Genomic DNA, 144,179 nt, shown 5'->3' with positions numbered 1-144,179 from the left:
TTTCAAAGATTAAAAATAATTAAAATATTGGTAAAAGAATATTAACATAATTTTATAAATCTATTCATTTTATTATAGTTAGTAATAATAACTTAATTTATTAAAATAAAAGAGGGATGGAAATTTATTCAATCTGAAAGAAATACACAAAAAAATAGAGAAAGGGTGTCAAACAACCCTACCAAGATCTACCAAATGATCTAATTGATGGGATAAGCCGATAGGAGTTGGGACTTATCAACAATGTTCCAATGATGCATATTTTCTGAAGCCAACTTCACTAGATAATGAAAAACACTATTCCATTCCCTAGGAATATGAGTGAAAGTAACAAACTCTAAAGAAGTACACAAATTATGAATCTGGTTGGCAATCAAAGCTAACTTCCAACTAACAACCTCAGAATGTTGCTTATTCAATAGTCGTATCATAACCTATGTTAATTATTAATAATTAGAAAAAATGTAATAAATATCACAATGGTTATTAGTAGAAATATCACAATGGTTATTAGTAATGTCAAATAATAAAATACTCTTTTAAAATATATAAAAAATATGTAAGAAAGGATAGATATTATAATTAGATAAGTCTGGTTACACAAATATGTTATAAATTAAGATATTTATCGTAATTGAATGTCATTTGTGAAATCATAAAATCTTGCTAGAGAAAAAAAAAAAAAAAAACATGGATGAGCCTCCGAAAAAAGGGATCCTATAAGAAAAAATAAATTCAACCAATCATATTTAACAAAAATATTTTTTTTTAATATGTAAAATTAATATTTTAATATCAAAACTTTAGAAATATTCCAATTCCTCAAAAATAATCTTTTATGATTTGATTGAGATCAATTTAGTAATTTTACTAATGGTAAATGCAATAGAACTAGCCTATGATAAGTACGATAAGAGTTCTATTTTGTTTACTAATGTAGGGTAAGGGATAAATCTGGTTTGATTTTATATTTTGGTTTTTATTTGGTTTAGTATTAGAATTGAGATTAATAAGGTTTATTGTTAGACTTTAGCTTTGATAAGTATTACGATCAAGATTGATTTATAGTTGGCTTACTATAATTTTAGAATTTGTATATAATATAGTTGAAGCTTAGGATTTAGTTTAGGATTGTGTCTAATTAGATTTAGGTCTACGATTTAATTTGAGCCACAATTTTGTTTTAAAATGGTAGAAGGTTAGGAATAAATTTTATGTAAAATTTTGTTTAGGTTTCTCTTAGGCTTAAATTTAGTTTAATTTTATGCATAGGGTATACCTTAGCTTATGGTTTTCATTTAATTTGTCATGAGATAAGGGTTGAAAGTTGGTCTTCCCTCACATGTTTTCTTCTTTTTTGATCTATCTAACTTGGAGGAAAATATATACATTAATCCTTAAAAAGCAATTTAAATATTTATTATGAACATAAGAATAAAAATTACGCTTAAACATAGGAATATGGTTAATGTTAGAGTTACATGTTATTTCTCATTTAAATAAAGGGTTAGAGTTATAAGTACAATGAGATATCACTATTTAAAATTATTATTATTTTTTTAAAGAGGGGTAAATGCTTTGACCCGGAGCTATGAACCAGTGAGGCCACAAACAGGGGACCTCATCCCCATGATATTTGAACCTTGATGGCAAGGATAACAACATAAAAACTTTACCATCACAACATGCCACTATTGGCATCACTATTTAAAATTATAGGTTAAATAAAGTGATTTTATTTTCCTAAATTATTAAAGATTAAACTACCCTTACTTTTATTTATAGTGTTCAAGTAACATTAGGGTTATAGTCTAGATTAGCACCCAAATTGATTTGAGAGTAATGTAAGAACTTCATACTTTTACATATGCAATATATATGTTGTTAAGGGTTGTAATTTTTTAAGGTACAATCAACAAACATTAGTTTAATTGGATCTCTAAAACATAAATACCATAACTAATATTGAACTTAGTAGTTTAAAAGTAATCAATCATGACTTAAACATTTTTCACAAAATAAATTGATTAAAATTTGAATTTAACAATAACACAGATTTATCATCAAAGAAGGTAGATACATTTGAAATTGATGATAAGAGTTTTCTGTTTGTGAAAATATAGTACACGAACCTATTTTAAAGATTTTAATTTATTTTCTTCATATTTTCACTTTGCAAGTTATTTTCCCTTCTTCATTTTTTCACATTGATCATATGTGAAGGGTGACATTATTCTTAGTCCTTCAAAATACTTTACACAGGTCATGGCAACAAATGCCATTCCTACTTTCTCAGTTGGTCCTATATCAATAGAGGATTTTTAAGTGTCAAACCTTGTAAAGCCTTGCCAAGGGATCCAAAATAATTAACCTAAAGTTTTACTAACTTTGCTAAACATTTTTTTTTAAAACAAGTAGAATAACATACAAATCAAACATAAAGTAGTAGAAGCAACAACACACAATCATCTATAAGCATACATAATAGGTTATATTTCTTAAAGATTCCAAGACGTTGAGTCACATTTATTTTTAATTAATATTAAGTCCAACAATTACCACATCCACATGAAAGAATAATTAAAAAGTCCAATGTCCATTTAAATAATATATATTTGTTCCAAATGCCTCTTGGCAATAAAATTTGGAATGCTCAATCATCCACTGTACATGTCACAGAGTATGAAAGGCTAAAAGAATATACATTCATAAAAATAGAATTACATCATCCTCAAATCCATGATACAAAGTACAATACAATAAATGAAACCATCCATCATAAAGATATATCCATTCATCATAAAAGATATAAACATAGAATGAAATGAAATGTAGACAAGGAAACCCTAGCCACAGTAGCAACAGACAAATCTCAATGGTAAGAGTAAAAAGCATTACCACTTGATCATGTGGAACCTAAATGGCCCACTCTCACTATGCTAAGGAGATAGTCTCAAGTCCCAAATAAGATATCAATCCAAATATCAAAAGTACACTCTAAGTCCAAGAAATCCTAAAAGTATTCTAACTCAAAGGTTCCAAGATAAATCGACATCTATACCCAGAGGCACACAAAACACATAGGAAACCTACTATGTAAGTGAGCAAGTGTAATCACATGAATCATGCTAGAGTTACCCTAGCAGTCTCTCAGGACCCCAACCCCCTAGTGATCCCTATGCGGCCACTAGTATTCTCTCGTACTGACAAGGCATACTACAGATGCAAGGTTGCAACCAAGTGTTCTCTCTACTCCATCCTAGTTTGTACTAGCACTCGAGGCATGGGCAAGAACATACAAAGACTCTTATTAGGTTTATTTTATTCCCTTTTAGTGTAGTGTTTTCACTTATTACACAACTTACAATGGGTTACCCTGGCAGCCACTTAGGGCCTTGACCTCCATTGCAAGCCACTTCCTGAAATTACATATAGATAACCTACCCTAGGCTCATAAAAGCACAAATCAAATAATCATATAAAATCACCTCAGTCCTATACAAGTGATTGAAAAACATCAAAAGATAAATCACAATAACACATCAATTCTCTATGAGCAAATGGAAAGCATCCCAAAATAATTGATTGAAGACTCAAAATGGTTAATTCAATATGTCATAACATGACATTACCAAGAACAAATCATACCAAACACCTCAACATTACACAAGAACATTGGAGAGCAATAATAATATGTAGATCAACACACATCATAGAGCATACCAGACACATTACCATGGTTGGGATTAAAAGATCAGAATCAAGCATCATCATGACATAAAAAAACATAGAACTCTCGAGCCTCTGGTAGCATCCTAAGACTGATCAAAGCTAGGTCAAATCCTGAAACCCAAAAGCATAAACATCACACAACAGACAAGGTGTAAGTTCATATTTTGGTTTGTTTTGAAATCACATGGTTGAGTTAAATATAAGGTTTTCATTTTTGTTTTCAGCATATGTTTCAAGTTGAAAAGATTCTTTGTTTACCCTATAGTTAACCCATGAATTTGTTAAAAACAAATAAAGATTTACCCCAATGATATTTTAAATCAATCTCCTAAAATATTCTAAGGGTAAGTTATGTATTGGTTTAAATTTACTAAAAATAATTTCTCATTAATTTCTGGTAAAATAATATGCAATTTTAGTAAAGTCAAAAATTAAATAAGTCCACTACCTCATCATCCAATTATTAACTAAATTAATTAAATCATATTTAATTAATTAAATGAAATTATACTAAATTAATTAATAACTAACATATATTTATAAAATAACTATATTCAATTAATTATTAAAAATTAATAAATAATTAATAAACTTTATTTAATAAAAAATATTAAAAAAAATATTAAATAATATATAAAGCATTTATACAAAATTAAATTTAAAAAACCCTACAAATTTAATTAAACGTAGATGCTATTATTAAAATAGCCGCTGACCCCTTTAAAAGGGGCAGCCGCCTGCAACTCGTCTTCCATGGTAGTGGCCTGCCGTGCTGCCATTAATGACCACTGACAGTCCACTATCATGGACAGTGGTTGTTGGGTGAGGGTGGGAAGTGACAACCCACCTCCCACATTTTTTAAAATAATTTTTTTAATATTTAATTTTTAAAAATATCCATTTCATATTAATAATAATTTTATTTAATTAAATTTTTTAATAAAAAATTAAAATAAAAAAACCCTTTTTTCCAATATATGAAAGTGTGTGTGTATGTATATATATAACCACAGCCCTGGTATTAGTTATGTTGGAGGAAATTTAGTGCACTCTTCAATTTTTTTTTTAAAGAAGATTTTCTATTTAAATTCAACCCTTTTCAAATTAATTTCCTTTCTTAAAATCTATTGAAAGAGGGTTATACTGATCATTTAATTTTCTCGTATACAGAGGATTACATACATATAAGAAATACATGCTACTAAAATATTTGTCACAAGAATTCTTCAGATATACATTCAACAGACACAATGAAGACAAGAAGGAAAGAGCGTAATAAATTTAGTGAGTAATCACAAGCTTCTATCTGGACATTAATGCTAATCGCTATGCCCAAGAAAATTGTAGAGAAATTCCTCCTCTCAGAACCTTCTCCTTTCCAAAAATTTCTTGTCTAAAATTCGCGGTCCCTCAAAAATGAACCCCCGAATTATGATATGGTCTTCTCTCCTAAAATCGGGGCGCTAATTGTGCGTTCACCCGAGAGAACTCCTTGCTCACCAGACTTCAACTCTAAATTAACTTTTCTTTTTCTTTTCTGTGCACATTTATTGAATTATTAAATAACTTTATTTAATTTTCACTTGACTTCTCTTTTAATTAATTTATTAAATTTAATCTCATGCACGCATCATGCAATCATGAAACTTTTAATAAATTAAATTCTTTTCGCACTACCTTAATTATTTTGAATGTTTAATTGATAAAATATTTATTAACTTAAACAATAATATTATTTAGCATTTATTTAAAAATGAACTCTAAAAACATATTATTATTAAATTAAATAAATATTATCATGTTCTAAATTTATTCTTATAACTTTTATCTTCAAATTTAATTATTTTTATTTAATTAATTTTCTAATTATTTAAATATAATTAAATATTAAAATATCATAATAATTTTCCATTAAATTAAATAATTAATTAAATCATTTAATTTGACTTAATTAATATGAAAACACTGAAAGACCTATGGGATTATATACAAAAACCCATCAAAGAAAAACACATACAAAATCAAACTAAAGGGTCATAATCACGAATTAACGTCATTCAAGGCATTCAGAAGTAAAAAGTTAGATACTTGTCCTATTTTTTAAGGAAAAATGGCTTAAAGGTTTAGGATTTGGGCTTAAGAATTTATCTCTCCTCTCTTACCATTGAGATAATGCAATAGGGTATGCTCATCCTGGCAATTCAGGGAAGTCGATATTGGGTACCTACAATCTGCATAAAATCCATGCATGTACAAACACAATATTCTAAGCTTAATAGAAAATGGTAGGAAGTGGTGCATTATGTAGATCCTAACTAGCAGGTGACTACAACTCCATTCTTTAACCACATTAGAAACACCATACGTAAAGAAAACATACACGCACACCATACACATATAGTATGGGGTAAGCATCCATAAGAAGACACATAATAATCCATCTAACTAATCACCATCAATTATTGAAATCACTAAATAATCATCATGCATACATGAAATATAGAGTACCAAGTAATCTCATCATATAATCAATTGAATGTGAGACAATATCCGATAATCTCAAAACAATACTACTAATAATCAAGCATAAAACTAGCCTAAAAGAGTTTGACAATGATAACAGAAATGTGAACTAGGGGTAGGTACTACATCCACCCCCCTAGACTTAGGCTTACTCCTCGAAGCCTACAAGAATGGTAGAACTAAAGAACTCACTGTGGGGGTCCCATTGAACCCTTCCCCCCCCATGGGAGGATATGACTCCACTTGAGAAATCTACAATAATAATATCCAAGATAGCAAGGTACTATGATAACCATATAACATACTACTTTCAGTCATTTAGAGTAATATGATTTTGGTTTAATAGTAAATCGAAAACCATATTGATCCAACATTCATTCTTTTAACAAATATTGAAATAGATCCCCTAAACACTCTAAACAAAGGATCAACATCCCTAGCCATTGGAAAAAATACAAGATGCTATAATAACCATAAACCATACTACTATAAGCATATATAAAAGACACATGTTTTGAAAATAGAATAAGTTCAACTTTTAGTTTTGCCTATTATCAAGTTTACATATAATTTCAGTTTTGAAGTTTAAGTAATCAAGTTTGAAAGTATACAACTAAAAGTTTAAGTTCTATTTCAGTTTAACTAGTTCAAGTTTCAATTTGAAATAGATATACATAACAATTTAAAGTTTCATTTTTTTTTCCAACTGGTTAACAACTAGTGGCATTCCAATATACCTAGAGCTCCCAATGTAAAAACTTGGGCTCTAATACCATATGTAACACCCCGCCAAGGGATCCAAAAGAATTAAGCTAAATTTTTACTAAGTTTTCTAAACATTTTTTTTAAAACAAAAAGAATAACATACACATCAAACATAAAGTAGCAGAAGCAACAACCCCCAATCATCTATAAGCATACATAACAAATTATATTTCTTAAGGATCCCAAGATGTTGAGTCACATTTATTTTTAATTAATACTAAGTCCAAAAATTACCACATCCATATGAAAGAATAATTAAAAAGTCTAATGTCTATTTAAATAATATACATTTGTTCTGAATGCCTCTTGGCAATAAAATTCAAAATGCTCAATCATCCATTGTACATGTCACAACGTATGAAAGGCTAAAAGAATATGCATTTATAAAAATAGAATTACATCATCCTCCTCAGATCCATGATACAAAGTACAATACAATAAATGAAACCATTCATCATAAAGATAGATCCATTCATCATAAAAGATATAAACATAGAATGAAATGAAATGCAGACAAGAAAACTCTAGCCATGGTAGCAATGGGCTAATCTCAATGGTAAGAGTAAAAAGCACTACCACTTGACTGCATGGAACCTAAATGGTCCACTCCCACCACATTGAGGAGATAGTCTCAAGTCCTAAACATAATATCAATCCAAATATCACAAGTACACTCTAAGTCTAGAGAATCCTAAAAGTATTCTAACTGAAAGGTTCCAAGATAAATCAACATTTATACCCAAAGGCACATAGAACACATAGGAAACCTACTATGTAAGTGGGCAAGTGTCATCACATGAATCATGCTAGAGTTACCTTGGTAGTCTCTTAGGACCCTGACCCCCTAGTGATCCCTATGTAGCCACTAGTATCCTCTCGTACCGACAAGGCATACTACGGATGCAAGGTCGTAACCAAGTGCTCTCTCTACTCCCATCATAGTTTGTACTAGCACTTGAGGCATGTGTGAGAATATAAAAAGACTCTTATTAGGTTCATTTTATTCCCATTTAGTGTAGTGTTTTTTCTTATTAAACAACTTACAATGGGTTACCCTGGCAACTACTTAGGGACCTGGCCCCCATTGCAAGCCACTTCCTGACATTACATATAGATAACCTACCATAGGCTCATAAAAGAAAAAGAAAAAATAATCATATAAAATCACCTCAGTCCTATAGAAGTATTTGGAAAGCATCAAAAGATAAATCACAATAACACATTAGTTCTCTACGAGCAATTGGAAAGCATCTCAAAATAACTGATCGAAGACTCAAAATGGTTAAGTCAATATGTCATAACATGACATCACCAAAAACAAATCATACCAAACACCTTAGTGTTACACATGAACACTGGAAAGCAATAACAATTGGTAGATCAACACATATCATAGAGCATACCAGACACATTACTATGGTTGGGTTTAAAATATTGAAATCAAACATCACCATGACATCACAAACATAGAACTCTCGAGTCTCTAGTAACATCCTAAAATTGGTCAAAGCTAGGTCAAACCCCGAAACCTAAAAGCATAAACATCACATAGAAGACAAGGTATACACTCATATTTTGGTTTATTTTGAAATCACATGGTTGAGTTAAATATACGGTTTTCTTTTTTGTTTTCAATGTATGTTTCAAGTTAAAAAGATTCCTTGTTTACCCTATAGTGAAACCATGAATTTTTTAAAAATGAATAAAGATTTACCCCAATGATATTTTAAATCAATCTCCTAAAATATTCTATGGGTAAGTTATGTATTGCTTTAAATTTACTAAAAATAACTTCTCATTATTTTTTGGTAAAATAATATGTGATTTTAATAAAGACAAAAATTAAATAAGTCCACTACCTCATCATCCAATTATTAACTAAATTAATTAAACTATAATTAATTAATTAAATTAAATTAATTAATAATTAACATATATTTATAAATTAACTATATTTAATTAATTATTAAAAATTAATAAATAATTAACAAACTTTATTTAATAAATAAAATTAAAAAATTGATATTAAATAATATATAAAACATTTATACAAAATTAAATTTTAAAAGAAAACCCTACAAATTTAATTAAACACAAGCGTTGTTATTAAAATAGCTACTGACCCCTTTAAAAGGGATGGTTGCCTGCGGCTCACCTGTAGGCTCCACTACCATGGCAGTGGCCTGTTGTGCTGCCATTAATGGCTGTTGGCAGTCCACTATCATGGACAATAGTTGCTGAGTGGGGGTGGGAAGTGACAGCCCACCTCCCACATTTTTTAAAATAAGTTTTAAAATAATTCTTTTAGTTTTTTTAAAAAAAAATGTTTCATAATAATAATAATTTAGTTTAATTAATTTTTTTTATAAAAAATAAAATAAACAAAATCCTTTTTTCCAATATATGAAAGTTATATATATATATATATATATATATCACAACCCTAGTATTAATTCTGTTGGAGAAAATTCAACAAACCCTTCAAAATTTTTTTTCAAAGAAGATTTTCTATTTAAATTCAGCCCTTTCCAGATTAATTTCCTTTCTTAAAATCTATTGAAAGAGGGTTATACTGATCTTTTAATTTTCCCGTATACAAAGGATTACATACATACAAGAAATACACACTACCAAAACATTTGTCACAAGAATTCTTCATATATACATTCAATAGACACGATGAAGATAGGAAGGAAAGAGCATATTAAATTTAGAGAATAATCTCAAGCGTCTACCTCGACATTGATGCTAATCGCTATGCCCAAGAAAATTGTAGAGAAATTCCTCCTCTCAGGGCCTTCTCCTTTCTAAAAATTCCCCCTTCTCCAAAATTTGTGCTCCCTCAAAAATGAACCCCCAAATTGTGATATGGAGTTCTCTCCTAAATCGGGGCACTAGTTGTGCATTCACCCGAGAGAACTCCTTGCTCACCAGACTGTGTTCACTCGAGAGAACTCCTTGCTCGCCAGACTTCAACTCTAAATTGTCTTTTCTTTTTCTTTTCCATGCAAGTTTATTGAATTATTAAATAACTTTATTTAATTTTTCACTTGACTTCTCTTTTAATTAATTTATTAAATTTAATCTCATGCACGCATCATGCAATCATGAGACTTTTAATAAATTAATTTCTTTTCCCACTACCTTAATTATTTTCAAATGTTTAATTGATAAAATATCTATTAACTTAAACAATAATATTATTTGGCATTTATTTAAAAATGAACTCTAAATATATTATTATTAAATTAAATAAATATTATCACTTCTACATTTATTCTTATAACTTTTATCTTCAAATTTAATTCTTTTTATTTAATTAACTTCCTAATTAATTAAATATAATTAAACATTAAAATATCATAATAATTTTCTATTAAATTAAATCATTAATTAAATCATTTAATTTGACTTAATTAATAGAAAAACACCTAAAGACCTATGGGACGAAATATGAAAACCCATCAAAGAAAAACACATACAAAATCAAACTAAAGGGTTATGATTATGAATTAACATCATCTGATGCATTTGAAAGGTAAACAACTCAAATACTTGTCCTAATTTTCTAGGACAAATGGCCTAAATGTTTAGGATTTGGACTTAAGGTAAATCCTGAGAATTTAGGGAAGTTAATACTTGATACCTACAATATGCATCAAATTTACGCATGCACAAACACAATATTCTAAGCTAAATAGGCAATGGGACAATTTAGGGAAGTTAATACTTGATACCTACAATATGCATCAAATCTACGCATGCACAAACACAATATTCTAAGCTAAATAGGCAATGGCAGGAAGTGGTGCATTGTTTAGATCCTGACTGGTAGGTGACTATGACTCCCTTCCTTAATCACATCAGAAACACCATACATAAAGAAAACATACATGCACACCATACACATGTAGTATGTGGCAAGTATCCATAAGAAGACACATAATAATCCATCTAACTAATCATCATCAATTACTAAAATCACTGAATAATCATCATGCATACATGAAATATAGATTACCAAGTAATCTCATCATATAATCAACTAAATGTAAAACAATATCTGATAATCTCAAAACAATACTACTAATAATCAAGCATAAAATTGGCCTAAAAGAGTTCAACAATGATAACACAAATGCAAACTAGGGGTAGGCACTACAAACCTTGTGATTTGTGTATTGTCAATGCCCAAGCCAAGCTTAATGGTATTGTACTATAGAACCCCTTTGTCTTGCACTAATAGAATCTATTTATGGATTTTGATCATCAAATGGTAATCCAGAATAACTATCAAACTTAACCATTAAATATGTTGCTACTTCTAGTGGTGTACTTCTAGGTTCATAGAAAATATTTTAAATATATCCTAAAGCACCATTTAAAAGACCTGCTTCTATCCATAGATTTGATGTTAACATCTTTTACTGATCAATAATTCTATGTCAAGCTCATTATGAGAACTTACTGCAAATAAATTGGTATTTCCAACTTTTGTGGCAATACTATGTGCAATGGGTTGTTAAAGAGTATCTATTATTTTGCCATTATGATTTTAAACATTATCATTTGTAGAGAACAAATTAATATTTTTGTCAAAATTGTCATTGATTTCTGTTGAAATATTTATTTTTGTTCTTGACATTAGCAATTTCTAATAATCAATTGTAGGCTCTACTTCTCTGAAGTTTGTCAATAGTTGACAAAATTATTTTTGCTTAATATCTTCTCCATCTTGTCTAAATACTTTATCTAAGGTTACCATAGTTTTGAATTTCTCCCACAATATCTTTTCTTAACTATTTCTTGCATATGTTGGCCTGTCTCTTGATGGAGACAACTGACCCAGGTCTCCAACTAAAATATAAGAAATTCTTACAATAACATAAACATTTTTTTAATATTATATACAATAATTATAAAGAAATGATTTCATTTAAATCTCATTTATTATAATATAAATTTTAAGAAAATTAATATGTAATTGTACATGTATATCCAAAGTTTATATCTTCATTTTGCAGAAAGGCTTGACAAAGTCGCTCTAGCAGTTTCTCTCCAATAAAACTCATTTCATCAATCAATATATATTAGATGTGAGTCATTTCTTCTTGAAAATTTGTGAGTGCTGTTAACTCAAGTTGATTAAAATATTTTATTGGAATTCTTAACTTAGAATAAATTGTAGAGGCCCCTATGTTGAATGTTGTAATTGTAGTTAGTGAAAGTAAAAAAAGGGGAGATTTATTAGGAATTGCATTTTTTTGAAGATATTCATTAATTTCACGAATGAGATATAAATTTTATATTCCCATTGTTCCTTGAATTATCATAAATAATGGAAGCCCATTTTGATTATTTTGATGATGTGACATGATTATATTCATTGCCTTTTCTTGTTTATCACTTAGACTTGCAAAGTTGATAACTTGTGCTCTATCATCCGTTTTAAGGAATTTGTTTTCTCACATCATATTTACAAAATTGATTTCTTTATATGTGTATTCATCACCTTTATATTCATTAGACTAGACATCTTCCCTATCAATATCCCTTCTTCCCAACACATCTATCTCTGAAACTTGCATTATCTCACCATGATGTAGTCTACATATGATTTCCCATTCATGATCTGTAGTATTTCCTTGTAATATTTTATCATTATCACTTTTTGAGTCAATAATATTTTCATTATTTTCTAAAGCTTTTGCTTGTTCAAAATGCCAAGGGTTATAATTTAATGACTCCCAATTTGATTTTATAGAATCATTGGTATCACTGACATTTCTCTATATGTTATAAAATGGCTTGTAAATAGAAAGTTGAGAGAAACATAAATCAACAATTTTTTTTGATTCACATGAAGGTGTAGATAAGAACCTTGGAAACACTCTAACAATGGTTGATTTTTCCCTCAGTTCCCATTAGTTATTTCTTCTTTGTCTAGGATTATATATCCATGATCTAGTTGCATCTATGAGTGTGATAGCTTCCATAGAGAATGACCTTGTTCTATATCCATTAATAATTGATTTTGTCTCTTTCTCATTGCACATATAATCACAAACAACTATACATTTTAAATTTCTCATGAAACATTAATATTAACAAAACTTCTACTACTATTAACGAATGGAAGCACTAAAAGCATGTGACAAGTTTCTTGAGCTGCAATATCTCTTTCTATAATAGTTTCAATCATAAACTTCCTATATGCCTTTGCAACTAGATCATTAGGATTCTCTATATTTATGAGTTGCATGAAAATTTCATGGTAGCTTTTTGATCTCTTCTCTTATTTCACAACATATTTATCAATATACTTTATCATTGCATATTTTGGCAAAACTAGTTGCTAGTCTATATTAGCTCTCCATAATTGAAGTATGTAGCCATTGTGAGAATTAATTCTATCATCATTTCTTTTTACCTCAATTTTTTTCTCACTATTTTCAACGTCTTTGTATAATTTTGATTGATTCAAATTCAAAGATCAAGGAGAACTATACATATGATTCAATATGAATAATTTCTTTATAATGTTATTCTAAAATAGTATTCAAATTATATATATTAAAATTTGCATTCATAAAGAAAATACATGCAAACCATTCTTCACTTTTTCTTCCTCAAGCATGCTCCTTCATTACACATTGTATGTCTTTGAATTGTGTTCAAAATTTTTTCGTAATCTTGATCAATATTCATTCCATTAAGTTGTCTTGTATTTTTAAGACATGGGTGTTGACCAAAAATATGAAAATTTTAAGATATAAAATATGAATGTATTGATTACTTTTGAGTAAGTATCTTAACTAACATATAAAAAATATCAAGTCCAATAGATAGAGAGCTTAAAAATGGGACCTCTCTCTCCACTGGACTTGATGTTTTTTTGTTTGTTTAAGGGTTTTGACCCTCATGCTCTTTATTTAATTAGAACCTTCATTAAGGAGAGTCAAACCCAATCAAAAGACCTTGCCATTATTTTGTTAACTTTCGACAAGCATATCATGTGGTTGAAAACTAACAAAATAAATATATATCTACTAGGAACATCAACGTCTTATTTATTTAGGAGAGCTAGATGAGAAATACAAATTATGCTTAGATAAAAATATACTAGCATTACAATCATGTCTACATCTTTTGGGAGGAGATGAGTAGATATGGGATGAATATAGTAGTATAGTGAAAATATAAAAGGAAGGTTAGCCAAGAATTAATACGAGGTTTCAAATAGAAAAGTTCTAATTTAATTGTATTCTCTTACACCTAAAGAGTCATACATTTCAAATTTAAGAAAAATGTTTTCTTTAAAATGGTAAATCAAATAGATCCAAATTCCTCTCATTATCCACTACTCATACCTTTATTTCAAGGTATCTATACATTGATTCCCTCTTTGAACATCTTTAGAGGGGGGATAAAATTGACATAATGAGAAAGATCTTAGCTTCCTTATCTAGATTTTTCTTTGGCAGGAGAAATCTTATATGACTAAATACTAAGGAATATATAACCATATATTCAAACATGGTCTACATTAAGAGGGTATAATCCCATTGAATATATTTGATAGGAGTCTTTAAAGAAGAAATGGCCAAATAATGAGAGATTTCAAATATTGATGTTTAAATGTAATGGGGACCCTGGAATGCCCAAAAACTAAACCAATTGTCGAAATAATTTTTTTATGCAAATTGAAGATGGAACCAATGCCGAAATTATATTAATTCCCAAAATGATGAAATCAAGTAGAAGCAATGTATTCCAAAGGCCAAACCCCAAGGGAATGATGTCTAGAATGTTACAAGAGCGGATGAACATCCCCTATTTCCAAGAAAGATATGTGATTCACACATCCAAGCTCTTATCAAATGTCATTCACAAAAATCCCATGCTCAACAATGAGACTCTCACCCCTATTTATCCTTTTCCTTCACCCTTTAGAAGGAGCTAAAACATTAATTAATTGCAAGTGCTAGAAGCTTCCCCCTTCCAATAATTAATGCACTCTCTAGAAATTCCTCCCTTGCAATACAATAATTAATTGTGCTTCTAGAAAATTAAATTACTAGAGGCTTCCACCTTTCCAATAATTAATACACACTCTAGAAGCTTCTCCCTTGTAATACAATAATTAATTAAATTAATTAAATGTAAAGTCACCTTTTAATTTTTAATTTATTTAATGACTTTATAAAAAAATAATTTAATTTCCTCTTATGCTCCACTTAGACTTTGGAGAACATGAAGGCTAAAAGATGGGGTCATTACATAGACTTTGGAGAACGTGAAGGCTAAAAGATGGGGTCATTACATTAAATCATTTTCTCACATCTATCTATAATATAATTTTTAGAATTCATATGAGAGGTTATACTAGATTCTATTACTAAAGAATAAGGAAAATTATAATGGAAAGAAGTCCCTAATTTAGTATTAACAAAAATATACTTCTTTTCTTCTATAACTAGTTTTTAAATTTTACTGTAAAAGTTGAGTTCCATTTAGCAAAGATGTCTAAATCGACAAGGAAAGAGACCATTAAAAAGAAAATATCATCTTTCAAAATGTCTTGATTCCATTTACCATGTATATAACTCAAATTAATAGATCTAGTAGCAATTGCTGCCTTCAATATTAAAATACAAATTTTAGGAATAGAAAATTATCAAAAAAAATACTATGATACAAAAAACCACTAAAAGAGTTTCCTATCAGCTTTAATATAACAAAGTGTATGAATTAAAGAAGGAGAATAGAGAATTTAACCTCATGTCTTCATGCTTAAGTACCATATCCAATAAATTTTAAGCAACATGAGTGTTCCCATACAATTAAAATGGGGTGCTCAAAATAAGCAGTGATTGAATATTCAATGTGGCTTCACAAATTTGTTTCCCTTATTTTTTATTGTCTTCTTTTTATTGTGAGTTTCTTGTCAAAAAAATAATATTTCTAAATATACTAAATATGCAATTAAGATAAAAATAAGAACCTAAATTTCCTAATCATGGGGCCACCAGCTCCACAAAATGCTTCTATAAAGAGTAGTGGCTGCTAGCCAAAATAAGCTTAGCAACCACATGGGGACCTACCATAAGACAAATTTTTTTTTTTTGATGGAGGGTTTAGACTTGCGAGGCAACCCAGCAAGGCACAAAGCTTGTGAGCTACCAACCAACGAATGTCACCACATAGATAATTTAGGAAACCAATACGGGCCCACTCATACCTGAAATCTCTTTGACTTACAACCAAAGACTGAGGAGCATCCACACTGTCAAAATCACTTAGGGCATAATCCCAAACTCATCCCTTATGATGTCAAAGCCTTGCACTTAGTGATACTTGATCCCTGATGGGCTCTTTGTGAGCCATTCAACTTCACCATAGACCAAGGTTCCATTAATAGACAACAAAGTTTGACCAATGAAACATCCTTAAAAAGCTCTAGTAAAGGTTTCCATGATTTTTCTTTAAAATAAAGAAGTTCAAAGATGATAAAATTATATTTAAAATGAGGATCTCGAGGTAAAATGCACCTAATCAAATGGAATGTATCCATTTTTATAGCTTGTACAAAGAGAGCTCATCACCCCAAGTTCTCACTAGAATAGTATGAGAGTGTAAATCCATAGCCTTGAAACTAACAAATCCCTTATCTATAGAAATTGAGGGGACAAGAACAAAATTATTTTTATCTCCCTTTTCTGAAGCCACATATTCCAAAAGTAGCAGGCCATTTTTCTTTTAGAAATTTATTTGGATACTTATTTTGTCCTCAATATTTTTTCAATACCAAAGACTTTTCAAAATCTTCAATATATTGCTTCAGAAGTGTTTTAGAAAAACACATTTCAAGTAAAGCGCTAGAATTTCTTCTTGAATACAAATAGAACTATTCTTTACATTTTAGCTCAGTTTTTATAACCGAAATAAAAGAATATTTTAGTAAAGTCTAAAGAAATAAATTTATTTTAGGTACTTAAAATTTATCAAGCAAAAAGAAAATATCAAACCAACAACCATCTAAAAAGGCCCACTAAGGAGTGTATATTTGAGGCATTGAGCCTACATTGTCACTAACATAAGCCTTGTTTGAGCTAGAATGGAAGCAATATTTTGACTCATTCAAATTGCCATAATCAAATTGTATAATGCTAGTCTCAAATTGTATGATGCTAAGCTTCAAAGAAAAAATAAATAATACAAAGTTTTAAAGATACAGATTCGGATACTCCCCTTAAAACCATTAATGTTTCACTCCACATTCCACATCATATACAAGTAATTACAAAAACATAATCAATCATAAAGAAACCTTAATTATAATATTTCACGATGCTTTCAAGCTAATTCACTATGCACAAATGCTCATTTAAGAATAAGCTAAAATGCACAAATTATAATAGTTATTTAGTTCAAAATACTTCAATTATTATATAGTACAAAATAATAGATTGCTGATAAGAAAATCAAACACTTTCAAATATTTCATCAATCATATTCAATAATTTAAGCCAGTGGAAAGTATCTCCCATGCATAAATTATTCACTTCAATACTTGCGTCCGATTTCAGGAAGCCACAATAGAATACTCCACTAAACATTAGGATATTATATACCACCTATTAGATAGAATTAAACATTTAAGGCCCGTTTGGCAACGGGAATACAAGTGACATTTGATATTTACTTATTGTAACATAAATCTAATATTGTGCAGCCAAGAGATTTGCAATGTGCATGATGTTTGATATTTACTTACACTAAAATAAATCTAATATAGACCAATGTGTGACAAGTAAGATAAAATTACTAAAATTAGTTTATACATTAATGTTGTAGCTTTTGGATTCAATTGCTGCTTGATTGATATTGTCATACAATTAAATTGAGAAGCTGCAATACTATTACAATAGGTCATAGATTTAGTGTACACATTTCTAATTCATTTAATATGAACAATTTATTTCAAACTGATAGTTGAAGTTTGATGGGGAATATAAAACCCATTGGCAAACAAAAGATAACAAACACCTCACACTTCACACCTCACACCATGAGCATATTATTGGATGGGCAACAGGAAAAATAACAAAAAAACATAGAATAACACAATGTGTTGCCACATAATAAAATATATTATATTTCATTCACCGTGATCTCAAATGAGTACATAGTGCCTTTTTATAGGAAAGCATACAATATTCTAGAGAAATCTAGCATTAGACGAGAAGACAAAATATCTACAAAAGTTTCTGAAAAATATTACAGCCGACTCAAACTTCTAGAAAATACTTTAACCAACACACCCTAAACCTAAAACTAATAATCTAGAAGCATGAAACAATTAGTAGAAATTAATATTTCTAACACTCCCCCCTAATTTATACTATCAAAATTTGTAGCATACAAATTTTGATGTGCCATGTAATCTTCATATCTATTACTGCATGAGTAGTGTCTCCCAAGTTGTCAACAATTGGCTGCTAATGATTTCCTCTTTTCATAGGATCTTCTGATATTTTTGCCTCATTTGTCACAAATACCAGTGACAGGATTCACTAAGAACCTTTTTCCTCTTTAATGCCTTGCTCTAATAAGTTTCCCAATGCTGCTACATTCCTTCTTATACTTGAACATTTGTACCTGAATAAACCTCTGATCATTCCTACAGTTTTCTACCAATTCAATCCATAGCTCCATCCACAATCCATTTTTATACAACTTGTCATAGAATCATTTTTGCAATCTCCGTTCCAACATGTCTTATCACAATGATTTTTCAAGCCACAAATATTACTCGGATTTAAATCCCAACATTTATCCTTTGTATGCCCTTTCCTATTATAGTGTGAAGATTGCACACTCTTTATGCCTTCAATTTATTCTCTTGAACCTTTATTCATCTTTCCACTACCTAAATCATATACAAAACCTGCATATTTTAGCTTGACTATAGTCTCAATCGGATTCCTTAATCCCTATTCATCTTTTCCTAAACCTTTACCTTTGAAACCCATTCTTTCCATAATCTTCAAGCCAATACTATTATTATCATAACAAACAAAATCTGCAAACTTCTTGTCATTTACTTTCTTACACTTTTCATCACAAACACTTTCAGCTTCAGCAAAATCACATTTCTCAATCCTATAATCACTTAAATCATTTGTGTCAAAAGATACATCACATACAAATGGTTTTACATTCAAACATTCTTTCTCTTGTTTCAAAGTAGACAAATCCTTCTTTAGCATACTATTTTCCTCTTCCAATTTCTTTACATTTTCTTCTAAAACTTTGTTTTTTTTCTAAGCATCATCAAATTTTTTAAACTTTTCTTCTAATTCTTTATTTTGCTCTCTAAGCTTGCATGTTTCCTTCACCTGCCAATTATGTACTTCTTCCACAAATTTTAGCCTATTTTCTAGCTCTTCAATTGCCTCTATATGGACACTAATTTCATTTAACAATTTAGAGTTTTCTTCTTCCATTTCATTTTTTACTTTTTCCAATTCTTTTTGCAAAATATCTTTTTTACACAATAATCTTGCATTTTCTGTCTTCACCATCACTAAATATTTTTCTAACTTATTTGTCTTCTCTTTTTAAACTCTACCAACTTTTTCCATTGAAATAAAAGAGATAAAACACACTTTATCCTTTTTCAACAACTCACTATTGTATCCTTTCAAGATTTCTATATGAACTTCTTAAAAACTTTGGTCACAGATAAATATTACCCCTTTCAGCAATTAATACATGAAACTTTATTCATTCATTTTCTGCAAACTAGTATAATAACACATCTGAAACAAATCAAGTCACACATTTTCCTCTTTATAGAATTATAACTTTAAACAACCATCTATTTTCAGCGTTATCTACATTTCCATTTGCTATATTAACTTCTCAATGCAAAATATTAACATAGCTTCACACAAGCTCAAATCTTACCAGCATTTTTCAGCCATTGACTTTGTAGTATTCAACTCTCTAGAATTTTGATCCTTGTGCTCTTAAATCTTTATCTTTCCATTATCTTTAACCTTGGGCTCTCATACCAATCTGTTGGATGGGCAGTAAGGAAAATAACAAAAAAACAAAGAACAACACAATGTGCTGCCACACAATAAAATATATTATATTTCATTCACCGTGATCTCATATGAGTACATAGTGCCTTTTTATAGGCAAGCATACAATATTGTAGAGAAATCTAGCATTACCTGAGAAGACAAAATATCTACAAACTTGTGGAAAATATTACAGTCTACTCAAACTTCTAAAAAATATTTTAACCGACACACACTAAACCTAAACATTGAATCTAGAAGCATTGAACAATTAGTAGAAATTAATATTTCTAACACATATATATTTAAAAAACGTTGGAAATCAATTGCCATTTAACCAGAAGCTGCACAATCCTTTGACTGAAATCCAATTCTCATCTTCTCCAAATCATAGAAAACTTGAAGATTTTGCTGCTGAAAGTTTCCAAAGATTGCAGCAGGCCCAATGCCAACATCGGCTACGCTCTTAAGTAGCAGGCAATGCACTTTCAATGTACTATCATTTGATGACCCTGAGGAAGGATAAAAGGAGTAGAAATGATTCTCAGAAGGCAAGACAACTGTGATATTGTTTTTGAAACAAAATGATACACTTGGGAAACTTTCCTGCTTTTGAGATGCAGTGGTCTGATAGCAGAGATCAAAAGCAGTGCGTTTCTCATACTCATGAGATCTGGAATAAGGAATTATTTCTTGTAAAGTGCTCAGAATTCTTCTATAAAATGATTCAGGGAGATGGGTGTAGGTGGTTCCAGAGTCAATAATCATACCACCGTTGCCTTCTGAATCAAATCCCTCCAAGCTCAATGGGACCTCTAAATAAGTGTTATTGATAATAATTCCTTCTAGACCAACGTAGTAATAGTTGGGATAAATGGGATTGTCTAGCATGGGGGTATATTGCATTGAACCACCATAATTGCTTTCAGATGCACCCATTATCAAAGGACTTGAAACATTGGAATTGTGCTCAAAACGGTAGCTTATTAGACAGTAAGAGAATCCCTTATGGCTCAAAAGTGAGCCCAATTGTGAAGGGAATGATAGGGCACCCTTTCCAAACCCTACAATTCCAACAGCCTCATTGAAGGTAGCACTTCCACACCCAAAAACGAAATTACAAGACACATTTGGGAATGCGAGGCTTTGAAGAATCAGGAGGTCCTTCATTAGGGTACCCGTTACTAAACCATCCCCATATTTGTATGAAAATGGTGGGCATGTTCTTAAGCAGGAGCCCTCCAGGAGGGCTCTTAGAGGACATCCAGCAGCTATACATGGCTCATACTCATTATCCGAAGTATGAATATCTAAACAGAGATGGCTATCACATGGCTCAGGACTACAAGATAGTGAATTCAAAGGGAAGAAAGTGGGAATGACTGAATTGTGTTCACATTCTATGCAATCAAATACATCCTTTTTGGAGGTCTTAATGGAACATGGCACCCACACAAGGTCGCTGCCAGTGTCCATGTATGCTTCAAATATCTGAGGACTAGGGGAGCCTATTCTAATGGGCATCACATAATCATCTTCATAAATTCGTAGAGGCTCCAACACATTAAGAAAACCATAATAATTGGATTTCCTAAGAGCATTGAACCTCATGGAGCTTCTATTACCTGCAACCCTAAGCAAATCTGCAGTATCAAACTTTAATGACACTGACTTCACTTTGTTTCTTGTAAGCCCTAGTCTCAACGTACCCTCATGAATTTCATTCTTTCCATGGGCAGAAATCCATGGAACCGAATAGTTTAGTATTGCTGAAACTATAATGGCAGAAAAACAACAGTTTTTCATCTTCAATATTTCTAAATACCTTACTAACACTTTTAGAGCCAGCAACTTACCACGCTAATGATCAAGCACCAGGCTTTTATAGGCAAGCTAACATGTATATATTAATCATTGACGGTGGTAAAACTTGTAAGAGAAAACTAATACAGCAAGACCACTTGCGAACTACTTTAACCATTATTATATAATTACATGCGTGCGTAATATACTAGTGGGATTTTTTTCCTGCATTATAATGATTAATCAGTTAGTTTTCACCATAAATTACATTTAAAATTCTTTCTTATATATTTTCTGCAAAGGGAGAATGGATTGAAGATGACCAAAATAGTTTTAAAATATCCAAGTACGTATTAAAAAGGTCACATCACAGCTCACGATCGGATTCGCAGTACAGAAATTGATTGAGTAGAGAGCCTTTTTGAGCAGTAGTCCAGAACTTTAAAAAATGATGCGACTCATTGAGTTTGCTATATAAATTTCATTCTAATAGGAAAATATATATAATGGTCAATTTGGGACATAGTCATTTTGATAGAATTTTGTTTTATAAAAAAAATTATTTGTATACATATTTATAAAAAAAATGAGTAGATAGTCTAAATATAGTTGAAGTTTGTATAAAATATAATAGTTATAACTGTTAAGCAGAAGTAACAAGTTTCATAGTCCAACTTATGTGGGAAATAGCATGTAGGAGAACCACACTCTATCATATTTGTAATAGTCATCATGGGCTAGACATGGTTCAATGTTATGCATATCTATCTTATTTGTATACATATTTATGAAAAAGATGAGTAGATATAAAATTAAATTCTATGTAGTCTAAATATAGTTGAAGTTTGTATAAAATATAATACTTACAGCTGAGCAGAAGCAACAAGTTTCAATAGTCCAACTTATCTAGGAAATAACATGTAGGAGAACCACACCCTATCATATTTGTAATGGTCATCATAGGCTAGATATCATTCAATGTTATGCATATCTATTTTATTCCATTCATTACCTATCTACTATTTCACACCTAATTGTACTTACTCTTGTATATTTGTTTCTTTTTATTCAATTTAAGATTTTATTTATATGATTCATTTAAATGTAGCATAACATTGGTTTTATTAAATCTTATTTATTTTTCATCTGTACTAGTTTACACTATGTCATTATGTCATTTTAATCATAGATGTTCATTGTTCTATTAATACAAATCTAAAATAATAGAGGAATGACATGTGAAGAGAAAATCATCTAAGCCCACATCAAATGAAACAAAAAAGAATAAAGTTAATTATATATTGAATAATAATTTGAACAAAGAAACTAATTTAAAAGTATAACCCATATTCATCTAGTAAATTGACAATTGTAAAATAATATAGTCATCACCTCAAAAAATTAGCTACTAATAAAACATAGGAAGTACACGTTTTTAAATCAATCTTATATAGGTAACTTCATTTTTACATCTTCCCTACATTAATATACAATAATCACAAGATGATCTATATTTTTCCTTTGTTTACAACCAAATCAATGATGCGCATATCTCCAATATTTCTTTTTATTATTGTACTTGCCATAGACTAGTACTATTACATTCCATATGCACTTTCTAATTTTTAACTAATTCTACTTTATCTCTTCTAAACAGTTGATTTCTATCTTACTTTATGCCTATATAAATAATTATAATGATTTAGCTAATTTTTATTTTTATTAATAGTTAATATTCATTCTATCATTGTAATGGCAAGTACATGTTAGCATGTGGCACTTGCTTATATTTTCTTATTATATGCTCATAGTCATCACCCACCTTTTTATGATATTAAAATATTTTTCTTGATTGCAATTAAACTTTCTCACATGTCTCATTTCATTTTTATTATAAACATTATTGAATAATATTTGTATACATTTTTTTATATGTGAGTAATAAATACAATAAATTATAGTTTTTAATATTTTTTTTGGTTTCTAGTTGAACCCTCATTATTAAGAAATTTTAGGAATGGTAAATTATATTTATATATATTTTTAGTATGGGTTTGGTACATTTGGGCGGGGATGAGTCATTCTGATGGATAAGTCCCCTATTGAGGTGGTGACTACTATTGTGATGCTGGAGGTGGTCATCTTTTTTTATTAAAGTGGAGATTTTTGGTGGGGGCTCTCTTGGGCTTTCAGAGAATGGTTCATGGTTCCATTATTGTGCAAGAGATTTTCTAGGTTCTTTACTATTAGAAGGTTGATGATTGGTGGTTTCATGGCTTCTTTGTGGTGTTGTTTTCTTGGCTTGATGTTCCTACTAAGGTGGACACCTTTTCTATTGAGGTGAAAAGGGAGATTGTAGTTGGCACTTGGAATCACAACTAGGTTATTGTTGTGTGCAAGAAGATCTTTGGTAGGTTTGCCCTCTCCAAAAGTATTTTTGAGCTTTCTTTTGTAGACAATTTTCTGTTAACTATAATGATAGTATCCTTCTCTTTTAGTTTCTTTCCTCATGATTAGGTGATTGGTTGACATTTGAAAGGGCTCACTATGGTCCCTCATTTTTTTTGGGGCATGTCCCAAGATGACCTTTGACAATGTTGACCTTGTTTGGTGGCTTAGTCACTACCAAACCTCTTTAGTTTTGGTAGATGTAGATCTGAGTATTGTTACATCAAGTCTTGTATCACTAGTTGTTAATGCTATGTTAATGTATTGTTTATGTACTATTAATGAGCTATTAATTCGTCATCTAGGGTAAACCCTTAATCAAAAATATTACTTATTGTGACATTGATATAAGAGGAAAAGAGATAAAAATTAAATAGCCAATTATAGTTGGCTCACTCTTGCAGGTATAGATATACATACAAAAATATATAATTAATATATAGATTCTAAGAGAATTAATTTATTAGACTATACATTTCCTAACATTTAAACAATTACTCTACATCATAAAATTCTAGCTAAATATTTTATTCTTTATTATTTTTTTATTCTATAATTAATTTCATTATAAAATTTACCACATATTTTTACATTAATTTATTATTATTACTAGTACTATTATTAGTTTATTTTATAAAGAAAAGATAAGACAAATGCTGAATATATTTGAGAATAGAAAAAAATACATGTAATAACAAGAGCTCTATAGAGCTAGAGTTTCACCTAATGTCAAAATAAGTAAAGATAATTTATTATGAAATAAATTTTTACTCATTACATTCCATAACTAAAATGACAAAGTGATACATTAAAAACTGTACCATGAAAAAAAGTTAAGTTCTATTGTTAAAATAATTTAAAAAATATATAATTATAAAAAAAATATAATTATAAAAATCTAAATATTCTTGATATTTCACATAACTATATGCATTTAGTTATAATTGCATAAATCTATAAAATATTTAAAAATGTATAAATATAAATAAAAAAAGTATAGATATAAATATGTATCAATATTTTTAAACTTTGAATATTAAGAAATAATTAATTTAAAAATAAAAATTTAAAGAAATATTTAAATTTTATTAAATTATTTCTTTTTGCATATTTCTTAAATTAATTTTTTAAAATCTAATTGTGCAACATTTATTATTAAAAAACATTAAAAATATAAATTTTTTTACTTTTACTTATTTCTTATTGGTGGTATAATACCTTTTTGAGTCTTTGAATTAGAAATTTAAAAACCATTGGAAAAAAATATGAATAGCCAATGACAAAATAAATAGAGTTTTTTTTTCTATTAGATATAAGAGTTTCAGAAAATGCAAAGCAACCAAAGTACCACCACAAAAATCAACAAGGAGGCCAAGCCTCACTAAGGAAGAATAGACTCAGCTGTACAATATAACAAAAAGAGGAGAATGACTAACTAACTAAGAACATCATAGTAATTGACCACCCAAGCAGTCCAACCTAAGGGACCCTCCATCCAAACGATGCTTTTATGTTCTTGAATCTGCATAAGCCTGAATAAATCTTCTTTTCTAGCATTCACTTTCTTACTGATTTCTCTATTCAGCCTAATGCAAGCTTGCTCGAAAACTTGCAGATCATCCAGGGTTCTATGCCATTGGTATCCATGCTTCAACTCATAGTAGAAAAAAGTAGCATGCCCATCATGAAGTAACCTTCTCATCTTGTCCCACTTGATTAGCATAGTAGCCTGCACCTACAAAGAAATTTTAAAATACGTGAGTTTTTGAAAAAAATTAGTAAGATCCCTTGGATTACCTTGGTACTTTTCCTCGTTCTTGCACTTCCAAATCTGCTAGAGAATGTTAAATGACAATATATTCCAAAATAAATTGGTATCTTTAGGAAGACCATTAATATGACCAGTGATAATATCAAGAATATTAACATCAATAGGATAAACAATGCCAAACATTCTCCATATTTCTTTAGCAAAAGTACAATCTAAAAGAATATGTCTACTAGTTTCAGGAACTCTGCATAAATTACAAAAATCAGAATTAGATAAATCTCTCTTAATAAGTAGCTTGTCCAACATGACTAACCATCTGAAGCATCTAATTTCAGGCTCAACATAATTCTTCCACAAGATATCAAAGTATTTTTTCCAAACATCAGCATCATAAGAAGAGTGCCAAATAACATTGACATGATCAATAATATCAGTATTACAATCAAGGATTCTATATATATTCTTGGCCTTAAGTAGATTTGTGACAACTCCACCAGGCCATTTACAATTAAGGTGCCTTTGAGAATCAACATGGCATATAGTGGGAAGACCATTAACAACTTGCACAATCATGTTATAAATTCTTTTATGGGAATCAGGGATATAATATTTATTTTTAAGCTCATCCCAAGGAGTGATTTGATTCTGCTCAAAGAGATCTATGAACTGTTTAATACCTCTCTTAGCCCACAATCTGGCAGAATACCCTTGGGTAAGGGCCAAAAGTTTACCATTTAGGTGAAGATTCCACCAAATGGATCTTTCACCATGGAGTTGATCATTACAATGAAAATCCTTGTTAGTGATGAATTTCCTAACATGGTCCCAGCCTTCCAAATAGATCTAAAAATTGCGGAACCTTGGACCATGATAGGAAAGTTACCAATAATGAGGTCGTAAAAGGCAAGATTAGTCCAAGATTTGGCTTTCTTAGGCACACCCCTCTCAATGTTATTTCTAACCAACACTTTCCAAGGACAGTCACCCTCCATGGATTGAAAAATCCATTTGGAAGATAGGGCAATACCTAGAATTCTTAAGTCCTTCAACCCAAGTCCCCCAAGGGCCTTGTCAGTGTGGCACCAAGCCCACTTAACATAATGAATTTTATTATTACCCTTGCCATCAGACCAAAGAAATTGTCTGATGGAATTTTGAATCTCAGCAATATGATAATTGTTAAAAAATTAGGCAAAGGAATAGTAAATGGTGTAGGAGGACAACATCTTTTGGAAAACTTGAATTTTGCCTGCCAGAGATAACGCCCTATTATGCCATTTTTTAAGCTTCTTATTAGTCTTCTCTTTAACCCATGACCACATGTCCTTGAGGGAAGGTTCCATTGAGAAAGGGATACCAAGATATCTAGTGATCTTATTGGGGCCTCCCAATAGAAAATTGTATTGAGAAAACCAATCCGGGGGCTGCATATCCCACCCCAAACAAACTGATTTGGCTTGAGATATTTTAGCCCTAGATATCGAACAAAAGAAACTGAGTTTATATTGCAAAGCCTTAAAATTACTTTCTGAAAGCTCAAAGAACAATGCGGTATCATCCGCAAATTGGCAATTGATGAGCTCTTCATCATTAGGCAAATAGCCTCTGACATCAAGAGATAAAGAATTATCTCTGAGAATATAGAAAAGAGCCTCCGAATCAATCACAAAAAGAGATGGTACTAGAGGGCACCCTTGTCTAATGGATCTCCCTAGAGAAAAAGGAGCAAAAAGAACACTGTTAACTTCAACTTGAGTAGAAGCATCACTAAGAAGCACCTGCACATTATTACAAAAGGAGGGAGGGAAATCAAAGGCCTCTAACATCATAAGAATAAACCTCCATTCAACCTTGTCATAAGCCTTTTCAAAATCCAAAAGAAGCATGGCTAAGTTTTGGTGTGAGCATTTTAGACCACTCCATGACTTCCCAACTAGTTATGAGATTCTCGAGAATATATCTACCCTTGATGAAACCAGTTTGGGTAGAGTTAACAAATTTAGGAAGAATATTGACTAACCTAAGAGCCATAATTTTAGCCAAAATCTTATATGACACATTAAGAAGGGTAATCGGCCTCCAATTCCTAATGAGGGTCTTATCTCCGTCCTTAGGGAGGAGCTTAATGATCCCTCTATTAACATCCTATCCCAAGGAGCCAATAGACAAAGCTTCAGAGTATAAGTCATGGAGATCCTTACATATCCAACTGATATTGGATTTATAGAACTCAACAGGAAAACCATCAGGGCCTGGGGCCTTATCATTATTGAGAGCCTTGATAGCTCCCTCAATCTCCTCAATAGAGATATCTTTAGCAAGCACAACAATATCCTCCGAGTCCAACTTTTTAGGAATAAGCATTTTGCATTTATTTCTTAAAGACTCAGCCTCAGAGGAGTCCCCTGAAGTAAAAAGAGTCTTGTAATAATCAGCAAAAGACTGAATAATAATCTTAGGGTCTGAAATGTCTTGATTATCAATTGAGAGTCTATCAATGGACTCTTTAATATGTTTATGTTTAAGAAGATTGAAGAAAAATTTAGAACCCCTATCCCCATGTTGGAGCCAGTGGGCTCTAGATCTGATCTTGGCTCCACGAATCCTAACTTGTTGATGCTTCCTAAGAGCATCTTTGGCAGCCATAACCCAGGAGAGAAGATCCATACTGAAGAAATCTCTTTGGATGTTGTTCTCCGCTATTTGTAATTCAGAAGATAATTGTTTTTCAACAAACCTGTAATCCTTAGCCTTTTTTTGACCAATGGTTTGAAGAAAAATCCTCCATGAAGAAAGGTTAGTTTTCCATCTATCAAGATGGGACAGGTGCTGAAGGTTAATTTTATTGATACCTCTAATAATCTGCACAGCAACAAGAACATCCTCATCCATGAGCAGACTGGTGTTTAAAATGAATTTACTACTTTTTGACTTGTGTTGAAAAAAAAAAAGATTTGAAAAAAAAAAAAACAAATATAAAAATAAAAATAGAAACCGAACATTACAATTGTGATTTAATATTGTGAAGTGAGAAAATAAATAGTAAGAATTAGAGGTAAAAACATAAGTCTCAGCCTAGACTAATAAAAAAAAAGTAACAATAGATTTTTTAACTACATAGATTTAATTGAAAGAAGCCAACCCAAAACAATTCGATGGCAGACCTAAATATAACGTTAGTAATGACTAACAACGTGTAAACACCAATGAAACTGTCGTCTGAACTTAAAATTGATGACGATTAGAAAATCCCAAAACTACCTATCAACTTTGATTATTCTACCATCAAATTCTTGGCGACACCTTCGTTATTTTCATGTGGCACATTCTCCTCCGGATCTTCTTACCAGTCATGTTATGGAACAATGGCAATACCTTGTTGAAATACACACCTGCGAATTATCATCATATCATCCACAATCTGACTGGGATACACGCCCTTCTGGTTGACCGGGATACGAGACCATTATTATTATTATTTAATTGTCCTAGATATATAAGATAGGTGAGATTTACTACGTTACAGCACAATAATAAGAATTTAGAAATTACCTTAATAAAAATCACTATATCAAATCTTGTATAAAAATTATCTGTGAATATATCTTAAATATAATCAAATTATAGAGAGGCCTATAGAAATAGGATCATAATCAAATTATAGAGAGGCTTATATAGATAGGATGAATTCAATAGACCCCACAATCCTTAAAGAAGGAGAAAATACAAAACCAGAATAAAAAATACACTCTCATTATAGGAGGAAAGCTTAATGAAAGAGCTACCAAATAACTAATAACTTAGTCTCTGGCCATAAGGGAGGAGAGGAGAACACACATCTACAAGGGGCTAAGCCCTTGATTTGAGCCATAGATCACAATATTGCCACTTTAAAAATAAAATTGGGGAAAATTACTATAAAAGAATGATCAAGAGTGAAGGTTTGGAAGCTTATGCCACCATAGTTGCAAGCATGTGAATGGCTAGGAAATAATCTAATGCCACCATCATTGGAGTGACAAAAATATGATCCAAGATCTACTCAAAGTCAAATTCTTTGTTAACTTCATAAAGTGATCACAAACAAGACCATCACACATAATAACTTAGCATAATTTATCCAATAGAAGTAATAATATAGGGACTTCCAATTTTTTTTTATCAAATTGGACATCAACCAACATCAAAGGTATATTCAAGTAAAGCATCATTTAGAATAGAGGGAGAAATGATCTATTTTAAATGTATGGCCTTGTTAGGACCTTGACCACCATATCAGTGTACATTGTGGAAAGAAAGATTCAACTTCTAAAAAGAATGATGGAAGGTTTAACTTGAGACAATGTTTAACCGATATTGTTATGATTTTGTTCTCTGTAAGAAGGTTGGACATTTGAAATACTATTTTCATTTTATTAGAGTTACACTTTAGAGTAAAATTTAGAAATATTGGGAATGGTATTTCAATTGTTGGGAAGGCAATCATACTAATAAATTAGATATTTAAATATCTGCTGAATTAAATCCTTTGACTTCAGTTTTGGTGGTTAGAACTTGATTTTTGATGATGTGCATGGATATGATGAAATACTTATTTAGGTGATAGTAATTATAAAAGCCCTATAATTGGATAGATAAATACATAAGAAGAGTAGTTAAATAAAACATCATCAAGAGTAGAGATTGAAGGAATGTGTTTTTGAATATAAGTTGTTGCCACAACTCTAACCATGGACTAGTCTTTTACCATATCCATACACAACTAGTAGTGAGATTCAACCTCTAAAAAGAAATCCAAAGAATTTGAATCAATGTAAGTTCAATATGATTACCTCCTCTATATCAAGATAGAACAATTGAAATCCATTTACAAAATTTTAAAAGTATACTATATAATTTTAATTCAATACAAGTTAATTTAAGAAAATTTTAACAACTTTTTAACCATCAAATACCCACCTCTTATAAAATAACAGTTTATTAGAATTTATATGAAAACTATTTATTAACTTTCATTGTAGATAATGAATACACTGTTTGTAATATCCTATTTTTAAGTTTTTCCCAACTTTAAATAAATTCTGTCTGATAAAAAATTAAACATTATTTACCACTCTTCTGATATCAATGAAATGTTGAATTATCATTGACTACTTGATTATGAATATTGAATAATGTTTAAATAGAAAATCTTCCACATACTTTAGATTAGATTGGTCTTGAAAAAATTTAAGGAAATAAATTGTTTTTGCGTGATCATATCTGACATAATGTTGTTTACATCATTGGATGTGGAGAGGGCATTGTTAGCTGCAGATTGAGGCTTCCATGTCTCCATGAAAGCATCACCCACGTATTCAATTCAGCAGCCTTCCTCTGAATCAGAGACTAATGTCAGTAGCTTATTTTAAGATTGTAAAGTTGTTTAGATGTTTGGCTGAAGACAAAAGATTGTTAGAATGTGGATACAGCTACGCTGCATTTTGATAACATGAGAATCAAAGATCAATTAAGAAATGAAATAAAATCCAGGCATGCAATATCCCAACTATTGCTCAATTTTTATAAGTAATCGCTTCCTTAAACACAAGGGGCCTACTCTTATTCTTAGCTTATCTGAAACAACATTCTAATGCAACATTGATCATAGACGTGCCTGAAACAGCCAATCCATTCCATCCACTCAAGGCATTAACACATTCTATAATTGCTAGAGATTTTCTTTGTTTTAAAAATACTTCTTCTCAGTGTAGAAGGGGACATCGGTAATGGTAAGAGATCTTCATATCAGATCGATTTTTTTAAATACTTCAATCTGTACCACGATGAAAATGTCCCCCACGCGGTACGATTTCCACTCAATTCGTGCAGTTTGAGCCGTCACTCTAGTTTTCTACCCTCGTTACTAAATGCTTTAAAAAAAATGTAATTATAATTGGTCATTGCTAGACTTTTATTTATCAAATATATATAACATTAATACAAATATTACTCAATAATATATATAATAAAAATGAAAAGGAGAAGGGTGAGCAAATTTAATTGCAGTCAATAAAAATATTTTAGTATGATAAAAAGGTGGCAATGACTATGACTATATAACAAGTGCCATGTACAAGATAATTCAATAATAAATAATAGATAATTAGAAAATTAAAAAATAATTCAATAAAGAATGTTTTATTCTTTAGAGAAAAATCTCATTTTATTATTATGACAAAAACATAATTGAACAAAGATTACCGATAAATGTCTACCAATAAATGTTTGAAGTTTCCTCATTTAAGATCTCTCAATTCTTCCCATATGAAAGGTAAAGGTGAAAAAAACTATAGACATTAAAAATAAATTTTAAACTTTTCTTACTTGGTTTAAAATCATAGTGTAGTCATATGAAATTAAGGTGAATGCGATTATTTTTTATATTTTTTTGAATGTAAGTAGGTTGGTTTAGATTTATATATTTTAATATTACATTTTTTTTATAATTTAATTTTTTTCATTCAATTAAAAATACTAAAATAATAATATTTCTTATATTATATAATCATTTAAGAAATATTATTATTATTTTCTAAAGATATTACAATTTATTTATAATATAATAGTATCACATGATATATGCAATATATATCAATATTTATATTAATACATAAAATTTAAATTTAAATTATAATTAATATTATTTAGAAAACTATAAATATATAATATTATTATTTATAAAAATATTATATTACTATAATAAATTTATTAAATTAAAACCATATTTATATAAAAATTAAAGACAAGTACTAAGTCACTATGTGGCACTTGTCTAGGAGGAGATACTCCTAGCAGTTATAGCTTCAGCTGAGTTGATGCTGGCAAACTGATACCCCATAGATAATAGGGCATGAGAGCATATCTAACATCATTGGGACTTCTCGTAGGCATTGTACTATTGCATTCAGTTCCCCTGAATTAATCAATAGTTATTCAAATTTTTTATATAATTGATTTAATTCACTTCTATTGGTTCAATCAATTTTCTCTTATAGGACCCCTTTTTTAGGACGAGTCCTCCATAATCATAATTTTCGGCAAGGTTTTAGGGTTTGCTAAGTTTTATTATTCATCTATTGATATTTTTAACAATTTAATAATGATATTATTATACTCATATATTTGTATATCTACTAGACATTTATATATTTGACAAATTTATTAAAATGTAGCAACTCTTCCTAATAATATATAAACTACTTCTTCCTATATGGTCTAACATTTCCTATATGCTAGAATAAGATTGACTTAAAACATTAAATAATCTTTACATTATCCTTAAATTTATTTTGAAGTAATAACTTCCAATTTGTTAAATCTTTTAATGAAGTTTAGACTAAACAAATTACAATCTTATTCAATTTGAGTTTTTGGTCCCTATAAAATCAAATATACATTACATTATTATTCACATTGGGTTTTTGGTCCAAACCAATTTCAGATTACACTCAAAACAATATAGTATCGTTTCCTCCACTTACTCTTATACGAAGACTTATTTTATTACACACTACTTTTTACTATGGATACATCTTATGCCACATTACTCATATTTTAATGCACACTACATTACTATTCATTATTAATATGCAAAGTTAATTAATGTCAACTATTTGGTTTTTTTTTACGATTTTTTCATATGCATACTTATTTCAATCTCTAACCTATAAAACATTACACAATTTAATTATATAATTACACATTATAACCACACTAATACACTGCAAATATTCATGCAATTCATTAAAACAACAAGAGTTCTTGTTTTACAATTGTCAACATACTAGATGAATACCACTTATCCTTTTTAAAATGAATTTCTTAGTTCAAATTATTATTATTGAATATATAATTCAACAATATGAAAGAAACTATATTGAAAGTTTATTCTTTTATTTATTTTTCATTTAAAGTAAGTTTGGATGATTTTTTCTTTATCTGACATTTCTCTATTCTTTTACATTTGTTAAAATGACATAATGACATATTGTAAACTAGAGAAACAAATAAGATTTAACTAAACCAATCTTATGCCACATTTAAATAACCATATAGATAAAGTGTTAATTTGAGTAAAGGAAACACATTTTACAGCAGTAAGTACAATAACAATAAAGTGTGAACTAATATATAGGCAATGAATGTATAAGAATCAATAAACTAGATATCAATAACATTGGCCTGCTTAGCAGCTGTTTATGTTATGTTTTATACAAATATTTAGACTAAGTAGTTTTGTATAATTTCACAACTTTTTAATAAATATAAATACAAATATTATATTATACATGATAATTCTGACATATAATCAAAATGACTATGTCCGAACTCGACCGTTATATATTTTCCTAGTAGAATGAAATTTATATAACAAACTCTATCCTTTGAATCATTTTTTAAAGTTCTAGCCTATTGCACGAATTGGAATCTCTATGCTCAATCACTTATTTTGAATAATCTGTACTTTGAATCCGATCGTGAGCTGTTGTGTCACCTTTTTAATAGATACTCTGGATATTTTAAAAGCATTTTGGTCATCTTCAATCCATTCTCCCGTCACAGAAAATATATAAGAAAGAATTTTAAATGTAATCTATGGTGAAAACAACACTGATTAATCATTATAATACATGAAAAAGATCCCACTAATGTTTTACGCACGCATGTAGTTATGTAATAATGGTGTAAGTAGTTCACAAGTGGTCTTGCTGCATTAGTTTTCTCTTACTAATTTTACCACCTTCAATGATTAATAAATACATGTTAGCTTGCCTATAAAAGCCAGGTGCTTGATCATTAGCGTGGTAAGTTATTGCCTTTTAGAAGTGTTAGTAAGGTATTTAGAAATATTGAAGATGAAAAACTGTTGTTTTTCGGCCATTATAGTTTCAGCAATACTAAGTTATTCTCTTCCATGGATAACTGCCCAAGGAAAGAATGAAATTGAGGGTACGGTGAGACTAGACCTTACAAGAAACAAAGTGAGGTCAGTGTCATTAGAGTTTGATACTGCAGATTTGCTTAGGGTTTCAGGTAATAGAAGCTCCATGAGGTTCCATGCTCTTAGGAAATCCAATTATTATGGTTTTCTTAATGTGTTGGAGCCTCTAGGAATTTATGAGGATGATTACGTGATGCCCATTAGAATAGGCTCCCCTAGTCCTCAGATATTTGAAGCATACATGGACACTGGCAGCGACCTTGTGTGGGTGCCATGTTCCATTAAGACCTCCAAAAAGGATTTATTTGATTGCATAGAATGTGAACACAATTCAGTCATTCCCACCTTCTACCCATTGAATTCACTTACTAGTAGTCCAGAGCCATGTGTTAGCCATCTCTGTTTAGATATACATACTTCGGATAATGAGTATGAGCCATGCATAGCTGCTGGGTGTCCTCTCAGAGCCCTCCTGGAGGGCTCCTGCTCACGCTCATGTCCACCATTTTCATACAAATATGGGGATGGTTTAGTAACGGGTACCCTAATGAAGGACCTCCTAATTCTTCAAAGCGCCCCATTGCCAATTCTGTCTTGTAATTTCGTTTTTGGGTGTGCAGGTGCTACCTTCAATGAGGCTGTTGGAATTGTAGGGTTTGGAAAGGGTGCCCTCTCATTCCCTTCACAATTGGGCTCACTTTTGAGCTATAAAGGATTTTCTTACTGTCTAATAAGCTATCGTTTTGAGCACAATTCCAATGTTTCAAGTCCTTTGATAATGGGTGAATCTGAAAGAAGTTATGGTGGGTTAATGCAATATACCCCCATGCTAGACAATCCCTTGTATCCCAACTATTACTACGTTGGTCTAGAAGGAATTATTATTAATAACACTTATTTAGAGGTCCCATTGAGCTTGAAGGGATTTGATTCATTGGGTAATGGAGGTATGATTATTGATTCTGGAACCACTTACACTCATCTCCCTGAAACATTTTATAGAAGAATTCTGAGCACTTTACAAGAAATAATTCCTTATTCCAGATCACATGAGTATGAGAAACGCACTGCTTTTGACCTCTGCTATCAGACCACCGCCTCTCAAAAGCAGGAAAGTTTCCCAAGTATATCATTTTGTTTCAAAAATAATATCACAGTTGTCTTGCCTTCTGAGAATCATTTCTACTCCTTTTATCCAGCTTCCTCGGTGTCATCGAATGCTAGTGCTTTGAAAGTGCATTGTCTGCTGCTTCAGAGTGTAGAGGATGTTGGCATTGGGCCTGCTGCAATCTTTGGCAACTTTCAGCAGCAAAATCTTCAAGTTTTCTATGATTTGGAGAAGATGAGAATTGGGTTTCAGCCAAAGGATTGTGCGGCTTCTCCTTAAATGGAATTGGTTGCCAACGTTTGTTTTTATGCTTACGGTAGGGAGATTACCTGTTCAGTGTGACGTGCTTTCTTCTTCTTTTCTCTTCTTAATCAGTGTGAAGTGTTTGTTATCTTCTGTATCTCAATGGATTCTATATCCTCCATCAAATTGCAACTATCAGTTTGAAATAAATTGTTGGTGTCAAATGACTTGAGAAATGTGTAGACTAAATCTACAAACTTTAGGAATAATATTGCTGCTTCTAAATTCGATTCAATAAGAATATCGATCCACAATTGAATCCAGAAGCTATAGCATTAATGTATATACTATTTTAGTAATTCTATCTCACTTTTCAACGCGCTACTTTATATCAGTTTTCATCCTTTTCAATTTTGTCCATGTTACAGTAAGTAAATATCAAACGTCATGTATATTACTCTATTTTCTTTTAAGCTACGTCTGAAATGCATCCCATGAAATTTCTTCTATTCCGCTGACATAGATGTTTTTTTATTTGTAAAAGTTGTATCTAAAAGGTGGCATATTTTTCTCTTTGCTTTATTATTATATCTTAATTTTCAGAGGAGTATTTTGTTGTGGTCAGGCTCAAGTATTGAAGTGAATAATTTATGCATTTAAGGTACTTCCAACTCTCTTATCTTATTAATAAGCTTTATGTTGATTTTGATTGATGAAATGTTATAAGTGTTTGATTTTTTATATTTTAATTTGCAGTCTGTTCTTGTTCTTTTTGGCATTATATGGTATTTTAAAATTTCATTTAGAATAATTACTATGATATTGTTTTTTTATTTAACTCTCTTAGCTTATTCCTGAATGAGTATTTGTACATTATAAATCAGTTTATAATCATGGTGAAACATAATCACACTAGGTATGATTATGGCTTCTTCATTTCTGAGTTATTATGATCATTTGCATATGGTATGGTGTTTGAAATCATAGTGAAACATAATCATATTGGATATGATTACGATTTCATTGTTTCTTGTTAGTTCAATGGTTTCTTCCCTACTCATGGGGAGAATCTGTGAATTTGTGTAGGGAAGAATCTATAAATGCGTGTCTTTAAAAGTTTGACTGATAATTTGGAAATTCTTGAAATATAAACCTATTAGTGGACTTTTTCCCTCTTTGTGTGATAAATACAAAGTACCTTGGAAATTTTTTTAAAAAAAGTTCTAGGAAAATATTCTTTAACATTTTAATTATAAAATGAAGGTTCTTCAAAATTCTTTTAATTGGTTTTAAAATCTTATTATTAGTTTTTTCATGGAAACCTTTAAGAAATCATTTTAAGGATGTTTCATGGCTCCACCATTTTTGGTTTAAATTTTCTATTCTTCCTTTTAAATTCATAGACCTTACAATATTAATGCTACTAGGGAGCTCTTTTGGTAGCTATCATAGTAATTTTTAAATTTAAATTTAAATTTATTTTTAATTTTTTTAATAGTTTTCTATCACTGAAATTTTTATTTTAATGGACAAGGGAGAGTTATGACTAAAAATATAGTATGAATTCAATTATGCGCAACAATAATTTAAGGTAAGAGATACAATATAAAGTTAATATTGTTTAAAAGAGTGAATGGTTATAATAGGGGGTTGGTTTTTTTTACAATATATGAAAAAAAAATAAAAAATAAAATTAAAAGGCCTCATAATATAAGCAGGCATCTAATCATAACACAATTAAATAATAGTTTCAGTCCCAAATGAACAATTTTGATGTTTGAAATTTAATTTGAACTAAACCAAATCCTAATCAATCTTCAAATATTACTACTTTGCCTTAACATTGGGAGTGTTATGAGCACAATTCATTTTTTTCTAATTGGGAGTGTTATGAGCACAATTCATTTTTTTCTAATTGGAATTAGTGTTAGGATAATAGAAAATCATTTGTTCAAGTTGGATTAATGGAAGGGTATGATTAAAATTCAATTTTTCCTATAGGTAGTATTATTGTTTCATTTGATTTAAGCTTTGTTTAGAGAATTTCATTTGGTTTTATTAATAATTAACATTAAAATACTATAATTTTAATCTAAGAATTTTTTTAAAATTATGATTAAATAGATTTTAATGTTGGAGCTTAACATAATTTTCCATTAGGGTTCATTTTATATATTTATTTACCTGATTTATGGATCGAGTTCAATTTGAACCAAAGATGGAGTTTTATATTCAAACTAGCTATATATATATATATATATATAAAGCCTAGAGATATCAAGGCTTTAATTTTTCAAGGTAATAATATTTTGCAAAGTAAATTAAAGCCTCAATATCCCTAGGATTTATATATAGATATATAGTAGCAATGAGTCTAAATATAGGGTTGGGGATGGGGTTGTTTTGTTCAATATTAAAAATGACCAATTTGAGTAGGATTGAGCTTCTATTTGGTTTAGAGACAAGGTTTACTTAATTTTTCTTTTTAGTTTGGTTTATATGGTTATGTTGAAATAAGATTTTTTCTTTAATATTAAGATTATATTTTAGTTAAATGTTGGGTTATGGCTCATTTTGATTTATTGTTAGGGTTAGGGTTATATGTAGAATTGAATTTTTATAGGATTATATATAGAATAAAAATTAGGTTTTAGATTAAAAATTTAACCTAATTGAAGGTATGGGTTAGCATTCGATATGTCTTTTTATTCAATTGGGGTTAGGGTTATCTTTCATTTTGGGGTTAGGGTTATCTTTCATTTTAGTTTTGTATTATCATTTAATTTGGTTTAGTAGAAAATGTATTGTTCAATTATGTTTAGTAATATGGTTTGAATTAATTTTAAGGTCACAATACATTTAGTTTATGATTATAATTTGATTTCATTTTGTGTATGTTTGAGTTTATTTAGCATTAGAGCTAGAGTCCAAATTAATCCAAATTAATTTAGTGTTAAGGCTAGGGTTCAATTTAATTTAGTCTTAGGTTAGGGCTCATTATTATTTAGTGATTTATTAAATTTAAAGTTATGATGAGTCAATTTGGGTGGGCATTTAGTAACTAATAGGTTCACTTCCCTAGGTTTTTTTAAATGCTATACTTTGAATGATGATTTTACTTTCTGTGAACATTATGTAATGTGTACATTTAATGTCTGATTTTACAAAGGTTTTTACTTCTTTTGTGTATAATAATACAATTCAATTAATATGGTACATTGTATTATATTTAATTTAGGCTTGCATTTATAATTTAGTTAGTTGTGGAGTTCAAATTATCTTCAAATAGAATTTAGGTTTTGATATCTCATTAAAAAATAGATTTTTAATTTAGTATTAGTGTATCATATGTAGAGTTGAGGGAAAAAATTATCATGATACAATTTTCTTAAAAGCAAGTCTTCAACTTAATGTACCATTTGATATTAGATTAATCATTTGGTGGACAATAATGTTTAATTTTATTTTATTGGTGTATCATATCTAGATTTATTTTTTTAACTTGGCTTAATATTATAGGTAGTTAAAAAATATCTCTCATCTTGCTCGTTTTTTTGTACTTCATCTTTTTCTCTCCCCTTATAACCACATCTTCCTCTTCATTAAGAAATATCTTCATTACGAAAGTTAATTCTAAAGATTATAGATATTTATTATCATTAATAATATGATTATTTTTGAGTTGTATAAAAAACTTATATATCTTCAGTACACTATTATCAACTATTAAAATTAGTACTTTGGGGTTAGCCCCCCATCTTGTTGGTTGCTATCAATTACTTCAAAAACTATTAAAATTAGTAATCATGAAATATAGAAAAACACATACATGTTTCAAATTCAAGCCATACGACAGTCTAAGAGAAAATAATAATAATAGAGATAAAACATAGATGCAATCATTAACAATAAATATGATGGGTGCATATAACTTTGACCCTCGAAACATAGTCACTAAAAAAATATTTATTGATCAAAATACTATAGTGCAGAATGAGAATAATAAAGATCAATAGGATTCAATTATTTATTTCTGAGAAAATTTTAGATCCAATGATATCATTTTAAACAAATATCATGTGTACATTTAACTTTTAGTCACTTAACATAATAATCTAAAGAAAACTTATGGAAAAATTTATACAATTTTAATTGAGAATGATGAACTTCCACAAAGTAAACTAAATATATTTATTTACAATCAGGTGCATTGAAAATATTGTTTTGTATGCATTTGATAAAATATTAACTACTGTAAATTGATTTCTAATAATTGAAGTCTTCTTTCTTCAGCTTTTTTTTTTCCCATTTGTTTCCCCTTTTTCATTTTCTCATAATGGTCATAAGAAAATGGTACCATTACCCTCAAACCTTGTAGTGACTTTATACAAGATATTGCGATAAATGTGAAATCTATTCTTTTAGTTGGTCCTATATCAATTGTTTCCTTTTCAAGTGTCAATCCTTGAGATTTGTGTATTGTTAATGCCCAAGCCAGCCTCAAAGGTATTTGAGTAGTAGAACCTCTTTGTATAGAGAAAATAGGTACTATTTTGGAATCTACATTATTGAATGGAAAACTAGAGTAGTTGTCAAATTTCACCATGATATATAATGGTAGTTTAGGTGGTGCTCGTCTTGGCCCATAGACAATTTCCTCAACATAACCCAAAGTGCCATTTATAAGACTTGCTTCAATCCATAAATTAGAAGTCAACATAACTCTTGCATGCTTTGAAATTAACAATTCCATATCAAGTTCATCACTTGAATTGCCATCAACAACACCAAAATCTGATAGTTTTTTAGCAATAACACATGCAATAGGTTCTTTAAGAGAATGTAATTTATATCGATTATGATTGTGAACATTCTCATTGGTGGAAAATAGGTGAACATTATTATCAAAATCTGCATTTATGCTTGGTAAAATGTTACTTTTTTCTCATGACATTAGTAATCTCCAATCATCAATTGTTGGTTTAGCATCTCTAAGATTTGTTAGCAATTGACGAAATTTTGTTTGTTCCAAATCCTCTCCATTTTGTCTATAAACTTTTTCCAATGTGAGTACAATTTTAAATTCTTCCCTTAAGATCTTTGCCCACCTCCTACTATGATATGCAACTTTGTCTCTCATTGGAGGGAGCTATCCAAGGTCACCAACTAAAATCACTAAAATTCCTAAAAATAAAAATAAAAATTGAAAATAACTCAGTGAAATAATAATTTATTTAAAATTAAATAAATATTAGAAAATAATTTTTATTAATTAATGAATCCTATTTGAGAATAAAATCTAATCTGCAAAGTTAACATCTGCATTTTGAGGAAATGGTTGACGAAGCTGGGTGTCAATATTTTCAAGCAACTTTTCTCCAATAAAGCTCATTTAATATATCAATATATATCTTACATGGCTCATTTCTTCTTGAAAACTTGTCAAACGTGTTGCTTCTAACTGAGAAAAATCATTTACAAGAATTTTAAACTTTGAATGTATTGTCGATCCACCTATGTTGTATGCGGCTACTCCTGTCGGTGCTAATAGTAGAAGTGGACAATGATGAGGTAGTGCTACTTGATTGAGATATTTATTGATGGCACCAATCAAATATGAATTTCCAGTCCCTAGTGTACCTTGAACTATCATATATAATGGTGTTACATTTTTACCCCCATTGTAGTGTGTCATAATAATGTCAAATGCCTTTTTTTGTTTTTCACCCAAATTGTCGCTATTAACTTGTTGTTAACATTGAGAATTTATAATGCATCCACTTTCTCTCATTCTACAAATAAAATTGATAGCCTTTTTAGTATATTGATTAGACTTGTAGTGATTCGACCAAATAAATTGCTTATCAATATCCCTTCTTTCGAGCATATTAATTTTTGAAATTTCCATTGTTTGACCATGATATAACTATGAAATGATTTCCCATTCATGCTTTGTAATGTTACTTGGACCAATTTCATTAGTTTCACTTTTTGATTCACTAATGCAATCATTATCTTCTACATCTGTTCTTCGTTCCACATGCCAAGGATCATAATTCAGTGACTCCCAATTTGAAATTATTGTATTACTATCTTCACCAATATCTATTGTAATTTCACAAAATTATTTATATAACAACAATTCTGAAAAGTAGAAATAAAAAAACTTATCTTACACATGTGGTGGAATTGAAACAAATCTTGGATACACCCTCACAATTGCAAACTTCTGTCTACACTACCATTTGTTATCTTTTTTCCTATTTTTATTACATACCCAAAATTTTGATGCATCAATCAAAGAGATGGTTTCCATAGATGAAGGCCTACTTCTATATGCATCTATAAATGATTTTGCCTTTCCTTTAGAGCCATCCTCATTATTTTTGTTAATAGGTTTGAATATTTTACATTAAACATTAAGGTTAACAAAACATCTGTACTGCATTCAACCAAAGGAAGTTCAAGGAGCATGTGACATGTTTCTTGAGCACCAACATCTCTTTCAATGATTTTTTTTGTTAAAATTTTCTTGTACAATTTGGAATCAAAATATTTAGGATTTTCAATATTTTCTAGACACATCAACATTTGATGGTATGTCTCTGAGCTTTTCTCTGCTTTGGATGCATATTTTGCAATGTATCTAATTATAGCATGTGCTGACAAAACCAGTTGCCAATCTATATTGGCTCTCCATAATTGTAGTATATAACGATTATGAGAGTTAACTCTTTCATCTTTCGCATAGGCACAATTTTTTTTCCTCTACTATCACCATCTTCATATAGTTTTGAACCATTTATATTTAGAGGCCAAGGAGCATTGTACCTAAAATTTAATTAGAAATAGCTATAGATCAATAATTTGACTTTAAATAAAAAATTTAATCTAAACTATATATATATATATATATATATTATTACTTACAAGTCATTTTTCCCTTTTTCCCCCTAAGACATGCACCTTCTCTAAAAATTGTATGCCTTTGAACAATATTTAAAATTTCATCATAATCTTGATCAACATTCATTTCTAAAAGTTGTCTTGTGTTTCTTGAACATGGATGTTGTGCAAAATTTTGAAATGCTTGAATACAAATAAATATTTTAACATATAGTTTAAAATATGAAAATTAGAATGAGAATTATTTTTTATACCAGTTTAAAATTACTTGCATATTGTGTGCACTAACACATGCCTATGGATTTCATGCATGAACAATACAATGAAAATAATTTTTAGCATGTTTGACTTGTTCTTCATTATGCCAATCTAATGTATCCATATTTGGAGCACCATAAAGACATAAAAACCCATGTACATGCGGAGAGCCCCTATGTTGCCATTCATATCTGGACCAAACGTCTTTCACATTCAATCCTTTCTCTAAAATCTCTTTTCGAAACATTGTGTGCCTAAGGTGCATGTAGTGAGCCAGAATATGAGGGTAGTCAATAACATTTTGTGTTCTCCATTTTTGAGCTTCTCTAGGGTTTTTAGGTGAAGTTCCAGGCATTAGTGCATGTAGATCTGGCCAATATAAATCAGCTACACTAAGTGTGAAGAAAATAGTTGGAGTTCCTAGTTGTTTAAGGAGATCATTCAATTCTCCTTGGCATTTTTTCCAATATGACTTGGTCCCTTGTAATGTTGTACCAAAACGCATTAAGTTGTCAACCAATTTCATGTTTGGTACATCTTCCATATGTTGACGTAACTCATCTATGGTTATTGGTAGATCCTGAATATTTCTTTTGGCAAAAACTATACTTGAATTTTGTGCTTGGTGCCTCTGTATCATGTTCATCATATAATGTCTAAACCTGGGGTGTTTTCCAAATTGATGATCCCTATATCAAAAAGGATGCTTCACATATTCATGGAAGTATATTCTTCATACATGGGGCTCCAACCAATCACACTATCCAGTGGGAAATAATGTAGGAAAGGCCATGTCCAACAAACCTAGCGTAACATATTCATTTACTAGAGATGCACCTATTGATGGCTAGTCAATTAACCTTAAAGGATCTATATTGGGGTTATTTATCCATACTTGTATGAATTCCATTTCCCTTTGCAAGTTTTCTGACCTTGTTTCCATTGAAGTTGAATGATTTAGGTTACTATTTTCTTCATCATCCACTTCAGATTGTACATAGATTAATTTATTTGACTCACTCTCAACTTGAATGTGAATAGTCTTAATTTTTTTAAATATATTAAAATCACAATTTCTTTCAATATCAGCTAATGCATGAGCATCCACTTGAACATCGGAATAAAATATATCATTTTCAATTTTATACTTTAGGGTACGATATACATGATCCCTGTTAACTGTAAAGTCATAATTTGTACCACGTTGATCTTTCTTTCAAACAATTATTATTGGTAACTCTTTTATTTGATGTGGAAGACTTTTATATATGTGCTCAATATTCTGAGGGAAGCTTATTGTGTGCCCCTTATATTTATATTGCCCACCTATTGCATGTGTTACCTGCAAAATGGGACTAACATGTGCAATCAACATTTCTTCCACTTGTGTTAAATTTGCAAGTTTAGATGGTTGTGATCCTGGATCCATATTGTTTTCTATAGAGAATTGATTGTTTTCTTTTTCTTGCTGACATCTAGAACATATTGGACCTTCTTTTTGTGTGATGAACTTTAGTGCCAAGATAACACTCCTGACACATATAGCATATTGATGGTTGAGCCAGACTATCCAAGTGATGTCAAAATAGTAATTGAAGATTTTGATAACTATTTACAAAATTTGTATTAACATTCTCTTGAGTTTCAACACCGCAGTAATTGGTGTCATTTTGTTGAGGAATGAGTGACTCAACACCACTTGATTCATTATGATCAAGTTCAACCCTTGATGTATTTGTTAGATTATTATTTTGGACTTTTAGTTCTTGTATCATTCTTTCAATTTTTCTTCTAACATTTCTTTGCCTATCTTTTTGGTTGCACTTGATACATTGACATTCATTTGGTTCCTTTGTCTTTTTCTATATTTTCTTTGATATTCTCTCATATATTTTCTTCTATCTTAGATAGATTGATGGAATTTTTTTTCCCCAATATTTTATTTAGTAATTGCTGTTACAATTTGTTTTTGTTCTGGATCTAGTTGAGATTCTGTTATGTCGACATTCACATCCATCATGTTTGTAGTATCTAATCCATTTGTATTTTTTCTTGTCTTTCTCTAGAATTATGCTCCTTTTCTTCTGAAATACACTTAATGTGTTTGTTTTCTCTTTTTCTTTCATCAATTTGTGGTTGTTGACTTGGCCTACATTCGATGTGACACTCAAACCTATTATCCATCTCATTCTCTAAAGAATGAAAATTCAAAGATCTATTTGAAAATTGAAGTTCATTTTCAAATTGAATTGGTGTATATTGATTAGAGCAAGCTAGAATATCTAATTTGTTTGTATTCCCTTGAACTATATTTTGATTTTTTATTTCACAATCCATCATTTCTATTCTCTTTCTAGCAAATATTGTTGTTTCATCTGCATTTGTTCTTTTCGCCTTTGCTTATATTCTCTTTGATAATCCCTTTTGTATTGCCTTCGCTCCTCCTCAGACTAAAGGTTTAAACGTCTTGGTGGCATAGCTACAACGTAAAATTAAACATATAATTTAAAATATGTTTTGTTTCTTTTATTGATTAAGTATGTCAATTTAAAAAACAGAATATTCCTACTTCCTATTTAACAATCCCTTCAAATTTATAAAAAAATGCGGAACAATAGATATTTTTATCTTTTTCATTGAAAATATCAAAAATACATTTTTCTAGTTGAACATTGAATATTGTTCAAATTGAGCCATTTCCATAAAAAAAATTCAATGAAATTCTACATTTTCATTCATAAACTAAACAAAATTTTGTAAATAAATGTTTGAAATACAAAAGCTTTTAAATATTCAATAAAATTGCTGGCTAATTGTAGTACAAATTAATCCTTCATTAATTACATTTCTCTAACGTAAAACACTATCTTCCTTTCAGTCCCAATAAATATAATTTTTGATACTATGAATTAATTTTGACTTTTCTAAATTTAAATACTCTAGTAAACAGATTTATAAATTTTTATTTGACACTATGAATTAATTTTGACTTTTCTAAATTTAAATACTCTAGTAAATAGATTTATAATTTTTTACTATCTTAAAAAATCATTAAACATAAAAATCTAATTTAAAAAAAAAAATATGAAATTGAATAGAAAACATAAAATCAAAAAATTAAACACTTATGTCTAAACCTCTCAAAAATAATTCCAAAACTATATTCATTTATTTGTATATTTGTGAAGGTGGCTCTAAGTTAAGAGTATATAAGTACCTATTTCATATATTTATAGTTTAAATATAAATTTAACTTAGAATAGGATAAATATATTATACCTAAATATTGTTTAGTTTAATGGTTTTAAAAATGAAATTGATTAAGTAGAAATGACACTTATTGATAGACGTGGTTAATTACATGTAATAATATCTCAAACTATTAGAGATTCATAAGGAACATTATCCCTAAGTCAACCATTGCTCTAACTAAGCTAGATATTAAAACATCATTTTTTATAGTAAGTTCTTATTTACAAATACTCAATTTTCACCTTTCAAAATTTAAATATTTTAATAAATATATTAATTAATTTTCACTATGTTAAAAAATAGTTAAATAAATTAATCTAATTGAAAAATAGTAAATATGAACTGTCATGATTATTATTATTTTTAAGCTGAAATAGTTAAGATTGGATTTTATGATTATAATTGTAGATAATTCAACTCTTTTTTCTCTTTTGAACAATGTCTATATTGCTTTAGTGTTTTAAGACTCTAAGTTACTCTAAAATGGTTATGAATTTTATGTTAGCTAACAATGTGAAGATAGTGAAAAAATTCATTAGTGTTAAAACCCTATTTTTCAAATAGGGTTAGTTTTTGATTTATTTTCCTAGTAATTCAATTTAAGATTAAATAAATTAGTAAAATATAAATGAAAAGTAATTATAATTTATATTTCAAATTTCAATCTAAAATAAAATAAAATAATAATGCTATCATTATTAATATCATTATTAATATTATGTTCAATACTTCTAAACCCCTCTTTATTATTTTTTCCATGTGTAAAAGCTACAAACTCAAGAGAATGGGAAGGTAAACTTTGGCTGGTCAAAATAAAATTTTTGGGCCTCCTTGTCTATCATCAAATGTTAACTTTTCACACGTCCTTAGCAAGTGATCATAGGCAATGGACTCTCAAATCAAATGATGTCAAAAGGCTGCAAGGTATTTCCTTGTGAAACTCTTCAATCCTTTCATTAACATTTTGGATCTCCTTTCCGCTACAATCATTATGCCTCATTTCTCCCTGAACTCCTTAAAGAATATCACAATCCCTTCTTATATTTGTTTGATTTCCATCTTCCTTGTACCTACTTCTTGTTCCTTGGTTGTAGTTATAACAAACATCTAATTTTTGAATTTGTATAGAGAAAATGAGCAAAACTTAGTTGGTGAAAAAGATCCTCAACCTCATTTTATGTGTCTTCCACAATCTTGATGGCAAGATCCTTCCCTTAACAATTGCAAGTAATCTGATTTCATGACTTACTATTGAATCAGATAACATTTTTAATCACAATGCATCGAATAGGAAAATGAGTGAGGGTGTTAATACATTTGGGTTATTGGATCGAATTTTTCAAAAAAGATGATAAACGGAAATAAGTCATTCATCACTGCTACAGAGATCTAAGAATTGATACCAAGTAGCTGCATATTATATTTTATATTAGGATAAAGAATTCTTGTATAATCTATAGTGTGATTATATATATACCAATTCATTTTGCATATGTATTAGCACTTGTTTCATATTTAGAAAATTGAATCATAATTCTAAACAAAACAAGAGTTTGAAATGGGGTAAACTATGTTAAAGAAGCAATCTTCTTCATCTCTATAAAAACATAGCCGCTAAGGTGGGAAATTGACAACATTACTTCCATAATGTATAATGTTACATCTTAGTGTTCTGTTTGAAGCATAAATTTGACATGTTTACAAGGAGTGATTCGATTTTGTTGCGGTTTAAAAAGTTAGGATGATAGGTCATATTGAATTTCACAAATTCTAATTTGAATAACGTAATTCTCAGTAATAAAAACACAAGTTGTGGCCTTTTATTAAATTTTATGCCTCCGGTAGGAACTAATTAGGACTTTAAAGGATAAGGAAGGTCCGAATTCTACCAAAGACATTAATTGAGCTCCACGTTGAGGTTGCACAAAATAGACTGCCGTTAATGCAACAGACAAAAAAATAAATTCGTTTCACATGCATCAAATATACAATTTTGAATTGTGTTTGGACTACCTGAAATCAATCGCCACAATTTTTTATTTTATAAAATGATTTCCTTTCTCCATACGTCACAGACTATTCCATTCTTAATAAACAGTATGAAACTATCTATATGCTTTAAATGTTGGATGTGGGGAAAATAAGTAGAGAGAATATTAATGTGAAAGAATACGTAATTTTCAGAATGGGAAGTTTCCTAAACTATCATTCCATCATTGATATGTTCATTTATTATTATTATTATTTATTGTTGATAAAATACTCTCAGTTTTGGTTTGAAGAACATACTTATATATAGATCTATTGATCGTATTAAATATTTAGAATATATTAATATTAGATCTATGATCATATTAAAATTATAATGAAAAATCTCAAACAAAATTTTGCATGTACAGAGTGAGATCATATTTGTGAGAAAGCAATCTAAACCAAAAAAGTGATCACATCACCCTTTCGACTTGGCAATAATATAAAGTAATATAAGTTGCCATTTATCGTCTGCACAAATATTTTATTATTACTAATATAAGTAAATATAAATAAAATCCTAAATTTCATATTTTATTTGCACGCCTGCATACTGATCGAATTTGACAAATAAACCAATCAATATACAACCGCCTAAACATATGATATAGTTGGGTAACAGTCATGTCAATTTATGACTGGTAAACCGATTGTCAATTTTAAGATCTATTTCTTTTGCCCTAGAATCAATCATTGGACAGAGATCCATCCTGTAAGAATAAGTCACAACCAAGTAATGGGTAACACAATGCAATCCCCAGCAAGAATGATGTTCGATGCACACCAAAAGACACGTAAATTCCCCAAATTCAGACTCAAGCACTATGACTTCATATCAAATTTTTAAGAACTAATTACAAGATTAGTTTTACCCTATACATGCAGTGGCATAATCAAGAATCACGCAGAAAGATTTTGGAAATTACATCTACAATTCACAACATTTAAAATCAGAATAACCACTCATTGGGTTTTTTTTGTAGAGCTGTAAAATGCAGAGAGATCCTGGAATGCCGATGACTCTTTTCCCAATTCAGCTTCCTCCGCTTCCTTCCAACTGCTACTGCCCTTGAATAACTGATTTCTTTTACTTTTATAACCTTTTCATCATGTAACCGACCCCATTTTCAAACAACAAACCCCTAATTTAATGAAATTCAATCCCAGGTCTGGTTGGAGAATATATGTCCCTGTCCAATGGTGTGCTCTACTGTTTTTCTCTTCTCTAGCTGTCACTGTTGCTACTCTCCTCTAGCCGTCATTGTTGCTACTCTCCACAACTTTGTCGTCTGCTATTCTCCCCAACTCTGTCATATGTTATCTTCGACATTTACCCAAAGAAAGCCCCTCCTGTTTCTTCTCCTTCCAGCCATTACTATAACCTCTTTCTTGTTTCCGTAACTGGCCCGTATTCGTTAAATTCATATAAAATATGCTGTTTACACGGGCCCAATTTGGGGTGTATTAGTTAAATTCATGTAATTCATACAAAATATGTTTACATGGTTTTGGGAGGTCTCTTATGAGACTGAAGAGCCTCTTGGCTAATAAAAGACAAGGTTCACATGGTACTTAACCTGATTTTTAGTTTAGTACTACAGTTACAATACAATTTATTTTTAACTTGGTTTACTGTATCACAATTAGCTAGTGTTAAAGATAAGAGTTCATTCATAATTATGGTATAATATTGAGCTATCATAATTTAATAGGTAAATTGTATACAATTTCAATTATTCTTAGGATTTATCTTGGCTAAGTTTCATAATATAATGTTTTCAATGTTTTAAAGGAGTGAATGGATATGATGGGTTGATCAATTAAATAAAAAAAATTGCCAATTGAAAAATATTTGGCTTTATTTTAATTTAGACATAATGAAAGTATAGGAATAAGTTCATCTTATGCAATTTTAAAATAGGTTAAAATAGAAATGGGATCTCTTGTATTAAATGTTGAATAATCCTTTTGATAAGTGAAAATTAGATGTATTCACATTTAAAAATATAAATATCCAAAAATATTTTAAAATAATTTATGCAATAATATTATTGTATTAAATAACTACTTCTATTTAATGATAATTTAGTTCAATGATTAAAATATTAAAATAAACTTTAATAATATAAATTTTTTTTTTTCATGTTATGTACTAATAATTTTTAAATATAATGAAATATAAAACATACCAGAATATGAAATAAAACTTAATTGTAGATATGATACAATGTATCTTATTTATTATTTTAATGTTGCAAAACAATCATTTTTAGTTAAGAATAATGAATTATAATCAATAAAATATACATACTAATATAAAATATTTCACTTTGCAATTAAAACAATAAGGGAAAATATATGCAATGAAGAAATATATTATGTCTTATAATATAAAAGACTATAAATAGTTTATATAATGAATTTAAAATATGTGTGCATGAATAACATCATAAACATCGAAAACATGTAACACTTCAAAAGCATTGTAACTTTACCAATAATAGCTAGTTTGGTTGATGGAAAGACCTTACAAAATAATTTTGCTGAGAATAGTATTGCGACCTTTACTTTCACAATGAACAGTTTTCAATTCTTCTAAACAATTAAAAAAAATAGCTATTCTATTAAATCCATCTCTTAATTTTTCTACAACATTTCTCATTCTCAAAAATTTATTATGCTCAATGAAATCAATTCCTCTTGCCGCATTATCAAAATGTAGAATAGATTTGTAACAACACTTCAATACATTTTTTTTTCTTATTTCTCAATAACTATTTGAGGGGACCCATCAGAGTTGATTGAGGCAACTAGACTTCGCACAATGATTTCAAACTCATTTTCAAAGTGATATATTATTTTAATACTATCTGCTAAAAAAAATAAAAAATATTGTAAAGTAAAAATTATTACTTGTAATTTATTATATGGTGTAGCCAAGAAAACTATAGAGCATGTAAATGGTGGAAAATATGATTTATAGTGAAGAAAAATGTCAAAATTGTATTGAGGAACACATTTACTTAATTTCTAAAAATCGTGTATAGAAAACGTTATACATATTTTTAATTTAAACAACAAGAAATACATTATACAATGGTAATATATCATAATGTAGAGTGTGTGTAATCTAAAAGTAAAAATATGTTTCATATGAAAAAATGAGAGACTTTATTTGAAATTCAAATTTGTGAAATTCATTAATTAAATATGTAATACATTAAATAATTAGAGTAAAAACACATTTAGTATATTCTAATATGAGTTACAAAAAAAAATGTAAATATGAATGACAAATTTATTTTTTCATTTGGAATAACTTGATTGAATATTGAAATTATTGTGGAATTCTTTTAAATGCTAAATTTAAATTAATTACAATATTATAAATAATCAATCACTTGAATATGAATCATTATCTTCATTGCACACACACACACACACACACACACTTTTGACAAAAGAGGGGTAAAAATTTATTCAATCAAACCCAAGTTATAGAGCAAAGGCCAAAGGCCCAAAACCACACTACATACTCCTATCCTCCAATAACTCTGTTCCATTTGTCAGGGATATGACAAAAGGAGATAGAATCCAAGGAGCTACAAAGGCTAAGAATTTGTCTAGCCAAAGAAGCAAGTTGCCAACTAACATCCTCCAACCTCTGGTTATTTAGAATATCAACAACAATCTGAGAGTCTGACTCATAGATGATCTTCCACCATCCTAAAGAAAAATTGTGCTTAATAGCAACCTTAATAGCTAGGGCCTCCATTAGATTATTAGAATGTTGATCCTTGTAAATAGAGAGGAGAAAAAATGCACCACCATCATAACCTCTACCAATAGCCCCAAAACCAGCATGACCAGGGTTCCTCTGAGAAGACCCACCCATATTGATCTTCAAGAACCCAGTCAGGGGAGGAGACCACCTCCCATCTTGACAAACCCGTCGCTTAACATGGCTAGGTCCTTTTCCAGGATGCATCCTCGACTGTTATCTCCCAAGTTTAGATTCCTCACCGTAGCTTGATCCCAAGGATCTGTAGTAATAGACATATCACACTTTGCATAAGTCGTCTCCTAGAGTGTATTGAGAATCTTCTTCCACAATTGGCAACTTCCTAATTTGGAATCACAAAAAAATTCTGCGACTCCTTTCCAACCAGAGGTTACAGAGAATGAAGATCGGTCCAACCATCCAAGCAACCTGTAAGAAAGGAGTCTTCACTAGAGGTCTACCCAAAATTTCCTAGAAATAAATAAGAAAAGAAGCATGAATACAACCATGACACCAAGCCTCCCACCATCTGTGCCATATCTATCTCGAAAAAGGGTAGAGAAAAAACAAGTGAGAAGCACACTCCTCATTGTGCAAACAAAGATAACAAATCGAAGGTCCCTGAAAACTTCATTTACGAAGATTCCCCCAAGTGAGACATTTCTTCTGAGCCAACAAAAATAAGAAAAAGTTACATTTGGGCCATGAAAATATGCTCCAAACCTTCTTCCACCAGTGCACTATAGTCAGCCCGTGTAAGTTCCTATCAAGAGTAGCATAGCCTTAAGCCACTGTATATTTACCTTTTGGACTAGGACTCCAAGCCAAGCTGTCCTTCCCCTTGAGAGAGCTGCAAAACATATTCTCCAAAACTCTAAAGAGAAGGGAACGATCCTCATTAGAGCCACCAATCAGCCACTCTTGAGAATCTTTATAGCAAGTCACCTCAACCTGACGCAGGCATTTAATGGTCTTAAAATGCTCAACATTAAGCCAAATTGCATTAGTAAAAGAATGGGAGAGGGGAAGAAGCTGGGAAAAAATAGAAAGAATGGGAGGATGGCCATCCCAAGAGTCTTACCAAAATAGAGTATCCGAGCCTCTGTTATAAATCTGGAAGAGACCCTCCTTAACTAGTTGGGCTCCCCTCTTAAGTATATCCCAAATATAAGAGCGTTTACCCACCAAAGGAAGTCATGGCACCTTAGAGAAATCCACACCAGGAAAGTACTTATAGGAAAGAATCTTGGCCCAATAATGACCTTGATTGTTACACCATCGCCAATACAACTTGGCAGCCAAGGCCATGGCAACAAGAGCCATCGGGCAAAGCCCAAGACCACCCACTTGTTTTGATCTACACATAGACTCCAACTTGACCAGGCTCCACTTCGAGGATAGAAGACTACTAGACCAAAGGAATTGCTGAGATAAAGCATCAAAGTCCCTCACAAAATTAGAGGGGGGAACCTGAACACAACACTTGTAAATGGGGAGAGACAACACCACAGTCTTTAACAAAACCACTCTCCTAGCAGAAGATAACCATCTATAAGTCTAGTGGCTAACCTTACTCCTGAACTTGTTGAAGATCTCTAGCCAATAGTCCCTCCACTGAACACCCAAGACCAAAGGGACCCTGATGTACATCAGAAAAAGGGAACTAATTCAGAATCTAAGAATTCTAGCAATGCTATTCTAAATAAGCTGAGGAGTGTTAAAGAAATAAATGGAAGACTTATCATAATTAATTCTTTGACTTGAGGCTTTCAAATAGGTATCTAGAGCTTTCCTAATATTAATTGCCTCACTGATTCTAGCCATTCCCATCAATATGGTATCGTCCACAAATTGAAGATGAGAATACAAAGAAAGGTCATTTTTCCAACTCTATCCTTGGATAAGACCTTGCCACACTTGAGCTTTTAGAAACCTGCTAAGACCATCTGCCATGATAATGAATAAGTAGGGAGATAGAAGGTCTCCTTGCCAAAGTTTTTGAAAGGTCCCAAACAAGTCTGAAGGTTCTCCATTAATAAGAACTGAGAAAGGGGCCAAGGTCACACAGCTAAGAACCCAATCGACTGACTCCTCAGCAAATGCAAAAGTCAAAAGAATTTTCTATAAGAACTGCCAACTCACCCAATCATAAACTTTGGCCATGTCCAGCTTAATGAACATAGCTTTCTCCATAGAAGTAGCTAGATAGAGTGGACTACCTCCATTGCTATCACAACCCCATCCAAAATTTGTCTTCCATCAACAAAGCCACCTTGTTCAATAGAGATCAAAGAACCAAGGATTGGCTTGAGCTTTTCAGTAATCAATTTGGTGATAATCTTGTAGACAACATTACATAATGCTGTAGGCCTAAATTAATCTAGCTGATTAGCCCCTTCATTCTTTGATATGAGAGCAGAGAAGGTGGAATTCAAAGAATTCAGCATTTTTTTATTCCTATATGATTCTTGGACCACATCTAGGAGATCATACTTAATTATCTCCCAAAATTCTTGGAAAAACTCAATAAAAAACCCATCTAGAACTAGGGCCTTACCTTTCTTCATATTAAACACAACTTTCTCCAATTCTGGAAGAAAGATAGGGCATAAGAGAGCACCATTCATCTAATCAAAAACTAGGTGAGGGATACAATCTAGGATGTCCCACTCCTCAGGCCCAGCAACGAGATCCTCCCCATAAAAGAGATCAAAGAAGTAATTGACTGCTTCCTTGGAAATATCATCACCATAAAAGATTTGGGTTCCATTAGTTAAGAAAAGAGAGGTTAGAGAGTTTCCATGCCTTCGTTCCTTAATAGAGTTGTGGAAAAAAGCAATGTTCCTATCCCCCTCCTAAAGCCAATCAATACAATATTTCTGCTTCTAGAAAATCTCCTCCTGAAGCTCCCTTTCTTCTAGATCCTAAGAGCTAAGGACTTAGTTTTACTTAGCTTAGAGCTCAACCCATTGTGACGAATATGGTAGGTGATATTATCTGGCTTGGTTTGAGTAGTAGTCTTTTGAACATGTAGTTACCCAAAACACTACTTATTCCATCTCTTAAGCTTGTACTTAACATGTTGAAGCCTCTTACTAAAAGTATACATAGCCGTACCATGATTAGACATCCCCTCATACCACCAATCCACCATAAGATTAGGTAAAGAGAAGTCTTTGAGCCACATCAACTAGAATTTGAAAGAGGGATTCTTGGTGACTCTGTTGGTTAGTAAAGAAAATTTTAGAGTCTACCAAGCTCTATTGGTCAACAACAAAAATTTTAGTCTACCGAGTGTTCCTAAAAGTTACTTTGTGGAAATAGTTTCTACCGAGCTCACTCGGGCATCGAAATATTTTGTGGCAGAAGTTAGTTTCTACCATGCTCACAAGGTTAGCGAAGGAAAGTCAGTGTTTATCAAGTTTACTTGGTCTCCAAATGATTTTGTAGAGTTTTCAGTGTTCACCGAGCTTCAGTTTGTTAACACTGGAAATCATTTCTGGAGCAATGTTTATCGAGCAGGGTCGGCCAATGAAGGATTTCATTATTTTGGGAACTAAAGTTTAATTGTTTCATGTAATGATTGTAGCCGAATGATGTAATGATTATTGGTAATTGTAACTTGTAAATGAGCTGACTTGAAAATTTGTAAGGTATAAATAAGAGGTCAAGTTGTGAATTCTAAATTATGGATGAGTGTAATGAGTGAGCATGCAAGTGTAAATTGATTGTGAAGAAGGTGTGAGAACATTTTGAAGAAGGATCAAATATCATTGAGGAGTAGCAAAGTTGTATTTGATCAAAGAGGATCTAGTGAAGCAAAATAGAGATCTATATCAACAATTTAGTTGCATCTCATTCAGGTCAACTCATTGTTACTTTCTCACAATTGTAGTAGTGATTTTTAAATCTCTTAATAGTGTTGGTTTTATAGCCATTTTGTAAATCCTCTAACAAGGTGAACAGTTCTATTAAATTATTCTAAAGTCATCTAGCAAGGCCACTCCTAGTAGGGTGATTAAATCCTTTAACAAGGTCACACCTCACAGTGTGTTTTGTAACGTTTAATAGGGTTGGATCTTAATAGGGCTCACTTTAAAAGAGTGAAAATTGGTAGCTAGTTACTTGGTGGTTTTTTCCATATTGGGTTTTCACATTAAATCTGGTGTCTCTTGTGTTCATTTTATTTGTTTATGCATGCATGTTAATCACTATGAATTCTTAAAGTTTAGTAATTAATTTATCTACCGAGTTACAACATTTTTTTGTGTGACTACTGAGTGATAGCAGTAACTAGTTTTATAAGACGTCTAAGGGATCTATGGATTTATTTTTGTGGTAACTAATTCACCCCCCCTCTTAGTTACTCCATCTCTATTTACAAAAATTGGTATCAGAGCATTTGGTGCTTGCAAGAAGGATTTCAAGGATCTAAGCTAAAGATCAAGATGTCTTACAAGAGGGAAATTCCAAGGCTTAATAGGGACAACTTTTCAGCATGGCAAGGTCTCATGAGACTCCATCTAGCTTCCATTGGAGATACAAGATTGAAATATCTTGATGAAGAATATGTAACTCCTTTTGGTACACTATCTGTCAATGACATTGCTCAAAAGAAGACTCATAACACCATGATGATAGACATTGCATCAGCCCTAAGCTATGATGAATTTGATGATATCAAGGACTGCAAAACTGCCTTTGAAATGTGGAACAAGTTGAAAGATATCTATAGAGGTGATCACAATGTGAGGATAGCCAAAGAAAAAAGTCTAAGAGGACAATTTGATCAAATGAGGATGAGAGAGGATGAGAAAATTGCCAAGTATGTTGAAAGAGTCAAAGCAAGCATCATTGAAATCAAAGCTTCTGGAGGAGATATCAAGGATGAAACAGTTGTAAGTAAAGTTCTTAGAACATTACTTCCCATTTATGCAATTGGAGTTTCTGCAATTCAAGAAAGAAGATGTGAAGCAAATCATAAGATAAATTTAGAGGCAATAGTAGAAAGATTTACTGCATTTGAGCTAGATAACTATGAAAACTATGTTCCAGCTTCGAAGAACATTGAATCAACATTTGAAGCCAAAATTTCACTAAAATAAAAGGGCAAGAAGATAAAGTGTTCTCAGTCAGAAAGTGAAGAAGGATAAAAAAAAAGTTCTAATAGTGCAATGGAAAGAAAGATTTCAAATCATTCAAGGACAAAGATAAGAAAACATGTTTCATGGCTAAAGATTCTGACAATAGTGAAGATGAAATTGTTTACATTGCTGTGAAAGATGAATTTGATAATGATGAGGAAGATAAAATGACACTTAACTCTCATGTAAGAAAAAATGATACATGGATCATAAACAGTGGTTGTTCTCATGATATGACTGGTGACAAAACAAAGTTTGGACATTTTGAAGACTATGATGGTGGTAGTGTGAGATTTGGTCATAATGAACCTTGTTGCATAAAAGGAAAAGGAAGAATCTCACTAACCAAAGAGCTTGTATGTGATAATGCCTACTGGTTTGAAGGACTAAAACACAATCTATTGAGTGTGGCACAACTAATCAATATTGTATGCAAAGTGGAATTCATGCATGGAAAAGAAAGACTGCTAGATGACAAAGGAAAGTTGATAGGATCAGGCATATAGACAAAAGGTAATTTGTTCTATCTTGAACTTAGTGAATGTTCATGTTTTATTGCTCAAGTTGAAGAAAGTTGGTTATGGAATAGAAGGTTATGTCATGTGAATTTTGATAACCTGGTGAAAATAAGAAAATTTAGGAAAGCAAGAGGCATTCCTAGTATAAAGAAACCTAATGTTGGTCTATGCAAGAACTTTCAAATTGGTAAGATGGGAAAGACTAGCTTTAAAAGTAAAAACTATCAATCTGAAGAAATTTTGAAAATTGTGCATACTGATTTGTGTGGACCTATTAGAATTGAGAGCTATACTAGAGAAAAGTTCTTCATTCTTTTTGTTGATGACTACTCTAGAATGATGATTGTCATGTATCTGAGAGAGAAATTAGAACCATTTGAGAAGTTCCAATTGTATTTGGCTAGAGTAGAGAAGGAATTAGGGAAAAGACTGAAATTCTTGAGGTCAGACAGAGTTGGTGAATTCATCTCCCTTTATTCAATAACTTTTGCATTGAAAGAGGAATAAAAAGATAAGTATCAACTCCTAGAACTCTCAAGCACAATGAAATAGCTGAAAGGAGGAATAGATCTATCATGGATTGTATGAGAATTCTAATGATTGAAAAGAATGTTGCTATCAAATACTGTAAGGAAGCTATCAACACTACAGTTCATACCTTAAATCAAGTACAGTTGAAGAAGGACTCATTCAAAACCCCCTACGAGTTATGGTATGGCTATAAACCCAATGTAAGTTACCTAAAAGTATTTGGAAGTACATGTTACATTTTGAAAGAATCTAGAAAAGGCAAATTTGATGCGAAGGGTGATGAAGGCATATTTTTGGGATATTCTTGCAAGAGTAAGGCATATAGATGTTTGAATTTATCTACTCGCAAAGTCATAGAAAGTGCACATGTGAAAGTTGATGAGTTTGTAGAAAGGATTGAAGAAGAGAGAAAAAAGGAACAAAAAGATTATAGGATATTTTTTTTCATTGAACTTGATAAAGTGCCAAATACATCTATCAATCAAGAAACTTCTACTCTCGAGTCTTCAATCACTAGTTGCAAGAAGTTCAAACCAATTTGCAGGAACCTGAGTCACATTCAGATGCTACTAAGCCAATGCCTACTAAATCTAAAGGACCTAAGTACTAGTTAGATAAACTAGGGCCAGAAATATAAACTCAAAATGAAGACAGTGGAACTCAGTCAAAAGACAAGGAACCTATATTAGCAAAATCTGTCAGGAGACATCATACACCAGATCAAATTATTGGAGACAAATCTAAAGGAATATGAAAAGAAGTAAGTTAAAAGGTAATTGTGTACTTGCTGATTTTGAACCTAGAAATGTCAAAGATGCATTAGAAAATGAAAGTTGGATTGAGGCTATGAATGAAGAGATAGAGAAAGTAGAAAAGAACAAAACATGGACTCTTGTACCTATTCCTAAAGATAAAAATGTGATTGGAACCAAGTGGGTATTCAGAAATAAGTTGAATGAGGATGGTAAGGTATTAATAAACAAAGCTAGACTTGTATGTAAAGGCTACTCTCAAGAAGAAGGAATAGACTATGGAGATTTTTTTGCTCCTATTGTAAGACTTGGAAGGTGTCATGACCTTACTTGCATAAGCTGCATACAAAAAATTTAAGGTATATTAGATGGATGTCAAATTTTCATTTCTTAATGGTATTCTTGATGAAGAAGCCTACATTGAGCAACTTGAAGGTTTTGTTGATCCAGACAAGAAGGACATGGTCTAAAAATTACACAAAGCATTATATGGTTTGAAACAAGCCCCTAAAACATGGTATGAAAGATTGCCTAACTATCTTATTCAAATTGGTTTTAAGAGAAATAATGATAACAATAACTTGTATATCAAGGAAGGACTAGATAACAAGATTGTTTTGGAAAAATAATTTGTGGATGATACTTTGTTTACAGGAAATGATGATCTATGCAAAGAGTTTTCAGAGAAAATGAACAAGGAGTTTGAGAAGTCAATTTTTGGAGAGATCAAATTCTTTGTTGGTATTCGAATACAATAGAGCGAATGGTATCTACATCACTTAGTCTAAATACATCAAGGAGATACTCAAAATTTTTAGTATGGAATATTGTAAACCAGTTGGGACTCCCATGTGTACTGGACAAAAGCTTACGAAGGATGATGAATCAAAAGAGGTAGATCAGACCTTATATAGATCAATGATTGGAAAGTTGCAGTATGTAGTTCATACAAGGCCTGATATTGCTCTTGTAGTTGGTATTGTAGAAATATTTTCAGCAAAACCAAGAGAAAATCACATGATGGCAATCAAGAGGATCTTGAGATACTTGAAAGGCACTAAAGATTATGGATTGTGATATAAATTTGGAGGTAATTTGGACTTGAAAGTGTTTAATAATGCTGATTAGGTAGGAAAGATTGATGACAAAAAGAGTACAAGTGGAGGAGAATTCTTTCTTGGAAAGAGGTTGGTTTCTTGGACAAGTAAAAAGCAAAATTGTACATCCCAATCTAAAACAAAAATAGAGTACATTACTGCAGAAGTAAATTGTTCTAATATTGTTTGGTTTAAATAATTGTTAGAAGGCATGAAGGTGAAATCAAAGAACTAGTTGTAATGTTTTGTGACAATACAAGTGCAATCAACATATTTAAGAATCTAGTGATGCATTCAAAAACCAAGCACATTACAATAAAGTATCACTTTGTCAAAGAATTAGTGCAGGATAAGGAGATTAGATTGGAATATGTCCATGCAAAGGAACAAATTGCTGACATATTCACCAAGCCATTAACTAAGGATGCATGCTTGTATCTAAGAGGTAAGTTAAGGGTCATTCCCCTATTTGAAGTTCACTAAAATGAAGTTTTAGTGATGCATCAACATGAACCAAGTTGGAGATCTATCAGTTGATGTAGCATAGTTATGGAGACATTGCATATGAATCAATAGTTAAGGTACATTGCCACTCATTTGGTTTGTGTTGTCTTTGGCATGTGTTATCAAAGAGTGAAAGTGTACTATCATATCTTTCTAAAATTTGAATTTGATTATGGAAAGTTTGTTATTTTAGAAGAAGCTATTTAATTCCTTCATAGAGGGAGATTACTATATGTTTGTGGCATATAATCTAAGATGAAGAATTGTTCTATCAAAAGAAGACTTGTTTTCAAATTTTATCTACTATGACATGTTGTGTTGCCATCAATGCCAAAGAGGGAGATTGTTGGATACAATTGTTTAATTGTGTGTTATCTTTGATGTTACACAAATATCATATCAGTCAGTAGATAGAGTCTACCAAGCTTGGTTGGTTAGTAAAACAAAATTTAGAGTCTACTGAGCATTCCTGAAAGTTACTCTATGGAAATAGTTTCTACTGAGCTCACTCAAGCATCGAAAGATTTTGTGGCAGAAGTCAGTTTCTACTGAGCTCACAAGGTCAGTGAAGGAAAGTTAGTATTTATCAAGTTCACTTAGTCTCCAAAGGATTTTGTAGAGTTTGTAGTGTTCACCGAGCTTCAATTGGTTAACACTAGAAATCATTTCTAGAGCAATGTTTACCGAGCAGGGTTGGCCAATGAAGGTTTTCATTGTTTTGGGAAATAAAGTTTAATTGTTTCATGTAATGATTGTAGCCGACTGATGTAATGATTTTTGGTAATTGTAACTTGTGAATGAGCTGAGTTGATAATTTGTAAGGTATAAATAAGAGGTCAAGTTGTGAATTCTAAAGTATGGATGAGTGTAATGAGTGAGCATGCAAGTGTATTGATTGTAAAGAAGGTGTGAGAAAATTTTGAAGAAGGATTAGATATCCTTGAGGAGCAGTAAAATTGTCATCGATCAGAGAGGATCTAGTGGAGCAGAATAGAGATTTGTATCAACAATTCAGTTGCATCTCAATATAGGTCAACTCATTGTTACTTTCTCACAATTGTAGCAGTGATTTCTAAATTTCTTAATAGAGTTGGTTTTACAACCATTTTTCAAATCCTCTAACAAGGTGGACAGTTCTATTGAATTGTTCTAAAGTCCTCTAGCAAGGCCAATCCTTGCAGGGTGATTAAATCCTTTAACAAAGTCACACCTCATAGTGTGTTTTGTAACCTTTAATAGAGTTGGCTCCTAACAGGGCTCACTTTAAAAGAGTGAAAATAAGTAGCTAGTTACTTGGTGGTTTTTTCCATATTGGGTTTCCATGTTAAATTTGGCGTCTCTTGTGTTCATGTTATTTGTTTATGCATGCATGCTAATCATTGTGAATGCTTAAAGATTAGTAATTAATTCATCTACCGAGTTACAACATTTTTCTGTATGACTACCGAGTGACAACAGTAACTAGTTTTATAAGACATCTAAGGGATCTGTGGATTTTTTTTGTGGTAACTAATTCACCCCCCCTCTCAGTTACTCCATCTATAGTTCCAACAATAGCCTCACAACCACATCTTTGATTATTCCATGTAAAGACACCATTGGTTGGCTTCACATTAATGAGAAACAATGCACCAATCATATCTCTAAGTAGATTTGAAGATGGGTCCAACCAAGCTAGACCACCTCTTTTTTCCTCTAGGCTAGTAACTACATTAAAATCTCTCACCATAATCCATGGTAGAAAAGGTTCCAGAGACTAGATGAATCTAATGTGAGCCCATAATTGGGATTTACCTACAAATTCCATACGAGCATAAATATTGGATAAAAGGCACCTTTCTCTATTCTCAAAGCTAGTGGCAATCAAAGACATGGAGGACGGACTAGAGATCCACCATACTAGGGAGACTTTCCTTGGGTCCTAGAAGCAATTCACCCCTCTTGAACAATTCAAGGGCCCCACCCTTTGCAAAGAGGCCCGATATATGCAACAAAATTAGCCAATCCATCCAATGAAAGTTTGGTTTCCTAAATAAAGACCATATCCAGAGACTGAGACTTAATTAATTGGCAAACAACTTTTTGTCTAGGGATGCTATTCAACCCCCGTACATTCCATGACAACACAATCATTTATAGGGGCGGGAGAAATGAAAATCAATTTGTTTCATAGACCTAGACTCAACCAAATTTTCACCCATTATCTTCACTTTCTCCTGATCAGTCTTCTTGCCACTTTTTGACAGTTTATCTAAAGGCCCCTTTTTGAAGGGTTTTTGTTGTATGTCTAAAACATGAGGAGCCTTGTTACTCTTTGCAGAATCAGAGGTGCCCTTATGCATAAGGGGGTCTGAAGCCACCAAAACTGGGACCTTCGAACCCTGTGATCCATGAAGATCCCTGATATCCTTAACAAGAGGGAGAAAATCAATATCCAACTGCCTGGCCTAAAAGTACCCTATAGATAGAATCTAATTCTCTCTTTTCATATCCCCTACTTGAATCTCCTACAGACTTTTGGCCTTAGAAGAGAACTCAATTGGGATACCTTCCTCTTGGACCATGTCTCCAAGAGCATCAAACCTATTAAAGGTGTTGTCAGTCCACCTATCCATCCAAGTTCTCTTCTTACCTTTGCCCTTATTACGAGATTTAACTTGTGTAAATCCCTCACTATCAATAGGTCCATTAGATATCGTAGCCTTTCCCATTTCCTTCCAAGGGGGTCCTCTAGCAACCAAGGGGGTGTTCTTATATCTAGGACATCTATGAAGTAGATGCCCATATTCATGGAAGATTCTACATCTAAATGGTAAGGTCTCATAATCCAACTCCTGAATCTAGGAAATTGAGCCCATACAAATTTCCAGAATTTGGCAATATATTATTTAAATCAACTTCTACACAAATACGAGCAAAAGAGATTACCTTACGATATTGAGTCTGTGAAGTTGATCCCACAGGTTTTCCTTGAAGCATTGAGATTGAGTGGAGAATATCTTCCCTCCAGAATTCTAAATGACGTCTTGACAAGCGAACCCACACCAGAACTCGAGAGGGGATTTCCTCTATAGAGTTAAAGCTCATGTGCTAAGGTTTGACGAAGAGCCCCACTTGATTAAAGAAATAAGGGCCACCTTCAAAAGCCTTATTTTGATCTAACATGCTTGAGAAGATAACCATAAAATAATTATTAGCGGCTAAAAAAAGCTCCATATCTCCTTTTGGGTTCCACACTCGACGGGCCCAAGAATCCAACACAGGCAGAGGCCATGAAGTTTGCAAATCAGAGCATGATTCCTCCAGTACTCGACATCCTCTAAAACTTATTCAAGTTGAATAACCAAGACTGGATGGACCTTAGCTTTTTGCAAACATCCATTTATTTTTTGTAATCAAAACTTCTCGTTTGAGGAGGATTCTCCTTTCCCCGATTAGGGTTTACCATTAAGAACCTTACTATTGGCATGCACCACCGAAGCCAACTCACCCATCTCCAAATCTCCACCAAAACGTAGGGGGGGAGGTGACACCAAGATCTCCCATTCACCCCAAACCCCAATTTAACAAGAAGAAGAGGGAAAGATGGGGCAAAAGCCCCTCAATGACACAACACCACCGACCCCCACCAAAAATGCAGCTATGGCCAATAAAAAATTGCAGGCGTTCACTTAGGGCCAGAAGAAGAACGAACGCTCGAAATAGAAGCCTGCACCCAAGTAGCGGCCCTCAAAAAAATAGACAAAGCCACCGCAAGGACCAAGAGTGGATGTGGGCTAGGGCATGTAGGCCCTAGCAAATCAGAAAAAACTCGCCATCCTCCTTCAATTGTAGTTGCAACCCTCCTATCTTCATTATATTGAATCTTATTTTGTGGAAGCAATCTATCGGCATTAGGATCTAACATGTCAAACCAACATAATTTCTCAAAGATTCGTCATCTCACATACCAAGTACCACTATCTAAATGCCTCAATATAGAAATTTGCAAATTGGTTGGGTCCATGTAGGTATATGTTCTGTTATAATTTTCCTTATTTCTTATTTGAAATGAAATATCTAAGAAAACCCTTGAGGCCCCTATCTTTCAACCACATGTAAATTCCATGGTGTAGCCATTAATCTAGTAAATTGTATGTGAAAAATTTGACAATGATAGTGGAAATTTTCTAGAATTTGCGTACTAACCTACGAAGCTCAAAGCATTTCTTTTAACTAGTGAGAGCCATTTTCATCTGATTATGTGGGGTGAGGAACTCATTCTAAATAGGCCTTGATGGGTAAAATGAATAATTAGTAGGATCAAACTCCTTACAACAAACCAATTTGTTAAAACTAGGATCTTTATAGAAATGGTTGGAATTTTGAAGAGTTGGAGGATGAAACTTAAGTTGTCCTATTTCCAAAATATTTATTTTTAAAGATAAATAGTTTTTTCTTTCTTCGCTGTGAATTCTTGTAAGATCAATATGCTCATACAAGTCATTAGTTCTAATTATCCTTTTCCTTATCATGATTTTAAAAAAAAAATCTTAAATAAAAAAAGAAAATATGAACATATAAAAGAGAATAAAATTTAAATCAAATCTTTGTAAACAAACTAAAAGAGTACACATGAAGTAGAATAATATAAGAGACAAAATAATATGTTATTTTGAAAAAAAATTATTATTTGGATTTTAATTAGCATCAATATCAAAGAATGATAAATTAATACTTTTCCAATTTTGCCTTAAAAACATGTAAACCCTTCTAGTAAATGTTCCATATTATCTTTTCATAAAATATCTATTTATAAATGATCTTACAATTTTATTACAAAAATAAACAAGTCTTTGTTGTTGTTAAAATTACTATAATATAAATTTACTGGGAAATGTTATATGACATATTTTCTATTTCTCTAAGTCTTATTTCTTTTGCTTTTCATTTTCTATTTCTTATTTTCAAGTTGTTTCCCCCTTTTTTTCATTGAGATCATAGGAAAATGGTGGAATTATTATCAATCACTGTAATAACTTTACACAAGATATTTCAAAAAATGTCATTCATGTTCTTTCATTGGACATATATCAATTGATGTTGTTTTAAGTGTTAAAACTTGAGATTTGTGTATTATCAATTCCTAATCTAGTCATAATGTTATTTGAATTGTACGACCTCATTGTGCATGACAGATTAGAACAATTCTTGGATTTTCTATACTGAATGGGAATCTAGAATAGGTGTCAAATTTCATCATGACTTACAAGGGTAGTTCTAGTGGCACGATTCTTGATTTGTACACAATTTCTTGAACACAACCTATTGCATCATTTACAAGTCTAACTTGTATCCATAAATTGGGATTCAACATAATTCCTGCATGCTTTGAGATAAAAAATTCCATATCTAGTTTATTAGTAAAATTGTCATCTACTCTACTAAGATATGAAACTTTAGATGCAATAATATGCACAATAGGTTGTCTAAGAGAATGTAACATACTTCTATTATAACCCCAAACATTTTCACTTGTCAAAAATAAATGAATATTTTATCAAAAATTTCATTTATCTCTAGAAGAATGTTACTCCTTGCTCTTGATATTAACAAATTCAATCGGATTTACATCTCTAATATTACTGAGTAATTGGAAAAAAAATGTTGTTCCAAGTCTTCTCCATCTTGCCTAAAAATATTTTCTAATGTGACCACCTTTTTGAATTGTTCCCAAAGTAGCTTTTCTCATCTACACCTCACATATGGTAATTTGTCTTTTATTGGAGGTAGCTATACGAGGTCACCAACTAAAATCATTAAAATACCAAGAAAATGTAACAAACATTTATCAATACATTATATCTTCAATCTATTATTTTTAATATATCATGAATAATATTAATAAAACTTTGACAAGTTCGAATGTCAATTTTGGGATAAATGAACACTTCCAAAGTCTAGATTAGATGTATGAGGAAATGTTTGACAAAGCCTAGAGGCTATATTCTCAAGAAATTTCTCTCTAATAAATCGATTTTCATCTATTAATATGTATTTGATATGACTCATTTCCTCCTAAAAACTTGTTAAATGTTTTCCTTCCATTTGCATGAAATTCTTAACTAGAATTTTCAACTTTGAATGAACTGTTGATCCACCAATGTCAAATGTTTATATTTTGGTTCGTGCAAGGAGTGATAGAAGGGAGTGAATTGGATTTGTAACTTGTTTTAGATATTTATTGATTCCACCAAACAAATATGACTTTCTTGTGTCTTATATTCCTTGAAAAATCAATTACAATGGCTCCATTACCTAACCCCCATGATAGTGCATCATAATGATGTCAAATGAATTTTTCTTTCTCTCACTAAAATTTCTACTATTGATATGGTGTTGTGCAAGATAATCCATAACCAATCCATTTTCTCTCATTCTACTAATGAAATTGATTGCAATATTACTTTCTTCATTTGTCCTATATGTATTTGATCAATTATCTATCTATATCCCTTTGACCCAACATATCAATATTTGAAACCTGCATTGCTTGTCCATGATGCAATCATGAAATTATTTCCCATTCATGTTTTGTAATATTAACCTAACCTGTAACATTGTCTTCACTTTCTAAATAACCAAATTTCTCACTATCTTGTACATCCACACTTTGTTTTACATGCCATGGAACATAGTTAAATGAATTTGAATTTGAAATTATGGTGTTACTATCTTCACCTACTTATCAATTGCAATTTCTCTAATGCTTTGTACGAAAGCAACTCTAAGAAACAAAATTAAACAAAATTTTTAGACTCACATGTAGGAATAGTTATAAGTCTTGGATATAGTCTAACAATTTCATTCTTTCATCTTATTTTCCATTTATTTTCATCTTTCTATTCTTTTTATATATCCATGATATAAAGGAATCAATAAATGACATGGTTTCCATATAAATGGATCTCCTTCTATATGCTTCAATAAAAGATTTTATTCGCTCCACAATTTCACCTTCATTCTTTGTTGTTACTAGTTTGAAAATTTTGCAAGAAATATTTACATTTTTTTTTGCTACAATCAATGCAATACGCCCTCTAATAATTTTTTTTTATAATAGAAATTCATTGATAAAAGAGTATAAAATAGAGTAGCTAATTATTATCCAATAGTAAATAAATAGTTAACTAAACAATATCGAACAATTATATTTGGTAGTATTAAAATTGAACATATGTGTGTATGTATGTATGTATGTATACACACACACAGACATATATATACATATTTATACACATACAAACATACATATACAAAGATCACAAGGGCACAACAACATTATGCAAAGATCACAAGGGCATGTCAACAAAATGCAATGATCACAAGGGCATGGCAACAAAATCCTAGATCTCCACTGATCTCCACAATCCACAAGATCTATTTGTATATATAATACATAAATACATAGACACACACATATGTGTGTATGTATGTATATATACACATATATACATATACATACATGTATATATATGTATATACATACATACATACATACACACATACATCTGCATATTTAATTTTATCACCTTGTAAAATTGTATTTGATCTTCCTAGCTAGGAACAACTGATTGTTCATTTTATCGTACCGAATCTTATGACAGTTCTACAGGAATTTATAATCAACCCAACTAATTAGAAACTAGACCCATTTAGTAGCGTTATGGCTTATTTGTTTCTAAAAATATGTGCTATGATATGTTTCTGTAAAATTCCTTGTGAACTCTCCCCATTTTTCCTACTTTTCATTATTTGTGTGTAGAAATTTGAGGAAAGTCACTTAGCATGGGTTTAGTGAGTTTTATTGTTTTATTATTTCGTTGATTCAGTTTTATTATTTTATATATGTGTGTATGTGTGTATATATACACATAAATATACATAAAGAGAAGATTCTCTATTCACCTGTTGAGGGAAATATAAAGAGATGTTGAAGGTAATTAGATTTCTTATAGATTTGACTATGAATGTCTTTTCTATTTTCAATTTTTTTTTTATTAGTAACCTCTGAGCTTTATATGTTAAGTTACTGAACACCAAAGGGCAAGGCATTTATTGATTTCAATACCTCTCTTGGTTGTTTAGTTGGTTATAAGTATTGTTTCAAAAGACACAAATCCAAAAAGAATGTCAGAAGAGGACATGTCTCATGTCCACTTGATGTAGAGTGGACAACTAGAAAGGTGTAAATGGGTTTTCCCACACTAACACCAAATCAACAAGTTACCAAATCCCCAACCTTTTCACAAGGTCATAACTAGTTCAAATCCTCCAAATTTTTAAGAAAAAAAGACTACCAACTTCTTCAAGCACCCATGGTCTAAGGATAAAATTCATCCAAATTATGGCTTTAGGGACTAATCCCCACAACTAGGCCAAGATGGGGAAAACACAAAAAATATTTGCTCCAATAGTTCCAAGGCATGAAATGGACTTAGGGCATCCACATAACACAAAATACATCATTGATTTGATCCCCACACTTCCACAATGTATCAAACACAAATTTACGTAGTAGCCTTATTAGGCCTCCTTAAGAGGTTTTTGATGTCTAGCTTCCAAAAGTTCCAAAAAAAACTTAAAAAGAATCAGGGTTCTAGATACCCTTTTTAGAGTTATATTTGATCCCAAAGCATCAAGACTCAATTCCACTCTAGCACTTCCTTTCCTTCGCTAAGCAACATAGTCCTAATTGGCCTATTGAGGATTGGTTTACAAAGCAATAGTGGAAAAGTGGGGTCATGGAAACAAACCCAATATTCATGAATCTCTATTCACATTCCTCCAACTTCTTTCCAAATGCTCAGCCCTCCAAAAGGTCTCCTTCTCGTGTTATAATCCAAACAACACACTCATAAGGTCAAATCCTTATAGGCACTTGACCTAGGACTGGTTAGGAAAAATAGAAAAACACATTGCCCAATCTTGAAACCATGGAATAATTGAGAGGACCCATATAAATGTCATTCCCCAAGAGGCCATTAAAAACCAACCATGGGAGTCACAACTATGGGCCCATCTTTGAAGCTTGCACAAAATTGTTGTCCTACAAACCCTCCTGTACAAACAAAAGGAATAACTTGAACAAAACCCCACACTAAATGATGAAACCAAAAGAAATGGAAAGGTAAGATAAAATCTTCTTCAAACAATCATATGATCATATTTTCCAATTTGTACAACATGGATAAAGTACAAGAAACTAGTAAAATTGCTTCAAAATTGAAAAAATCTCTTGTTGCAACTTCTCCCAATCCATACAATCTACCCTTTGTGACCTCACAATGAGGTATATATCCTTCCTACATCCATCCAAACCAAAAGACACTATTTTTTGAATAGTTACAACTCCTTTTCAACCAAGTTTTATTTTTGAGAAGTGTTTACAATTTTGCACAAAAAGTGTAACTTTTGCAATTTTCACAAATTTTCAATTCTAAGACTTGGAAAAGGTTCCAAATTATTGAAAAAAAAAACTAAAAACACCTAATCCTTGGCTATCTTAACCAAAAACTCAAAAAGACCCAATTTTGCCCAACTAGAAACTTTGGCTTATAACTTGCCCGAAGTGACTTAGGCGTACATCAAGGTGTCTTTTCATTACAATCATATATTTTTCATCCAAGACTTATTTATCCTATGCTAATTAAGTGAGAAACCAAAACATTAAACCAAAATACAAAGTAGTGCCTTGGTGCTCTGCACCACCACTCATGACATGACTGTTGATATAAACAATTATTAACCTTATACTAATTATTTATAAGAGTGTTTCAAGGTTGGGAAACACTTCAACATCCTTTTCATAGTCTAGAGGTAATGTCATTGTGGCAGAGGCTTTTACAACGGAATGAGTCTCGTGGTTATGGCATTTACACAGAAGTAGAACTTGCTTCTTCAATTGCTTACACTCAACTCTTCATTGAAGTTACTCTTCCAATAGTGAGAATAGTTGCTGCAAATTCCTTGGAGCCGAGGGACCCTAAACTTATGCTACATTTTCTAGAGACATGGGATAAGTTACTACCGGCTTCAGTACTTCATAACATTATGGATCATATAATGATGCCAAAATTAATAGGGGTAGTAGATACTTGGGACCTCGTAGAGGGGTAAGTGCAAGAAGTTGGGTTTCACTTTTGGGCAAAAAGTGAAATTTTTTTCCTATTTTTAAAATTTCTTGTCAATTGATGTCAAAATTTGAGGCATTTAGATATTGAATATAGAAAAACTTTAGAAATAAAAATTTTAGTGTTTGAAATCTACTTTTTGAATATGTAATTTATTTCTCTACCCATATGATACATTATTTTTTTAGTATGGATCTTTAAAAACCACCTTTTCAAAATTTTTGCTTCAGGACCAGACCGCACTCATGTACGAACACCATAATTTGAGAGAGGAGACATTCGATTTTGATGCGGTTTAAAAAGTTAAGATGATAGGTCATATTGAATTTCACAAATTCTAATTTGAATAACGTAATTCTCAGTAATAAAAAGACAAGTTGTGGCCTTTTAAATTTTATGCCTCCGGTAGGAACTAATTAGGACTTTAAAGGATAAGGAAGGTCCGAATTCTACCAAAGACATTAATTGAGCTCCACGTTTGAGGTTGCACCAAATAGACTGCCGTTAATGCAACAGACAAAAAGACAAATTCGTTTCACATGCATCAAATATACAATTTTAAATTGTGTTTGGACTACCTGAAATCAATCGCCACAATTTTTTATTTTATAAAATGATTTCCTTTCTCCATACGTCACTAACTATTCCATTCTTAATAAACAGTATGAAACTATCTATATGCTTTAAATGTTGGATGTGGGGAAAATAAGTAGAGAGAATATTAATGTGAAAGAATACGTAATTTTCAGAATGGGAAGTTTCCTAAACTATCATTACATCATTGATATGTTCATTTATTATTATTATTATTATTTATTGTTGATAAAATACTCAGAGTTTTGGTTTGAAGAACATACTTATATATAGATCTATTGATCGTATTAAATATTTAGAATATATTAATATTAGATCTATGATCATATTAAAATTATAATGAAAAATCTCAAACAAAATTTTGCATGTACAGAGTGAGATCTCACTTGTGGGAAAGCAATCTAAACCAAAAAAGTGATCACATCACCCTTTCGACTTGGCAATAATATAAAGTAATGTAAGTTGCCATTTATCGTCTGCACAAATATTTTATTATTACTAATATAAGTAAATATAAATAAAATCCCAAATTTCATATTGTATTTGCACGCCTGAACATTGATCGAATTTGACAAATAAACCAATCAATATAAAACCACTTAAACATATCATATAGTTGGGTAACAGTCATGTCAATTTATGACTAGTAAACCGATTGTCAATTTTAAGATCTATTTCTTTTGCCCTAGAATCAATCATTGGACAGAGATCCATCCTATAAGAATAAGTCACAACCAAGTAATGGGTAACACAATGCAATCCCCAGCAAGAATGATGTTCTATGCACACCAAAAGACACGTAAATTCCCCAAATTCAGACTCAAGCACTATGACTTCATGTCAAATTTTTAAGAACTAATTATAAGATTAGTTTTACCCTATACATGCAGTGGCATAATCAAGAATCACGCAGAAAGATTTTGGAAATTACATCTACAATTCACAACATTTAAAATCAGAATAACCACTCATTGGGTTTTTTTTGTAGAGCTGTAAAATGCAGAGAGAACCTGGAATGCCGACGACTCTTTTCCCAATTCAGCTTCCTCCGCTTCCTTCCAACTGCTACTGCCCTTGAATAACTGATTTCTTTTACTTTTATAACCTTTTCATCATGTAACCGACCCCATTTTCAAACAACAAACCCCTAATTTAATGAAATTCAATCCCAGGTCTGGTTGGAGAATATATGTCCCTGTCCAATGGTGTGCTCTACTGTTTTTCTCTTCTCTAGCTGTCACTGTTGCTACTCTCCTCTAGCCGTCATTGTTGCTACTCTCCACAACTTTGTCGTCTGCTATTCTCCCCAACTCTGTCATATGTTATCTTCGACATTTACCCAAAGAAAGCCCCTCCTGTTTCTTCTCCTTCCAGCCATTACTATAACCTCTTTCTTGTTTCCGTAACTGGCCCATGTCCATTAAATTCATACAAAATATACTGTTTACACGGGCCCAATTTGGGGTGTATTAGTTAAATTCATGTAATTCATACAAAACATGTTTACATGGTTTTGGGGGGTCTCTTACGAGACTGAAGAGCCTCTTGGCTAATAATAAAAGACAAGGTCCACATAGTTTATGATTTAACTTAACCTGATTTTTAGTTTATTACTACAGTTACAATACAATTTATTTTTATCTCGATTTACTGTATCACAATTAGCTAGTGTTAAAGATAAGAGTTCATTCATAATTATGGTATAATATTGAGCTATCATAATTTAATAAGTAAATTGTATACAATTTCAATTATTCTTAGGATTTATTTTGGGTAAGTTTCATAATATAATGTTTTCAATGTTTTAAAAGAGTGAATGGATATGATGGGTTGATCAATTAAATAAAAAAATTACCAATTGAAAAATATTTGGCTTTATTTTAATTTAGACATAAAGAAGGTATAGGAATAAACATCTTATGCAAGTTTAAAATAGATTAAAATAGAAATGGGATCTCTTGTATTAAAATGTTGAATAATCCTTTTGATAAGTGAAAATTAGATGTATTCACATTTAAAAATATAAATATTCAAAAATATTTTAAAATAAATTATGCAATAATATTATTGTATTAAATAACTACTATTTAACGATAATTTAGTTCAATGATTAAAAATTTAAAATAAACTTTAATAATATATATATATTTTTCATGTTATGTACTAATAGTTTTTAGTTAAATATAATGAAATAAAAAACATACCAGAATATAAAATAAAACTTAATTGTAGATATGATAGGACGTATCTTATTTATTATTTTAATGTTGCAAAACAATCATTTTTAGTTAAGAATAATGAATTATAATCAATAAAATATACATACTAATATAAAATATTTCACTTTGCAATTAAAATAGTAAGAGAAAATATATGTAATGAAGAAATATATTATGTCTTATGATATAAAAGACTATAAATAGTTTATATAATGAATTTAAAATATGTGTGCATGAATAACATCATAAACATCAAAAACATCTAATACTTCAAAAGCATTGAACTCTACCAATAATAGCTAGTTTGGTTGACCTTACAAAATAATTACTGATGAGAATAGTATTGCGACCTTTACTTTCACAATGAACAATTTTCAACTCTTCTAAACAATTAAAAAAAATAGCTATTCTATTAAATCCATCTCTTAAATTTTCTACAACATTTCTCATTCTCAAAAATTTATTATTCTCAATGAAATCAATTCCTCTTGCCGCATTATCAAAATATAGAGTAAATTTATAACAACACTTCAATAAATTTTTTATTATTATTTATCAATAACTATTTGAGGGGACCCATCAGAGTTGACTGAGGCAACTAGACTTGGCACAATGATTTCAAACTCATTTTCAAAGTGATATATTATTTTAATACTATCTGCTAAAAAAAATAAAAAAACATTGTAAAGTAAAAATCATTACTTGTAATTTATTATATGGTGTAGCCAAGAAAACTATAGAGCATGTAAATGGTGGAAAATATGATTTATAGTGAAGAAAAATGTCAAAATTGTATTGAAGAACACATTTACTTAATTTCTAAAAATTGTGTATAGAAAACGTTATACATATTTTTAATTTAAACAACAAGAAATAAATTATACAATGGTAATATATCATAATGTAGAGTATGTGTAATCTAAAAGTATAAATATGTTTCATATGAAAAAATGAGAGACTTTATTTGAAATTCAAATTTGTGAAATTCATTAATTAAATATGTAATACATTAAATAATTAGAGTAAAAACACATTTAGTATATTCTAATATGAGTTACAAAAAATAATGTAAATATGAATGCCAAATTCATTTTTTCATTTGGAATAACTTGATTGAATATTGAAATTATTGTGGAATTCTTTTAAATGCTAAATTTAAATTAATTGCAATATTATAAATAATCAATCACTTGAATATGAATCATTATCTTCATTATATATATATATATATATACACACACACACACACTTGAAAAAAGAGGGGTAAAAATTTATTCAATCAAATCCAAGTTACAGAGCAAAGGCTAAAGGCCCAAAACCACACTACATACTCCTATCCTCCAATAACAACTGATCTATGATCTCACAATACTCAGAAGGTAACTCATCCCTGCCGTTAATATCCCATCTATCCACCTTCTCTGAAGCCCACTTTGCCAAACAGTCCACCACTTTGTTCCATTTGCTAGGGATATGATGAAAGGAGATAGAATCCAAGGAGCTACAAAGGCTAAGAATTTGTCTGGCCAAAGAGGCAAGTTTCCAACTAACATCCTCCAACCTCTGGTCATTCAGAATATCAACAACAATTTGAGAGTTCGACTCACAGATGATCTTCTGCCACCCTAAAGAAAAACTGTGCTCAATAGCAACCTTAATAGCTAGGGCTTCCATCAGATTATTAGAATGTTGATCCTTGTAAATAGAGAGGAGAAAAACTGCACCACCATCATTACCTCTACCAATAGCCCCAAAACTAGCATGACTAGGGTTCCGTCGAGAAGACCCATCTGCATTGATCTTCAAGAACCCAGTCAGGGGAGGAGACCACCTCCCATCTTGACAAACTCGTTGCTTAACATGGCTAGGTCCTTTTTCGAGAATGCATCCTTGAATGTTATCTCCCAGGTTCAGATTCCTCACAATAGCTTGATCCCAAGGATCTATAGTAATAGACATATCACACTTTGCATAAATCATCTCCTAGAGCCTATTGAGAATCTTCTTCCACAATTGGTAGCTTCCTAATTTGGAATCAAAATTTTTTTTGTGATTCCTTTCCAACCAGAGGTTCCAGAGAATGAAGATCGGTCCAACCATCCAAGCAACCTGTACGAAAGGAGTCTTCACTAGAGGTCTACCCAAAATTTCCCATAAATCAATTAAAGAAGAAGCATGAATACAACCATGAAACCAAGCCTCCCACCATCTGTGCCATATCTATCTTGAAAAAGGGTAGAGAAAAAACAAGTGAGAAGCACACTCTTCATTGTGCAAACAAAGACAACAAATCGAAGGTCCCTGAAAACCTCGTTTGTGAAGATTCTCCCAAGTGAGACATTTCTTTTGACCCAACAACCATAAGAAAAAGTTACATTTGGGCCACGAAAAGTTTCTCCAAACCTTCTTCCACCAGTGCACTATAGTCAGCTCGTGTAAGTTCCTGTCAAGAGTAGCATAGCCTTGATCCACTATATATTTGCCTTTTGGACTAGGACTCCAAGCCAAGCTATCCCTCCCCTTGAGAGAGCTACAAAACATATTCTCCAAAACTCTAGAGAGAAGGGCATGATCCTCATTAGAGCCACCAATCAGCCACTCCTGAGAATCCTTCTAGTAAGTCACCTCAACCTGACCCAAGCATTTGACGGTCTTAAAGTGCTCCACTTTAAGCCAAACTGCATTACTAAAAGAATGGGAGAGGGGAAGAAGCTGGGAAAAATTAGAAAGAATGGGAGGATGTCCATCCCAAGAGTCCTACCAAAATAGAGTATTCAAGCCTCTATTATAAATCCAGAAGAGACCCTCCTTAACTAGTTGGGCTCCCCTCTTAAGTGTATCCCAAATACTGTAGGGCCCATTTGCCGTTGCACCAAAAGTCATGAATGTTAGTGAACATGGAACACCACATAATTAACCACCTGTGGGCAGGGGAGCACGTCACATCACCCAACAATCTCCCCCTCGACGCGCATACCAGGTGCTTACGCAGGTCGGGAAGGCACCGGGGAGATTTGAACCCATGACCAAGCCAAAACCAGGCTCTGATACCAATTGTAGGGCCCATTTGCCATTGCACCAAAAGCCATGACTATTAGTGAACATGGAACACCACATAATTAACCACCTGTGGGCAGGGGAGCGCGTCGCATCACCCAACAAATACAAGAGCCTTTACCCACCAAACGAAGTCATGGCACCTTAGAGAAATCCACACCAGGAAAGTACATATAGGAAATAATCTTGGCCCAATAATGACCTTGATTGTTACACCATCGCCAAGACAACTTGGCAGCCAAGGCCATGACAACAAGAGCCATCGGGCAAAGCCCAAGACCACCCGCTTGTTTCAGTCTACACATAGACTCCAACTTGACCAGGCTCCACTTCAAGGATAGAAGACTACCAGACCAAAGGAATTTATGAGATAAAGCATCAAAGTCCCTCACAAAATTAGAGGGGGGACTTGAACACAACACTTGTAAATGGGGAGAGACTACACCATAGTCTTTAGCAGAACCACTCTCCTAGTAGAAGATAACCATCTGTAAGTCTAGTGGCTAACCTTACTCTTGAATTTGTCCAAGATCCCTGCCAATAGTCCCTCTGCTGAACACCCAAGACCAAAGGGAACTAATTCAGAATCTAAGAATTCTAGCAATCTTGTTCTGAATAAGCTGAGGAGTGTTAAAGAAATAAATAGAAGACTTATCATCATTAATTCTCTGACCTGAGGCTTTCACATAGGTATCTAGAGATTTCCTAATATTCACTACCTCACTGATTGTAGCCATTCCCATCAATACAGTATCATCCACAAACTGAAGATGAGAATACTAAGAAAGGTCATTTTTCCAGCTCCATCCTTGGATAAAACCTTGCCACACTTGAGCTTTTAGAAACCTGCCAAGACTATTTGCTATGATAATGAATAAGTAGGGAGATAGAAGGTCTCCCTACCAAAGTTTTTGAGAGGCCCCAAACAAGTCTGATGGTTCTCCATTAATAAGAACTAAGAAAGGGGTCAAGGTCACATAGCTAAGAACCCAATTGACCCACTCCTCAGCAAATGCAAAAGTCAAAAGAATTTTTTGTAAGAACTGCCAACTCACCCGATCATAAACTTTGGCCATGTCCAGCTTAATGAACATAGCTTTCTCCTTAGAAGTAGCAATAGAGTGGACTACCTCCATTGCTATCACAACCCCATCCAAAATTTGTCTTCCATCAACAAAGCCACCCTGTTCAACAAAGATCAAAGAACCAAGGATTGGGTTGAGCTTCTTAGCAATCAATTTGGTGATAATCTTGTAGATAACATTACATAATGTTGTAGGCCTAAATTGATCTAGCTGATTAGCCCCTTCCTTCTTTGATATGAGAGCCAAGAAGGTGGAATTCAAAGATTTCAGCATTTGTTTATTCCTATATGATTCTTGGACCACATCTAGGAGATCATACTTATTTATCTCCCAAAATTCTTGGAAAAACTCAATCAAAAAATCATCTAGAACTGGGGCCTTACCTTTCTTCATATTAAACACAACTTTCTCTAATTCTGGAAACACAATAGGGCATAAGAGAGCACCATTCATCTCAGCAGAAACTAGGTGAGGGATATAATCTAGGATGTCCCACTCCTCAGGCCTAGCAACAAGATCCTCCCTTGAAAAAAGATCAAAGAAGTAATTGACTACTTCCTTAGAAATATCATCACCAGAAAAGATCTAGGTTCCATCAGTTAAGACAAGAGAGGTTAGAGAGTTTCCATGCCTTTGTGCCTTAATAGAGTTGTGGAAAAAAGTAGTGTTCCTATCCCCCTCCTGAAGCCAATCAATACGAGATTTTTGCTTCTAGAAAATCTCCTCCTAAAGCTCCCATTCTTTTAGATCCTTAAGAGCTAAGGACTCAATTCTACTTAGCTCAGACCTCAACCCATGGTCACGAATCTGGTAGGCGATCTTATCTAGCTTGGTTTGAGCAATAGTCTTTTGAACATGTAGATACCCAAAACACTACTTATTCCATCTCCTAAGCCTGTAATTCACATGTTGAAGCCTCTTACTAAAAGTATACATAGCCGTACCATGATTAGGCATCCCCTCATACCACCAATCCACCATAAGATTAGGTAAAGACAAGTCTTTGAGCCACATCAACTAGAATTTGAAAGAGGGATTCTTGGTGACTCTGTTGGTTAGTAAAGAAAATTTTAGAGTCTACCAAGCTCAGTTGGTCAGCAAAGAAAATTTTAGAGTCTACTGAGTGTTCCTAAAAGTTACTCTGTAGAAATAGTTTCTACCGAGCTCACTCAAGCATCGAAAGATTTTGTGGCAAAAGTCAGTTTCTACCAAGCTCACAAGGTCAGTGAAGGAAAGTCAGTGTTTATTGAGTTCACTTGGTCTCCAAAGTATTTTTTAGAGTTTGCAGTGTTCACTGAGCTTCAATTGGTTAACATTGGAAATCATTTCTGGAGCAATGTTTACCGAGCAGGATCGACCAATGAAGGATTTCATTATTTTGGGAAATAAAGTTTAATTGTTTCATGTAATGATTGTAGCCGACTAATGTAATGATTATTGGTAATTGTAACTTGTAAATGAGCTGACTTGACAATTTGTAAGGTATAAATAAGAGGTCAAGTTGTGAACTCTAAAGTATGGATGAGTGTAATCAGTGAGCATGCAAGTGTATTGATTGTGAAGAAGGTGTGAGCAAATTTTGAAGAAGGATCAGATATTGTTGAGGAGTAGCAAAGTTGTATTTGATCAGAGAGGATCTAGTGAAGCAAAATAGAGTTCTATATCAACTATTCAGTTGCATCTCATTCAAGTCAACTCATTGTTACTTTCTCACAATTGTAACATGATTTCTAAATCTCTTAATAGAGTTGGTTTTATAGCCATTTTGTAAATCCTCTAACAAGGTGAACAGTTCTATTGAATTAATCTAAAGTCCCCTAGCAAGGCCACTCCTAGTAGGGTGATTAAATCCTTTAACAAGGTCACACCTCACAGTGTGTTTTGTAACCTTTAACGGGGTTGGCTCCTAATAGGGCTCACTTTAGAAGAGTGAAAATTAGTAGCTAGTTACTTGGTGGTTTTTTCCATATTGAGTTTCCACGTTAAATCTGGTGTCTCTTGTGTTCATTTTATTTGTTTATGTATGCATGTTAATCACTGCAAATTCTAAAAGACCAGTAATTAATTCATCTACCAAGTTACAACATTTTTTTGTGTAACTACCGAGTGAGAACAATAACTAGTTTTATAAGACATCTAAGGGATCTATGGATTTATTTTTGTGGTAACTAATTCACCCCCCCCTCTTAGTTACTCCATCTCTATTTACAACAATTGGTATTAGAGAATTTGGTGCTTGCAAGAAGGATTTTTAGGATCTAAGCTAAAGATCAGGATGTCTTACAAGAGGGAAATTCCAAGGCTTAATAGGGATAACTTTTCAGCAGGGCAAGGTCTCATGAGACTCCATCTAGCTTCCATTGGAGATACAAGATTGAAATATCTTGATGAAGAATATTTAACTCTTTTTGGTACACTATCTGTCAATGAAATTGCTGAGAAAAGACTCATAACACCATGATGATAGACAGTGCATCAGCTCTAAGCTATGAATAATTTGATGATATCAAGGACTGCAAAACTGCCTTTGAAATGTGGAACAAGTTGAAAGATATCTATAGAGGTGATGAAAATGTGAGGAGAGCCAAAGAAAAAATTCTAAGAGGACAATTTGATCAAATAAGGATGAGAGAGGATGAGAACATTGCCAAGAATGTTGAAAAAGTCAAAGCAAGCATCATTGCAATCAAAGCTTATGGAGGAGATATCAAGGATGAAACAGTTGTAAGTAAAGTTCTTAGAACATTACTTTCCATTTATGCAATTGGAGTTTTTGCAAATCAAGAAAGAAGATTTGAAGCAAATCATGAGATAAATTTAGAGGCAATAGTAGGAAGATTGACTACATTTGAGCTATATAACTATGAAAACTATGTTCTAGCTTCCAAGAACATTGAATCAACATTTGAAGCCAAACTTTCACTCAAAGAAAAGGGCAAGAAGATAAAGAGTTTTCAGTCAGAAAGTGAAGAAGAATTAGACCAAAGTTCTAATAGTGATCTTGAGGTGGTTGAAGCAAGGAAATATTCTAGAGGCAAAGGAAAATACAAAGGTAAGGTTCCTTTGATCTATTTTTCATGTGAGGAAGTTGGTCATATTAATGCTAGGTACACAAACAAGCAAAACAAGGATGAGAAGAAAGGTCACAAGTGCAATGGCAAGAAAGACTTCAAATCATTCAAGGACAAAGATAAGAAAACATGTTTCATGGCTAAGGATTCTGACAATAGTGAAGATGAAATTATTTACATTGTTGTGAAAGATGGATTTGATAATGATGAGGAAGATGAAATGACACTTAATTCTCATGTAAGAAAAAATGATACATGGATCATAAATAGTGGTTGTTCTCATCATATGACTGGTGAAAAAATAAAGTTTGAACATTTTGAAGACTATGATGGTGGAAGTGTGAGATTTGGTAATAATGAACCTTGTTGCATAAAAGGAAAAGGAAGAATCTCACTAACCAAAGAGCTTGTATGTGATAATGCCTACTGGTTTGAAGGACTAAAACATAATCTGTTTAGTGTGGCACAAATAATCAATATTGGATTCAAAGTGGAATTCATGCATGGAAAATAAGGACTACTAGATGACAAAGGAAAGTTGATTGGATTAGGCATACAAACAAAAGGTAATTTGTTCTATCTTGAACTTAGTGAATGTTCATGTTTTATTGCTCAAGTTGAAGAAAGTTGGTTATGGCATAGAAGGTTATGTCATGTGAATTTTGATAACCTGGTGAAACTAAGCAAATTTAGGAAAGCAAGAGGCATTCCTAGTATAAAGAAACCTAATGTTGGTCTATGCAAGAATAGATTGGTAAGATGAGAAAGACTAGCTTTAAAAGTAAAAATGATCAATTTGAAGAAATTTTGAAAATTGTGCATACTGATTTGTGTGGACCTATTAGAATTGAGAGCTATACTAGAGAAAAGTTCTTCATTATTTTTGTTGATGACTACTCTGGAATGATGATTGTCATGTATCTGAGAGAGAAATTAGAAGCATTTGAGAAGTTCAAATGATATTTGGCCAGAGTGGAGAAGGAAATAGGGAAAAAATTGAAATACTTGAGGTCAAATAGAGGTGGTGAATTCATCTCCCCTAAATTCAATAACTTTTGCATTGAAAGAGGAATCAAAAGATAGGTATCAACTCCTAGAACTCCCAAGCAGAATGAAATAGCTGAAAGGAGGAATAGATCTATCATGGACTATGCAAGAATTCTAATGATTGAAAAGAACATTGCTATCAAATATTGGAAGGAAGCTATTGACACTACAATTCATACCTTGAATCGAGTACAATTGAAGAAAGACTCATTCAAAACCCCATATGAGTTATGGTATGGCTATAAAGCCAATGTAAGTTACCTAAAAGTATTTGGAAGTAAATGTTACATTTTGAAAGAATCTAGAAAAAGAAAATTTGATGTGAAGGGTGGTGAAGGCATATTTTTGGGATATTCTTGCAATAGTAAAGCATATAGATGTTTGAATTTATCTACTCACAAAGTCATAGAAAGTGCACATGTGAAAGTTGATGAGTTTGTAGAAAGGACTGAAGAAGAAAGCAAAAAGAAACCAAAAGATTATAGGATATTTGTTTTCATTGAACCCGATAAAGTGCCAAATACATCTTTCAATCAAGAAACTTCTACTCCCGAGTCTTCAGTCACCAATTGCAAGAAGTTCAAATCGAGTTGCAGGAACTCGAGTCACATTCAAATGCTACTAAGCCAATGCCTATTGAGTCTAAAGAACCTGAGTAGTAGTTAGATCAGCTAGAGCCAGAAATTGAAACTCAAAATGAAGACAGTGGAACTCAGTCAAAAGGCAAGGAACCTATATTAGCAAAATATGACAGGAGACATCATACACCAGATTAGATTATTGGAGACAAATCTGAAGGACTATAACAAGAAGTAAGTTAAAAGGTACTTGTTTACTTGCTGATTTTGAACCTAGAAATGTAAAAGATGCATTAGAAAATGAAAGTTGGATTGAGGCTATGAATTTAGAGATAGAGAAAATAGAAAAGAACAAAACATGGACTCTTGTACCTAGACCTAAAGATAAAAATGTGATTGGAACTAAATGGGTATTTAGAAATAAGTTTAATGAGGATGGTAAGGTATCAAGAAACAAAGCTAGATTGGTATGTAAAGGCTACTCTCAAGAAGAAGGAATAGACTATGGAGAGAATTTTTCTCCTATTGCAAGACTAGGAAGGTGTTAGGACCTTACTTGCATATGCTACATACAAAGGATTTAAGGTATATCAGATGGATGTCAAATTTGCATTTCTCAATGGTATTCTTGATGAAGAAGTCTACATTGATCAACTTGAAGGTTTTGTTGATCCAGACAAGAAGGACATGGTCTAAAAATTACACAAAGCATTATATGGTTTGAAACAAGCCCCTAAAGCATGGTATGAAAGATTTCCTAACTATCTTATTCAAATTGGTTTTCAGAGAACTAATGATAATAATAGCTTGTATATCAAGGAAGGACTGGATAAAAAGATTGTTTTGGAAAAAATATTTGTGGATGATACTTTTTTTATAGGAAATGATGATCTATGCAAAGAGTTTTTAGAGCAAATGAACAAGGAGTTTGAGATGTCAATGTTTGGAGAGATCAAATTCTTTGTTGGTCTTCGAATACAACAGAGCAAGAATGGTATCTACATCACTCAGTCTAAATACATCAAGGAGATACTAAAAATTTTTGGTATGGAATATTGTAAACTAGTTGGGACTCCCATGTGTATTAGACTAAAGCTTATCAAGGATGATGAATCAAAAGAGGTAGATCAGACCTTATATAGATCAATGATTGGAAAGTTGCAGTATGTAGTTCATACAAGGCTTGATATTGCTCTTGTAGTTGGTATTGTAGAAAGATTTTCAATAAAACCAAGAGAAAATCACATGATGGCAATCAAGAGGATCTTGAGATACTTGAAAGGCACTAAAGATTATGGATTGTGGTATAAATTTGGAGGTAATTTGGACTTGAAAGTGTTTACTAATGCTGATTGGGCAAGAAACATTGATGACAAAAAGAGTACAAGTGGAGGAGAATTCTTTCTTGGAAAGAGGTTGGTTTCTTGGATAGGTAAAAAGAAAAATTATACATCCCAATCTACAGCAGAAGTAGAGTACGTTGCTATAGCAGTAAACTATTCTAATATTATTTGGTTTAAATAGTTGTTAGAAGGCATGAAGGTGGAAATCAAAGAACTAGTTGTTATGTTTTGTGACAATACAAGTGCAATCAACATATCTAAGAATCTAGTGATGCATTCAAAAACCAAGCACATTACAATAAAGTATCACTTTGTCAAAGAATTAGTGCAGGATAAGGAGATTAGATTAGAAGATGTCCTTACAAAGGAACAAATTACTGACATATTCACCAAGCCATTACCTAAGGATGCATTCTTGTATCTAAGAGGTAAGTTAGGGGTCATTCCCCTATTTGAAGTTCACTAAAATAAAGTTTTTGTGATGCATCAACAGGAACCAAGTTGGAGATCTATCAGTTGATGTAGCATAGTTATGGAGACATTGCATATGAATTAGTAGTTAAGGTACATTGCTACTCATTTGGTTTGTGTTGTCGTGAGCATGTGTTATCAAAGAGGGAGAGTGTACTATCATATCTTTCTAAAATTTGAATTTGATTATGGAAAGTTTGTTGTTTGAAAAGAAGCTATTTAATTCCTTCATAGAGGGATATTACTGTATGTTTGTGGCATATAATTTAAGACGGAGAAATGTTCTATCAAAAAAAGACTTATTTTCAAATTTTATCTGCTATGACATGTTGTGTTTCCATCAATACCAAAGAGGGAGATTGTTGGATACAATTGTTCAATTGTGTGTTGTCTTTGATGTTACACAAATCTCATATCAGTCAGTAGATAGAGTCTACCAAGCTTAGTTGGTCATAAAAGAAAATTTTAGAGTCTACTGAGCATTCTTGAAAGTTACTCTATGGAAACAGTTTCTACCGAGCTCACTCAAGCATTGAAAGATTTTGTGGCAGAAGTCAGTTTCTACTGAGTTCACAAGGTCAACAAAGGAAAGTTAGTGTTTATCGAGTTTAATTAGTCTCCAAAGCATTTTGTAGAGTTTGTAGTGTTCACCAAGCTTCAATTGGTTAACCAAGCAGGGTCGGCCAATGAAGGATTTCATTGTTTTGGGAAATAAAGTTTAATTGTTCCATGTAATGATTGTAGTCAACTGATGTAATGATTATTGGTAATTGTAACTTGTAAATGAGTTGAGTTGATAATTTGTAAGGTATAAATATGAGTTCAAGTTGTGAATTCTAAAGTATGGATGAGTGTAATGAGTGAGCATGCAAGTGTATTGATTGTGAAGAAGGTGTGAGAAAATTTTGAAGAAGGATTAGATATCCTTGAGGAGCAGTAAAGTTGTATTCAATCAGAGAGAATCTAGTAAAGTAGAATAGAGATCTGTACCAACAATTCAGTTGCATCTCATTCAGGTCAACTCATTGTTACTTTCTCACAATTGTAGCAGTGATTTCTAAATCTCTTAATAGAGTTGGTTTTACAACCATTTTGTAAATCCTCTAACAAGGTGGATAGTTCTATTGAATTGTTCTAAAGTCCTCTAGCAAGGCCAATCCTAGCAGGGTGATTAAATCCTTTAATAAGGTCACACCTCATAGTGTGTTTTGTAACCTTTAATAGGGTTGGCTCTTAGCAGGGCTCACTTCAGAAGAGTGAAAATTAGTAGCTAGTTACTTGGTGGTTTTTCTCATATTGAGTTTCCACGTTAAATTTGGTGTCTCTTGTGTTCATGTTATTTGTTTATGCATGCATGTTAATCACTGTGAATGCTTAAATATTAGTAATTAATTCATCTACCGAGTTACAACATTTTTCTGTATGACTATCGAGTGACAATAGTAACTAGTTTTATAAGACATCTAAGGGATCTATGGATTTGTTTTTGTGGTAATTGATTCACCCCCCCTTTCAGTTACTCCATCTATATTTCCAACAATAGCCTCACCACCACATCTTTGATTATTCTACGTAAAGACACCATTGGCTGGCTTCACATTAATGAGAAACAATGCACCAATCGTATCTCTAAGTAGATTTGAAGATGGGTCCTACCTAGCTAGCCCACCTCGTTTTTCCTCTAGGCTAGTAACTGCATTAAAATCTCTCACCATAATCCATGGTAAAAAAGGTTCCAGAGACCAGATGAATCTAATGTGAGCCCATAATTGGGATTTACCTACAAAGTTCATAGGAGCATAAATATTGGATAAAAGGCACCTTTCTCCATTCTCAAAGCTAGTGGCAATCAAAGACATGGAGGACTGACTGGAGATCCACCATACTAGGGAGACTTTCCTTGGGTCCCAGAAGAAATCCACCCTCTTGAACTATTCAAGGCCCCCACCCTTTGCCAAGAGGCAAGGGGCCAGATATATGCAACACAATTAGCCAATCCATCCAATGAAAGTTTGGTTTCCTAAATAAACACCATATCAGGAGACTGAGACTTAACTAATTTGCAAAAAACCTTTTTTTTGGGGATGCTGTTCAACCCCCTTAAATTCCATGACAAAAAAATCATTTATAGGGGTGGGAGAAATGAGAATCAATGAGTTTCATAGACCTAGACTCAACCAAATTTTCACCCATTATCTTCACTTTCTCCTGATCAGTCTTCCTGCCACTTTTTGATGGTTTATCTAAAGGTCCCTTTTTGAAAGGTTTTTGCTGTATGTCTAAAACAAGAGGAGCCTTGTTAATCTTTGCAAAATTAGAGGTCTCCTTAGGCATAAGGGGATCTGAAGCCACCAAAACTAGGACCTTTGAACCTTGTGATCCACGAAGATCCCTGATATCCTGAACAAGAGGGAGAAAATCAATATCCAACTGCCTGGCCTAAAGGTCCCCTATAGATAGAATCTAATCCTCTCTTTGCATATCCCCTACTTGAATCTCCTACTGACTTTTGGCCTCAGAAGAGAACTCAATTGGGATACCTTCCTCTTGGACCATGTCTCCAAGAGCATCAAACCTATTAAAGGTGTCATTAGTCCACCTATCCATCCAGATTCTCTTCTTACCTTTGCCCTTATTACAAGATTTAACTTGTGTAAATCCCTTGCTGTCAACAGTTCCATTAGATATTGTAGCCTTTCCCTTTTCCTTCCAAGGGGGTCCTCTAGTAGCCAAGGGGGGGTTCTTATAACTGGGAAATCTATGAAGTAGATGCCCATATTCATGGCAGATTCTACATCTAAATGGTAAGGTCTCATAATCCAACTACTGAATCTAGGAAATTGAGCCCATACAAATCTCCATAGAATCTGGCAATAGATTATTTAAATCAACTTCTGCACAAATACAAGAAAAAGAGATTACCTTACGATCTTGAGTCTGTGAAGTTGATCCCATAGGTTTTCCTAGAAGCATTGAGATTGAGTGGAGAATATCTTCCCTCCATAATTCTAAATGAAGTCTCAACAAGAAAACCCACACCAGAACTCGAGAGGGGATTTCCTATGTAGAGTTAAAGCTTGTGTGTCGAGGTTTGATGAAGAGCCCCACCTGATTAAACAAATAAGGGCCACCTTCAAAAGCCTTATTCTGATCTGACATGCTTGAGAAGATAACCATAAAATAATTATTAGCGACTAACAAAATCTCCATATCCCCTTTTGGGTTCCACACCTGACAAGCCCAAGAATCCAACACAGGCAATGAAAGACGAAGGCCTAGAAATTTGCAAATAAGAGCATGATTGCTCCAGTACTCGACATCCTTTGAAACTTTTTCAAGTTGAATAACCAAGATTGGATGGACCTTAGCTTTTTGCAAACATCCATTGATTTTTTGTAATCAGAACTTTTTGTTTGAGGAGGATTCTCCTTCCCCTGATTGGGGTTTACCATTTAGAGCCTTACTATTGGCATGCACCAACTAAAGCCAGCTCACCCATCTCCAAATCTCCACCAAAAGGTAGGGGGGAGGTGACACCAAGATCTTCCATTCACCCCAAAGCCCAATTTAACAAGAAGAAGAGGGAAAGATGGGGCAAAAGCCCCTCAACCCCACAAAACCACCGACCCCCACCAAAAATGTAGCTATGGCCAATAAAATATTGTAGGTGTTTACCCAAGGCTAGAAGAAGAATGAACACTCAAAATAGAAGCCTGCACCCAAGCTACATCAAGTAGCGGCCCCTGAAACAAGAGACAAAGTCACCACAAGGACCAAGAATGGATATGGGCTAGGGCACACAGGCCCTAGAAAATAAAAAAAAACTAGCCATCCTCCTTCAATTGCAGTCACAACCCTCCTATCTTCATTATATTGAATCTTATTTTGTGGAAGCAATTTATCAGCATTAGGATCTAACATGTCAAACCAACATAATTTCTCAAAGATTCTTCATCTCATATACCAAGTACCACTATCTAAATGCCTCAATATAGAAACTTCCAGATTGGTTGGGTCCACGTAGGTATATGTTTTGTTATAATTTTCCTTATTTCTTATTTGAAATGAAATATCTAAGAAAATCCTTGAGGCCCCCATTTTTCAAGCACATGTAAATTCCATGGTGTATCCATTAATCTAGTAAATTTTATGTGAAAAATTTGACAATGATAGTGGAAATTTTCTAGACTCTGCGTACTAACTTATGAAGCTTGAAGCATTGTTTTTAACTAGTGAGAGCCATTTTCATCTAATTATGTGGGGTGAGGAACTCATTCTAAATAGGCCTCTATGGGTAAAATGAATAATTAGTAGGATCACACTCCTTACAACAAACCAATTCGTTAAAACTAGGATCTTTATAGAAATGGTTGGAATTTTGAAGAGTTAGAGGATGAAACTTAAGTTATCCTATTTTCAAAATATTTATTTTTAAAGATAAATAGTTTTCACTTTCTTCGCTATGAATTCTTGTAAGATCAATATGCTCATACAAGTCATTAGTTCTAATTATCCTTTTCCTTATCATGATTTTAAAAAAAAAAATCTTAAATAAAAAAAGAAAATATGAACATATAAAAGAGAATAAAATTTAAATCAAATCTTTGTAAACAAACTAAAAGAGTACACATGAAGTAGAATAATATAAGAGACAAAAGAATATGTTATTTTGAAAAATAATTATTATTTGGGTTTTAATTAGCATCAATATCAAAGAATGATAAATTAATACTTTTCCAATTTTACCTTAAAAACATGTAAACCCTTCTAGTAAATGTTCCATATTATCTTTTCATAAAATATGTATTTATAAATGATCTTGCAATTTTATTACAAAAATAAACAAGTCTTTGTTGTTGTTAAAGTTACTGTAATATAAATTTACTAGGAAATGTTATATGACATATTTTCTATTTCTCTAAGTCTTATTTCTTCTGCTTTTCATTTTTCAAGCTGTTTCCCCTTTTTTTTTCATTGAGATCATAGGAAAATGGTGGAATTATTATCAATCACTGTAATAACTTTACACAAGATATTTCAAAAAATGTCATTCATGTTCTTTTCATTGGACATATATCAATTGATGTTGTTTTAAGTGTTAAAAATTGAGATTTGTGTATTATCAATTCCTAATCTAGTCGTAATGTTATTTGAATTGTACAACCTCTTTGTGCATGACAGATTAGAACAATTCTTGGATTTTCTATATTGAATGGGAATCTAGAATAGGTGTCAAATTTCATCACGACTTACAAGGGTAGTTCTAGTGGCACGATTCTTGATTTGTACACAATTTCTTGAACACAACCTACTGTACCATTTACAAGTCCAACTTGTATCCATAAATTGGGATTCAACATAATTCTTGCATGCTTTGAGATCACAAATTCCATATCTAGTTTATTAGTAAAATTGTCATCTACTCTACTAAGATATGAAACTTTAGATGCAATAATATGCACAATAGGTTGTCTAAGAGAATGTAACATACTTCTATTATAAACCCAAACATTTTTACTTGTCAAAAATAAATGAATATTTTATCAAAAAATTCATTTATCTCTAGAAGAATGTTACTCCTTGTTCTTGATATTAACAAATTCGATTGGATTTACATCTCTAGTATTACTGAGTAATTGGAAAATTTTTCTTGTTCCAAGTCTTCTCCATCTTGCCTAAAAATATTTTCTAACGTGACCACCTTTTTGAATTCTTCCCAAAGTAGCTTTTCTCATCTACACCGCACATATGGTAATTTGTCTTTTATTGGAGGTAGCTATATGAGGTCACCAATTCAAATCATGAAAATACCAAGAAAATGTAACAAACATTTATCAATACATTATATCTTCAATCTATTATTTTTAATATATCATGAATAATATCAATAAAAATTTGACAACTTCGAATGTAAATTTTGAGATAAATGAACACTTCTAAAGTCTACATTAGATGTATGAGGAAATGTCTAACAAAGCCTAGAGGCTATATTCTCAAGTAATTTCTCTCTAATAAATTGATTTTCATCTATTAATATGTATTTGATATGACCCATTTCCTCTTGAAAACTTGTTAAATGTTTTCCTTCCAATTGCATGAAATTCTTAACTAGAATTTTCAACTTTGAATGAACTGTTGATCCACCAATGTCAAATGTTTCTATTTTGGTTGGTGGAAGGAGTGATAGAAGGGAGTGAATTGGATTTGCAACTTGCTTTAGATATTTATTGATTCCACCAAACAAATATGACTTTCTTGTGTCTTATATTCCTTGAACAATCAATTACAATGGCTCCATTACCTAACCCCCATGATAGTGCATCATAATGATGTCAAATGAATTTTTCTTTCTCTCACTAAAATTTCTACTATTGATATGGTGTTGTGCAAGATAATCCATAACCAATCCATTTTCTCTCATTTTACTAATGAAATTGATTGCAATATTACTTTCTTCATTTGACCTATATGTATTTGACCAATTATACTATCTATCTATATCCCTTTGACCCAACATATTAATATTTGAAACCTACATTGCTTGTCCATGATGCAATCATGAAATTATTTCCCATTCATGTTTTGTGATATTAACCTAACCTGTAACATTGTCTTCACTTTCTGAATAACCAACATTCTCACTATCTTCTACATCCACACTTCATTTCACATGCCATGGAACATAGTTAAATGAATTTGAATTTGAAATTATGGTGTTACTATCTTCACCTACTTATCAATTGCAATTTCTCTAATGGTTTGTACAAAAGCAACTCTAAGAAACAAAATTAAACAAAATTTTTAGACTCACATGTAGGAATAGTTATAAGTCTTGGATATAGTCTAACAATTTCATTCTTTCATCTTATTTTCCATTTATTTTCATCTTTCTATTCTTTTTATATATCCATGATATAAAGGCATCAATAAATGACATGGTTTCCATATAAATGGGTCTCCTTCTAGATGCTTCAATAAAAGATTTTATTTGCGCCACAATTTCACCTTCATTCTTTGTTGTTACTAGTTTGAAAATTTTGCAAGAAATATTTACATTAATTTTTTTTTTGCTACAATCAATGCAATACCCCCTCTAATAATAAATTTTGATAATAGAAATTAATTGATAAAGGAGTATAAAATAGAGTAGCTAATTATTATCCAATAGTAAATAAATAGTTAACTAAACAATATTGAACAATTATATTTGGTAGTATTAATATTGAACATATGTGTGTATATATATATGTATGTATACACACACACACACAAGACATATATATAAATATGTATACACATACATACATACATATGCAAAGATCACAAGGGCACAACAACATTATGCAGAGATCACAAGGGCATGGCAACAAAATGCAATGATCACAAGGGCATGGCAACAAAATCCTAGATCTCCACTGATCTCCACAATCCATAAGATCTATTTGTATATATACATACATAAATACATAGACACACAAATATGTGTGTATGCATGTCTATATACACATATATACATATACATACATGTATATATATGTATATACATACATGTATATAGATGTATATACATACATGTATATACATACATACATCTGCATATGCAATTTTATCACCTTGCAAAACTGTATTTGATCTTGCTAGCTAGGAACATTTCATTGTTCATTTTATTGTACCTAATATTATGATAGTTCTACAGGAATTTATAATCAACCCAACTAATTAGCAACTAGACCCATTTAGTTGGGTTATGGCTTATTTCTTTCTAAAAATATGTGCTATGATATGTTTCTGTAAAATTCCTTGTGAACTCTGCCCATTTTTCCTAGTTTGCATTATTTGTGTGTAGGAATTTGAGGAAAGTCACTTATCATGGGTTTAGTGAGTTTTATTGTTTTATTATTTCACTGAGTGAGTTTTATTATTATATATATGCGTGTATGTGTGTATATATACACATACACATACATAAAGAGAAGCTTCTCTATTCAGCTTTTGAGGGAAATATAAAGAGATGTTGAAGTTAATTAGATTTCTTATAGATTTGACTATGAATGTCTTTTCTATTTTTAAAATTTTTTTTATTAGTAATCTCTGAGCTTTATATTTTAAGTTACTGAACACCAAAGGGCAAGGCATTTATTGATTTCAATACCTCTCTTGGTTGTTCAGTTGGTTATAAGTATTGTTTCAAAAGATACAAATCCAAAAAGCATGTCACTTGAGGACATGTCTCATGTCCACTTGATGTAGAGTGGACAACTAGAAAGGTGTAAATGGGCTTTCCCACAATAACACCAAATCAACAAGTTTCCAAATCCCCAACCTTTTCACAAGCTCATAACTAGTTGAAATCCTCCAATTTTTTAAGAAAACAAGACTACCAACTTCTTCAAGCACCCATGGTATAAGGATCAAATTCATCCAAATTATGGCTTTAGGACCTAATCCCCACAACTAGGCCAAGATGAGGAAAATACAAAAAAATTTGCTCCAATAGTTCCAAGGCATGAAATGGACTTAGGGCATCCACATAACACAAAATACATCATTGGTTTGATCCCCACACTTCCACAATGTATCAAACCCAAATTTACGTAGTAGCCTTATTAGGCCTCCTTAAGAGGTTTTTGGTGTCTAGCTTCCAAAAGTTCCAAACAAAACTTAAAAAGAATCAGGGTTCTAGATACCCTTTTCAGAGTTATATCTGATCCCAAAGCATCAAGACTCAATTCCACTCTAGCACTTCCTTTCCTTCACTAAGCAATACAATCCTAATTGGCCTATTGAGGATTGGTTTACACAGAAATAGTGGAAAAGTGGGGTCATGGAAACAAACTCAATAGTCCTGAATCTCTATTCACATTCCTCCAACTTCTTTCCAAATACTCAACCCTCCAAAAGGTCTCCTTCTTGTGTTATACTCCAAATGACACACTCACAAGGTCAAATCCTCATAGGCACTTGACCTAGGACTAGTTAGGAAAAATAGAAAAACACATTGCCCAATCTTGAAACCATGGAATAATTGAGAGGACCCATATAATTGTCATTCCCCAAGAGGCCATTAAAAACCAACCATGGAAGTCACAACTATGGGCCCATCTTTGAAGCTTGCACAAAATTGTTGTCCTACAAACCCTCCTATACAAAAAAAAGGAATAACTTGAACAAAACCCCACACTAAATGATGAAACAAAAAGAAATGGAAAGGTAAGATAAAATCTTCTTCAAACAATCATATGATCATGTCTGCCAATTTGTACAACATGGATAAAGTACAAGAAACTAGTAAAAATGCTTCAAAATTGAAAAAATCTCTTATTGCAACTTCTCCCAATCCATACAATCTACCCTTTGTGACCTCACAATGAGGTATATATCCTTCCTACATCCATCCAAACCAAAAGCCACTATTGTTTGAATAGTTACAACTCCTTTTCAACCAAGTTTTATTTTTGAGAAGCGTTTACAATTTTGCACAAAAAGTGTAACTTTTGCAATTTTCACAAATTTTCAATTCTAAGACTTGGAAAAGGTTCCAAATTATTGAAAAAAAAACTAAAAACACATAATCCTTGGCTATCTTAACCAAAAACTCAAAAAGACCCAATTTTTCCCAACTAGAAACTTTGGCTTATAACTTGCCCAAAGTGACCTAGGCATACATGGACTAGGTGTCTTTTCATTACAATCATAGATTTTTCATCCAAGACTTATTTATCCTATCCTAATTAGGTGAGAAACCAAAACATTAAACCAAAATCCACAGTAGTGCCTTGGTGCTCTGCACCACCACTCATGACATGACTATTGATATAAACAATTATTAACCTTATATTAATTATTTTAGTTAATGCTTAACCAAACATGATTTATATTAAGTTGTTGATTTGTATAAACATAAATGGATCATCTATTAGATCCTATTATGAGTTAATGTCAATGCATCAGATCATTACCCAAATGATATTATGCATGAGATCTTTACTCAATCACCAAGAGAAAATATAATTTGTAAGTACAAATTTCTGTATACTTAGTTTGGTATGAATAGTTTCAATTGAATGCAAGGATAATTGCTTGTGTGAATTCAAGACATGACTGATTAATTTAATTTAGCACAAGTACTATGCAAATGTGTATGTATGCATACAATCATCATAATTAGTTATCCTTGAATTTGACCAAAGCTATTATATCTCAACAAGAGATACATGTTTAGAAGGAAAAAAAAGAACATTTACATAGGTACCTCTTCTCCCCTTGAAGAAAGTCACATAAAAAGGACACAAAGATCACAAGGGCATGACACGACAAAAAAATGAAACAATCACAAGGGAACGGCAATAAAATCCTAGATCTCCAATGATCTCAACCAATGTACAGAGCTCTCCACCCTCATTCAGAGCTCTCCACCCTCTTTCACATGCAACTCTCCACAATCAATCAAAACAAATGGAGAATGATTAATGTCATGTTTTTTTGTTTTTTTTTGTTATAATTCATAATCTACAAGATCTCTCTATATATATACATACACACAAATGTAGACACATAGATATGTGTGTATATTAACGTATATACACATATACATATGTATATATGTATATACATACATATACATATGTATATACATACATACATATACATACATACATACATACATACATACATAATATATACACACACACATACGTCTATACATACATACATGAAAACAAGAATGCACTTTATAAGAGTTTACAATTGTTCAACAAAATTAATGTTTTACAAGAAAATGCACCTGAATAACTGTTAGCTTAGAAGTAATAACATGGTGTTGAAATAGTATAGAAAGTGCTTGACACGAGAGGTCTACAAGTGAGGGTGTTGAATAATCTTGAAGACTTGAATGCTAAAATGAAAGCTATCGATGATCAAACACCTATGTTAGAGTTACAACACAATGTGAAGTTAATTTCTGAAGTGGCTTTAGAAAGAGACTGCATGACACAAACAATAGCTAGACAACATAGAGGATATTATGGGAGCTATTGGATAGAATCTAGGAGAGTGTTGTAGTAGGTACTATGGCATTGGAATCACTTGCAAGTGGCTTTGAGAATTTGCAGTCCAAATATTGGGAGGATTGAAAGTTGTGCAATTTGTCATGTATTGCATTTACATTTTCTTATAAGAGTGTTTCAAGTATTGGAATAGTCTCCTTGTGATGATTCCAAGTATCAATTTATTATAAGAGTGTTTCAAGGTTGGGAACCACTTCAACATCATTTGCATGGTCTAGAGGTAATGTCATTGTGGTAGAGGCTTTTACAAAAAAATGAGTCTCGTGGTTATGGCATTTACATAGAAGTAGAACTTGCTTCTTCAACTCCTTACACTCAACTCTTCATTGAAGTTATTCTTCCAATAGTGAGAATAGTTGCTACAAATTCCTTGGAGCCAAGGGACCCTGAACCTATGCTACATTTTCTAGAGACATGGGATAAGTTACTATTGGCTTCAATACTTCATAACATTATGGATCATATAATGATACCAAAATTAATAGGGGTAGTAGATACTTGGGGACCTCGTAGAGGGGTAAATGCAAGAAGTTGGGTTTCACTTTTGGGCAAAAAGTAGAATTTTTTTCCTATTTTTAAATTTTCTTGTTAATTGATGTCAAAATTTGAGGCATTTAGATATTGAATATATAAAAACTTTAGAAATAAAAATTTTAGTGTTTGAAATCTACTTTTTGAATATGTAATTTATTTCTGTACCGATATGATACATTTTTTTTGTAGTATGGATCTTTAAAAACCACTTTTTCAAAATGTTTGCTTTAGGACCAGACCACACTCATGTATGGACACCATAATTTGAAACAAATAAATAATTTTTCATAAATCCTTTTAAAGGGAGTTACCTAATACACCTAAGATTGATAATTTTTCTTTAATTTTTTATTAAATAATTTTATTGTTATTAATTATTAATTGGCTATAAAGGTGAATTTTTAAACCTCTTGTGTATGGACACCATAATTTGATCAAAATTTCACTTTTTTCAAAAATTCTTTTTTTTTAACCTCAAAAGAATTGTATATAGATTGATGGCATATAAATTAATTTAAGAAAAAATATAAAATTATAAAGTTATTCAAGTTATAGCGAACTTCACTATTTTACATTTAGGTACCATCTTTTATTAAAAAATAATGTAAAAATAGTAAATAAAATCATAGCACTATAAAATCTATATTTTTGAAATCAGGACAATGAGAGCTCTAATGGGTTTTTGTTTCATAAAAAATTAATCAGGAAGACCCTTTAAAAATTATGGCAAGGTGTTAATTTATCAGTTTAATGCCTTAGCCAAATCTTGAGAGGTCAAAGCATAGGCTTGGTCTCACCAAGCCTATCCCAAACCAAAATCTGAGGTAGGTAAAAAAAATCCCACCCACATGTTGTAAGAAATGGGCACTTGTTATTTGAAATTCAAAAAATGGGTACACATTTTAAAAAATTCAAATCAATATATAAAATTCCCCTCTCCTCACCATTCGAAAAAAATTGATTTTTTAGAAACGGGTACCCGTTTTTGAAAAGTAAAAACTCGGTACCCATTTTTCACTTTTCAAAAATGGGTACCCGTTTCTAAAAAATATAATTTTTTTATGTTTTAAAAAATGGGTACCCATTTTTTAAAACTTAAAAATGGGTACCCGATTTTTTAAAGAATGGGTTCTCATTTTTTAAATTTTTGATAAGGTACTTGAGCCTAAAGTGGGTAACAATTTTTTAAAAATGGGTACCCATTTCTAAAGAGCATGATCTTAATCCATGGACTTTCATGGAATTGAAACCCAACTTTTTGCTTTTACCCACGGAGAGTGTGTCAATACATGCATGATTACATCCTTGGCTTCCATTTTTGGGCCAGTGTATGGAGCCTATATATCCAACCATTCATTATAAATTGGGGAATGTGGTTCATGCCTGACATACAAGTGATGCATTTGCATATGCAATTTTATCACCTTTGAATATTGTATTTGATCCTGCTAGCTAGGAATAGTTGATTGTTCATATTATTATACCTAATCTAATGACAGTTCTATAGGAATTTGTAATCAACCTAGCTAATCAGTAACTAGACCCATTTAATTGGGTTATGGCTGGTTTCTTTCTAAAAATATCTTCTATGATATGTTTTTGTAAAATTTATTGTGAACTCTACCCATTTTTTCTAGTTTGCATTATTTTTGTGTAGGATCTTGAGGTAAGTCACTTAGCATGGGTTGAGTGAGTTTTATTGCTTTATTATTTGGATTCTAGAATATGTATGTAGTTGGATGAATTTTTCTATTCTGCTAAGGTGTAATAAGCATTTTAAAAAGGATCTCTACGATATATGAGAAGGAAATATAAAGAGACACCTATTTAGAAGGAAAAGAAAAGAACATTTACATAGCCCTTGAAGAAAATCATAGAGAAAGGACATGACACAGAAAAAAAATCACACGACAACATAATCATTGAGAAAGGGCATAAAGATCACAAGGTCATGGCATAGCAACAAAATCACAGAGAAAGAGCACAAAGATCACAAGGGCATGGCATGAAAATGAAATTGCAAAGAAAGGGAACAACAAAAAAATCACAAAGAAAGGGCATGGAAAAGAAATACAAAGATCACAGGGGCATGACAAAAAAATCACCGAGCAAGGGAATGACAAAAAAATGTAGAGATCACAAGGGCATGACAGCATTTAGAGCTCTCCACCCTAATTCAGAGCTCTCCACCCTCTTTCGCGTGTAGATCTTCATAATCAAAACAAATAGGTAATGATTTATGTCATGTTTTCTTTTTCTTTTTATACTAACACCGACATAGCAATTACACTACCAATGTTAGTATAGCAATGGTGTTGGGGATAATTGCAAAAGAAAATATGAAAATCACCACAAAGTACACCGTCATCGCAAATTGTCATCGCAATTTGACCCCAAATGTTGTAATGAATAACTACATGCTCTAACAAAGTTAACTATTAATCTATATTGACTCTTATGAATTGGAGTATGTAATGGTTGTGTGAGTTAACTCTGTCATCATTTCTAGTAGGTTCAATTTTTTTTCACTAGTTTCAATGTCTTCATATAACTTTGAACCATTTAAATTTAGAGGCCAAGGGGTGTTATAGTTACACTTTAAAAAAAAAGTATATTACACTAACTAATTAACTAATTTATTTTCATAAAAAATATATCATTGAAATATTTTTATTTGCAAGCGATTTTTGCCCCTTTTTCCCAAGGCATGCAACCTTCTTACAAATTGTATGCTTTGCAACAGTGTTTAAAATTTCTTCATAATCTTAGTCGGTACCCATATCCACAATTTGCCTCTTGTCTCTTAAGCATGGATGCAGTGAGTTTTTTTGAAATTCTTGAATTAAAATACAAATTTTAAAATTGTTCAACATAAAAATGAAAACCTTTATATTAAGTGAAAGAAATGTTGTACACCTATTGTAGATATACCTGCATGTTGTGTTGGTAAACATTTTCTTTTAGATTCTATTGATAAACAATCTTGTGAAAATAATTTCTATCTTCAATTATCTTCTCTTCAGTATTCTAATATATTGAATCCGTATTTGGAGTGCCACAAAGCCATAAAAACCATCTACATGTGGAGAACCCCTATGTTGCCATTGAAATGTAGGCAAAAGTCCTTAAAATTCAATCTTGTTGATGCGTGTTTTATGAACCACAAAATAGTAGAAAAAATATTGATATATCTTATCCTCTCTTGAATAAATCTCATGTATGTTAAGATTACAAAAAGATCATACGATGACTCCAAGGATCCTTCAATGTTATGTCTTGACTATGGATAAGCTAAATGGTTGATGTGATCTTCTGATGATCACAAGGGGCCTTACATGTGCTTACTTAGAATCATTTCAAGCCATACTAGGTGTTGGAGATATCTAAAGGTTCTATAATCACTAGTACATTTAAGGTCAATTTTTGACCTTGAATTTTGACCTAATGCCTTTTTGGCTTGTTTAATTCAAAAAAAATTATGAGCTTGATAAGTTTGAAATTTTGACATCACTTTAGTTTGGTGTCAAAATTTTGACCTTATCAGGATCATAAAAAATAAAAATATAGAAGACCTTATTAGGCTCATTGACTATTTTAGATTGTGGGTGGGAGGTTTGGGGGTATTTCTTTGCTCTTGCAGGAGATGAGCCAAAATCTAGAGACTTGAATGCCAAATTTGTGACACATTTGCCTTGATATATTTTCCTTCACACATTTTCTAGGTTCCATTGAAAATTTTACTCATGTTCTTCCATTGCATTTTTCATGTGAAAATAGGAATGCACTTCATAGACCTCTGATTTTAAGTTTTTGATAGTTCATTTTGGTATTTAATAGCTCATTTTTATTTGTTCTTCATTATTCTTGTTCATATGCTTCTGTGGCTAGGGTTTGATTTTTTTCTTTGAGCTAACAAATGGTAATGGAGATGAAATGTTTCTAAAATGTTCCATGGATAGATTGAATAGATAAACCCTTTGACCCATGAGTTTTGGCATTCATAAACCCTTTGACCCATGGATTTTGGCCTTGATAAACCCTCTGATCCATGATTTTCTATTGAAGAAACCATTAAAATAGTATTTTCAAAGGGCATATTAGTATTTTTGAATTATTCTTAATGCAATGAAAAACGCACATGAAAAAGCTGTAAATTTGAGAATAGTTATACACTATCTAAGCTTTGGGGATTCAAAGAACCCATTTTAGTTGTTAATGAAACTACTACATTTCTTGTCAAACTCAATATATTCTAGGACACTTGTTACAATATCATCACCTTGATCATATTATAATAGTTGCAATAAAAACCCAAGATAATGAATTTGAAAACAAATTTATGGTATCTAAGTCATATGCATTCAAAGAAGCCAGTCTAGCTATCGAAGCATAGTAGAATGTTACAATAAAACTAGTGCATTTTTTATCGCATACAATGTATTCCAAGATAATGATGCATGTAGTACATTCCCTTTTGAGACAAATTTCTATGTTGAAGGCATTATGCCTCATTGGCCTTGTAGTGGTTGGGTGAGAGAGACATCTTTCAAGAAGTATCCATAGCCCATGAGATAATGTGAACTTGATATAGTTTCTTGTTATCCTTGATGTATACTTATATTTATTTATTTATTTTATGTTGGTTAAAAAGAGATATGAATATTTTGATGGAACTAAATCATTAAGAGATGTTTTCTCTTTGAAGATTTATGATATCTTATGAAAATACGTGACATTCTAGATACTAAGAGATATATTCTATGTTATTTCATATTCTATACATATAATCATTAACACAATAATTTCATTCACACAATAACACATAACCACTCATACAATAATATATTCTATACATATAATCATTAATTTAAAATGATTATAGAAGGAATCTTTCACAGTCTAAAAAAATAGAAAATTGCATATAAATAGAAAAATGCACATAATCAACCCCAAACAATATCTCTTATAATAAAAAATTGTAAGAAAACCAAATACAAAAATAAAATGACATGATTCATTTCCTTTTTTCCTCACTTGAGGTGACCAAGAAATATATGTGCACTAAGTTCCATAAAGACTGAAAATCCATACATTATAAAGTAACTATTCAAATTATGTCATCTCAGCATAGATAAAGACTTGCTTTACAAGATAAGCTAGTTACCTCATGAATGTGGTAATATATTATTTTTTCATTATTGAAGCTAATGGAGGAGCCTCTATTGTAGGTTTGACTTCTTTCTCATCTAGTGATGACATTTCTTGAATGGGGCAAAAGTTGTTACATTAGATGATCCATCAATTGTGACCTACTAAGAGGTGTGAGAGAATTACCTCAATATGTAATCATCAAATGATAACAACACAAGCTCAGAGAAAATTCAATACCTTACCTTATTGATAGGTCACTTACACAAAGTTTGCAATGATTCCTACCAAGAGAAAATGAGTAAATTATCAATCATTGAAATAAAAAAATATTTCTAAAAGAAGATGAGAACAAAAAAGTCTTAGCTACAACACCTAGGACCGCAAATTTAACCAACCATTTTCTATCAAATTTGTTAAGTATTACTCAAGGATCAGGCATTTTAGAACTGACATTAAAAAAAAAACATTTTAAAAATTATTTTCATATTAGAAATTATAGGCATTTTCTAGAAAATATGTTATCTTACAATTAGATAAACTAGTGTAACCATTCAAATATCCATCTAGAAACATTAATTTTTTTTGAAAAGATGTTATAAAAATGGACTAAAGGAATTTTAAAGGAATGTAGTTAGGTACATATTCCATGTATATTATTGTCAAGGCTCCATCAGAACAAGAGGAGGATATGGCATCTCAAATAGTAAAATTTATATAGTTTAGGGAAGAAAAATATGATAAATCATTTCTTTCTCCTCGTAAATGAAAAGGTTTTCTTAGAGAAGGTGGGGGACTTTTATTTTGGTCTTAGAAGTCTCTGTGGAGTTGGAAGTCAATATTAGGAAGAAATAAGTTTTCTTTTATGTCTCTATAAATACATTTGTATATTTAAAAGATGGAATTTCATCACTTCAAGGCACTTCTTGAAACAAAAAGATCGCACTTGGAAGCTTAAAAAACTAGCCTAAAAAATAGTGAGAGAATGAGACTTACAAGCAAAAGGTACTCCTATGGAATTTCTAGAAAATAGTAATACTTCTTTTTTAACTAGAGAATTTCTTTCTAAATCAAGAAATGTTTGTAAAGGTTTTGAACATGGATAATAGGAGACAACATAATGAGCTAGAAAATACTATCTATGAGTCTCAGGTTGACATATTATGTAAGGTTTAAAAAGGCATATAATTGGTTATCAAAGGGAGGCTCTCAATACTTTAGAGGTGTCTAATCAAATTGGAACTTTAAATAGAGTTGAGCTTGGACATGAAGAACTTAGTGAAAGCTCAATTTATAGGTTACCTTCAAGAAAGGAAGGGAAAATGATAAGATCATGTACAATTTTCTAGACCTCAAATATTTCTCAAAATGTAAATCTTTGGCTTGTTTCAAAGGGTCAACAACTTAATCTATTTCTTCCTCTTGGAGATCAGCCAAGGTGGGAGTTCTCTTTCCTATAGGGGTGGGTGGTGATTCATAAAAAAACTAGTTTATATCCACTTATACCTACAACTGGCCCTAAACACATCTAAGATATTCCATATGATGTTTGTGTCACTATTGTAGATCAATTACAATAAAATGCTATAGTTTCATTGGAATCAACTACTCTAGCTTTTTATATGCCCATAGAAAGAATGCATGGAAGATCTATTAGAACATTGATCATTTTCCTAATCAAATTCTTAGGAAAGAGCTAGATAGGGTTTACATATTGGAATTCGAGGTACACAACCAATTTTGAGTACTGTTGAAGCTACAATTGCACATGAAACCTTTGTTGCTAAATTTGCAATAGATCAACTACAATGCAGTGTTAAGTTAAGAATATGGCCATGTGACATAAAGAACCCCTATGCATTTCTTGGCCCAAAAACATGCTTCTTGACCATACCACATTCCATTTTATGCAGTGAAATGGGGCACATTTTTCACCTTGTGCGCATTTCCTAGTTGCTTGTGTAGCATGTATGCTTTTGTAGTGTTTCCTAGTTTGATATTCAAGAAGCAACATATGCCAAAGAAAAGATACATAGTTTGATATGTAAGAAGTGATATATAGTTTGATATCAAGCCCTACATGTTGTAACATTTATCCTATCACCTTTTATATATTTCTATCATCTATATAGAAAATAATTGCTGCTAGTATATTTCTAGCTATGGCTAATCTAGAAGCTGCAATTGTATCACATAAAATAGTCCATTCCTCTATTTGTAAATATTACATAACATGTTCTATTCTAATAAGCCCAAAAAAAAGATATCTAGTAAGAAAATATATGTTTTGGGTAACTTATAAGTTTGTATATGTGCATGTGTGTATTTGTTCATGTTTGTATATGCGCATGTGTATATGTATATTAGTTCATTATATGAACTGATATACATGCACACATAACACACCTACAATTCCTCTACACAAACATATATATTATGTCTTTCACCTTGGAATCAAAGCAACCATTCTTGCATCAAATTGAATCCATGTACATAATTGTAAGTATACCAAAATCTGATTTTTAGATTACTCTTTTCTTGGAACAAATCAAGGAATGATCTGATATAGAACTGGTCTAGTTATAATTGAACATGACTTGAACATATTTGATCCTATTTAAGGTCAAACAAATGATCTATAAATTATATGCAAATCAGAGACTTAGTATGTGAAATTATTAACTAAGTCTTAACCATTTGTTAGGATAATAATTAGTATTTTTTTTTAAAAATTCATGTCATTAGCAGACATGATCTATATTTCCTTTGACTACAAGTCTATTGGAAATAATATTAATGCCTAGCTGATTAGACTAAGAGGGATATAGAAATCAAGTAATGTCCTATCCAGAGCAGATAAGGTATTGCCAAAAATAAATTTAGACTTGGGAATATTTAGAATTTGTTAAAATAGAAAATTGTATCACATTCATAGTTTAAAATGAGATTGTGGTTGCTATAATAACTAGGTTTATTAAGATCAAAGGGGGGTACTAAGCATCAATTTTGGGTACTTTTGAACCAAATGTTTCTAGCATGATTTTCTTGTTGTGATATACTAAGCAACAATAATCACTTAGCTAAATCAATTTAACCATAATTAAATAATGGACAAGAGTAACATCAATACACAAAGTTTTTTTTCATATTCAATCCAAATATTCACAATCCATAATAAGATAACATATGAATACATTATGATCATTTAAATCAACATCAATCTATATATCTCTAACATTAAATCTCAAAAAAATCATCAGTGCATGCAGTATTAATTTAAATTATTCTCTTCAAGGAGTATACATACAACATCAATGCATATTTCCAATAGTACACAACATGATTCAAATTTACAATAAGAATAATTAGGTTGCATTGAAGATGCAAAATCCATCCAATATGTTCATGAACAACTTTTTGAACTTAAATGGAGAATTAAAAAACACTACCACCTAATTTTTTTTGGAAAAGTTGCAACAACACATGAATGGAAAAAAATTAGCTATAGACAAGACCTTTCATAAGTATAACTAACCAACTCAATTATCAAGAAAGGTATAACTAACCAACTCAATTATCAAGAAACAAGAAAAACCTTAAATGAGAATGTTTGTTATGGATAATCAACCTATGAAAAAGACCTTCCATAAGTATAACCATCAAATCCTAAATTGATATCAATATGATTTTCTTCATCAAATCATATGTTGGATGTCAAATAGGTTAAATATTTCTTAGCTTACATTTGTTTCATGAGCTTCATATTCAAATATATATAAAATATTGATTCTATGATTGCATATATTTATCAAAAAATAATTTAGATCCCACCCTTATTGATTATATGGTAATATTTTATTATTTTATTATTTTTTATTATATATACAATATACTACTAATTCTTGTATGTTTATATTTGATATAATTTTATAGCCTGATTACTTTTTAGTGAAGAAAATCTATGCCTAACAATATGAACCTAGAAAAAAATAAGGATCTTCATTCATTGGTGAATGCAGATTTCAATTGGGGGAACATGGAGGTGTGAATATCAAAGTAGAAGGTAATGTTTCCATGGAAGAAGATGATCCTAAGGAACATAACACAATTGAAGATGTTGGTATAGACACAACTAATCATGAGCCAGAGAACGCAATTAAAGATGTCATTAGCACAATTGATGAAAGTGATAATACTACAACATTTGATGATGATGATGAAGGTAACTTGATATACCTATAATTGAAATGGCATACAATCCCCTGTACCAAGGCTCCCAAATAACTGTTCTCTCAGCTATATTGTTGTTGGTGAATTTCAAGGTTATGTATGGTATATCCAATGTTGCAATCTCACGTATGCTAAGGTATGATGTCATTTTTATCAGCTTCTATGTTAGCACACCATTAATGTTATTTATATTTTTAAAAAAATTCTATAGGTTGATAGGTGAGTGTTTGTTACCACCATCAAACATTCTTCCTCATTCTTTTTGAGAGTTATTGACCATTATGAAAGATATTGGAATGGAGTATCATACAATGCATGCATGTCCCAATGATCATATTAAATATCATAAACAACATAAATTTGAATTTTCAATAGAATGCCCTTATTATCACATTAGTAGATATTGATTAGATCAAACAACAAAAAAAATGTGTCTCGCAAGCTTTTTCAGTACATTCCCATTATTCCACATCTACAATGATTATTCAGGTACACTAGCTTGGCACAATTTATGGATTATCATACATGCAATAGAAATCAAGATGACATTATATGAATGCTTGTGGATGGTTCTACATTTAAGGACATATATGATAGGTGGCCACTCTTTAAAGAAGACCCTTGTAATCTGAAGATTTCATTGGTGGTAGATAGTGTTAATCCATTTGGAGAGATGAGATCTATTTACTTGGTATGGCTTATTTTTTTTATTAACAATAACATGCCTCCTTGGATGTCCATAAAGAGGGAGCATATAATGTTGGAAATGATTGTACCAAATATTTTTCATTTAATAGTCTTTTAAAATAATATATAAACACCACATCAAAATGATCATAATAATTATGTTTTGTTTATGTCCATTCAACTAGATAAGTAGCAAGTGAAAGATATGAATGTATATATTGAGCCCCTTATCGATGAGTTGTTGGAGTTATGAAATGAGTCACTATGTATGATATATCTAGACCAATAGGTTCCAATTTCGTGAAATTCTTGTATGGACAATACATGATGCCCTTGGGCTAACAAATTTTTGTGGGATGTAAAACTGTTAACACATATTTTTGGTATATAATAGTGTTAATGCATTTTTATTGTATGTTTAAGTTGCAAACGATAAATGTAAATATCAAAATTAACACTTTTCATCCAATTATACATGGTCTTGTAGGTCTTCAGACAAAAGGAAAATTTACATGTCTAGTTTCTAGTCTAAAGATGAAATCTCATTATTTAAAAAGTTTAGCAAAGAAGGTGTTTGATAAGCATAGTCACTTTCTCCACAACAATCATAAGTATCCACTTTCTCCACAACAATCATAAGTATCAAATTATCAAAAAAAATCTTTTCAATGGGAAAGAAGAGACAACATCAAAGCCATGAAGAATGACACCTTATAGATGGAATTTGGAATAAAATAGAACAAATTGTTGAGGTAATGTCATTCCTTTTCATGCAGGTTTTTGTATAAAATTCATATTTCGATACTATCTTTTGTTTAGTAATGATGTAATTGATGTTTCTGAAGGTCATCAAGGCATTGATGAGCAACTTCCAAAAGGACTAAAAAGCCATCCTAGACAATTTAGTAGGTTGTCTTACTATGAGCACCTCCAAATCATGCATCTATTTGATGTTATGCATATTGGAAAGAATGTAATATAGACACTATAAAAAATTATTAGATAGAAGGCATCAAAAAGAAAAAATGGTCAAAATTTATAATGACATTCATGAATTCATTCATGCATTGAAGTTTTTCATTGAATCAAATAGCAATGAATTAATATTAGAGCCCTTCCTTGGTTATTAACACAACAAAAAATTAATGTCATATTTGAAGCCATACAAAATACTAAATTTCCCACAGGATTTTCTACAAACACAAGCAATCTCATATCAAATAAAGGTGATTTTGGGTTAGGGTTGAAAATGCATGATTGTCATACCTTCATCAAGGTAAGTCATGTTCTTCTCTACTTACAATTTATTTGTAAAGATTCTTGTACTTTTCATTGTATTATAAATTATAATATATTAGAAGGATCATTTTATATTATTGTAGTATGTTCTACCTCTATCTCTCCCACACAACTTTGACAAAATGAGTATAAAAAAAGTTATATATGATCTTTGGATATACATGAGGTTAGAAGTGTTATTTCTTAGATTTGTTGTATAGATATTATTTTTACATATTCTTTTTATTTTTTTGTAATTTTTTATATTTTTTTTGTATAATCTCATTAATTTTTTTTTGCGTGATGAATATCTTCTAGGTGGTTTTCATCTAAAGAGATTGATAAAAAAGACATAAAATATTGGAAGAGAAAAAATCCTCATCTTTTGTGTGAAATACAAAAGTGTCTACCTTCAACCTTTTTTTAATGCATAAGAACACTATCTCATACATCTAGTTGAGGAGATTTAATTGTGTGGACCTATACCAACTAAGTCAATGTGGATGGCTAAGAGACTCTTGAAATTTTTGAAGGGCTTGGTTTGATAAAGAGCACATCTTGAGGGTTCCTTGGTGGAGGGATATATGGTATACCAGACCATGGTGTACATTAATAAATATCCTCCCAAGTTTGTAGCAAATATACATGTAGATCACATTTGGGACCCAAACTCCATTGATAGGTTTGAAGGGTAGTACTTGATGGGGAAAGATAGATTGAGGAAAGTAAGAGGTGACTATAATATTTTATTGTACTTAATTAATTCTTATTCATTATCAATATAAGTTGTGTCTAATTGGTCTATTTATTTTATACAGCTGCTTGTGAGTGGGATGCACTTCATTTGTATATTAAAACAATCTTGATTGGATGGCGGTGTGGATTGAACAATCTCAAAAAAATAGTGGCTCATAAACATGGGAAGGTGTTTCTTCATTGGTTATAAAAACTCATCATAATGGAGATTACAATGTTATGCCAATGATAATTGATATAGAAAATGGTTTAAGAGGTAGAAAGATACATATAAGTTAATTTATCATGACCCATATGTTTAATATCAACTCATAGATGGATGGATAATTTTGACATGTTTTAAAAATAATAGGTCAAGCATCACAAAGCTATGTACTACAATGGCTATAAATTTTGCATAAAAAGTTGACAACATGAAGAGAACTTGTGATTTTGGCATAACTGCAGTCTTTGAGGTCATTAATATTTTCTTTATAAATGACTTTCATCCTCAACAATCTGAAAATAAATACTATGACATTTTCAATGATATAATTGAGTGTGACTTTAATTCCTTCAAACTGCTTTTTTTCGTTGTCAAATGGCACATGCTATGACTAAATCAAAATGATCCTAATAGAACTATTATTGATCATGATAATGAATCTTTACAATGATTAATACAAGGTTATTTGAGCCAATTGGAAATGATCCATATGTTCTTCCAAGCTAATGTGAGAAAGTGTTTTACTTTGGAATTTTGCATAAACTGGGTTGGTCATTTGTTGTTAGACACGATCCAAGAGGGAGACCAATAAAGTATATTGTGATTGAAGAAAAAGATACCAAAGAAGTGGAAGACAAAGTAGAAGATTATCACGAATGACAATTAGTGGATGAAGAAGAAGAAGATGAAGATAATAATGATGATGATGATGATAATGTCAATGATGTTCATGATGATGGTGATGACATTGATGATGATGATGGTACTAATGATGACAATGATAATGATGATTCTAATGATGATGGCAATGATGATGGTGGTGGTGGTGATAATGATGATGATGGCGATGATGATGACGATGACGATGACGATGATGACGACGATGATGATGATGATGACAATGACGATGGCGATGATGATGTTCATGATGATAAGATGGAAGAAGAAGATGAACAATAAAATGATTAATGGAAATGCATGAGGTGTGATAAATAAAATGTAAGAGATTTTGATATATTCATTGAAAATTTATCTAAGTTGTTATATGTTTTCATGATTGATATATTTTATGTTCAAGTCTAATGTGATTGTATAATTATTTCATTGCGTTCAATTCTAATGATAACAACATTGGTGATTTATGATACACATGTTCCAAATATATGTTAAAATTCTCAATTCTTGGTGTTGATTTAAGTAATAATATATTTTTTGTGCATGACTATCACCCTTTGTGGAAACAAGCTAAAGACTATAGACATCATCATCCCTTTTGTTGAGGATCTTGCATAGCTAGCACACATAAAGTAGAGTAAAAAAAATAAAAAAATAAAAAGATTATGATGTATGCATATTGTTGATGTTATGTTCTATGTAATGTGTAGCATAAGTATCATGTAATTTGTAACTAATTTAAGATAAATGATTTACATATGCGGGAAACAATAACCCTTTGACAATGATTCTACATAGTGAAATGGATCAAGAGGTATAAGTTTATTACATGCTTTCTTTATCTTTACCTTCAACATCGAGTTTAGGCCAACATCATCAATATTAGCCTCATTTTATAGAAAAATATTTCACTCCTTCAATAGTATCTCTCATTTGATGGGCTACAAGTATGAAAAAATAAGTATCTATCATATTTATCTTCCTCAAGTGAGGGAAGTGTGGGAATATAAGAGGATAGTGAGACATGTAGTAGGTCTACACAATAGAGACAAACTAGAGGTCAAAAGATTATAAGAAATTCAATAAATGCATGCAATTTTACCTTTCTCAAGGGGGTCTGTATTCTTATGATGATGGGACAAAAGGTGACATCAAGATTTCCTTGAGGTACACACATCTTAAAAAAGAATGGGTACATGCTGCAAGGAATTACCTCCAATTAGCACTAATTTTTGTGTTAAAAAGAGGATATATCACATAGCTCCATCATCATTACATGGTTTGGCATATTTTCCATGGATGGCATAAAGGTTAGTTATAATTTTTTTTTTTGAATTGATGGAGTTTCTAGGACCTTGTTACAATTACAAAAATTGGATAGATAGTTCAATAAAAATAAATATTTATAGGTATGCACAGTTAGAAAATTATCTACAATGGAGAGAAAGTGATCAAAGTAAAAGACTTGTTCTATACATTTATGGAAGGCAAAAATCAATAGGGACCATTGCACATTTTATAAATAGTATGCATCATGGGTCAGATAATAAGTGACCCAATTGCATTTTTAAGGTTCATGAGGGAAATCATGTTTTTGTATGTGCAATAAAATCAATAAGTGTAGGGGAAGAGTTGCTAATAGATTATAATTTGAATCATATAGATACAAAGAAAGTTACTATCATGGGGCTTGTAAGTACCATTTATGTAATATTTAAACTAATTACCTCTAATTAATAACTCCAATATATAATATACCATTTTATTAATAAGTTTTTTTTTTCTAAGTCAACTATTTCTTTCATTATGCTGATGTTTTTACATTTTTCATTGTTACAGGGCAACATGGTTCCATCAGATGAAGAGGCAAGGATGTTCCTCCCACCCCTTCTTCAGTGAAGTTAAACCTTTTGTATAAAAATTGGTGCAATTGTAATTTTCATGTGTAATTCTAGGTATCATCCCCAAACAAAAAAGTATCATCAACAAAGACATTCTAGGTGTGTGATTCATCTAATTTTCCAACATAAATTCCTTTCCAATTGCCAACCAAATTAACTCTCTTAATGGTCCTACTCAATCCATCTTCTATGATAATAAATAGAAAAGGAGATAGAATATTCCCATTTTAAATTCCCCTAGATGATCTAAAGTATCCATGGAGCGAACCATTAACCAAAACTGAGACCATTGTAGAGGTAAAAAAAAGAGAAAAAATCCATTTAATTCAACTAGCAACAAACCCAAAACTAGCCAAAAGTGGCCAAAGAAAATCCCAGTTCATCATGTCAAGCTTTAAAACCATGTATGATTTATTTTCTACTTCTAATGAGTTTAATATTTCATATGCTAAAATAGCACCCTCTAGTGTCTCATTACTAAGAATAAAACCTCCTTGATCTTCGGATATAATACAAGGTATGATTTTAGCCAGTTGAAGAGAAATAGCCTTATTAAAAATCTTATAGAGAACATTACATAAGGATATTAAACTAAAATCTCTAAAGGTTTTTGGGTGATCTACCTTAGGTATAATAGAAATGAGGGTACCATTTAGATCTCTAAGAATAGTTTGATTCATCATAGATTCTTTAAGAGCTAATAAAATATCATTTCCAATAAATTTTTTGTAGGATCCTCCTTGGGCTATTGGTAATATCACATCCCCAAGAAATATATTTTCTTTGTTTTCTATTTTCCAAATATTTGTCTGATGGTTTGGTTTGGCAATCACTTGATTTCCTTTTCTAGATTCTATGGGCTTGGCTTCTTACTATGGAACTATCTTGGATCACTATCCTATGTTCATAGAATTTAATGTTATAGTTGGTCGGAGTTATGTTTCATCTTCTTAGGTGTTGATTTCCTATGTGGTTCTTCATACAATGCACGACATTTATTTCAGTTAGGTTCTATATTTAGGAGTTATCTTATGTGTTCTTGGATCTAGATAGCTAGATTGTGTGTTGACCTTTATCTAAGGTTGTTGAATTCCTTATAATGTATTATTTATTTGGTCATTAATTCATTGAGGTTCATTCCTATATTGGATAAAATATTTCTTATCATTGGAGAATGTGAACTCAAAGCTGACTTGTGTGTCTAGATGGCTATATATGTAATGTAACTAGGTATTGTAAGAGAGCATGAATGATAAGGAGAAGGAAGTAGGAGATGAGGCTCAAAGTATTGGAGTTGATCTGCATCTTGAAAGATTTGGTCATAACAAGGAAGGCCTTATAACTCAACTTGAAGCTTGTTTAATTGATGTGATTCAAGATCTATTATTTATAAAAGAGTTTTTTTTTTCAATTGTATCTTTTTATTCTTCTTGTGTTTTTATTTATTGGGGGTTTAGTCATCTCCTTTAGGGATGCACTAGACTTATAATGCATCATATGGTATCAAACTAAAGGTTGATTTTATTGACAACTTATCTGAGCTTGGTTTATCTTAATGGACTTCTCAAGACCTAGACTTCTTGGTTGTGAGGTGGCAGATTGTGGTTTTGGCTCAGAATTGTATAGGACTTACATAAGTTGTGTTGGTATTTTTTTACAAACCTATTGACTTCTTTTTTGTGGAAAGATCACTAAAGATTGAGGCAGTTTCACCTTGTTTGAATCAGTATTCCACTTAGAAGGATGAATTCTAAGAGTTTGACACTTTTATTTGAAGAATTTAACGCAGAGATAAGGAATGAAATCTTTTTTTTTTGAATGGAGTAAGAAGAAATAATAGATAAATATGTGGAATCTATTAAAGATCTTAAAGTACTTGAAGTAGAGATCCCTACAAAAGAAAAAAGATTGCTAAGAGTTATAGCACAAGTTAGTAAGATTCATATAATGGAGGTGTCAAATATTCTAGTTCTTTAGATCCTAATGAATTATTTTGAGCTTGAGAATATTGTAGATCTATAGAGGGTTAAGTTAGCATTAACTAAGTTGAAAGGTCATGTACTTGGATAAGTGATGGAGCTTTGATAGTTTGGTCGACAAGTTTAGTACATGATGATATTCCAATAACTATTTTGTACTTATTTAAAACATTTCATCTTATCTCCTACCTTCATGTATAACTCTTTTAATATTAATTACTATTGAATGATCAATATTCAAATGACCTTGAATTTTTTATACTTCTACATTTTATGGAGATTACTTATGTGGCATTGGTTTTGCAAGAGCAATTCTTAAATATGGTATTAGAGATCTTGGTTCCACGCTAGGGCCTTGAGTTCACTATGCTTAGTCATAACCCTATGACATAGAACTATAAGTCAACAAAGCTTAGTTTATGTGTATATGTGTTGGTTACTTTATTGATTACTTTCTCTTTGAGTTATTATTACTTTTGACATGGAAGGATAGGATGCTTCTTATGTATGTCATGATTTTGGGTTGTCCTTGCATTCTTTTAAAGATTTTCAAAATAGATTTTTTTTGGAATGATTGGTAATCGATGTACTTGGATAAAAGTACAAAGTCATGTCACCTTTTAGGCCGACCTATAAAAATGTCTGAATTTGATTATTTCTATCTAAAAAAGAAATTGTTCAAACCTATGATCTATATAAATTCATTCTAGGTAAGTTATATATGATATCACACTTTTCCAGTTGAAAATGTGTATTAAATGCATATTTTATACTAGTTTGTGTCCAATTACTAAAGAAATAAAATTATTTCAAAAAAAGAACATTTCAATAACTCTTACTCTTTTTAATGATACTTTTCAATACCACATAAACATGATTTTATAGAGATCAAAGTTAAGAATATTCTCATATAGAATTTCTAATATTTTACTTAGATATAATATATTGTAATTAAAAAATACTATAAGTATGTATCTTAATACTTGAGAAGATGTTGATTTAGAGAAAGAAAAAAAGTCTTCTAAAAAATAAATTAAAAGCATATAATGTTCTACAGGAGAGATTCCTCTTCCAAAATGAATTATTTTTTCTTTAGGTTAGAATAGATTTATTTTGAAAAATATGGTGGGAGATGAAAACTATCGAGTTCACATGAGTTGAAATTTGAATTATTAAAAAAGAGAAAATATATGTCAAAATCTAATTTTTAGTTTTGATTGATCTAGCTATACATGTCATCTTTAACATAATCTAAGATCAAATAGAAGAAGGTTAATTTGTTTTTGGTGGAAACTAGACCCCTCATTTTCAACATTTTTCAGCAAATAAAAAACATCCTTAAAAATTAGGAAAATATATCAATTCTTATTCCAAATGATGATTAAAAATAATAATCTCAAACTTCATCCATTTCTACACATTTGATTAGTTTACTTCATTTTCAAATCCTAAATAATAATATCAATTTTTTGTCATTGAAGTTGAATAGTTATACTTTTGTTAGCCTTTTCCTTTATAAAAGGGTAACATGGATAAATTGGTATCATTATGCATACATTAGTAAATTGTATATAACAACTCCTAATAGGATTGATGATTCTAACTCGGCCTAAGTCCTCTAACAAGGATTGAAACACAACATGGATGTAATACACTCCTAATCGGGTCATTATCTTTAGCTAGATACTTTTGATTAGTGGATCATGTTGTGGGTATCATTCCCATCAAGGTTTTCCTTTGGCCAGGCTTTCCCTAGTTAGCAAAATGTGGTGCTATGAGTTACTTTATTTTCTGATTGTGTTTAATGTGAACCAACATAGTTTACTTTCTTATGCAAGTTGTAAAGTTATTAAATAAATCCAGTTTTAGGAAAAAAGTTTGTGAAATACTTATTACTTATTAACCTCCCCACCCCCCCCTCTCAATATTTACTATTTATAACAATTTCTATCGGAGCACAATTACTCAGAGAAATCCTAACAGCTTGAGTAAGATGCCTAGGGATGTGGAACAATTACATAAGAACCTAGAAGAATTTCTTGAGAAGATTGATATTCTTACTAATGAAATAGATACTCTAAAGGACAGTTATGAAGATGTTAAAGATTACATTGGGAAGTTGAAAGACATGATAGATTATCTTAAGTCCAAGAAAAAGTATAAAGATTAGATCAAGGAAAATGATGAAGTTTCAAGATTGAAGAAATAAAATAAGATCCTAAAGCTTGAACTGAAGATTACTAATTTGAAGTTGAGCTTGAATGATGATAACAGTAAAGTTAAGTCAAATTTGAAAGTTGAAAATGTAGATGTGAGATCCAGTATTACCAAAGTAACATCTGATCTTGAGTCTAAAAAGTTACAATATGTAGAATTTGAGATATATAATACTATTGTGAAAGGAGAGTTAACTTAGTCTAAGATACAACTTGAGAAGTTATGTTCTAGTACATTAAAAATATTGATGAGAAGATCTTTATACAAGACCCTCTTATGATAAGACAGGTCTTGGATACCTCAGAGAAAAGTCAACTAAGAAGTTTGAAGTTAGAAAAGAACCAGGTCTTGTTGTCCATTAGTCTAAATATAGAGAAGACAATCAAAAAAAGATTGAGTCAATACAATCTAAAGATATACCCAAGCAAGTTGAACAAATTAATTAGCCTAAGCAAGTTGATGTATCTAAGCAACCTAATCGATATGAATCACCTAAAGAAGTAAGGAACAAATTCAAAGATAGATTCTATGCATGTAATAAAGTTGGTCAGATGAAAAGGGACCACACACATAATATTGGAAATAATTCTTCAATTGTATGTTTGTCGAGAGATTGTTAGAAGCATGAATGTTGATGATATTCCTATGGGGGAGTATTGTAGATATATTACTATGATGATATGTTACATTCATGACTAAGTTTTTCATTGATGTCAATATAGCAATTTTATGTGGTATCTGACAGAAGAACAACAGAAAGATCAAGTTGGTAGAGATGGCTAGTTGAGTATACTAAATATCCAAGGTTATGGGAGATACTTCTTAGTAACTTGTAAATAGAGTTAATGTCAGATGAAGAAATGATAAGTTTGGAAGAAGTTATGTAAGTTTTGGTGATTGTTTTGAGATAGACTTTATAGAGACATCTTCTAGTAAACTTGTTATATCTCTTACCAGAGTTGTTATTTTTAGAATTTAGGTTGAGGATGTGAAGAGGACATGTTGGTGATGATGTGGCTAAGTTAGCTCATCATAATATTACATGTACAAAAATATATTCAATATGCAAAGTGGAAGATTAATGTTATCACTAAGTGTAACATGTTCTTAATGTGGTCCTATAATAAAAATTGAGAAGGTCTAATAGCTGACTTAGGGAATTGTATTATGGACTCGGTATAAAGGAAGGAAATTTTCATTTATAATAATGTATGGTTTTTGATTGATGACAAGTAGCAATAAAAGCGGAATGAAAAAGTGAGAAGAGTAGAGTGAAAGTGAAGGAAACTTCATTGCCAAAATTTTGTTGAGTGATCTGAGGTTAGATATTTGGATCTGTGGTTTATGACCTAGTCCACAAGGTCCGAAAGTGATTGGTTTGGTTGACATAACAAAGGAAAGAAGAACATAATAGTAAATTGTTTGTTTGAGCAGTGAGCTCTTCTTTTAGTTGAAATTGCATGTTTAGGCAGTGGGTTCATCTTGCATACATTATACTACAACTCTTAATAGGGTTGGCACAACTCCTGATAGGGATAGAATCTCCTAATAGGGATTTAAAGTCTCCTAATAGGGACTTATATGTACTAAATGTTGTAATAGACTCCTAATAGGGTCCATCCTCTAACAAGGAATATTTATATTAGTACATCATCTTGTGGGCATCATTCCCAATGGGGCTTTCCCTCTAATCAAGGGTTTCCCTAGTCAACAAATCTAGTGTAATTGTATATGTGCATCTTTGTATGGTTTTTGTTTACTTTGGTTGAATGGTTAAGTTTTTTAATGAAGATAAATTGTTTAATTATTGGATAATTGATTCACCCCCCTAGTTATCTCGATGATCTATTGTTTCTAATAATTGGTATTAGAGCATCAGGTCCTTGAAGATAAAGTTTAACAACTTTGGGAGTTCCATGGTGAACATGTTTAGGAAAGATAGTCCAAAGTTTGATGGAACAAATTATGACAGCTAGAAGGAAAAGAAGAAGACACATCTATTGTGTATGGGTCCAATATATTGGATCTTGACAAAGTTAGTGAAGAAAATCATTGTTGAAAAGGATTTGGAAACTTGTACGAAGGAAAAAAGAGATTTTTTTATGTGTGACATAAGAGCTAGAGAAACATTGTTGACTATACTTCCTAAAATTGAATACAATTAGGTAAAATCACTTGCTACTTCACATTTTATTTGGAAAGCTTTGGAAAATAGTTTTGAAGGTGATGAACATTCTATGAAATTGAGGCTACAAAGTTGTATTTGTGCATTTCAAGATGCTAAAATGATGGAAGATGAATCTATAAGAATATTTGTAGGCTGGATATCATAAATTACTATAGGTATTAGATTTCAAGAAGGAACCAAAGAAGATGATGAGGTGATATGGAAGATATTGAAGAGCTTAACACTAGTATTTAAGCCAGCAGTTCAAATGATATAGTTATTGATATCTTGTACTAAAGATTTCACAAAGGAGACATTGCTTGGAAGACTTGAAGCAATTGAGAATGAGCTTAGATAGTTTGGAGAATTGACCAAAATAGAGACAACTTTTAGTGCCTTGAATATTCAAACTAATTTATCAAGAAGCACAAGTGCTAGAGGAGATTTTGCTAGCATCAACAGATCTAAGGAGTACAGAAAGATTGAAGAAGGAGTAGCCCTTCTAGTAAGAAGAGAAAAAGGAGGTAAGAAAATCTTTAAATGTTGGGCTTGTGATGAATATGGTCATTATGAATCTAAGTTCCCTAAGAGAGAGAAAAAGTATAAGGGACATTACAAACCTAGAAAAGATAAAGAGTTTTTTTATGCAAATGAAGATAATGATTCTAATGGACAAGCAATAAGTGCTAGTAATAGTGAAATTGGATTTGTGTCAATTAAAGAAGGAAGTCTAGAAAAGGTAGCATTGGTGTCATAGGTTGAAAAGAGATCTGATTGGATAATTGATAGTTGTTGTTCACATCATATGACTGGTGATATGAACAAGTTTGTTGACTTCGAAACTCAGGATGGAGGCATTGTCAAAGTTGGAAATAATGCAACATGCCAAGTTAAAGGTATTGGATCTATAACTCTTGAAGGTAAAACTAACATTGAGGTTGTATATTTTGTTGATGGTTTGAAGCATAATCTTTTGAGTGTTGGACAACAAGTGGAAAAAGGTTATTAGTTGCAATTCCAGAGAAGACATGCAGGATCAGAGACAAAGATGGAAAGGTAATTGGAAAAAGAACCAGATCTAGAGGTAATGTATTTTAGTTGATTCCTACTGAAATGACATGTTTAGTTGCAAAGATAGATGATAGTTGGTTATGGCATAAGATATTTTTTCATATAAAATTTGACAGTATTGTGAAGACTAGTATTATGTTTGCAGTTAGAGATTTGCCTAAGATTGTAAAGCTTGCTAACACAATCTGCAAGGAATGTGTGTTTGCATAGCATAATATGACTTCTTTTTCCTACAGGAAGTTTACTACTACAACAAAGTTGGAGATTGTACACATAGATCTCAGTGGTCCTATGAAGACTAAAGGATTCCATGGTTAAAGGTATTTTATGATTCTAGTTGATAACTTTTCTAGAATAATGTGGGTTGCATTTCTTAAAGAGAAATTTGAGGCATTTGATAAGTTTAAGATATTCAAGAATAGAGTCGAGAATGAATCTGGTATGAAGATTAAATGTCTAATATTAGATAGAGGAGGAGATTTTACTTTAAATGAGTTTAACATGTTTTGTGAAGAAAATAGAATCAAAAGATAATTATCAGCTCAGAGAACCCTTGAACAGAATGACATAGTAGAGAGAAGAAACTAATCAGTAATAGAAGCTGTAAGAGCTATGTTAGCTGAGAATGAAGTATCCAAGATGTTTTGGAGAGAAGCTATGAATACAATAGTCTACACTATGAATAGAGTACAAGTCAGGAAAGACACAAAAAAGACCCCTTATGAACTATGGTTTGGTCACTCACCTACAATTAAGTATTTTAGAATTTTTGGAAGTAAGTGTTATATCAAAAGAGATAATGATATTGATAAGTTTGATGCTAGAAGTGACAAATATATGTTTCTTGGTTATTCATTGGAAATCAAGGCTTATAGATGTTATAATTAAAGAACTAAAAATTTTATGGAGTGTGCAAATGTGAGAATTGATGAGACATTCACGATACGAGAGAGAATAGTTGATTACAATTCAGCTAATGATGTTGTTACTAAGCCAAGGAATGATGGAGTATTTCTTAAGACTAATAATGATTTGCAGAATGAAGGAGATCTGAGGTAGGAACAAAGCTTGGAACCTTCAGTAGAGCCAAGAGTTGAGATAACAACTCTTACTTAGGGAAAGAATATGATAAAGAATCATCCATCTGAGAAGATCATCAGAAGAAAAGATAAAGATGTGATGACAAGAAGTAGAGTCAATGAAGAACTATGTTTGATATCTCAAGCTGAACCCAAGAATACAGATGAAGCATGTACTACTACATTTGACCCCAAATTTTGACCATCAATTAAAAAGGTTTAGGTTGGTCAGATTGTAGAAGGAAATTTTTCTCTTTTTTAAAAATCTAACCCGTGTTGATCAAAATTTTGACCAACACGGGCTTTCACTTTAAAATGAAAAATCATTTGGCCGAGCATACGAAGGAGCAGGAGAATGGTTATAGGTTTAAGTTTTAATTTGTGATGGCCTACTAAGAACAGTTGTAGAAAATCATTCCTCCACCATGGTTGCCAGAGGCATTCTTTCTTCCTATATCTACCTAGGAGTCACCTGCCCTACCTACCCCAAATTACAGGTATATTAGGATTTAACCCCTTGATCTAGCAATCATTAGAACGGTACAACCCTGGGAGTAGGATTGAATCGTTTATTGTTTCTGTAAATTGTTTATTTTTTTGTAAGTGTAGTCTGCATAGGTACAAGGTAAGGACATATTTCAATGGATTTGACAAATCTCGATATATACAAAGTATATTTATAAGTGGAATTCATATCCAGTTTAAATCTTAAGAAATACTAGGGGAAATGTTACATTCAAGAATATATTCTTACGCTTTTGGGCATGTTACTTTTATCAATATCACATTTCTGAAATGTGAGTGTCCTTTAAAGTAGATTCAAGTTAATTATAACTTATTGTCTCCTTGATACAAGCATCTGCCAAAATGGGCAACTTTTCACTGAACAAGAAGATTTATTTATTGTGTGCCTCAATGGTGGTCTGTATTTTTGGTTTCATCTGGTATTTTTAAAGTACAGGAACCGTTTAGTTATTGTCTTCATTTTGTCTTATGATTAGCCATTTTTTGAATGATCTCTTTTTGTTTTCACCACATCGATTTCATTGTCCTTTAATTGAAAATCCCAAAACTTTAGGTATAGGCCATGATTTTACCCGACTCTTGTTTTAATAATGCTTTAAATCTAAAGGTTTGTTGACCATGATATCTACTTTTGATTAACTTTGGTATGGTAGATGCACCCGGTACCAGTGATGTAGAGGCACATGGAAGCATAGCATTCTGACACAATATCATTTCTTCAACTATATTATTTAGCAACACTCACCTATAATTAATAATTGGCTGATTGTGTTTTAAATTTACAGAGCCAAAAGATCCTAGAAATGCAGGAAATGAACTTAAAACATAACAGGCAATCCACAGGAATTTATGTCCTTACTAAAACATGTCTATGCATTGCATGAATTCACACATTAGGATTTTCTCACTGTAATGAGTTTTTGAGCAGATACAAGAGCAGTCCCATTGACCCCTCACTAAAAAAACAATAGATAGAGAAAGTGCAACAAATGTGAGTCTAGATTTGTGCAGAAAAATCGCATGATGGGTGTCTTGTTGGCAAATAAGCTAGCTGTCATAGTTATCATGAGCCTCACCATGTTCCACATTAACAGTAGTCATCTACTCTATTCCCTTTTAGTTTTAGAATATGCTTTTCTTTTTTCGTCATTGCCTTTCATTCTTTAATGCTTTTGGCTAATGATTTTAACCTACACATTTTATTATTAGTTTTAATTTTATTTTTGAACTCTTTACAATCTTTCAATTTCTCTCATTGTTTTATGACTCTTCAAATTAATGTGGTTGCGCTTTCACATCATTGGAGGCAATCCACACTAATTCAAATATTTTAAAAATATCACTTAAACTAGTACTTTTGCAAGCTTATTAGTTTCTATCAAAAACTATAGTAAAGATGCAATTTGAGAAATGTTGATTATACTTTCTCCCTATATTCTGATAAAAGAGTAGAAATTGTTCATTCTAACATATTTCCTCCCAACCTTTTCTAATTTCTCCATTTTCTCCTATTTCCAAGAACCACCTGCCAACTCTTGGCAGGAATGCGCTGTAGCTCTTGGTATCTTTAACAAAGGCAGCATTATAAGATACCTTGCACTTTTACATTTTCTCTATAGATGAATTCCTATTTCTTAGAGAAGAGAACCAAGAAACTTTGAGAATAGTGTAGCCTTTTAAATATTGTAGCCTTAATAAATCACAGTTGTAATAATTACATTGTAAAGCCTTTCTTGTTAAGTCAGAGACTTTTTTAAATATTAAATCTCACGTAATCCACCTTGACATCTTTGGCACATTTGGCAATTAATGAAGAATTGGCAAGGTTTCTGAATTCTTTGCACTTTTCTCCCTTCTTACATCTCCAAATTCCTTTCCATATATTTCATTAAAAGTGAAATGGTGGCATGTTTTAATGGTGACATTCAAATTAATATTGGGCAAGCTAATCTTATATGCCATACAATCTGTAGATATTATCCTAAAATTAGTGATCATCCCCTTCTTACTACTCTCGTTTTCTAACTTAGGAACCTTAACCTTCCTATTAGTAACAAAAATTTTCCCCTTAAATATGTCTATTTGATAATTAAACTTTCCTTCGGCCAAAATAAACAATAGATTAATGTCATTTATAATAAAATAATTTGAAAACACCTCTCGCCTTTTTCCAAATATTTAATTTTTTTATCATTAATTAAATTCATTTTAGTTGAGTACATAAAAAATCACTTTCACTTCTCGGTAGCCCAAAATCTAGTTAGGATGTCTACTGCCCCATTTCCTTCTCTTAGAGTATGTGTGATCTTGACTTATCTAAACATGGCTATCCTTCATTTACAATCATTCATAAGGTTGATATTTCTCTAGGACCTATTATCTTAATTCAAAAGGATATCTGTGATGAGTTTGGATTCCTCTTCCAAAATGATTTTTTCAACCGTTAGTTCCCAAAAAGATCTAATACCATGTCACATAGCCATCCCTTCCACATAACTATTAGAATAGATACCTATATCTTCATAAAAATCTTGGATCTTATCTCCTATTTTACTCCTTACCAACCCTCATATACCAGAGATAATTGAGTTTCCTTGGTTTGGATGGATCTATTTAGTTTCTTTCCTTCTCGCTATGTTCAAGCAATTCAGGTTGCTGAGGTTCTCATTAATATCATCAGTTAATTTTATTCTAGTTTCATAGTGGTTGGGAAAATAATGCATTAAGGGTAGGAAGTAGCATTGAAATTACCACTAACCAATCTCCTAAGAAGGTATTTTATGCTTGATTGGGTGTGTCTCTAAAATACAGAGAGCATATCAAAGCTCAAAGCAATTTGTTCATATTCAGCTTTATCCATCTTGTATTCAAAATTGAACAGCATTAATAGTGTAATGATCTTTACTATCAAACATTTTCATTTATTTTCTTCTTCTATATCTTTACAGTTAAAACATCTCATTTCACTATTTTAATCTATATCTATGCCCCAATTTTAGTATCCATGATAAATCTATTACAATCTAAGACTATGGGTTTACTTTGACGATCGTTGAGAATGAGACTTTATGGTTGATCTTACCAATTAAGATGGATTTTTATAAAAATCTAGAAAGTGTTTTTTCTAATAACATGAGCTATAGTTAGAGGAAGGCTGTAATGAGTATAGTTGACTTTGTTGGATCAGCAGATACAATTAATCTTCAAGGTTTTTAGTTTACAAGGTAAATAAATCATAAACCTTAGTATTAATATTAGGTGTAACTTGCTTAATGTGGACTTACTTTAGTAACATTATTCAAGTAAATAATGCCAGGAGAGTAAAATAGAGGCAACTTTTAAAATATTTTTTCAATATATGAAGCTTATAATGATAAATACATATTGATATATATTTTATCGCTTGGGATATGTATATTTTACTTTCTATTAAAAAATATAGCAGTATGATCATTTGAATCCAATGATTAGCCACATTCATGTTTTGTGGGTCAATTCTCAATGAGCTTCAAAACATAGTTGTTCTACATTTAGATCACTTGAATGAATTCTGAGATAGCTGAAAAGTTCTGTATCTGATTAAATTGTTACAAAGTTTTTTGCATGTTAGGGAAGCATCCATTATGCTCATAGAAACTTTTTATGCCCTCAATATTCCACCCCATAAAAAATCTTTAGCAATAGATTTCATGCATTGTGAAACTGGTAAGGATTAAAATCATCACTAACTGCATTCTCAATACCTAGATATTGTTGTGCACAACATTTTTCTAGACAACAAAGAGAGCAATGCAAGTGAAAGAGAGTATAATAGTTTGTAGAACATGATAGAGAGAGGAATGGTGTCTAATATCATTCCATATATCTGAGTATCCCATGAAGAAGAACAATTTTTATCTGTGTATATTCCTGAGTATTCCATGAAGAAATTAGTGACTTCAGACATAGAACTTGATCAACAATTCTTTTAGAGCTAAAATAAAATAGAGATATGAATCAAAATGTAAGGATGATCTGCGACATTCATGACCCTTATCATGCCCCCACCATGAGGGAGATATTAATACCATAAAAAGTCATCTTATCTAAGACTTCATGATTTTCTGAGAATGAGCGACCAGACAGTAGGGCATTGAGAACAACTATTAATAGAAACAAACACATACTAGACAGTGATCATTATTACAGCAGCAACAGTTAGTTATTATACACAAGTGAGGGAAGGAGCATTAAGGGATATGATTTAGCAAACCAAACCAATCAATGGTAACAATTTCTTACGAAGGAGCATGATTGAATTTGAGTCTAAAGAGCCATGATCTTGTCTGAAGGCCACGATTTCCCAAGAAATGTCTATCTTCCTGGAGACATTATCCATATAAGTTGAGAAAGACCACAATGTGACAAGGTGTCAAGGAAAGTATTTTCCTAAGTATCAGTGCTTATAAGACTAGGTCAACACATAATAAATCAACGATCAGGATCATATCAAAAATTATTGTCAACTGCAGGTATTAACATACCTTGTTCATTTTTGGTATGCATAAATATATGTTTGATATGCATGCTTAATAGAGGCTCAGAAAAAAGTATGGTTCTAGGTTTTCATACATATTTGTCCTTTGATAAAAAAAGATCGATCTTCTCTATTGACCTGTAATAGATTGTGGTGAACCTTTCCAACTATGATTTCCTAGTCATCGATGCTTAGTCAATTGACACAAGTTTTTAGTTCAATGTACCTTGTATGCAGAGACCTCACCAAATTTCATTAACCAGTTCATTTGGGTGCATACATGGAGATGAATGTGGGTATCTATCTTTCAACATATTTTTTCTTTCCATTGATCTCCCGTTGATTGTTCACCGAGTAATTTCAAACAATCCCTATTCTTTCTTGAATTCTCTGGCTTGAAACTAACTGTGGTTAGCATAAATATTAGAGATTATCCTTGCAATGTATCATGTTCATGATTGCTAGACTCTTATAAAGCTTTTGAATTCACCTCTATAATATCTTGTACATTGGGATTCCCTTTGATTCATAAATTTTGAATAATGACTTCCCAATTTGATAATGATTCTTCGCTGTCTTTTTTTTTGGTCCCTTTTCCTTATAAGTGCTTCAAGTTTATAATAACAATGTTCTACATCTTGAAAAATTCTTATGATCATATCTAGAGAAATAGCTAATAGCTATGTGTTTGCACATCTTGTAGTTGCTTCATAGTATAGCATATGATGCATTGTCCCAAGTAAATTCATTTGCATTCTACACTTTTTTTGTTTCTCCCTTGTAGCTATTCATAGAAAACCAAGTCTTCACGACACCATAATTGACATCATTGGTGTGTATGGAAGAAAAGATGCTAATGATATTCAACATTCTCAATTGTTGAAGTCACCACCATAGAATCATCACTACATCAAGATTAGATTCTAATTTTTCCTCTTTATATTTAATTTAAAATATAGATTAAAATAAATTGCTCTTTTTATATTTAATTCTCTTTATATTTAGGTAACCATGTGAAACTAGAGGGAGATGAAAAACACCATTGTGAACATTAAAATGAACTTTTTCCATTACGTTGGTTGAGAAAAAATACCTTTATAATTGCAATTACTTTTTCCTCACTCCAAAACTTCATAAAAAAAAAAAGATTCTCATAATTTATAATTATCATCCTCTTATCTGAGCAAGAATTATAAGAAATCCATCATTACCTCGGTGGTTGTCTTTGTCACATATAGTACACCCAAGCTTTGGATTCCTTCAATTTTTTGGGATTTTTTACAAGAGAAAGTACCCTACTATGTACTACAGAGCATGAAGCTTAGGGCATATTAAAACAATTTTCCACAACACACTAACTGTAGTCTTATCAGATACTTCATTACTAATTATTATAGGGGCCATATCATCCTCAAAACTTGTTAAGGTCCTCTTCACATTGTCCCCATGAATTGTAACAAACCCCTCACTCACAAGGTTTCCAATTGCATTACAAATCTGAAATTGAACAACATAACTCATTATGTATTCATTTCCCCCAAGAAAATGAAGCTAGAAATAGCTTGAAATTTACTCACAATAAAGAATTACTTACATCATTTAGGATGACTTCCTTGGATCCCTATTTGTGCATTTCCTCCATCAACTGTGATTGCATTCATTCATATCTGGTTAGGTGCCATACCAACAATTTTCTCAACACTATTTAGGGAAGTATAAAGAATGTTACCTTAGTAATACGGGTTGATGGTCCCCTTGCCTGCATCCTTTCCATGATAAGAATCCTCAGTGATGAAATAAGATTGGCTCATCTCATTCTTTCATTGGCTGAAACTCTTATGTTTATGAGATCCATGTCAATGGTCCCTGTAACCATGGCACTCAAATGCATTCAGTGGCTTCCAATTAACATAGTTCTTTCAGAACTGACTAATTTTGTGAAGATAATGCATTCAATATACAACTAAATGAACTGACAATCCTCATTGCAAAAGATGCACAATGGTTACCAGTTGAGTGATCAATGGCAGATTGTTGAATTGCAACTTCAAGAAGCTAGAATGATTCTGCCACATCACACCTTTCAACCTGTAGAATTGGAATGTAAGATATCTTTTTATTGCCTCAATCTATCTTTAAAACATTTAGGAATGTAACCCACTTTTGTCTACATAGGATTTTCTTACCCACTTAGAGAATCTGATGCAGGCGAGGACTTCGCTTATTCTTATTGAGCTTTCAATTTGGCACAGAGTCATTGTGATAACCTATATAATTCATTCAGGAGAACAAGTTAACATAACATGAGAATTGCCCTACATGTAGATGCATTCTTTAGTAGAAGTATGAGATATATCGTTACTTTTTTCACGTGTGTAACTTGTAAGCATACTATACAAAAATTGAATTTGAGAATATATTGAGCTAACCTTCTTGCTACTGCCAGGGAAGTTTCCCTTCCTACGCATTTCAACATAACCACAGATTAGATCTTCTACTACCTCATTAGATATCTTAGGATCTATACGTTGTCTTGCATAAGTGATATACGAAGTGAGAGTCGGGAGGTTGAATGCATCCAACATTTGGTCCTAGAATCATAATGTAGTTCACATCAAAAATATCAGGTCATTGGACCCCCCAATAATTACTACATAGTATTGACCAAATCAGAACTTACCTCTGGCTTGTCATAATGTAATGCAACAAGATGCCTTGCAAGGCGCCTGTCTGTTTGTTCATCAGCTTTATCAAGCACTAGGTATATCAAATCAAAACTGCAAGCATTTTTTGTGATTCTTTTATACTTGAGTTACAACAAATAAATTCTCTAGCTTGAATTCTAAAACCAAACATACTCCACCTGGAAAGCAATGTTGGAGGAAGTTGGATATTGTCAATCACTAACAATCTAGGGTTGTAGTGTGAACCACTAGGATTGGCACAAGCTAAAACAAATGTTCTTGCATTTAGAGATGCTATGATCCCAACCTTTGCAATTGAGACTATTTGCTGTTCCATAACCTACTTCAAAGGAATGACTAGACATTGATATACAAGTCAACCAACAACATAGATTATGAAGTCAAGAAACTAGTTAAAGCACATAATTTGAAGAGCTCAAAGAAAAATCACACCACATGTAACATGCTATGAGCATTGTCTGACATCTTATCAAACTTGTCTATGCAACAAATACCCCTATCACTCATTACCAATGCTCCACTTTCTAGAACCTGTTGAGTTCAAAGAAATAAGTAGTTTATATAGAATAAAGTGGTAGGTAGCAGTGGGGGAGCAGGCAGCCCAAAGAGCTCAATGATCAACAAATTGAGTTAATAACTTATTGTTTCACTAGTTTCAGGATCCTTTGATACATAAGCAGTCAAACCAACCATAGAGCTTCCACAACCACTTGTATAAATGCCTTGAAGAGCCAAATTATGCACATACTAAAGTAGTTGAGACTTACTTGTACCTAGATCCCCAATAAGTAGGATGTTGATATCACCACAAAAAGTAGTGCTTGAAGCTAGTTTTACTACAGTTCCCCCAAAAAGTTGTTTAAGAAGCATAATGGTTAACATATGGTTCAAAGGACATGCAAAAAATTACCAATTAATCAAACATGAATGCAAAGAAAGATGCCTGGCACAAGAGCCCTTTCTTTACATCTTCTAGTGCCCAAATACTCGAAGCTAAGGACCTAGTTAGCCTCTCATAGATATCAAGCATGTGAGATAGTTCTTTCAACTTCTCAATTTGGAAATTGGTAGTCAAAATTCAATTTCAGAGCTTGCAAAATTCATGTTATATGCAAAAGGTAAAAAGTATGAGTTTATACCTTAGCTTCATAATCAGATGGTGACATATCACCCTCTTGAAAAGAGGAAAAACCATCACTATTGGTATTACATTTCATTGGATCTTCGGCTCACAATCTTGTCTTGTCTACCTTTTTCAGATGAAGGCAATCAATGTAGGTCTGCATCAGGAAATGATTTACAAATTAGAATTAGAAATCATAGAATATAGCATTAAGGTCCTCATTTCCAACTTAAATGGACTAAGATAGGCTTGAGAGCTTTGCTTTAAATAGGGATTTCACAATCCTTTGGTTTGGTCCCACTCTAACTGTCATAGCTCTGAAAATCTTAGTAACCTACAAAAAAAACCAATGCCAACCTTCAAATGCTAACACTTCACAATAAAAATGAGTGTAGAATTTGTATATCATGTAATGTCACACACACCTTGATTTGATCACCAAGTTTTGCCCCATCAACAAGTTTATCGTGCATCAGCAAGCTAACGGTGTGCAGGATTTTCCCCTCTAGAATGGCATCAGGCATTTCTTGTAGCCTTATAGTATGCTTATCAGCAAACCTAACCACAAAGTAAAAGGATATAGTTGTCTTCAGGGTCTTGAAAATGCAGCTTCAAATCATGCATAAACTAAAATCAACAAGTTCCTACCTGCATCTGTTATGCATCAATGTCAAAGAATTCATAGCAGCACATTCTGGCCTTGCACAATGTGTACATTCATCAATCTGACCTAAGAATTTGAAGCATAAAATAGGATGTGAATACAAATCCAACAAAAACACTTTTATACAGCAAGTACCATTGTATGTAGTGAAGCAAAGATATGAGATTTTTAAAAAAAACATGAAATACATTTGACAAAATTCAGTAGAAGATTCTCATGGAATATGAGAATAAAATTTGGTGTGAAAGTTCTCATACAGGGATTTTTTCACACTAAAAAAATGTGTTCTCTCATATATAGCTTTCATCAAGAAAACATCTCAATGTGAGAAGAACCTCATGTACGGTGTCCTATTAGTTCCAATTAAGGTTATAGAGAGTAGATCAATAGTGGCCATGTCACAATAAGGAGTAAGATCTTATTTGCAAAATCCTAGAATCTAAAAGCTTCTGAGATCACTTTCATAAGCATGAATCTGTTTAAAGCTGTAATGTCCCCTTTCCAGCATTCATAGCATGATGTTGTTGTTAGCCTGTTTCCCCACAGTCCCGTAGGCTAACTAGGACATTAAAGGGGCTTAGAGGTGATTTGTCCTAGACAGTTTCAGTTGCAGGTCTTTTTGAGGGGTTTTGAGGCAACTTTGGGCATACTTACTATTTATAGTAAGTCATCTTGGACATGGCCGGACATTCAGTCACAGTGGTATGTCGATGGTAATTGTTTAAAATTGATAGGAAGACTTATTTATCATTGATAAGATTTGTTATGCATTGATAAAGCCATTTTATAAAGTTAAATTTGAATATTTAACTTTATTAATGCATAGACTATAGTTTGTGGGAAATATTTAAATTAAAAGAGTTTCCTTTATTTTTATAGCACATTGGAGACATAAGGTACATAAAGGGAGTTATGTTTTATCCCACATTGAGAAAACGAAGGATTGAGCTCTTGTGAGAACACTATAAAAGAAATGGAAGAGCTTTTTTTTTGTATGCTTGGATGAAGATTAATGTTATGTTGTTGGATATCTGATTATCGGGCTTGGAGGACGGAATCCCTCTTTACTAGCATTCTCTTTGCTGTTGGAAGACACAGTCAGGAGGATCAAGGGTGTTTTCACTTTAGGAAACACAGTGGGTTTCATTTGGGGCGTTTGCATAAAGAAATTTACAAGGGTTTGAGGTGCAGATCTGAAGTTAGTTATTGCTATAGTGCCGCATGAACAGTATTTTGCTACAGTCGGCATGAACAGTATTTTGCTACAGTACGGTGAGAATAGTGTTGGTATCAAGTTTAATTGTTTTTCTAGCTGATTAGAAGTTTGGAGGGCTGGCTGACTACATCTGCAAAATACTACGACAACTAATTCCAGGTTTCTTCTGTCAAATTTTGATATTTTGCATAATAATTGTTGAATACAATTTTGAATAGTTGTTGCAGCCTTTAAGGCAGCTGTAAGTGCACATCTACATTTAAAAATCACCCTTTATTAGCAGATTGAAAGAGTTTCCAGATTTTTCATATACTATTGAATGTGTGCCAAGTGTTTGTGAAAATGTTATAATGTGTATTATGCATTTTAATGTCACTTCATAGTTGTTCATAAATCTACTCATTGGAAAGCAATTTATTGAGGAAATCAGCTTTATGAGTTTGCATACAAAGTGTTTGACAATATTCCTTAAGTTAAATTTTTGCAAGTCAAAGTTCAAATCAGGGGAGGATATTACAATGGTATCAGAGCTATAAGTCCTGCCATCTTGTGGAGGTCTTATAGGAAATTTGGAACTGACGGATAGAGGGGAAAGTGTTTGATGAAATGTCAAAACACTAAAATCAGAAGCATTTATGTTTGAGCATGCGACAGGGGCCTTATAATTTCCACAATACCAGAACAAGACAAAGTAGGAGTTCAGACCTGCAAAGCAAATAGTCTAGTTCATCCGTATAGGGGGGTATAGAATCCAGTCATACAGACACAGTGGAGGTATTCTTTGATCAAGACAGCTATATGGGTGACCGAGATGACAGGAATACAAGATTAGGTGGAGGTGGGAATTTCGGTCCAGAGCTTGGAGAGGAAAGATTCTTATAGTTATTAGAGACCTTGGTACAGGGTCAGCGAGTAGCAGAACAAAGGGCACAAGAACAGAATCAGAGATTGGATCTTATGATGTAGATGATGGCTCGTCAAATGGGGTTGAATGCTAACATGGGTGGAGGAAATAATTAGAATGGTAACAATCAGAATGGAAATGATCAGGATGGGACACATAATGGAGATGAACAAGTTGGGAACAATTTTGGTCATGCACCCCAGCGAGCTAGGACTGTGAGTTCAAGGCCCATGATTCCTACATTTCCTCCTAGAGCTCCAGAGTAGCTCGTACCAGAGCCCCATATTACTGATATATAGGACCAATTGAGGAGAGATTGGGAAGCTAGAGGGCCAAATTTTACTGCTGCAATTACCTTTAGGGAGTATATGGATGTGCAGATGAAACATATGCCACATGGACATGACAGGAACCAGAGCTATGAGCTACAAAAGAAAGTAGGGAGACTTGAGTTACCATATTATGATGGCTCAAGAAAGTCTATAGCAAGAGCTTGGGTTCAAAATCTTGACACATACTTTCAATTGAACCCTATGCCCAAGGAAGAAGCTATTAAGTATGCAACAATTCATCTGGATGGGTTAGCACATGAGTGGTGGCATCATGGTATGGTCACTATGGGACATGCACACATTACCTCATATGTGGAGTTTACAGAGAGGCTGATTGAACGTTTTGATAGGAAGAATCCAGAACTCCATTTCAAGGAGTTAGCTCAGCTTAAACAGTGGGGATCATTGGAAACAAACATTTCAGAGTTTCAGAAACTTGTAGTGTTAGTAACAGATGTATCTGAATAGAGGATACTAGTTCTATTTATGGATGGGTTAGCTGATCCGTTGAGAGGGTGGATTAAAGCTCTCAACCCTCCCACTTTGCAGGAAGCCATTAAGAAAGCTCGTGACTTGGATTCCTCTTCATCTTCAAAAAATAAATTCCAGGCAAAGAGTTTCCCTTCAAGGAAAGATAAGGATAGGAAACCTTTTCATAAAGAGGTTCAGCCAACTAAGGAGGAAAGTAAGAGGTTGGACAATGAGACACTTAATGATCTCAGGAAGAAGAAGCTTTGTTTTCATTGCAGGGAGCCTTGGGATTTGTCACATAAGTGTCCATTGAAAGCAAAAGCTAAGCAAATGGAGTACTTTTCAGCCAAAGAGTCAGTAGATGGAGATTCAGAGTAGTCATCCGAATTAGATGGAGATGATGATAATTCTTCATAGGAGGAAGCACACGGTGATAGCATGATAGCTTAGTTGTCAAGTATACAGGAGGCCGTCACTTTCAGAGTTAGGGGAACCTTGGATGGACAAAGAGTTGTGGCACTCATTGATACAGGGGCGACACATAACTTCATTGATGAGAAGTTTGTGACATGCAAAGGGCTACATACAGAGGAGCATAGGGGATTTAAGATGATGGATACCGATGGCTTCAAAATTGAATGTACCAAGAAAATCTCCAACTTGCAGCTTCATTTGGGAGATTATGACATGATAGGAGATTTCTTTGTGGTCAACATTGGTGATCAGGATATGGTGCTTGGGATGAACTGGATGAAGTCTCTGGTAGAGTTTACATTTAACCTTGAGAAAATGGAAATGAGGTTTGAAGAAAATGGTAAGAAGATAGTGCTCAGAGGTTTGTCAGATGGGAGACTTTGAGTGGTGTCACTCAAGCGGATGCAGAGTTTCTTTAGACATGATTAGGTGCAGTGGGCATCAGAGTTTAGAGTAATGCAAGAGATGACAGAGCAACATAAACTAGAGTATCCACCTGATGTACAAAAAATAATAACCAAACATACTAAGATTTTTGGTGAGATACCTCCAGGGAGACCCCCAGATAGGGGAATCGAGCATGTTATTAAATTAGAGGAAGGGGCTAAGCCAGTTATCATCACACCTTACCGCCATCCAAAGAGATATAAGGATGAAATAGAAAAGGAAATTAAGGAGTTGATTGACATGGGGCACATACGGCCAAGCAAAAGTCCTTTTGCTTCTTCAGTAGTATTGGTGAAGAAGAAGGATAGTACAATGAGGATGTGCATTGATTATAGGGAGCTAAACAAGAAGACAATCAAGAACCGATACCCTATCCCACGCATCGATGAGCTTATTGATGAATTGCATAGTGCATGCTACTTTTCCAAGATTGATTTGAGATCCGGCTACCATCAGATACGGGTTAGAGAGGTGGATGTGGAGAAGACAACTTTTAGATGCCACTATGGACATTTTGAGTTCTTAGTCATGCCCTTTGGGTTGAAAAATGCCCCTGCCACTTTCCAGTCCTGTATGAATAGAGTGTTTAGAGATTAGTTGAGGAAGTTTGTGTTGATATTTTTTGATGATATACTGATATACAACCGTACTTGGGAGGAACATTTGAAGCATATTGATACAGTGCTCAATATTCTAGAGAGGGAGTCATTATATGCCAAGATGAGTAAATGTGAGTTTGGGATGACAGAGTTGCTCTATCTAGGGCATATTATTAGTGCAGGAAGTGTTCGAGTTGACCCAGAAAAGATCAGGGCCATTCTGGATTGGCCACCACCGAGGAACACTTAACAACTCAAGGGATTTCTCAGGCTTTGTGGGTTCTACCACAAATTTGTGAAGGGATTTTCATAGATAGGAGCACCACTTACAGATTTGACATGGAAAAATAGTTTCAAGTGGTCAGAGAGGGCTCATGATTGTTTTGACAGGTTTAAGGAGCTGATGAGTACATGTCCTATTTTAGCCATTCCAGATTTCACCAGGCTCTTTGAGCTGCAGTGTGATGCCTTGGGAGAGGGCATAGGAGCTATTCTCATGCAAGAAAAACATCCCATCACATATGAGAGTAGAAAATTATGAGGTGTGGAGAGAACCTACAACATCTACGACAAAGAGATGCTAGCAATCATGCACGCACTAGCTAAGTTCAGGCAATACTTAGTGGGAAGCCGATTCACAGTAAAAACAGATCATAATAGCTTGAAACATTTCCTTGGACAGAAGGACCTTAATGACATGCAACAGAAATGGGTGAGTAAATTACAGGCCTATGATTTTGACATAGCCTATGTCAAAGGGAAGAAAAATATTGTTGCAGATGCTTTATCTAGAAGGCCTCATTTGCTTGCTGTTGGGATAGTCATGGATGATTGGAGAGAGATGATCTTGGCAGAATATGCTAAGGATAGTTGGGCATATAGCATTATTGAGGGAGCTATTCAAGATAGTCGATACACTATCGTAAATGATTTGATCATCTACAAGGAAAGGATTTATTTAGTACCCGGGTCTGCTATGAAGCAGAAGATTTTGAGGGCATTTCATGATTCACCAATGGCAGGACATCTCAGATTTTTTAAGACATATCGGCAGGTGAGAGAGCACTTCACTTGGAAAGGACTCAAATCAGAGGTGCTTCAGTTTGTTAGAGAATGCCCTGTGTGTTAGTAGAACAAACAGGAACATTCTTTTTCGGGTGGTTTACTACAACCCCTACCCATACCAGAGAAGAAGTGGGATAGCATTTCCATGGATTTTATCACAGGCCTCCCCAAGGCACAAGGTCGGGATTGTATCTTTGTTGTGGTAGATAGATTGACAAAATTTGCACATTTCTTTGCAATTTTGTCTACATATTTAGCAGCACAAACAACAGAACTATTTTTTCGAGAGGTATTCAGACTACATGGGATACCATGGAGCATAGTCAGTGACAGAGACAACAAATTTATCAGCCACTTTTGGCAGGAGTTGTTCAAGTTATGTGGAACAGAGCTCACTCTGAGTTCCAGCTACCACCCCCAAAGTGATGGGTAGACAGAGATAGTGAACAAATGGGTTGAGGGGTACCTTCGAAACTACATTGCAAGAGAGTAGAAGGCTTGGGTGAAGTGGCTACATCTAGGGGAGTACTGCTATAATACCTCTTTCCATATGTCTATTCAAATGTCCCCTTTTATGGCACTATACGGGTATGATGCTCCTAATTTTTTGGATTTGTTATTTGGGGACAACATGGTGCCTAAGGCCAAGGATACTTTGCAGGAGTGTCAGGACATTATGCGATCCTTGAAGGAAAATTTGCAAAAGGCACAAAATCAGTAGAAGCAATATGCTAATCAACACAGGGTTGAGAGGTCTTTTGAGGTGGGAGATATGGTGTACCTCATGTTACAGCCATATAGACAGTCCTCTCTCAAGAAGAGTGGAGCAGAGAAATTGAAACCACGCTACTATGGACCATTCAAAGTAATCAGGAGAGTGGGCAAAGTAGCTTATGAGTTGGAGTTGCCTGCAGACAGTAAAGTGCATAATGTGTTCCATGTGTTACGCCTTAAGAAGGCATTGGGTCACAATGTGGTGCCTTCAGTAGTATTGCCACCTCTTGATGATGAAGGAAAGCTTATCTTGGTTCTCGAGGCCATACTTGACTCCAGGGAGAGGGTGCTTCGCAGGAGGACTATCAGGGAGTATCTAGTGAAGTGGAGGAACCTACCTGTCGAGGATGCTACTTGGGAAAATGAGCAGATATTGTAGCATCCAGAACTGAAATTGCTTGAGGACAAGCAATTTTGGGAAGGGTGGACTGTAATGTCCCCTTTCTAGCATTCATAGCATGATGTTGTCGTTAGCCTATTTCCCCATAGTCCCGTAGGCTAACTAGGACATTAAAGGGGCTTAGAGGCCATTTGGCCTAGACAGTTTCAGTTGCAGGTCTTTCTGAGGGGTTCTGAGGCAACTTTGGGCATACTTACTATTTATAGTAAGTCATCTTGGACATGGCCGGACATTCAGTCACAGTGGTATGTCGATGGTAATTGTTTAAAATCGACAGGAAGACTTATTTATCATTGATAAGATTTGTTATGCATTGATAAAGCCATTTTATAAAGTTAAATTTAAATATTTAACTTTATTAATGCATAGACTATAGTTTGTGGGAAATATTTAAATTAAAAGAGTTCCCTTTATTTTTATAACACATTGGAGACATAAGGTACATAAAGGGAGTTATGTTTTATCCCACATTGAGAAAACGAAGGATTGAGCTCTCGTGAGAACACTATAAAAGAAATGGAAGAGCTTTTTTTTTTGTATGCTTGGATGAAGGTTAATGTTATGTTGCTGGATATCTGATTATTGGGCTTGGAGGACGGAATCCCTCTTTGCTAGCATTCTCTTCACTGTTGGAAGAAACAGTCAGGAGGATCAAGGGTGTTTTCACTTCAGGAAACACACTGGGTTTCATTTGGGGCGTTTGCATAAAGAAATTTACAAGGGTTTGAGGTGCAGATCTGAAGTTAGTTATTGCTATAGTGCCGCATGAATAGTATTTTGCTACAGTCGGCATGAACAGTATTTTGCTATAGTATGACGAGAATAGTGTAGGTATCAAGTTTACTTGTTTTTCTAGCTGATTAGAAGTTTGGAGGGCTGGCCGACTACATCTGCAAAATACTACGACAACTAATTCCAGGTTTCTTCTGTCAAATTTTGATATTTTGCATAATAATTGTTGAATACAAGTATGAATAATTGTTGCAGCCTTTAAGGCAGCTGTAAGTGCACATCTACATTTAAAAATCACCCTTTATTAGCAGATTGAAAGAGTTTCCAGATTTTTCATATACTATTGAATGTGTGCCAAGTGTTTGTGAAAATGTTATGATGTGTATTATGCATTTTAATGTCACTTCATAGTTGTTCATAAATCTGATCATTGGAAAGCAATTTATTAAGGAAATCAGCTTTATGAGTTTGCATACAAAGTGTTTGACAATATTCCTTAAGTTAAATTTCTGCAAGTCAAAGTTCAAATCAGGGGAGGATATTACAAAAGCCATAGATTCTTTGCCATAGTTTATGCAAAATAAAATTGAGAAACAAACATAACATACAATGAAGACACAATTAACTGTTATATTAAGAGTTCAATTGCAATCCAACGAATTGCCTCTATCAATAGGTACTGGTGCTGGAGCATATCCACAAACAAGGCACCTAAAGAATGCTTCTTTGATTTTTGGTATAATTGAGCTACACCGAATTATCATTCCTTTGACTGAAACCATCTTCTCAATATCTAGATTTCAAAGACAACAAAACCCCCTTATTAGATTTTTCAAATAGCATTGAACAATGAAGACGTAACTTTAAAAAGCATTGCCTACCTAATGGATTCAGATCTGGCATGTTAACTGTATCTCTAAGATTGAATATTATTGCCTGAATGCAATGAAAGTTATATGTAAGTCTGAGGCATATTTATGTGCATAAATAAACAAAATCTGAAACAACAAAGTCATTAAATGAAAACATACTAACTGACAAAACATATTTTTCCAAAAATACAATTCAGTCACCTATATGTGCTTCTCCCACAAAGGCTTGAGGTGAACAACTACATCCATCAATACAATGTCAAAAATGGCGAGAACTTCAAGAGGATATCTAACCATCTTTCCATAAAGGTCTTCATCATATTCGAAGATGTTCATTGCATCAATATTCAGTGAATCACCTTTGACTTTCATTGTCTAAATGAGAATCAACTAAATGAAGTGAATACAAAAGAAAATGTGCTCAACCAATAATTTGAAATGAGACTAGATGGTAACCATAAGAAGCTAGCAGGGACAAATCTTAATCTATTCCAAGAGCCTCATGTATTTCCCCTCAAGGTCTAAAGGATCACCCCTAAGATTCCTTAGGAAGTGCTAAACTGCTTGATTGACATCTTGAATACTTATGTTTGTGCCCCAAACAAGTATGGGGGGGTTGCCATCAAGGTCACCCTCGAAAGACTAGGGCATCTAATTATAACAGCCAAAAGAGGTAATTAATGTGTCTTTCAACAGAACATATTATACAAATTGAAAAGAAACAATTGACTCAATTGATAGGTAGTTCTCTATCCAGATAAAAAAAGTTCTTTAATAAGTAGAGGAAAATAAATTATGATTACCGTCTTTAATTGTCTCTAGTGGAATTTTTGGTCAATTCCTATTGTTGTTGCATTGAGAAGCCACCTGCATTTAGATTGTTTTATTTTTTCACTTCTCTAGGATAAATCTTCTTCTAAGTTACTGTCCACTTTTCTTGAAGCTTTTGGATAACCTTTCTTTGTAAGACTTATTTTGTGATATGTAATTATCGCTTTCAAATATCTAAAAGCATATTCATTTTAACCTAAATATAAATGTCTTTAGCACAAGATATTCTCGATGCGAGTTGAAAGTGAGCTTATGTTCTAGAGATTGATTTATTTGCACATTTGTTCGAGTTTTATGCATTGTGTAAGGTTCTAATAAGGGGATTGTAGTGAAGAAAAATGTTCAGGTTTTTGGTCTTTCATCTTAGTAAATGTGTGTACTTCTACGGTTCTTTTTTTTTTAATCTTGCACTGTAGTTTATTCTAGAACTAGTTTTTTTTATTCAATGCATATGCATATATATCAATTGGTCTCTATTTTCAGCCAGCTAGTTATTCATGATTCAGTGTAGTTGCAACTTTTAGATACTAAAAGCCTTGAGTGTGAGATAAGAACCTTTCAGGTCTTGTGCTCAACCTATGAGACTCAAAATGATAGGTCAAGTTTATTTTCAATTATCTCTTTTATGGAAATCCCATTGACGATCTTCCAAAGTGTGCATAGTTATATATTCATAGCTTTAGGTTGAGTAATATTTAGTTCTTAAGAACCATCCTTTCTAATTTTAAGATGAGCTTATTTGTGTGTGCTATTATGTTTTGTGTTGTTTCATTAAATATAACGTAGAATGCCAACAAGGTGCCAAGAAACTTAATTTGAAGTATCCTTGTGTGTGGAGGAATCTTCGAATTAATCTTCAACTTCAAATAGATTCTAAATGCATCCATGTATGCATGTGTTTATCTATATGTTCATATATTTCTGATTTATCAATATAAACTGAGATCAATACTATATCTTATTAACTGGACTGTGTATTGGCTCTTAGTCTTATTAGCTTTCAAATACTACATTTTGTAAATTGACATATCTAGCTACTTTACAAATGGGGCTTATTTAAGATTTTGTTAATTTTCAATAAGTCCATTTAATTTTTCTTTTCATTTTCTCAATTATTTTTATGGCTTACAAAATGTAAAATCAATGTTACTAGGTTGGAGCTAAATGTCTCCTTTCAGTTTCTTCTAATATGTCCTTTATCCTCTTGTTCTAGTTATTTCATACACATCTTATTAGACAATCATACAGTGGAATCTGCATGCTAAGACATAATTCCTTAAGGCTTGGACCTAATTTAGTAAGCTCCATTTCATGTTCCACCAACTTTTAGGCATTTCACTAGGTGAGATCCTTTGTGGTATGATCTCTGATGGTGTATCTTTCAACAAGGATTGAAGTACACACCCTTGATACTAAATCATTCAATTATTAAGAACATCAGTTTTCCACAATCCATTTGATTTATTTTTAATGCTTCTAGTTTACAATTGTGTCTTAAGTTTTTTAATCAATGTTTTGGATCACACTCTGTGATCTTACTATGTTATCTTGCTGATGGATCATAGAGTGTGATTTGAAACATTGATTCAAAAACTTGACACAATTGTAAACCAGAAGCATTAAAAATAAATCATTCAATTTTTTTAAAAAAATCAAATGTATCTTGTTCTACTTTTGTGTGGTTCAAGAATACCTTATTTTACTAATGATATCTGTGTGCTTTTAGAGAATGCCCATTAGACTTGCGAGAACCTATATCTAGTTTGTATTTTGCTGCTCCTTGATGTTCAGATTTGCTAGAATTACAAGTCCAACAAATGTTTTCTACCAAGTATGGTAGGGAATTTGTCATGGATGCATCTAAACCCAAATTGACTATCAGTGTAACTCCTACTTGACCAATAACTCAACATGTTTGTTGAGCATATCCTGGCACAACTGGACATGATATGACTATTTAGGTTCTCAATATGCTTCTTTAAATGCTGATCTAAGTTTCCTTATCTTTGCTGAGTCAAATTGGGACCAAAGAAATTTAGAATACAAAGAAAAATTTAATTAATTTAGATGTAATTTGATCAACGTTATGTTGCTTGGTAAGTCATTTGCATAATCAATTCCTTAACAAACTAAATATCTTAAGAAGCCTAACGTGGAAGGTGCAGGGAATTACATAATGGAGCTTGAAAAGGATTTAAGAAAATTACAAGTAGATGTACTTGGTAGTCGTAAAGTAAAGTTCTATAATTCTTTGCTAATATCCTCATTATCTGTCAAAAAGTGGGAAACTTGCAACAAGTTATGAGTATTCATCGAAGACTGTCGGTGGAGAATTTTGTTAGCCTTCATAGCTGGAAATGTTCTGAAAAAATTCATTCAAAATTATGGAATTGTAGGCAATGCACTCAAAGTTTTTTAATTGTATCAAAGAAATGTCATTAAAGGAGATTAGAAGATGGGGCCATGGGTAGAATTTGCACTTGCTGAAAAGTCTTTGATTGGTTGGTATGAAAGTTGAACTTCACAATATTTATAGCATCTTCCTTTTGCATGCCATTTTAAGTGTCTTTGGATTGATGGATAGTTGTACTTAACAAAATGAGGAAACTTAGCTAAGGCTTTTAACTATTTGATGAAATGCCTATGCTAGAGAATATTTCAATTCACTGTAGTTGTGTGTTTTGTTGATTAATGGATTAATGCAAGTTAATTTTCTAATGTTATGATAGGATGATCAAGGGAATCTCTTAGTTATTGAGTTTTGTTTGTGCAAGTATAGAGACTATCAGACAATATCTATGCAGGAAGTACCTAAGAACTTTGCTCCTGGTCAGATACCTAGATCAATAGATATTATTGTAGAGGATGATCTGTTGACACTTGCAAGCCTAGAGATCATATAACAATGGTGGGAATTTACAAGGCAATTCCTGGCAAAAGCAAAGGTAGTGTTAATGGTGTCTTCAGGTACCTTGCCTTTTGAATAATCAATCACAAGTGGCACAATTTATTCATGGTTCCCATTTGCAATGGGGAAATATATGAAAAGGTCACAACACTACTATTATACTCACACCCATTTAGAGTGGTCTTTTTTTGTTTCTACCATTTTTTGGGCTCTTCCCTTACCTTTCTATTTATCCTTGTACTGGCTTAGCAATTAATCTTCTTAGGTTCACCCCATGCTTCAATTAAGCCCACTCTTTTTATGTTCTCTTTGCCCCATGGTTATAGCTATTTTTCTTCATTCCCTTGCTATTGTACCTACTTTACATTCCGCTACTTTTATTCTATTTCTAGTTATTTCTGCTAGACATTGGTATAATTTCTTTCTTTAGTTGGCATCAACAATATTTGAGTTTTCTCATTTAACATGATGCAAATCAATGGTTCTGACTTCTTTTTGATTAAAGCAATTTCCTAAACCAACTATCATCTATATTGTTCTCGTGCATCTCAAGCAAGAGGATTTTATCACATGCTTAATGTGAGGATGTTGATGTAGTAAGAATAAGATAAAACACTCCATTTGGTAGTTAATGTTGAACATGGTGTTGGGGTGTAAGTAATAAGGTATGAACATTGGGAGAGATATGTTGGATAATGTAGATTACATCAAGTGTTAATTCTTTACATCTGTATGCAATTTTCCTTTTTTCTTTAATTACATGTATGGTTGTAGCTTTCACTATATAAGCCTGGAGCTTAATTGTTTTTAATAGTACATAAGAGACAACACGTATAATAGTTGCTTGGGAAATAAACTTGTCTTTGGAATGAGTTTTACTATTGCTTATTTCACACTGATGCACACTCAAATCATTTGTAATTTTACAGTAACGAGCAATTTTATGTAGTTTGGTGATGGTTAAGCCTGTCAATTGATTAATTATTTTTCTTTTTTAATGTGAAGCTAACATTCTTGCAAAGCATCAGCCTCCAGTGACAGATGTACAAGGTTTGGAAAATTTAAGTTTGGCTATGAATATTTGCGTGTTTCTGTGATTTTTAATCTTTGTGTTGCAATACATGAAATTGACTTATATTATCATGTATTGGCTTTTAGATTATCTTATTTTGAGTCATTTTTATTTCAAATTAATTGGCATTTCTTTTAATCATGTTTTATGAATGGGCCTATTCCCACTATAGAATGATAATGGCATTTGCATGCAGAGTGTGCAAGAGGAAGGAGCATTCATAGGCACAAAGTAGTGGACTAGATTAAAAAGTGCAATTCTTGTACATGTCCAGCACATGACCAACAATCGTGTATAATCTAGATTAAGTTTTTGGTCTTTTAAATTTTTTTTGTAACTGTTAAGCTTAGTCTTGGTATTATGATATATTGCAGATGCATCTAATTGCTGTACGTAAGGTAGAGATTTACTTATGTGAAAAAACCTTCCATTATGTTTTTGTTGCCAAATTTGGAGCTCAAAAATGAGGTGAAGAGACTTCAATCATTGCTATTTGAAAGGTTGATGCAAAAATATTTACACAACTAGCAAGTTGCAAATATCTCATGGATTGTGGAAATCTACTTGTTCTTAAATAGCCATGTTTTCAACAGATACTGTTTGATGAGAAGATGACTTAATTCTCTATGATTTGGAAGAAGACCCCATTTCAAAAGCATTGAGAAGAAGAGGAGGCTAAGAAAAAGGTACATATCGTCGACTTTGAGATTTAGTCATGAATGATTTTTTTTCTTGATTATATAATCTTCTTGTTAAGCTATCTTGTATGATTTGTTCTTGCGATGAAGAGAGCAGATGAAGAAGTAGCTCACTTGTATGAAGAGTTTGAGGAATCTTTCAAGGCAGATGATGTACGTGGTGGTAAAGCATATGTATGGGGAGGAACTATCAATCTTGATGATCAATCAAAGGCTGGAACTGAAGGTTTATGTGAATATGTACTCAGGTCTTTTGTTGCCCAATTGGTCTATTTCCACCTTGTTAACAAAGGGGTTTTTCTATTTATTTCATAATAATAGGTGTGTCATCCAAAGATGGGGCTTCTGGTTCGAAGAAAGGAAGCATATATTTGCACAAATACTAGATTATTGCTAATTCTTGGCATGTATTTCTCAGAAAACAATAGGCTCTTAAAACTAATAAGGGTTCATTGAAGTTTGAACATGTACTCCCACATGGGGCAGCTTGCTACACTTGCATTTCTAATTATTCCTAACTTTTGAGCTATCTAACTAAACTTTAAGATTGAAAGAGGAGATGCAAATTTTCTCTGTAATAGGCAAATTTCAAATTTGTCATCATTCTAGTTATTTTTCCTGGGTATTGTTGCCCTTATCATGTTTAGAGCATCGATATGCTTTTTTTATATTATCTACATAACAATCAGCTAGTTAATCTTGGATTTCTTAGAAGCAAACATTTCTTCCTTAGATTGGGTTTTCTTCATTTATGTTGATATTAGAGCAAGAAGTTGGTCAAGCTAGTGCAATCTACAACTGTGACGGCGTATTACTGTCTGATGACCATACCTCTGTAGATCACCTTGGAATGCTATAGTTATCCTTGTTGGACATCATCTTCTATGATACCATTTTGATTTAGTGATACAGAAATCCAAGATTTAATCTACTTATCACTAGATATATATATACACACATATATATATATACATATATAT

At 32.0% G+C, this 144,179-nt stretch overlaps 2 protein-coding genes and 1 pseudogene across 2 annotated transcripts; 1 reads left to right on the top strand and 2 right to left on the bottom strand.

Moving 5' to 3' along the window:
• Positions 1–20,444: 20,444 nt before the first annotated feature.
• On the bottom strand, positions 20,445–21,917 carry LOC149534200 (putative aspartyl protease At4g16563). The gene has a single exon (XM_089805990.1). The coding sequence runs from the start codon at positions 21,915–21,917 to the stop codon at positions 20,445–20,447; it is 1,473 nt and encodes a 490-aa protein (XP_089662116.1).
• Positions 21,918–35,030: 13,113 nt separating this feature from the next.
• LOC149534199 (putative aspartyl protease At4g16563) lies at positions 35,031–36,503 on the top strand. The gene has a single exon (XM_089805989.1). It carries the CDS (start codon positions 35,031–35,033, stop codon positions 36,501–36,503), a length of 1,473 nt encoding a protein of 490 aa, XP_089662115.1.
• Positions 36,504–75,549: 39,046 nt separating this feature from the next.
• LOC149534198 (DNA replication licensing factor MCM4-like) lies at positions 75,550–138,062 on the bottom strand (annotated as a pseudogene).
• Positions 138,063–144,179: the final 6,117 nt, after the last annotated feature.

This window comes from Cupressus sempervirens, chromosome 10 (genome assembly GCF_028749045.1).
Source record: "Cupressus sempervirens isolate cs-2001-9-10 chromosome 10, ASM2874904v1, whole genome shotgun sequence".
Lineage (NCBI taxonomy): Eukaryota > Viridiplantae > Streptophyta > Pinopsida > Cupressales > Cupressaceae > Cupressus > Cupressus sempervirens.
This window is presented reverse-complemented; position numbering and strand designations above follow the sequence as displayed.

Coding starts and splice junctions, on each gene's coding strand:
- LOC149534200 (XM_089805990.1), bottom strand. CDS start 21,917: ATGAAAAACTGTTGTTTTTCTGCCATTATAGTTTCAGCAATACTAAAC.
- LOC149534199 (XM_089805989.1), top strand. CDS start 35,031: ATGAAAAACTGTTGTTTTTCGGCCATTATAGTTTCAGCAATACTAAGT.